Source organism: Jaculus jaculus, chromosome 13 (genome assembly GCF_020740685.1).
Source record: "Jaculus jaculus isolate mJacJac1 chromosome 13, mJacJac1.mat.Y.cur, whole genome shotgun sequence".
Classification (NCBI taxonomy): Eukaryota; Metazoa; Chordata; class Mammalia; order Rodentia; family Dipodidae; genus Jaculus; species Jaculus jaculus.
The window spans coordinates 64,990,549-65,122,562 of NC_059114.1; the positions used below are offsets into that span (position 1 = coordinate 64,990,549).

Genomic DNA, 132,014 nt, shown 5'->3' on the forward strand with positions numbered 1-132,014 from the left:
AAAGGCTGTAATCTCTGAATTGCAGCTGAATGGGCAGGAGTTCACCCAAAGATTTTTTTTTTTTCTGTGCCATATCCCTTTGCTCATACCAGTTCATTTCTACATAAAGCAACACTGCACAATTTCTCAGGGCACAGGCATAATATCAAGCCTCACACAAACTGCTAGCCAAGTCCTAACAAAGCTCTTTCTCACCCTCATAAGCCAAACCTCACAGTCTATAATTCTTATTGCATTCATGTCTTTCAAATCTGACCAGAGTAGTCCACCTAGCTGTACTTACAACACTGCAAGGAATCTCTTAGGCCAAGGCTTCAAATCCTTCCACATTCCTCTTGAAAATCAACTCCAAAAGGCAAAAGCCACACAATCAGATGTCTAGCTCTTGCAGCAATCCCATTCCTCAGTACTACTTTACTGTTGCACTCAGATTAAGATTGCTGGCAAAAATCACCCAACCAAGAGCAGCTTTGGGGAAAAAAGGGTTTGTTTTGGCTTATAGGCTCAAGTGGAAGCTCCATGATGGCAGGGGGAAATGATGGCATGAGCAGAAGGTGGACATCACCCCCTGACCAACATAAGTAGGACAGTAGCAAGAGGAGAATGTGCCAAACACTGGTATGGGGAAACTGACTATAGCACCCATAAGCCTGTCCCCAACAATACATTGCCTCCAGGAGGTGTTAATTCCTAAATCTCTATCAGCTGGGAACCTAGCATTCAGAACATCCAAGTTTCTGGGGAACACCTGAATCAAACCACCACAGCCTCCAAGGCTCAGGGAACATTGTGGAACAGGGAGCAGAAAAATATGAAAGAGCCAGAGGGTGTCAAGTAATAGTTTACAGCTCTGTGCTCCAGACATGAACTGACCTGTGCACTTACAAGCTCACAATGGCTGTCATTTCCCCCTCAAGACCTGCACAATCTTGAGCCCATCAACATTTTGACATGGATTGTGGAGGAGGACCAAAAGAATGAGAGGGGTTTGAAGACATGGCTTAGTGGTTAAGATGCTAGGGAACCAGGTTCGATTCTCCAGGTCCCGTGTAAGCCAAATGCACATAGTGGCACATGCATCTGGAGTTCGTTTGCAATTGCTAGAAGCCCTGGCACACCCATGCTCCCTCTGTCTCTCTGTCCCTTTCCCTATCTCTCTGAGTGTAATAAATAAAAATAAAAGCTTTTTTTAAAAAAAAAAAAAAAAGAATGAGACATCCTAACAAGAAGGACTTTTTGGAAAGGGGCGGGTGCTTAATGTAATAAGGTTGGGGAGGGGAACAAAAGTGGATAATAGGAAGAGGATATGATCAAATTAGAGTATGATTATGTGTCAAAAGCCCATCCTGTGTGAGTTCTGATTATTTATTTATTTATTTTTTTTTTTAAATTTATTTGAGAGCGACAGACACAGAGAGAAAGACAGATAGAGGGAGAAAGAGAGAAGGGGCGCACCAGGGCTTCCAGCCTCTGCAAACGAACTCCAGACGCGTGCGCCCCCTTGTGCATCTGGCTAACGTGGGACCTGGGGAACTGAGCCTCGAACCGGGGTCCTTAGGCTTCACAGGCAAGCGCTTAACCGCTAAGCCATCTCTCCAGCCCGAGTTCTGATTATTTATAGGCTGTTTATACAGCACTTGCCATCTCTGGGAGATCTTGCAGGTGTTTCTTGTGCCTGCTTTGCTCTGCCTCATGGAACCCATGACCAAAGGGGCTTCCAGTCTTTCTGCTAACTAGCTTCTTTTACATGTCAGTCTTGATGCTTCTTTCTCCATGCCTCTACTCATCTGCAACAGAGGGAATAGTGATGTGTAATAAATGAGTCAGGGAGGATCTCTCTGGGGAGATGACATGTGAACAGGGATTAGAACAGTGAAGAAGTGTTGACATATATGAAGAGGAATGTTCTGATCAGAATGGCCAGTCAACCGAAGAGCTTGGCCTTGTCTAGGAAAAGGAAAGGGGTCAATTTGGTCAGATTAAAGGGAGTGAGACAGATAGAGATGAGGCTGGAAATAGGCAAAACCATATATCTTAGACTTAGTTGGATATTGTAAGTTGTTTTAACTTTATTTAAACTGTTATAGGAAGCCACATAAGGCATGCTTTAGGAAGATCATTCTGGTTGCTATCCAGAGACCACTGAGTAAGAAAAAATAAAACCATGGAGCACAGATGAAGGCCATTACCCGAGGTTCATTAACAGTGATGGCTTTTGTCATCCAGATGGTACATTTCTGGTACTGGGAATTACAGGCCAGAGACAAATATTTTAAGGTTAGGTTTCATCCCACCCTTTCCAGGGCCCTTCTTACCATACAATCATACTCCTCATACTCCTGTTGAGGGCTTTATCTTCCAGTCTACTATCTACATCTCTATGCTTACTTCCTTCTATTAGATTATTCAGAAGGACTATGGCCTAAGAAAGAATGAAACCCAGTAAGAGAGAAAGGGTCAGTGATCTGAGTTGCAATTCTTTCTAGTTTCATAGTGAAATTCTAACTGGGTGAAAATCATTCAGATTCCAGAAACCCCATGGCACATTTCTAGTTATTGGTGAAACTGAGTCTACCAGGTGAGATGTAGTCTGAGGTGGGAGGAACATTCTAGAACAGTTATCCTGTCTGGGTCAGAACGCAAGGTCAAAGGACAAATCCATAAGCTCATTTCTTATAATGTGCACAAGGGAGGATGTACTGATAATTTTGCTTTTAATCACTTTATCTTCTTTCTCCCACTTCTGAGGACTGTTCAAGCATGACTCTTCATCCACATCCTATAAGAAAATATTTTAGTGTGAACCACCTGCACTTGAAAAGGAATGCCAGTTACAAAAAATATCCATATTAGATGTTATTGTTAATACACAAAGATGAAACTCTAATACCCTGGTTATCTTATGTCATAGTGGAAAACATCCCTGAACTAAAATCTATATAAACTTGGTTTAATGTGATATTTCTTGACCTAAATTTATCTACTATGTTCACATCCTCATTGCTATGATACAATACCTGAGACACAACTTAAAGGAGAAAGGTATATTTTAGCTCGTGGTTTCAATCCGTCAAGGCAGAGAAGGCACAGCAGAAAATAGAAGCTTATTTCATGAATTCTTGAGGGTGGCAGGAATGAGGCAAAGGGAGAAATGTACAGCAAGCATACGGGAAAGGCCATTCATATTCCAAAAATATTTTCCCTTAGTTAATCCTCTCTGGAATGCCCTCACTGACACGCCCAGAGATATGCTTTCTTAACCTCCTAGGCACTTCTTTTGGAAGGCAAGGTTAACCACTACACATACAAAATTAGATTTGGAGAAGACAAAACAACATCTAAAGTCACTTTTGATTATCAAGTCATAGCTCTAATATGATGTATAAATATGTGGCATAAATAGACATGGATTCTCAATACACATTGCAATCACCCAAGAAAACTTTATACAGTCTGAAAGCCAGGCAGAGACCAGTTATCATATCTACTATTCATAAAGCATCTTATCTATTCAGGAAAAAGAAGAACGAGATGAGTCTATGCACAGGCTTATAAAGCACAGTTCACTTAGATCAGGAAATTCCAAGAATACTAGAATAGGTTTTACAAAATACCATATATAAAAAGTCTGATGACACGATATGGTGAAAATCACACAGAAGTATTTGGAAATTGCATTAAAGGGCTGCAGAGATGGCTTACTGGTCAAGGCACTTGCCTGCAAAGCCAAAGGACCCAGGTTCAATCCCCCAGTCCCCATGTAAAGCCAGATACTCAAGGTGGTGAATGCATCTGGAGTTTGTTTGCAATGGCAACAGTCACTGGAGTGCCCATTCTGTCTCTCAGTCTCTCTCTCTCTCTCAAATAAGTAAAATACTTTAGCAATAAAAAAGAAATTCCATTAAAAAATAACAAAATTTGTGGTCCAGAAGATGGAGCAAGCAATCAAAAAAAACCAAAAATTTAAAAACCCTAAAACCAAAGCTATTGAATTGAGGGAACAGATACATTGGAAGAAGAGAATATCCATTATATCTAGACCTCAGGACCATTTGAGTGTGAGAGAAGGATATAATCCTAGGATATTGCTTGGTCTATTATTGATCAACATCCACAAGACCATAATAATAATAAATGTTCTTTATTGACATCCATTTTTATTTTTTATATATTTTATTTATGTATGTATTTTAAAGAGAGGCAGAGAAAGAGAATAGGTGTACCAGGGCCTTTAGCAACTCTAAATGAACTCCAGACATACGTGCCCCCTTGTGTGTCTGGCTTATGTGGGTCTTGGGGAAACAAATTGGGGTCCTTAGGCTTCACAGGCAAACACCTTAATTGCTAAGCCATTTCACCAGCCCTGACATCCATTTTTAAATAATCATGTAAGCCAGGTATTGTAGCTCACACCTTTTATCCTAATACTCAGGGAAGCTTAGGTAGGAGGATTGCACTAAGTTTGAGGAAGGCCTGGCCCACACAGTGCTAGGTCAGCCTGGATTAGAGTGAAACTCTGCCTCAAATAGACAAACAATATAATCAACATGTAGACAAAACAGAGCATTTAATTATGATAGGGCTTGCTTTGCCCAGACCTATGGCCTAGAACAATGCTTAGGCAAGAAATGTCTTGTGTTGCAGGAAAGCTTTCTTTGAACATGGAAAAATGTTCCCTCTAGAGTCCAGACAAAGATTTTATTAGAATGAGTGTAAGTCTATGTCATGGAGTTAAAATATTAATGATGGCCAAGAAAGATGGCTTAGAGGTTAAGCCTATTGCATATAAAGCCTAAGGACCCAGGTTTGACTCCCCAGTATGAACGTAAACCAGATGCCCAAGTTTGTGTGCAGTGGCTGGAGGCCCTGTTGCACCCATTCTCTACTTTTCTTTCTTTCTCTCTCTCTCTCTCTCTCCCTCTCAAATAAAAAAGAACTCTTTTTTTTTTCTTTTTCAAGGTAGGGTCTCACTGTAGCTCAGGCTGACATGCAAATCACTCTGTAGTCTCAGGGTGGCCTCAAACACATGGCAATCCTCCTACCTCTGCCTCCCGAGTGATGGGATTAAAGGCATGCATCACCAACACCCAGCCAAAATATTTTTAAAAGATTTTAATTATGTTCTTCCAAGTTTAGCAGGTAATAGGAGCCTTGGTCTGACAGGACTCAGAGTTCCTCCTGAGTTCAATGAATCTCACTTTGAAGAATCAGGTGCTGTAATGTCTCTCTTTTGCTGTGTATTATTCATAATAGCTGGGGCATATTCTTTACCAGAGATGACGGCATGCTTTCTACCACAATGAATACATCTAAGTCTTTTATTTCTGCCAATATACTAATCAACAGAGCATTCAATTCCTCACAATAGAAATCTAAGATCAAAATTTGCACGATGAACCTGACAGTGTTAAAAATGAGGGTTTTTTGACAAAAGTTTGAGAAGTATGAGAGAAGGTTACAAGGAAAGTACTTCTTCAAAAGTAGTTTACAGGAATTTTCCACATTAGTTTTGTTTTATCTTGCTGTGGCAAAATGCCCAACAAACACAGTTTAAGGAAGAAAGGGTTTGCTTTGGTTCACACCATTTGAGGGGATGCACTCAGTTGGGTACAGATGACTGACCAGACCATGGCAGCAGCAGGATGAGTTGCTTGGTCAATTTGCATCTACAGTCAGAAAGCAGAAAGAGAAAAAAGAACGTTGGTGCTGAACTCACGTTCTCCTTTTACCTCCGACCCCAGCCCTTGGGGTGCCAACTCCATTCAATTAAACCTTCCTGGAAATGCACTTATAGACTTACTTAGAGCGATGTCTCCTAGGCCGTTCAAAACCCAGTCAAGCAGGCAATGAGAGTAACCATCATAATTTCCCTGCCAAAAGAGGAATTTCAACGAGCAGGAGGGAGAGGGGAAGGAAACACATGTGCTGATCAGAGGAAAACGGCAAACCTGCAATTTATACTATTTAGATCAGCTTTTCAGTGTTGTCACTTCACATGGAATAGTCATCATTTTTGTGTCCTCAAGTAGTCCTCCTCCTCCTCCTTCTTTTAGAATGTGTCTCATTAGAACTCTTTGTAGCGCAGACTGACTTCAATCCCCTGACCCTCCTGCCTTAGCCTCTTATGTGCAGATATTAGAGACAAAGCCTATAAATGCATGCCTTGAAATTCTGATATTAAATTACCAGATAAGATCTTATTTCATATGGACACTCTACTGGTTATCCATTGTGACATACAAATTATCATGAAATATTATATTGGGTAGTTCTGGTCCAGAGTTTGTCATAATACTGCATACAAACTTTCAGCTGGAGAGGTTGATGAAAGGATATAAAAGTCCATTTATGCAACATGAATAAGTCCTACAGCACAGTACCTGAAGTAAAATATATGATGTTGAATACTTAAGGTTTTGTGCATTTTATTCATTTATTTGATGGAGAGATAAAGGAGGGAGAGCAGTTGGTCATAGTGGCCCACGCCTTTAATTCCAGCACTTGGGAGGCAGAGGTATGAGGATCACTATGAGGCCACCCTGAGACTATATAGTGAATTCCAGGTCAGCCTGAACTAGAGTGAGACCCTACAAAAAAAAAAAAGAGAGAAAGTGATTGAACACACCAGGGCTTCCTGTCTATGCAAACAAACTCCTAAATCATGCACCACTTGGTGTATCTAGTTTTATGTGGGTACTGAGGTATTAAATCTGAGTCTGCAGGCTTTTCAACAAGTGCCTTACCACTGTGCTCTCTTTGTCTCCCTAAAATGTTTTTAATGACAGTAGATAAATTTTATGTTTCCCTATAAAAATGAAATAGCTGGGCTGGAGAGATGGCTTAGAGGTTAAGCGCTTGCCTGTGAAGCCTAAGGACCCCAGTTCAAGGCTCGATTCCCCAGGACCCACGTTAGCCAGATGCATAAGGGGGCATATGCATCTGGAGTTCGTTCACAGTGGCTGGAGGCCCTGGCACACCCATTCTCTCTCCCTCTCTCTCTCTCTCTCTCTCTCTCTCTCTCTCTCTCTCTCTCTCTCTCTCTCTCCCTCTTTTCTCTCTGTCTGTCGCTTTCAAATAAATAAAATAAACCAAAAAAAAATGAAATAGCTGTGTATGGTGATGCACCTTAATCCCAGTACTCGGGAGGCTGAGGTTGGCAGATCTATGTGAGTTGAAGGCCAACCTGAGACTACATAGTGAATTCCAGATCAGCCTGGGCTACAGCGAGAACCTTCCTTGAAAAACAAAAACCAAAAAGAAAGAAAGAGAGAGAGGAAGGAAGGAAGGAAGGAAGGAAGGAAGGAAGGAAGGAAGGAAGGAAGGAAGGAAGAATTGTGGGTATAGTTCAGTAGTAGAGCACTTTCAAAGCATGCATATACTCTGGATTTGATTCTCAGAAATGGAAGGAAAGGAGCAAAGAAGGAAGGAAGGATGGAGAAAGAAAGAAAGAAAGAAAGAAAGAAAGAAAGAAAGAAAGAAAGAAAGAAAGACAAGAAGATGAAGAAGATAGAAAATTTTTAGAGATGATGCATGTGTTAACAGTACTGATTGTGATGATGGTATCATGGATATATATTTACCACCAAATTCATTAAGATTGTCGAGCATTGTGGCACACACCTTTAATCCCAGCACTTGGGAGGCGGAGGTAGGAGAATTGTCATGAGTTCAAAGCCACCCAAAGACTACAGAGTGAATTCCAGGTCAGCCAGAACTAGAGTGAGACCCTACCTCCAAAAAAAATTCATTAATATCTATACATTAATATCTAGTGTTTTTTTATACCAATAATTTAAATAAAATGTTTTAAAAACAAAACAGGCTTAATTGGGGCCAGAGGATCTGGCTCCATGCTCATTCATGTGATGGTTGAAAGTAGGCTTTAGTTCCCTACCATGTGAGCCTGCCTGTCAATAGACCTGCTGGTAACATGGCCTCCCAGAGTCAGTCTTCCATGGAGGAGGGAGGGAGAGAGAGGGGAATGAAAAGAGAGAGAGAGAGAAAGAGAGTTGTAATGTATTTATAATCTAATATTAGAAGTGAAATAGTGGCTTTTAGTATATCATTTCTAGCTATAATCTAATCACCAAGAATACATACTTACTAAAGCCTTTATATTTTGCAGTATTTTCAAATTTTCTTGCAATAAACAAAGATTGTGTTTAAAACTAAGAAAATTTATTATATTTTAAAGAACTAAGATCAGGGCAGGAGATATTACTTAGTTGGCAGAGTGATTGACTAATGTGCATGAAGCTCTGGGTTTGATCTCCAGCACCATATAAAGCAAGGTGTGGTAGATGGTACATGCCTGAAGTCTCAGCAGCAGAAGGATCAGTTCAAAGTCGTCCCACAGCGAGAATCTTTATGAACCAAGAAGACTTATAAATTTTGTGTGTGCATTAATACAAAGAGGAAGACGTGTAGGTGGTTTAATCTGTGGCCTCGTATCTGGGGCCGTCATCACATCCTCTTGGCTCACCTCTGAGTTCAGCCACACTTGTAATGGACAAATCTGATTCAAGGGTGCATGAATACATCAAGAATAGAGAGCCAGGGCTGGAGAGATGGCTTAGCGGTTAAGCACTTGCCTGTGAAGCCTAAGGACCCCGGTTCAAGGCTCGATTCCCCAGGTCCCACGTTAGCCAGATGCACAAGGGGGCACACGCGTCTGGAGTTCGTTTGCAGTGGCTGGAAGCCCTGGCGCGCCCATTCTCTCTCTCTCTCTCTTCTTTCTCTCTATGTCTATCGCTCTCAAATAACTAAATAAAAAATGAACAAAAAATATTTAAAAAAAAAAAAAAAGAATAGAGAGCCAACTATCTACCGTGAGATGGTCACCTCCACCTCATCTGACTGGACTCAAGTCATTACAAAAGGAAGCAGTGACCAGAAATATTGCTCTCATGGCTAGGCTGAAATCCAGTTCCAGGGAGATGACAACAAACACTGCGGTCATTTACACCTCATCAGAATAGTGATCCAGAGGCTACAGAGAAAGCAACACTAAATCAGATCTCTATGTTGCACACTATAAGGTGCAGTGAGCATCGTAGAGGAGGGATTTTAAGAGCCTCAGAGCAGGTGGGGATATCTTGAGGCATCATGTACCTCCCCCATAGAGACAGACTGAGACCTCTAGGTTCCCACAGTGAATACCAACAACCTTACCTAAGAAGACCCTCAGCAGAATTGGGGTATGAGTGGAGGGTGCCTAAGAGTATAACCTTTTTATTAAAAAATAAACAAAAAATAAATAAAAAATTAAAAGAATTCTCTCTCCCCACCCACTTCCCATTCATGCTGACAAGAGGGGCATTTCCCTCTGCCTGGGTGTTTTCCTGCTTGCCTCCTATAGGCTCTTGTTTTGAAGTGCTTTCTCGCTGTGTTACATGCATGACCTTTCTTTAATCTCTGGGTTCTTTACTATTTCTAAATCCTCTCTTGTCTTTTACGTAAAAGGGATCTTTTGGTTCTTATGTGTTGCCTTCCACATGTGAGTGTAGTAGGTGCCTCCTCCAGAGCCCTTTTGTCACCCAGAGATTTCTCTACCCATCTTCCCTCTCCCTTACTGGCTAAGCAAGGAGAAGAATTCGCCTCTGCCTTTAGTCTTTCAGCTAGTCTCCACCTTGGATCTTACTTGGCCCTACAATAAACCTCATAATTCATAAATTATACTTCTTGGAGTCTATTTTATCAAATTTTTGCTAAAAATGCATAACGACCCAAAACTTAAGAGTCCACAGATTCTCCCTTAATCCCAAAATCCTGCATCAGTACCTCTGGAGTTCATGTAAACCAGCAAGAACACCTGCAATGCCCATATGCTCTCTGCCTTCCTCTCTCTCCCTGCAAATAAATAAATAAAAATGGATTTTAAAAAAAAAGCAGATAACTGTACATTTTAAAGGAGACATTAGCTTAATTTATTTAATTTATTGTTATTAAAAGTATCTGACTGCTACTTCTAGTTAAATTGGCATAATCAGGATTGGATTTACCATCTTGCCTAAAACACACTAAAACAAAATAGATGAAGCAATGTTCAAAACACTAGATAAAGAAGCATAAAAGAATGTGATCCCAGAAAGGAAGGAACCAAAAGGTGTATCTTAAAATTTTCCCTTAAAATTGATTAACTTCTAGATAATAAGACAGGGAGGAAGAAAAAAAACAGTATTTACAGAAATAATGGCTAAGAAACTAGATGTGGTGGTACATACCTATAATCCTAGCATTTAGGAAGAGAGGGTGGGAGGATTAGGAGTTCAAGATCATCCCTGGCTCACTAATTCAAATCCAGCCTGGGCTACATGAGATCCTGTTCCCCAAAATAAAAGAAGACATAATAGTTGAAAAGATCCAAATGTCAAGAAAACAATGAACCAAAACTCTAAACTCAACAAAGGCCAAGCTTAAGAAACATTGTGGAGAGAAGAAGCTATACTAAAATCCAACAAAATAAAATTGTTTAGAATGAATGACAAGGAGGAAATATAAAAACCAGCAAGAGAAAAAGTTTACATTATATACAGAGGAAAAAAGATAAGGACAATAAGGACAATAATTGATATCTCAGCAGAAACAATGTCAGTAGGCAAAATACTTTCCCAGATGTAGAAAAGATGAAAGATGACCAGCTGTCTGCATTACAAGATAAGCCAAAAAAAAAAAAAAAAAAGCCTTTAAAGCAAAAGGAACATAATACTGGACAGAAACACAGATCTACACAAAGAAATGACTAGCACTGGAAGTACTTTTTCATGTTAGTATTTAAGTCCCTTTAAAAGGAGAATTGACAGCTGCAGCATTAACAACTGAGTGCAACACCTTTCTTTTCTCCATCCTATAAATCCCTTGCAAATCCCTCACAGTGCTGGGAAGCGCTATGTGAGTTGATGGGGGATAACAGCCACCAACAGCATGATCAAGCAGGGGATCACGCAAGCTATGAAATCAACCAAGCAGCAAGATGTACACTCCTGTGCGATAGTGGCACACAGCCTGTAAGAGTAATCGGCAGCTCTCAATTTGGATAGGGAACCCACTCAGTGCCGAGAACACACACCTGATACTGAGAACCAGGTAAGAATCCTGGAGATAGGATTATCACAGACTCCAGAGAGAAGTTCCCACTAATTTTTGACCAAGAAGAGTGACCATACTCCTTGAAAAGTCTCTCAGATGAGCTGGAGAGATGGCTTAACGGTTAAGGCACTTGCCTGCAAAGCCTAAGGACCCATGTTTAACTTTCCAAGTCCCAAGTAAACCAGATACAAAGTGATGCAAGCCTGCAAGATTACACATGAGCTCAAGGTGGCATACACATCTGGAGTTTGATTGTAGTAGCTGGAGGACCTGGCTTGCCAATTCTCTCTCTCTAGCTCCCTCTCTCTCATTGAAAAAAGCCAGTCTATTGAGTTTGCCAAAAAATGGTCTCTCAATTTAACAAGACAAGACAAGCCTATTGCCCACCATGAGATGTACCACCTCTGCCACATTCACTGGGGTCTAGAAGAATCTACAGAGGAAGCAGTGACAACAATTGTTTCAAGGGCTGGACTGACAATTACCTCCAGGGAAATAGCAACAAGCACATTAGAGAACTGAAGCACATTATAACAGAAATGCAGTCTACAGAGAAATCAGTATTATATAAAAACTGCTAATACTCTTCCCAAGGCTCAGGGACTATTGCAGAAGAGGGTACAAATAGATTGTAAGAGCCACAGGGTGAGTAGAAACATCCTGAAACACAGACCCTACTCAGAGACTGACAAAGGCTCTTATTAGATAGGAAGTGGAGAGAAAGACGATGACGTATGTAAAATATGTATATTTATATACATTCAAAACAAGCATAATAAATAATAAAAGTTGAAAAAATAAATAAATTCAGCCATATAATTTGATCCATCGATTCTACAAAAATGTATCTGTAAAAAATAAATCTGTTTTTAAAAACCCACTTATCGGGCTGGAGAGATGGTTTAGCGGTTAAGCACTTGACTGTGAAGCCTAAGGACCCTGGTTGGAGGCTCGATTCCCCAGGACCCAAGTTAGCCAGATGCACAAGGGAGCACATGCATCTGGAGTTCATTTGCAGTGGCTGGAAGCCCTGGCATGCCCACTCTCCTCTCTTTCTCTCTCTGTCTGTCACTCTCAAATAAAAAAATAAAAATAAAAAGCAAAAGAATTTTTAAAAACCCACTTATTACAAAAACATTAACATTTCTGAAAAGTTAATAAATTCATGTCTCTAAATACCAAAAAAAGTTCTTTCAATTAACTATGCTTATTCCCTTTAATACAAACCACTCTCACACTTGGCTGAAGAATCTGTTTTTTATTTTTTATTTTTTTCATTTTACAGATGACAGTGAAAACTGGAGCGAACCCAGATCCATCAATATGTCAAGAAGAGAGTAGACTGCCTAGATGAAACCCATCTACCAGGGTCCAGGAGACATCCCAGAGGAAGTAGTGATCTAAACATAAGTGCTGCTCTCACTGCTACCCTGACAACCTATTCCAGAGAATTGGAGATAGACACTGAGACACTCATAACTCATCAAAGCAGAAATCCAGAAGATGCAGACAGCTCAACACTAAAGGAGACTTATAACACAATCAACAACACTCTGGGGACATTGTAGAAGAGGGGGAATAAAAACTTTAAGAGCCACAGGGTGGAAATGCATTGCCATTCCTCTCCATCCCACAGATACTGACTGATGTATTCATAACCCTACAGTGAATACCAACAACTCCACTGAGAAGGACCCTCAGTGGATTGGGGATGGGGAAGAGGGGAGATAAGGGAGTAACATGAGTGTAATGGGACCAACACATGATTTTTACACATAGTAAAGTTCATAGTTATTTAATTAAAAAAGAAGCTGGGACTGGAGAGATTGCTTAGTGGTTAAGGCACTGGCCCACAAAGCAAAAGGACCTAGGTTTGACTCTCCAGGACCCTCATATGCTAGATGCACAGATTGGCACATGCATCTGGGGTTTGTTTGCAGTGGCTGGAGACCCTGGCAAACCCATTCTATCTCTCTCTCTCCTTACCTATTTCTGTATCTCTCTCTCTCTCTCTCTCTCTCTCAAATAAATAAAAATAAAATATTTTCAAAAAGAAGCTGGACATGGTAATGCACTCCTGTAATCCCAGAACTCAGGAGGCAGTGGTAATAGGATTGCTGTGAGTTCAAGGCCAGCCTGAGACTACTTAATGAATTCTAGGCTAGCCTAGGCTAAGGCAAGACTCTACCTCAAAAAAAAAAAAAAGAAAAGAACTTATCATAGGGTCTGATTCTAAGAAAATACAGAATAAATTACCATGTTTTGAAGAATTATGTTACAATCGTACTATGGAATTAAACTGTGAAGTCTTAGAAAGGAATAATGATTGTTTACTATCACGTCAGGTACATGTGATCTTGTATGCATACTCTGTCTTATTGTATTTTTGGGTTAATTAAAAATACTAAATAGATTGTGGTAAACTATGTAACATATGGTAGTGAAACATGGCTCCTCAGTACATCTGCTAAGATATATAACACTATCTTAGAACACTTTCCAGATTTTCATCATTGCTTCCAAGGATTATTTACTTTTTGAAGACCACAATTAGTCTCAGTCTAGTTTTGGCTGCTATAGCAAAATTTCTGGCAGTGGGTTATTTATTAGTCTACTTTCAGTGTTTGAGGTTGAACTCGTGTCTTCAAGCACTTAAGACAAGTGAGTGGATAATATAAAAGAAATGAAATTTATTTCTTATTGTTCTAAAGCCTGGGAAGTTGAAGAATGAAGGGCTGCACTCTGGCTGCATCCTAACATGGGAGAAGGTCAAAGAACCAGAGTGTTGAAAAGATAAGATTCTGTAAGCACAGGCCTTGCCTCTTTATCTTACAAAGCCACTAACACCTTCGCAAGACTTTCACCTTCATGACTTCTTCTAACCCTCACTACCTCCCCAAGGTTCTCCTTCTCAACATTATCCACATATGAATTTGGGAACTATGTTTCCTACCCATGAACTTCTAGGGGACACATTGAAGTGTTTCACCATACCAGCATCTCCTGCAATACCTGTTCTCTTCCCCTCCCTGGTCTCCTGCTCTCTGAATACACACCACACACATGTACACCTCTCTCTCTAGTAGATGACTGGAAGTTCTAAATTCAGTTATCTTAGTCTTGCTTTGTACCTAACAGCAGAAAAGTTGACCCAAGAACAAATTCACTATGCACAGGGTTTATAAAGTGGTTTCTCGTGGCTAATATGTAACAGTTTTAGAAATGAGTTATCCTAGAAAAGAGTTAAATACAAGGGTATGAATGCTCTCTTTCCTCATCTCTTCATTTTTCACTGAAAGAGATAAATGCTGAATTCACAATTTTAAAAATGTATTTATTTGCAAGGAGGGAGGAGGGAATGGGCATGCCAGGATCTCTTGCCATGGCAGACAAACTCCAGATGCATATGACACTTTGTGCATGTGACTTTATGTGGGAGTGGGGAATAAAACCAGGGATGGCAGGCTTTGCAGGCTAGTGCCTTTAACCACTGAGCTATCTGTCCAGCTCTGTAGTCATAGTTGTAATGAAGCCAGCTTCACATTTTCTAGAATTAGCACTCTAATTCTTTAATAGTTGTCTTTAGTCTTTAATGTTAAAAACACAAGTTTCAGGCTGGAGAGATGGCTTAGTGATTAAGGTGCTTGCCTGTGATGCCTAAGGACCCAGGTTTGATTCCCCAGGTCCCACATAAACCAGATGCACAAGGTGGTGCATGTGTCTGGAGTTTATTTGCAGTGGCTGTAAGCTCTGGCATGCCCATTCTCTCCTTTTCTCTCTTTCTGTCTCTCTCTCTCTCTTCCTGCCTGTGTCTCTCTCTCTCTTTCTGTCTCTCTCAAATAAAACAATAATATATAAATATTTATATATATAAATATATATATATATATATATATATTTTATAAATACAAGTTTCTTGGCTAGCCTTTAATCCCAGCACTTGGGAGCCAGAGGTAGGAGGATCACCATGCTTTTGAGGCCACCCTGAGACTACATAGTGAATTCCAGGTCAGCCTGAGCTAGAGTAAGACCTCACCTTGATAAACAAACAAATAGCGGGAGGGTATTACTATGAGATATTTTTTTATAACCATGGAAACTGCTAATAAAAATTAAATAAATAAAAAAAGAAAAACAAATAAATTAATAAATAAATAAAATAAATACAAGTTTCTTCCCTGCCAGTCATTTATGAAACACCCAAAGAATTTTTTTTTTTTTGTATTTTCAGTAAACTTTGAGATTGTGATAATCCGAAACACAGAGGACTGTGTATCTTATTAAGAAAAGTATAACCTGGAGTTCCAGAAAAAGCATCGTAATGGAGCAGAGACCAGCAGCTTTTAGGTGTTTTATTAACCCTGTGGCTATTGGTCAGATATTGAATTTACTACAAAACAATTTTTAGGGTTATCTTGCTTTACTTCCTGTGATTTTTTTTTTTTAAATGTTTGGTGCCAGTGTGTAAGGACTGTTTGAACCCGGCACAGTGTAACTTTGACCTGAAGCCAGCATCCTGTGCCTATGCACTGGTCTGTAAAGGCCCACACAGCATTAGAAGCTATTGCACAACCACTAATGTCTCAGGCCTGTGGTGACTGACAGCCTGCTGTGCAGCAGATTCCTTCAACCAGAAGAGAGAAAGGCCCTGGGGATCCAGGAAGTAAAATCTGGGAGACCTGAATCTTAAAGGTCACACAAGTACTCCCCAAGGTTATATTAGCTAGAAACTGACACATCCCTTCCTCAGGGAGGAGGGGCAGGTTAGAAGTGGCAGAAACTCAGGAAGTCAGTAAGTCTGAGAAAGGGTTGTGAGACCCTGCCCTAAGGCTTTGTAAAGGGGAAGCAGCTGCTTGTGGATGAGAGTCTCCAGTGGAGCTGCTTGCAAGTGGTGAGGTGTGTTCTCAGACTCTAAGCAGCTGAGCTTCCTACAGCGTGCTCCAGAGACACAGCTCCCACGGGTCATCACCTGTGCTGAGGTGGGGCTTTCTCATCTTGCAGCTGTCTTTGAATAGAAGAAACTATGAGGAGGCCATCACCCAGGTGGGCTGAGACTTCTCATTTGAGTCCGCATCTGTTGTTCCTATAAGCAACCACAATAAACTCATGGTTCACTACAACTGGTTTTGGTGTGATCGTCCTTTGGTCTATCATCTGTGCCCTATCTGGGGAGAAGACATGAAGGTTTCCCGTGACAGTTGTCTAGCTTACTTTTTACTACCCTCTTAGTCAGCTGTTATTAATCCATTTGCTTCTGCAAAAATTATTGCTCAGACAGTCCAGGTGACCTGCCCAGAGTTATCCACCCAATAAAAGACAGACAATATTTACATTGTTTCCCTGGCTGCCGTTCCAAAGCTATTCATCATGACCTTCCTTTATCAGCTAAGAAATAAAGAGCATGACTAAACGAGCAGATTCCTTGCACATGTGGGGACTACTAATAGAATATTAGTAAACACTGTCACTCTGAATGGAATGGAAGACATTTCATAAGCTCTTACTTCAGAGTGAGCCCTTTCTCAAATTCACATATGCCCCAACTTGATAGGTCTTAACTATTAAATGAGAACAATGTGCTGAGCTCAGACACACCAATCAGTCTTCCTTCTCTGCCATTCTGAGTTATGTTTTATTTTCCTCGGGGATATGACCTCTGGAGAACTTTGCGAAGTGTCCCTTTGCTGTTTGCATGTGCATTTTAGTCTATTATATTGTTTATTTGACACCCTTCCTCTCCCTTTCTTTCCTACCTTCCCTGTTAATATAGCCCATGTTGGTACAACCCTCTTGCTTCAAACTCGAAGCTGCTAAGATTCTAGCTCTTTTTCATCTTCTTGAGTAAGCTCTTACTCCAGAGGTACAAAACCTACTTTTATTTGCATTCTTCTAATATAGTGCCATGTGATAACCTGTTAGCTTTTTACCCGCCCCCTTTTTAAAAAATTATTTATGTTGACAGACAGAGAGAGAAAGAGGCAGAGAGAGAGAAAAAATGGGTGCACCAGGACCTCCAGCCACTGAAAATGAACTCCAGACACGTGCGCACCCCTGTGCATCTGGCTAACATGGGTGCTGGGGAATCAAGCCTCAAACCAGGGTCCTTAGGCTTCACAGGCAAGCCTTAACCGCTAAGCCATCTCTCCAGCCCTTTATCCCCTTTTAATAACAGTTTTTAATTCTTTTAAAAGATGTAATGGTAACAGAGCTTGGAATTTTCTCATACCTTTGAAATCACACCTCCTCCCTACATCAGTTACCATCTAGATTATACCTAAGGCTGGCAGTTCAGATCTCCTCATGAGTTTTGAAAAGATGTCTTGTTACTTTAGTAGATTAGTTACTAGTTAAGTTAGTTGCTGTTCTGTTGGTCTAGGTTTCTCTCTTGGTCTGTGAAGAATCCCTGAAAACTAGAGGGAACTAAAGAGTTAATAACTCTCCCAAAGTCCAGCAAGCAATAAAGAAACTTCAGAAGCATCACCTTGATGGGCCTGTTCACTCCCGAATCATAAACTAAACCTTCCTTAGCTTAGAAAACCTTGAGGGAACAGAAACTGCCTCCCTAGACAATTTGGCTAAAAAGCTTATTCTGAGCAAGGACACAGTTCCTTATCTACTTCCCTTGGACCTGCAGCTGGCACAGTCAGTTTTTCTTAGGATCCTTCTTATAAGCTTGAACCCCAGCCTGGCTCAAGGCTTCAGCCTTCATCCCGCGGGAAAGCAGAGGTCCCTCACTGTTTCTCTCAATAAACAGTCTGTCTGTAGAGATCAAGTTCCATGTTTTCTTTTGCTTTTCTCTTACACTTTCCTTACAGTCTGACTTCTGGTTTCTAAGCTTGAGAGGTAAGCTTATCAATTTCCTGTTTTCATCTCATAATTGGACTGTGGATCTAGGGTTCAGCTTCCTCCTCTGAGGTCTGAGGAAGAGGAACAGTGACTCCCTAGAAAACAGAAACCATACCAAGTTCCGGAGCTTAGGGGGTTGACTCACCTCTTCTCACTGGGAAAGGGAAAGAGCACACTGAGGCTAAGATTCTGGATCTTTCAAAAATATTCTACTTAATTTTAGTGGCAGGGGAAAAGAGAGAGGGGGAGAGAATGAGAATGACTAGCTACACCAGGGCCTCTTGCCACAGGAAATGAACCTCAGTCATATGCATCACTTTGTGCACTGGGCCTTCCATGAGTACTGGAAAATTGAACCCAGGTCAACAGAGTTTGTAAATAAGTACCTTTAACTAATTAGCCATCTTCCCAGCCCCAGAATTTGGATTTAATATTTAGTGAACTTGGAACAGAAGATGGAAGAAAAGACCTGGCAAAGGCCATGACGTTGAGGTCATGGTTGGAGAGTCTGTGTTCCAGACAAAGTGTATGTGTAAACTGTGGGGTGTGGATGTGCCTTCTGCCCCAGGAAATTGCTTATGAGGGTACTGCCTCAAGTCTGATGGGAAGACTATAATTTTTCACCAAGTCACTAACTTCAGATTTGTTGTCTAATTCATGAACTATACTTTTCTATGTCATTTCTGTTATCTAGACATATGTGGACACCTTTTCCTTTTTCCATGGGCAGAAAGAAATGTTATAAACACATCACAACTCAGGCCAAGGCATGTTTAGCCTCAGGACACCACTAACACCTAACTCAGACATTACAGGTGATCTGTGTGAGCTTGGTCAAGTCTCTGAAATTACATAATTGCATAATTTATTCTTATGTAATTACTATGAAAGACTAGAGGAAATACCTGCCTTGTTTTTGTCATATAGTTTATGGTGAGATTAAATATATTTTCATTCACTTTTTTTCAGTAGTAATATATCAAAGATCAGCTCTACGCCCCCTGAACTGCAGACTTTTGAGTTTCTCAGTGAATAAGGGAGATAGGAACCCTGCCATTATGATGCTTACATCGGGCTGGAGATATGACTTAGTGGTTAAGCGCCTGCCTGTGAAGACTGAGGACCCCGGTTCAAGGCTCAGTTCCCCAGTTCCCAAGTTAGCCAGATGCACAAGGGGGTGCACGCATCTGGAGTTCGTTTGCAGTGGCTGGAAGCCCTGGCACGCCCATTCTCTCTCTCTCCCTCTATCTGTCTCTCTGTGCCTGTCGCTCTCAAATAAAAAAAAATAAATAAAAAGTGAACAAAAAAATATTTAAAAAAAAATGCTTACATCACAGTATGCCAGTTTTCTCAGTTATAATATTGAAATCCAATTTGTAAAATAAACATAAAGAAAATGTAAACAGGAGATAAAATTCTGCTTGATTTTCCTAACCAAGCTTTCAAATGGACTTTGGAAGACATGCTTAAAACTATGTAGAGAAAAATCTTTTTACAGTCAAGGGATATAAATTAAGAACCTTTTAAAATCCTCCGTGTACAAGTTGCAGGTGGTGCTGCATAGGTTCCCTTCATTGTCTAGAACACTCACCTCGTAGCTGCAGTGAGTGTTAGAAACCAGCTCACAGCCTCCTCCTCACCCAGAGCTTTGTCCTGGGCCTTTGGAAACATCTTTAAACAAAGACGCTGTGGGTTGAACAACTCAGAGCTCTCCTTGGGACCAGCCTGAAGCTGGACTTTAGCCCCTCACTGTCTGCTGAAATTTTGTTCTATGCAGGGTTTCCCATGAATACTCCTTTTACACAGAACCCCCCCCCCCCAGATTCTTCTAGATGTTGACTCTTCTGTCAATGTTTGTTCTGTATAATTCATAAATGGGACAAAAATAGTGAAACACAAAGCTGGTGAAAACCTGAAAGAAAAATGTAAGTGAAATGCTACCATCTTCACAGACATTCATTGTTGTTGTTTTTTTTAAATCTCAGCACCAAGCTTCTCTGCTGTCTGTTAAACTTCTATAAACTAAAAAGTATGAAGCAAATTAGAATCTTATTTTTATGTCCAGGAGAAACAGGATCAGGAACAGAATAAGTGACTTTGTGCCTGACTATGCTTGTACACTTCTCACTGAAGTTCAGGTAGCTCAGTGCTCAGTGAGTGGTAATGTCAGGCTTCTTAAACCGGCCTCTCCTGCATGGGTAGAACACAGTCACTGCATTTATCAAGACCCAGACTACAATTATGAGGATGAGCAACGAATCAGTACCAAAGTGTTAGAAAACTTTACTGTTTCTGGTTTTTTTTTTTTTTAAATCCACTTGAATACTTGAAAACGTAGACCTACAGACATATTTTAGTTCCATTGGCCCAATGCAAAAAATATGTAAACTGAAATCATTTTATCATTCATAAATTATTTATGTAAAAATTATGCTCTGGAGATGGAGAGATGGCTTAGCAGTTAAGGCACTTGCCTCCAAAGCCTAAGGACCTAGGTTCAATTCCCCATTACCTACAAAAGCCAGATGCACAAGGTGGCACATATGTCTGGAGTTCGTTGGCAGTGATTAGAGGCCATGGTGTGCCCATTCTCTGTCTTTATCTCTCTCCCTCTCTCTCTCTCTCTCTAATACACATATAAATAAAGTAGCTAAAAATCCTGTTTTGTTTGCATGTGTACAGTGTGTGGGGTGTGTATGCTTCTGTAGATGTGTGCACATGTATGTGGAGGCCAGTGGTCAACATTATATGGCTTCTTCAATTTCTCTCCACTTTAATTTTTAAAACAAGGTCTCCCAGTGAATCTGGAGTTCACCATTTGGCTATAATAGCTGGCTAGAAAGTCCTGGAGATCTTGTTTCTGACTTCCCAGTGCTGGGATTATAGTCACAAGCCACTACACCCAGCTTTTCCATGGGCATGGGGATCTGAATCCAGGTCCTCATGCTTGTATAGCAAGCACTTTATGAACTGAGCCAGCTCCCCAAGCCCTCTATTAAAAAATGATTTTAATTGAGAGTTTAACCAGTTGTGATTTTTTTTTTTTTGTGCTGAAATAGATGTTCCATATTGCAACCAGCAACATAGTGGTTTCCAGACCTAAGCGGTGAGAACCTGTTGCTGAAGACACCACAGGGTGTGGTTGCAGGACATCAAGAGAGCAAGCTAGAACTGATAAGGAAGCCAGCTTCCTTCTGACTAGCCCTCACAATGCTGGAAAGTACAACGTGAAAATGCAGGAAAAATGTGGAACTTGGAAGAGTGTAACTTGTGGTTTGAATTTATATGGCTCACGGATAAGAGACTGCCTGCCTTAAGTCTCAGATGAGACTTTGTACATTTGTGACTGGTAAGGACTATGGAGACTTTTAAAATTTGACTGGAAGCATTTTGCATCATGAGGTGGCCATAAGTCTATGGGGACTGGTCGAATATGATGACATGAATGTAGAAGGTCCCCCATAGTCTCATGTGTTTGTGATTAAACCTCCTACTTAATCCCCAGGTTTTTGAGCCTGTGGGAGGTGGAGCCTTGCTAGAAATAAATCTTTTCCTTTTATAAGCTCAGGTCAAGTGTTTTGTCACAGCCATGAGAAGGTAACTGCTACGGGATCCTATTAATCAAAAACTCAAGGATTTTCCAATTCATTTCTGTCTCTTTCTATGACTGGATTCTGTCAAGGAAATGCAGACCCTGACCCTTAAGCTGCTCGGCAATCTGGTCTACCTGCATAAGAAACTTACCATTAGCACTAGATCCTAGTATATAGCATCAAAGAAGAGAAGCATCCTTCCACACACTATTTGCCACATGAAACACAGAACCCTGTCATTGCAGATGAGACAAAACAACTGGCACCAGTACAAGACATGATACACCACAAAACTTGACACATATGGCATCTGCTGCTTAAATTATAAAACTTAAGTTGCAGATGTTTGAGTTTGACAACAGAATAAACATCATGTGGTGTCTGTGACTTTGACCACTGAGACAAAACAATGAAGGCAGCGTGGGTCCAATCCTACAGAGAGATAATTCCCTTCCTGTGGTGGTTTGAATAGAATAGATGGCCCCAATATATTTAGCTGTTTGTTTGTAGTTTGCATCTGCTGGCTACCAGGCTGGAGACAATGTCACTGGGTGATCTTAAGGTATGGTGGTGGGTTTCAGATTTCAATCTAAAGATATGCAAAGTGTGCCTAGCTGGAGTTCCTGAAGTGTGCTGTGGCTTTTGACCTTTAGGTTTGTACTTCTCTCTCTCCGCTTGGACCTGTGAAGGCAGGCCAGCTTCTTCTGCCATTATGGAACTTCCTCTGGATATGTAAGCTTCAATAAATCCCTTCCTCCATAACTGTCTCTAGTCTGGAAGTTCATCTCAGTGAACCTGAAGCTGTCTGCTATACTCCCCATCTCAGAAAGTGTATCATGATGGGAATTTGTGGGCATGGGTGCTATGCCAACCTCAACATGGAGTGGTTGGGCTGCTAGCACCCTGGTACTAGGAATTCCTATATGTCACAGGCAAACTCGGTCTGAATTCAAGTCCTGAGGGCTCCTTATAACAGCATCTCTGAACTGTTAAGAAATGCAATTCTAAAATCTGCCACTCAACTTGAAACTCCACATGGAGAACAAAGAATAATTGACATAAATTCTTAGCTTACAAAAATGTATGAAGAGCTAGAGAGAAGGATTTAGCAGTTAAGCGCTTGCCTGTGAAGCCTAAGGATCCTGGTTCAAGGATCAATTCCCCAGTCCCATGTAAACCAGATGCATGAGGTGGCACATGCATCTGGAGTTTGTTTGCAGTGGCTGGAGGACCTGATGGGCCCATTCTCTCTCTGTCTGTGCCTTCTCTGCCTCTTTCTCTGTCTTTTACTCTCAAGTAAATAAGTAAAAGTAAAATCAGAAAATGTGAGAAGAATGGGTTTTTGTTAAAAAAAAAAAGATTGAAAGTTTGCAGATGTTCTAAAAATACCAGTAAAGATAATGGGGAGAGTATTTGATAAGTAACTTCATAGTCCTAGGGTTGTGGTTCAATGATTGAGTACTTATCTAGCATTTGTGAGATCAGAGTTCGATTTTACAGCAATAAAAAAAATCCTAACCTGGAAAGATAGCTTAACAGCTAAGGTGTTTGTCTGTGAAACTTAAGGACCCAAGTTCAATTCCCCAATACCCACATAAGCCAGATGCACAAGGCGGCACATGTGTCTGGAGTTCTTTTGCAGTGGCCAGAAGCTCTGGTGCACCCATTGTCTCTGTCTCTCTCTCTTTTTTTTTCTTTCTCTCTCTCTCTCAAATCAATAAATAAATTGTTGGTTTTTTTTAAATCCTGTTAGAGTCTTTAGTTCTGACTTAAATTTTCTAACAGTTTGAAGCAAAATCTTTTCACTACAGGAGAGTGTTTAACTAACCCTCTCTGAAGAATCATTTTCTGTGGTGAAAAGTGCCAAAGGAAGCATCCACTTGTATTTTGGTAACATCCCTCTTTGGGAATGTGGGGAGCAAAACTCTGACAGAGATGGGGCTTAAAAGTTCCTTTAGAAAAAGTAAGCAAGATAAATGTATCAGCAGGGCTTGGTGGTAAACACCCTGAGCAGGATGAGGCAGAAAGGCTTGTGTTTGTATATGGTGGTGTGGTTGAGAAGTCAAAAGATCAGAAAACGATTGGGGTTTTTTTTGGAACAGACTGTTCCAATTTGACTTTGTTTTTAGAAACTGCTGCTTCTGTAAGAAGCTGGTTGTTTTTAACTGTGTGCTGTAAACAAGAACTCAGGCTGGGACAGGGAAAGAGGTCTGTGCGAACAATAAATTGATATTCATGTCAAACAAACAAGAAGGCCTATCCGGTCTCTGAGCACATGAGGGATAAGGGTGACTTTGCAGAGGTCAAGGGCAGTCAGTGCACTTCCTGGCTTCAATTTCTAGCAGCCTTGGAGAGCGGGACAGGACACATTCCCTCATGGTAATCAGGGACGTGACTAGAAGCCACCCTCTCTGTACCTAAGGATATGTTTCAAAACCCCCACGTGCAGTTTCTCCTCTTGGTCCTCTTATCAAGCAGTCAGAGCCGGCAAGATCACACCTCAGGCTTGCTGAGCTTTTACCCCACATTGTGTAGATGCTACCTTTTCTTTTCTTAAAAAAAAAAAAATAAGGTTTAAGGTATACGTTTTATTAAACAAAAATAAATAAATAAATAAATGGATGAAAGAAAGTAGTTGGACTAAATGCCAAACAGTTTCCTGTTTGTTTCCATCATGAATTATCTCATTTAGATTTTAAGAGTTGAAACAGCCAGTGGGGACTTGCTGGGCCTGCCTGAAAGAAAACAAGGCAGGAAGCTACTGTGTCAGGGCAGAAAGGTAAAAAGAAAGCAAGAGATGACAGGCCCAGAGGAGGAGAAGAAGCAGGAACTCGCCTCTTTCTTTTCTTAACCTTCACACAGTTGCCTTAACACCAAGACCAGTGAATAATTTTCGTCTTTGTACCTGGCTGGTATGTTGCATTTCCCTCCTCTCTGTAGTTAGCACACAAACCACTGTTCAGTGGTGGGCTTGATTTCTTGCTCCACTATCTAATGATCTTCAGTGCTTCCTTTGGTAGTGTTATGTTCTTGACTTGGGCCCTGAAAATGAGACTGACTGAAAACAGACAAGAGAAAAAGCAGCAGAAATGTAACATGAGAACCGCTATACACATAGGAGCACTTGGTGACGTGTAACTCAAAGGGGGTGGTTGAGCTCATACAACAACTTTATAGAAACAAATGATCTTGCAGAAAAAAATAATGCCATGACAAAGGAAGGACTGTGAGCCTCCAGGGTAGCGCCAGCTGTAGGAAGATGTACATGGTGTCCAGGGCAAGGCTATCAAGGCCTTCAGTGTAGATTCTTCAATGTTCATGTCTGAGCTAATAATGGACAAGAGTCATCTCTTGTGATTGAAACTCTGCTTTCTTTGAAGAAAAAAAGAAGCATAAAATAAAGAGTAAAAAAAGAATCCGCTGCCCTCTGTGATAGACATGTGGAGGGCCAAGAGCGTTTCCTGTGGATGCTTCTACTTAATCTGCTTCAGCTCACCATCGTCAATTTACCAAAGTGGCCTATTAAGGGAGAGCATTCCTAATTCCTCTGAAGGAGATTTTCTTTTACACAAAAATAAAATATTAGTCATTAGGCACTTGGCAGATACCTTGAGGAAACCTGTTCAAAGCAGCACTGCTGTAGACAACAGCCAGTCCGCAGCCTCTGCCTGATGCCACTGTCAGTGCTGCCCCTGCTGAGGATGCCCTGCTAACTTCCCTAAGGTCACTGACTTATGAGTGAGGGAAGCCACTGGTATCAGCAGCTAATTAGAGTCAAGAAATGCATTAATAGAATCCTCATCCTTCTAGGAATTCCTGGAGCTCGGTGTGGGCATTCTTGATGCTCCTCAGTAAGAGTTATGAATCACATACTAAGGAATGCTTGTTTAGGTGTAAGTGTCTCACTACATCATACAGAGGTGGCACCCAGGCTTTGCAGATCTGTGGGCTATGTGAAAATAAGAGGAAAATTCCAGTGAGAGCAACATTGAAAGAGCTTTTCAAATAAGCCAGTAGACCTTTAAGGGGCAGGACTTCTGCATAGTTTCAGCTTCTGTCTAGAAATGTGAAATTTTGTCACCATGACCTCATGCCCAAAAGCATTTACACATTCTTTCCATGTCCTTCTCAGCATTCAATGGCCCACATGAGCTCCCATTTTTCCTGCCTTCAGAAGTACTATCATCCCTAAAACCTCACATAAAGTCCTCTGTAAAAAAGAACAAAAAAAGTATTTTTATTTATTCATTTGGAACACACAGAGAGAAACAGAGAGGAAGGGAGGGAGAGACTATGAATGAGAATGGGTATGGGTGTCCCAGGGCCTCCTACCACTGTAAACGAACTCTGGATACTTGTACCACTAAGTGTATCTGGCATTACTGGGTCCTAGGACATTGAACCTAGGCTATTTAGCTTTGCAAACAGCACCTTTAACCACTGAGCCATTTCTCCAGCTCCATAAAGTCCTTTCCTTTCTATGTTTGGATTGCATGACAGTGATGCGGTCTACGAGTGTTTGGGGTTCATCTTCTCTGCCTATTAAGAGGCACGAAAATAATAACAGAATAAAGCCTATTTTAGAGTAAGAGGGAAAGAAGGAGAGACAGCTCCTCACAGAGGAGGGCATGTTCAGACCTGGGAGAACCCAGTTTCTAGTCCTGAGTGTGCGATTGGTCTGCTTGAGTGAAGGTGAGAGGCGGATTGGTTTATGGTACAGTACTGTGTAAGTCTCAGAAGCGCAGGGGGAATTTTGTCCAGGCCAGGAAGAAGCTACCATTCCTTTTTGCCTTCATACATATGACCAAGGGTTCTTTTCCTGATCTACCTTACACAGAAAGCTGTCTCTTAGTGTTTCAATTCCTCCTCACAGAAGGCACCCCAACTGCTGTTAGGAGACAGGTAAGAAAGAAATTATCCCGGGGTAGAGAAAGCTCATATACTTCAAACTGAATCTGAACTTTTCTTCTCTCAGTGGGCCTGGGAACTTGAGCACAGGGAGGCAGGCAAGGTAGTGGGATTTAGTAGGGAGATTACCCAGAGGGAGGTAAGGCCAGAGATCATGCTAAGGAGTGCCACTGTTTTCACCATCAAAAGCAAATATTTGCTAAAACTCAAGACAGTTTTTATCTGTACACTCCTGGACTTTGAAAAACCATATTATTTACATGGAATAATCTGCTGAAAATTAAAAAGTCTTTGTTTGGGACTAGGCTTCTGTGTAATATCCACACCCCAGATGAAAAATCAAGATGGAGTTTCACATTTTAACAAACTGAAACCATGTTGTTATCTGATCTTCCCAAAATCTGAAACAGAGATAGCAGCCAAATTTTCTAAACAGTTTTGAGAGGCATGGTAATGAATTTCCCCCAGCTTTATTGCTTGGATCTGTACCAAAATGTAACGTGAAGTCATCTGACATTGACTAATCAGATACTCTTCGACTGTTCTGCTTCCCTGTTCTTGCCTTATAGGGAAAGTAACTTCAGAAATGACCATTCAGTTTGCTTACCTCCTCCCTCTCCACTCCCCCCAACAGCATTTCTCTACCTAAAACCTAATCTCTTTTTCTCACTGGCTCAGCCTTCCAGGATTGTTTTAGAAAGTGTAGGGCTGGAGAGATGGCTTAGCGGTTAAGCACTTGGCCTGTGAAGCCTAAGGACCCCGGTTCGAGGCTCTGTTCCCCAGGACCCACGTTAGCCAGATGCACAAGGGGGCGCACGCATCTGGAGTTCGTTTGCAGTGGCTGGAGGCCCTGGCGCGCCCATTCTCTCTCTCCTTCTCTCTGCCTCTTTCTGTCTGTCTCTCTCTAATAAATAAATAAAATTTAAAAAAAAGAAAGTGTAATGTTAACTTATTCTAACATTGCAGAATGGAGCCAATTAAAATCCTTAAACTAAACCATGACAATTTAGTTGTTGTTTTTTTTAGAAAAAAAACTCTGTTTATATAGTATATACTAGTTTTCAGATATTCTACATGACTGTGATTAAGCATGATATGCACAGATGAATCTACATCAAGTAGAAATGTATAGGAGAAAATGGATAAAGACTTAATGTCCTTGTTTCCCAACACGGAGTTCCCTTTATGTGCTGTGGAAAAAAATATAACAATGTTCTTGTCACAGAGTGGAACTTCAACTCAAGAGCAGGAACATAAGAAACACACATCTTCCAGTGCTCTTGCATTGGATCATGTAACTAATTTTAGCCAGCAGAATGTTAGTAGAGGTCTGGGGAGATTGCTCAGTGGGTAAAGTGCCATGCAAGCATGAGCACCTGAGTTTGGATCCTAGTACCCACAGAAATATGCTGGGTGTGGGTGGGGTGCAAGCCTGTAATTCCAGGGCTAGGGTGTTGAGTCAGGGAAATCCCTGGGTATCATGATCGAGAGACTGTCTTAAAGAACAGGGTAGAGAGAAATACAGTAAGATACCAGACAGACTCTTGGCCTTCACTGCATTGCCCGTGGGTGGGCGCGTGCACGCACACATACACACACACACACACACACATGCAGAATCACACACACACACACACACACACACACACACACTTATGCAAAAAAAGAAAAAAAAGAATGAAGAATATTAGTTGATGTGACAGGAGCTACTAAAACTTCCCAAATCTAGTCTCTTCCTTCCAACAAGCAGAATTGCAGATGGAGGAAACCTGAATCTCTGCATATTGGAAGAAACCAACCTCAGAGAACTGCCCAGCCAGCACCAGAGCCTGATGTGGATGAGAAACATGGCAGTTTTGTGAAGCTACTGACATTTTAGGGGTTTTTTTCTTCTTCTTATATGAGTAGTGTTAATGCCCAGCTACAGTTTCAGAGAGCAAACATGACCAATATTGAAATCTTGCTATTGTATCCCAGTCCAATTTTTATGCCTAAGTTTTTGTGGAATTTTATTTTTAAAGAGCAAATATAGAAGTGTAAAATTCTAATCTATCAAAATGCATGATCGCATTTTCTAAAGTCAGAAACATAGAAATACAGAGGTCCACTTGCTTATTCATTTACTATAGAATGAATACCTACTGTGTGCTTGGCAATGGGCTAACTGCCAATTTGCTGAGAATTTCTTTAACTGATCATTTGTAAAGAGTGTCTTTAGTAAGTTGGAGAGTTTTTGGATTTAAATGAGAAGGTTTCATTTCCTGGTGATTCTCTCCCCTAAGTGTTAATCCTCTGTGAACCAGAAAGTATGAGAAAAGAGTCACAATGTATGAAAACTTGCAGTCATTTTTCTTTGGGGACATCGAGAATCTTCATCCAGATAGAGGAGGTGAGAAAGGACTGTTTAGCTATTTAGGTTAAGGTAACTAAAGTAATAGACAGGATGACTGATTATTTATATATGTATATGATTTACCATTGCATATTAAAGCAAAAAATGTAAAAATCTGATGGGTGAATGGCTGAAAGTTGTTTTTTGATATTTTTCTTGTTTTTTTTGTGTGTGTTTGGCTTTTTGTTGTTGTTGTTGTTGTTTATGTTAAATAGAATCCTGTTATGTAGCCCAGGCTAGTCTGGAATTCATGATCCTCTTCCTCTAGACTCTGAGTACTCAATACCTAGATCTGAGACAGAAGTTACAAGCATAAAAACATGTGAAAACCAGGCACGATCCTTTCATTCAAGCATTGCAGTAGGAGGACCATGTGTTTGAGGCCAGCTTGAGCTTCAGAGTAAGGCTCTGTAACAAACAAACTACCACAAAATAAGGCTACACAAAACTCCTCAAAGAAAACCAGAAACACACACACAAAACCCCAAATATATTGTGTAAGCAGATTTATTTATACAAAATCAACTTTTGAGGGTACAGGAGGGGTCTCCTTATGAACCCAACTTTTGGGCTCTGTCCTACTTAAAAAATTTTTTTTTGTTGTTCATTTTTATTTATTTATTTGAGAGTGATAGTCAGAGAGAGAAAGAGGCAGATAGAGAGAGAGAGAATGGGTGCACCAGGGCTTCTAGCCACTGCAAACAAACTCCAGATGCATGTGCCTCCTTATGCATCTGGCTAACATCAGTCCTGGGGAATCAAGCCTCGAACCAGGGTCCTTTGGCTTCACAGGTAAGTGCCTAACTGCTAAGCCATCTCTACAGCCCGTGTCCTACTTTTAACAGGGAATAACGACAGACTCAAGTGGGATGGATTATTAAGTTTATTGAGAGGAAAATCACAAATTTGGGGGTTATTTAAGGGAGAAATTTAGGTTTTGTGGGGGAGGAACTGGAATCAATCTGCAAGCACATGGACGTAAGAGAAACTGGGGCATTTAAAGATAAACTACAGCAAAGCTGCTGGAACATGGAAAGTAGCATCTAGGAACTTGTGTAGGGAGACTTAGGAACCTGCATGGCATCTGCCATGTGTTTTTAGAGAAGTTAAGAGGACAAACAAAGATGAGGCTTCAGGAAGAAATGAGAGGGCAGATACCAAAGCAGAAACCAAAAGGTTCACAGGAGAAATTAGTAATGAGTAATGAAGAGGGCTACACTCGTAGTTACCCAGAGTTTAAAGAAATGAAACAGGGAGCAAGCCTAGAGTTTGTGAGAGCACCCCATGGTAGACCTGGAATGTAAGGAAAATATACACACGGTAGATCCAGAGACCAGAGGAAAATCATGCATGTAACCAAAGTGAGAGGTTACCCCAAACTATAAAGCAGAAAGGTTTCCCCAGACCAAGAAACAGTTATATGTGTGTGTCCCAAATCCCCCCTCCCATTGGGCCCCCCACACATACAGCCAGGCTGGGTGAGGAGGAAGCCAGACACACATGTGTACCTGTAGCCCAGTGAAGAGAGGCAAAGCCAAGCACCAGAGCCAGCAAAACAGAGAAAAATTGAATGGAGCTGGGTAGAGTGGGGTTGAGTCAGCGACAGGAAGAAGACAGGAGCCTTTGTAGGCAAGAAGAAGACCTTTTGGTTGGCAGGTTTGGAGGGCAGATTCCCAAAGGCAGCCCATATGGACAATCTGTCTAGATAGCATTCTAAACTATGGGAAACAGGGGGTGCTATAGATCAGTCGTGATCAGACACAAGTTCCATTTCTGCCAAGAATTCCATTTCTGTGTCAGGGCAAGATGGCATGGGGGGTGGCATCTCCTGGTTCTCTTTTTGGGCTTCAATCTTTAAATAAAACTGCCTTTAAAAGCTAAGTTTCTCCTATCCTCCATCATTATGATTGTTTGATTTTGTTTTAGACAGGGTCTCTAATATGCAGCCTTGGCTGGCGGTGACATCCAATCATTCTACCCCAGCTTCCCAAGTGCTGTGATTGCAGGCATGCACTATCACACCTGGCTAGAAAATCATCTTGGTGGCCCAGGACAAGGGGAGCAGAACCCTTTAACGTTAATGAAGAGCACCTCCTCCTTGGTATGCAGAGTTCTGGAAGAGAGAAAGGTGCTTTTCTAAGGAAAGAAGGACCTTCTTAATCAGAAAGTAAGGGCATTATCCTATATCTGTTCCTGGATACAGGGTGCCTGAGAAGCTTGATGCCAAAGTGGTCTGTGGACAGGAAAGGATAATATGGACCTAAAAAGAGGCCTTACCAAGAAGGCATGGATTAAGGGTCAGCAAGAGTTTCATGGTGCTGTGTGTTCAAGGCTGGAACCTCCGTAGAAGACACAGCGTGTAGTAGTTTCAAACCTTTGTAGGAAAAGTGGCTGGGCAACAGAAGCTGTGCATGTGTAACTTTGGGGCTATCACTCAGATTTGGTGGGTAATCATCACTGGGTGGAGCAGGGCCAAGGGTGGCAGTGGTACTAAGAAGATTCATGATAACTTCTAATTTTCTAGCTCTCTTTCATCACCTGATTCTCACAAGCTGCTGTGTTCTTGGATAGTGAGGGCCATGTCTCCAGAGAGTGGGAAGAGCTAAAGCTTGAGGGGAGATTATGGACAAAAAAAACACGTATGATTAGAGCAATTTAGTAAAACCAAAAGATGTCACCATATTTTTTTTAACTTTTAATTTTATAAAAGGTTAAACTCTAGATCCCCTTGCCTCCACTCCCCACACCCCTGCTCCCCTCTTCCTGAGGTTGTTGATATTCTCTATGGGGTTCTGAAGACCTCACCCCATGTAGGGGTGTTCCCACATAGGATATTTCTACCCATTCTGTGACTCTTACAATCTTTCTGGCCCTCATCTGCAGTGGACCCTGAACCATCATAGGCCCCGCCTGGGGATTTCTGCCTTGATAGGATTTGATTGGCCATGTTGTCAATCATCATCATCCTGGTGCTGGTTGGGAAGCTAGCGGTGAAAGCAATATTCTGTTTCTGCTTCCTCTGTAGGGTCTCCTGGACCCCAAGTGAGGTTTTACAAGTAAGACATCTTGTGGTGGGCAGTTGTTCCAACTCCCGCATTTTTATCTCATGTTTATTTTTGTTGCTGTTTTTCCTTGCCTGAAGCCACTGTACTGTGCGCCGCATCTACAGGGTCTGGCTGGGGTGACCTTGGCCTCATCTCCACCTTCAGGCAGCCCTGTGGGAAGAAACGAAATGGCTTGCACCCTATAGGAGTTGACAGGAGGTGGGGAACACAGGGCCACATCCATGGTGGGGGGGGAGGCAGAGCGCAGGGTCTCAAGGTAAGGGTTTTTAAGAAAGGGGAGGTGTCAAGGTTGCATGGCTCCCTCCAGGGGCTCCATGGGAAGAGAGAGGGGGTCACCCAGCGCTGCCCAATCCAGGTCCCCCATCCTGCACTTCACCTCGAGGTGGACTGGCGAGCTGTACCCCTGGGGGTATATCCAGTGCCCTGAGTCATTTGGCGGAGGGAAGGACAGCAGCCTGGTGGCCTGTGGGCGCCCGTGCCCTCTCCCCGCCCACTCCACCAGGCGGCGGTGACCTCTCGGCTCCGTGGGAAGGGCGGCGGCAGCCAGCACACATCACTTCCTCGTGGGCGCCGCTGTCTTTTCTTACAGCGTTTGCCACCATATTTTTTATTCAGAGTAATAGGAGGAGGGCATACAGATCAGCTTGTCCTTGAGTATCCGCAAAGGAAGAGTGGGATGGTGGTCAAGCTCCTAAACACATGGGGAAAACAAGGTTGCAGATGCAGTGAAATAGTTAAATAAATTGGGCACAGATGTGTTGGCTGCCTTTTCAATTTGTTCTGACTGGCCATGTGACTGTGATGAATTATACACTAGCTGAACAGTGAGACCTATTCACAAATCCAAGCTAGGTTTGAGCTCTTCTGCAACAGAGACCAAATTATTCCCAAAGAGGCATCACAGTCATACGGTCAGCAGACCAGATTGAAAGGACATCCAAAAGTTTATTCTTGGTGTATTTAACTACTTCACTGAATGACCCCTAATTACTTGTAGCAAGCAAACTGTAGATGCATAGCAGAATCAAGTTAGGTACATACAAAGTGATAGGACGTGAAGTATAAAACCCTATAATGTACATATATAGTATTATCATTTATGTATCATTGGAATCAAATCTGTGCATATTCTATTTATTCCCCCCTCTTTTTTTATAAACTTTTTTTAAAATTTTATTTATTTATTTATTTGAGAGTGACAGGCACAGAGAGAAAGACAGACAGAGGGAGAGAGAGAGAATGGGCGTGCCAGGGCTTCCAGCCTCTGCAAACGAACTCCAGATGCGTGCGCCCCCTTGTGCATCTGGCTAACATGGGACCTGGGGATCTGAGCCTGGAACCGGGGTCCTTAGGCTTCACAGGCAAGCGCTTAACCGCTAAGCCATCTCTCCAGCCCTTATTCCCCCCTCTTGATCTCTATATCTGACATACAGTCAAGACTGGCTTTGAGCTTGTTACCCTCCTGCTTTCACCTCCCATGTACTAGGATTATAGGAATGTGCCACCATCAAAGTTTTCTAACAAGAGTTTTGAGTATGAAGTAATGCCATCAACTACATGCAGTGTGTTTTCTATTATGACTAGGGTAAACAAAAGTGAGGAGAGTATTTGATGAATTTGGGAGAAATTATAGAGCATTCTCTGGATCTTTCTTTATTTTTATAGTATGTCACACTGTGCTTAATGGAATAGGACTGTTTACCCAAATACTAACACAGGTACTTGGCAGAATATTGTGAAATGATGAATATGGCCCATCTTGGCTTAGACTATGAAAAACCCACCTGGCCCATTTCTGATGTCAAGCTCACTGGGGAAAAGATGGAGTTAAATATCAATTGTTTTATGTCCTATTAATCTCATTTATTTTACTTTTTGCTTGCACATAGCATTGTCCTTCCTCTATTGCTCACCTGTGTATTTCCTTGAGCTGGAGTCTCCCTCAGAAGCCAGAGCTGTGGGTTTTCACAAGTCTCATAGATCCTGTTGTCTCTGCCCCCGCAGGACTGAGATTCCAGATGTGCAAGGCCACACCCAGCTGCTGACATGGATCCTGGGGCATTCAACTCAGGTTGTCTCAGACATTCACAGGTCCTCATGCTTGTAAAATGCTCTTACCAGCTGAGCCATCTCTCTAGCCCCTCAGCTGTTTCCTAAAGTTTAGTTTCTGAAGCTATCATTAAGGCCCATATATTTCTTCCACTTAAACATTTATCTTCTAAATAAATCTATTAGATATAGAGACTTTTAGTTTACAAGAATATTTTTCAAATAATCTTGTTTAATATCCAGAAAACTTGTGACTCAGTTATTGCAATTGTCATCCTTCCACTGAAGATCTGTTCCTCCTATCTCTACAACTGCATTTTGGGATTCCAGTCTAAAAGGCATGCTTCCACATTTCTAGGGCACTGACTGAGCCACTGTTGCTGAAAGAAATTGACCATACCCTTCCTCTGTGTTAGGTGGCCAAAAACAGTCTACAATTCCTTAGAATTAGATATTGTGTATTCTTATTTAACTATCCTGTGAGCAGAACATTTGTGCTTTAAATAGATAGCATGAATTTCTTTCTTTCTTTTTTTTTTTCATTTTAGAGTAATTAGATTCCTAAAAAATAAGAACTAGCAATCCCCAATGTTCTCTGGTTTGTTTTTCATATTGCACTTATGAGAAAGCACACCTTGAAGGATTGAATCATATGCCTGTGTTGCATCTTCTGCAACACCCACGAAAAAGGTTATACACATAAGGATATGTCAGTAGGTAAATATCTATTACATCAGAGAAAAAAATCGAAAGAAAACCGAAGGTGGTTTGCTTTTTTAAATACTCCTTGGGGCCAAAAAATAGTCTTTCTGGGGCCAGAGACATAGCTCAGCAGTTAAAGCTGCTTGATGATAATGCCTGACAACCTGGATTCAATTTCTTAGTTCCCATATGAAGCCAAAGTAGCACATGCATCTGGAGTTCATTTGCAGTGACGGGAGACCCTGACATTCCTATACTCACTTTCTCTCTCTCAAACAAATAAATAAATAATAATTTTTTTTTTAAAATTCCTAACTACTCCCAAGCAGCAATGCCTAGTCAGTAAAAATTAATTGGACTATCTTTATCTATCTTAATCTATGATCAATGAGTTCTCAAAGCATGGCAAAATTCATTGCAAAATATAATGCTGGGTTTAAAAAATATTTTCTTACACAGAAGTAATATATTTCTTAGGTTTATTTTCTACACATTAAATCTTCTAGTTTGGACTGCTTTGCCTTAATCCCTCACACCCAATGCTAGAACAGTGTTTTCTTGCTAACAATAGTTAACCAAATTTTCCTCCATTGATTACTGATGCCTGACTTTTGCATGAAAATATCACACAGATAATATTTTCATTTTAAGTTGAATATCATCATGATGCATAATTTTAAAAATGAGTAATGGAAGATTATCTTTAAATAACTACCATAAACAGCACATTTTGCTGACTTGTCCTAGGGACTCAAAAGTGCAGATTTTGAGCATAGTTTCCTGTCCTTTAGAAACATGTGATCTTAGTCTGTAAACATGCTCATTGATTTATTGTGCAATTGCAAATCCACAGCCTGGTTAATATTTTCTGGGAATAATAAACTTTGGAGGAGATAAAAGCTATAAAGATCAACAGTCATCGACAGTGCTGGATCCTGATGTCTGTTGTCCAAAACGAAAGCCAAGATGAAGAGTCTAAGTTGGTAATTAATTAGCCTTGGTGTCTCTAAGCTCTGGATCTGGCTGTGCTTCTATTAACTGGAAACTTGTATGGATTAGTCTTACCTCTCACTGACCCTCCAGTTCTTCATGTTTAAAGCAAAAGGCTTTTACTTTCCATTTCTCTTCCCAATTTAAGATTCCATTGTTTATTAAATTGGCGAAACAAGCAAGAGTGCTGTTTTCCTGATGAAATGGATACCAGCACAAGGGAGGAGACCAACACAGAGAAAAATCAACTCCTACCAAATCAGAGAGCCAGAGCCTCAGAGGCCCCCAACACCTCATCACCGAAACAAACCAAAAATGAACCCAACATGGCTCAGGGAAATCTTGCGGAAGATGGGGCAGAAAGAATGTCAGAGCCACATGTTGGGTCATGTTATGCAGAGACTTTTATTGTACCAATAAACTGTGGGCTAACTCCACAACGCATGACCCATATACCACAACAAGGAGGGACCAATGGGGAGAGGTAGGTCATGGATGAGCCTAATAATGGTACCAAACTGACTGTATTTGCTGAATACAAAACTAATTAATAAAATAAATAGAATTTGAATAAACTAAACTTGGTACAAAAAGAAACAAAAAAAATCAACAACAGTGATTGAAAGAATATGTAATGGTGTTGGAAAATGTTAGAACTTGATAAATGGACTGTAAAATGGAAAAGAATAAAGTAGAAATCTTATAATAAAGAGATTAATCCTTTAACCTAAAATCCTGCATTTTATAGTGTGAAATATTTCATGAGATTTTGGAGTTCAGAGATATTCCCATCAATGTTATATAAGACCAAGACAAAAGTAGATAAGTTCCATATAACCAGGTGCTCATACACAATTCTCAACGCTTAGCTTTGAATTTTGTGAACATGAGACCAGAATCTCCTTGATCTCCATAAGTTTCATGATAAAAAATTTTCAAATCAATTGGACAATTTGTCTCTTAGGTTTATTTATTTATTTATTTGCAAGGGGAGAGAGACACAGAGAGAGAGAGACAGACAGACAGACAATGGCTATGGCTGGGCCTCTAGCCACTGCAAACCAACTCCAGATGCAAGCACCAGTTTGTGCATCTAATGTTACATGATAGTGGGAAATACAACCCAGGTCATTAGGCATTGCAGGCAAGCACATTAACGACTTGGCTATCTCTCCAGCCCTCTTAGATATCTATGATAGAAGATTTAGTCTCTTTATATTTATGATAAAACATACTAAATCCCCAAATCAAATATCATATACACTATGAGGAAATTGATCTGATATTCACAATAAAAGGAAATTGAAAACACTATGCTCAAATCAGTTTTGAGCAGATGTGTCCAATATGTCACACCATGCTCTTTTCATGGTCTTTGCTTTACATTTGTTTCAATGATAGTAGGTGTTCTAAGCCTGCACACCAAGAGGTGAGATGCAGCAGAAGCTAGGATCGTTATGGTTAACCTGAGTATGTTGGAGATGAAGACAAGACTAAGCTTTATGTGCATAGCACATAAACTGATGTGAATGCTAGAACTAGGCTCAACTAGATATTGTAAAGTAGGAAGCAAAGGTTAGGCAGAACAGAGGAATCAATTTGCCAAATAGCCAATAGCTGGTTGATTGATAGTATGCCTTCAAAAATCTTTATTTCTTTCTCTGAGAATTTGAGCCCCAGAGCGGTGACAAATACTCCAACTATAGATGCATGGAAGAATTTGACTCATGGGAACAAATTGGTTAGGTGATCCAATTTTCAATAATTTCCATAAAGATATTATTCAATTTAGCTAAATGTCCTGTGGGTATGGAAGGCAGTGTGTTTTAAGAGAAATGGTTGTGGTTTCATGAGGACTTATCCACATGACTAACATACTTAACCTTTTTTTCCCTTTTTGAAATTGAAGGGTATTAGTTCTTCCTGGATTGTTATCATGTGACATGTGGGTACTTTTAGTGCTTGCTGGAGATTTTACCATGCGTGCTTCCCCTCCCACCACCACTTACCCATAGTGAGATTGAACCTGAGGATTTGTACATGCTTAGCAAATACTCTGCCACTGAGCTGAGTCCCTAAAATGACCAAGATACATATACAAAATGAAAGTGGCCTATGGAGGAAATTCACGGAAAACCGGGAATAGCTATGCAGATCCATTTCATGGGAAGAAGTGGAACACTATTTGGAAAGCAGGAGACTTGAAGCTGTTTTTCCACTGAATTCTCACCACTGGAGTACATTCTCTTTATAAAAGAATTACTGTTGACATGATTCAGCCAGATTCTTATGGTTGCTCTTCTCTGTGTCTGGTCATGTCTCTCAAAATTTGTTGTCACAGGCTGTTCATTTGTCCCAAGCCAGATTGCTTAGTAAGAACTCACTGTCTAGCTGGCGGTCATCAGCTGTATTTTGGGCTACGAGCCTCAGTGGTGCTATTTGTGGAAGAACCTGACTACAAGGATAGCTCTTGGCTGGTGTCTTGGTGTTCTCATTATTCTGAGAACTGAAAAGACTGTTTCCTTATGCTAGGCTATTTATGCAAATAATGTGATTTATGTGGGAAACACACTTTCATTTTGGTAACCCAGAAGTTTGGAATATGCTAGGCAGATAGTAAACGTGATCAGCCCCCAGATAAACAGGCTGAATACCATATCTCTACTGGGAGACATTACACACGTCACTGTATTTGTCATTGCTGGAGAACGTAGCAAACTCACAAGTATCGCCTTGACAAAAGGAGAAACATGGTAGCCTCTGTGGATTTCTGTGCATTCTGCCTCTCCCTCCCATTGTAACGTGTGTGTCCTTGTGGTGATATCATTATAATAGAACTCAGCCATGAGTCCAACTGTGTTCTGGGTCATGAGAGTCCTTATAGAATTTGGGGATTGTCTTGGGGATCCTGACATACATCACTGAAATTAATTAACCCATTTAATTGTTTATGAGGAACCAAGGGAGAGTCAGATTTTATATGGTCCTCCCGGGGTTTGCAGTGGTCTTGAACAGTGTGCAACTCTGGCTGCCAAGCAGGGTAATCTTGTGATGCCTTTAAGAATTGGACCCAACACAAGGTTAAACTGCTGGAATTAGAATACGTGGGGGTAAGAACTAGAGACTAGGGTGTTTTAAAGTTCTGTAGTGATTCTAACGTGATTTACTTCCACAGGGCTCTAGCTGGCTTTTAGAAGGAGACTGTAGGCTTAGGAGACATTCAAACAGTACCATCTATAGTTTTCAAATGCACAGATGAATTTCTCACTAAAATAAATAATTAGCACTTGTAAGCAATGTTCTGGGAATTGTGTCATTGTAGGGTTCCATACTGGGACAATCTTCATATCATGCAAGCTATGCTGCCATTATTCTCTGCTTCTAGAATTGTGTGTTGGTAAACATATCAAGCAGAAAATAACACTAAAATGTATGTAACCTAGTGGAGCAATGTTTTGTCATTGACTTGTCCTATTGAACATTGTTCCATAAACTATCCCTTGTGAAGCAAAAGTCACGTCTGTTTCTCAGGGTATCCAGAGATCACTGTTAAACTGCTTCCCACAAGGAAAGACCCTGTCATTAAAAAAGAGCAAACGGAAAGTTCTACAGGCCAGCTTTGGCACCACATGGTCTTTCCTCTCCCCAGTTTCACAGCAAAGAACTCTTTGCTATTGGGAGGGGTTGTTCTGGGTGGGACGTTCCTCCCTAAGTCTCCCTGTCACTGGCGTCCTCTCAGTCCAACAACACCCAGCTTCCTGCAGGAGTCTCACTGGGCAGATCTATCGTTGTGCAATGTCGTGCTCATTGATGGCTGGTTGACTTGGCAGGATAGCGGCACTGTCGGAGGAAAGAGCTGCTGTCGACAGAGCCACCCCCCTACTCCCTCCCCCACGCCCCGAGCATGGGCCTTTAGTAAGGCCCAGGCCGCCCCCATCAAGTATCAAGGATAAAAGCAGTTGCTTCCCACACGGGAGCCCTGTCCTGTCTCACAGGTGTCCTGATGCCCTGTCAGGATGCAGATTTTTCTCAAGTTAGATGTAGGGATTTGTAAGCACCTCCTCCACCTCCACTTCCCTGCAGTTTCCGTTGTCCTGCGTACTGGGAGGTAGGGGCTTATTAAAAAGTGTGGAAGCTTCATCCTTGAGCCTGCTATTTCTTTGTTTTGCGCCTTCTGAATTGTGTCCTTTGCTCTGGTAAACGGTATGTTCCCTAAGGCTGCTTCCCCGCCCTCATCAAAACCTATTTTGGGAAAGGACTTCCTAAATTTTCCGGTTTTTTTTTTTTTTTTTTTTTTTTTTTTTTTTTGCCTTTTAGGAAACCTCAATGAGCCAGCCTTCAGGTAATGGAGGGTTGTGTTTTTTAGTATTTTATTTCTGTTTATTTTTTTTGCAGAGAGAATGAAAGAGAGGAGGCAAAGAGAATGGGGGTGCCACAGCAAACAAACTGCAGACACATGCACCACTATGAGCATCTGGCTTAAGTGGGTTCTGGGGAGTGGAACCGGGGTCATTAGGCTTTGCAGGCAAGTGCCATAACCATTACACCACCTCTCCAGACCTGGAGCTGTTTTTTGTTGATGCTGTTGGTGAGGGAGCTTTGTGCGGGTGACTCCCTGGTCCCCTGGGTACCTGACTAGAATCTTCTGTCAATTTATATTACTGTAGAATGTATATAATATATTACAATATTATATTACTGGTGCCCTCTGGCTCAGACATGTGGGCCTCGGCTGTAGGTGATACTTAGACATTTTACCGAGAATACCAGAGGCAAAACCTCAATCCCAACACCACTATTCTGTGGTTGCCCAAAGCTTTTCCTTTCGCAACTTCATGTTGTTTTTCTACCCAGTGCATCTGGCAGCTGTGGTGCAGAGTCAGCAGTAACCACTCTGTTTTCTTCGTACTGCCTGGCAACATGTTCAATATGAATGAGTTCTCAGACCTGACTATGCTTTTGGAAGTTGTCCCAAACAAAAGAAGGCCTTTGAAAGAACAAAAGCCTTAAGATTGCATAAAGCTTATACAAAGAAGCTTGAAAACAGACTGTTCAAGTGCAACACCATAGAATCAGGAGATACTCTTATGTGTGGGTTACTATTATTCCTAGAAACAGAGTACAATAGATAACTAACAACCAAAGTGTGCCAAACGTGATTGCAAAAAACAATATTTATGTTTAAAGCTCCGGACCAGATTGTGGTAAAATTCAGGATGTGCAAATGTGCTCATTGTTTGTGATAGCCAGGCACTTCATTAAGTACTTTCCTTAAAGACAGAGCTTTATTATACATAAATGACAGAAAGGCAGAGAGCCAAGTCTTAATATCCCTTAAACAAATAAACCTGATAGATAATCTACGATGAAGGTGAAAAGTTGCTTTCTTCTAGAACCTCTCTCCGTGACTGTGTTTTCACAAGGTCCTCTCCACATGTACCTATGGTTTAGTTACTTCTCATAAAGGTACCAGTCACATTGGATAAGATCTTATTTTACCTTCAGTTCTTTAAAAAAAAAAATGTTTTATTTTTATTTACTTGGGAAACAGAGAAAGAAGCAAGGAGAGAGAGAAAGGGGGGGAGAGAGAGAGGAAGAAAAGAGGAAGGAAAGAAAGAAAGAAAGAAAGAAAGAAAGAAAGAAAGAAAGAAAGAAAGAAAGAAAGAAAGAAAGAAAGGAAAGGGCATACTAGGGCCTCCAGCTACAACAAACTCCAAATGCATGCACCACCTTGTGCATCTGGCTAACATGGGTCTTGGGGAATTGAACCTGCTTCCTTTGGCTTTTCAGTCAAGCACCTTAATGTCTAATCCATCTTTTCAACCCTTCCCTTCAGTTCTTTAAAGCTCCTGTTTCCAAATACAAATCACATTCTGAGGTGGTAGAGGTTAGGGCTTCAATATGAGTTTGCCCGTAACAACCTTCTCTCATGGAAATGATGAACAAGTAACTCAAGGCATTACGACTTGATAGCTGTAATGACAAAATTAACAGATGCTTGAAAATACCATGTATCGTCTCTTCAGATAGTGGTTTCTTTTCATCCTATTTTTTTTTTAAATATTTTTTGTTCGTTTTTTTTTTTTAATTTATTTGTTTGAGAGTGACAGATAGAGAGAGAAAGACAGATAGAGGGAGAGAGAGAGAATGGGCGCTCCAGGGCCTCCAGCCACTGCAAATGAACTCCAGACGCGTGCGCCCCCTTGTGCATCTGGCTAACGTGGGACCTGGGGAACCGAGCCTCGAACCGGGGTCCTTAGGCTTCACAGGCAAGTGCTTAACCGCTAAGCCATCTCTCCAGCCCATCTTTTCATCCTATAAAGATTATTTTCACAGTAAACCTCACATGACTTTCCTGCAGATTCCCAAAAAGGCTATGGAAAAGAATGATGCTCTAGACAGGCAGCTGTAGAACAGGGGCACAAAGCCTCTTGATAAACCATCATTCTATCCAGTTTTCCAGTAGTGCTTTGCTCTTATGACTTGAAAATAGCTTGATTTTCACATTGTATGACACATGCAATATTATAATACATGTCTCAAGTCTGAATGAGGAATTGTAACCCTCCAGCATATTGTTTCAGTGGCATCTGAAATTCTCCTCCATGCCTCACTGTCAGCAGTAAATGCATCACTGACCTCGGGGGTGATATAATAAACTTAATGGAAGAAATCATGCCTCCTGTTTTCCTGTCTTTGGCAAGAGCAACAAGTTACATGTCAGTGTTAAGGCTGTACAGAGAATGGCCTCCTTCCTACAGTGTCTGTGATGCTGGTAGTGACAAAATTAAAAAAAAAAAAATCCCCAAGTGAACCCTGGACTTTCTCTCCTGAGGTTTGTTCTCATTCTCTTTTACTTAAATGATAGAGTCTCAGAAATCTTTTCTCCTACCACTATCCCTTCATCTTCCACTTGCCTGTCCCCATCTCTGCCTTATTATCTACCCAACACATCTGGACAAGGGCCCAGCTTACCTCTCCCAATGCCTTTCCTGACTGGATTGTCAATACTGCTGACTTTTCTACATAATTTTAGAATTTTCTAGAGTGAAACCCATAAAACACATGAAATTCCTTTTGTCTTAGTTTGATCTTAGCAATGCTCAAGAAGTAAGTGTTACAAGGTGGCGCATGCACCTAATGTTCATTTGCAGTGGCAAGCGGTCCTGGCATACCCATCCTCTCTCTTCTCTCTCTCTCTCCCCCCCACCTGTGTATTTCAAATAAATAAATAAATCATATTACAAAATAAGTGTTAAATGAATGAGTACATGAATGAGGCTAGATCATGGGGCTTTTTAGCCACTTAAATCTTAAGGCAGTGCTGGGGAGATGGCTAAGGGACTAAAACATTTGCTGTGCAACTCCAGGTACCAAGTTCAAACCCCAGACCCCACGTTCAAGCCAGAAGCAGTGGATTTCCTGGAAGTGTGCAAAAAGAACAGCAAATGGCCCTGCCTCAAAAATGAGGTGGAAGTTAAAAGTTGACCTGAAAAGTGTACCCTGACTTCCACATACATGTGGTGGCATGTGTATTCTTTCACTCACACATGGGAATCCACATACAATAAATGAAGAGTCAATGAAGCCCTGCAGTTGCTTGAAGGGTTAATAAATTTCTAAAGTTGCTGAGTCAAGCCAGCCATAAGACAGAGGCTTGGAAATATAGGTTAAATTCCTTGGTAACAACATTTTCCCAGACCTTGGGCTCGATAAATAAGCAAACACCTGTTCACTGTGAAGCCACTGTTCTTAGAATAACATGTTCATATCCTGAGGACAGGGAGGTTTAATCCTAAATATCTGAACTGTCTCTCCATGGAAAAATGGTCTTGTTCCTATCTTGCTTCCCCCATTCACATCCTTGCTTAAACTCTGCTCACCCCTCATTTCGAATAAAAGTCAGGTCAGCTATAAATATGCCACCACAGCCTCAAGCCCAAAGAGGCCTTGCACTTTACTGCTTGACCCAGTAAAGCCATCTATAGTCGTTGAAGTCTTTTTTGGTTTGTTTGTTTCTCGTTCATGTCTCTCCACTTAGTTCTGATCCTGACTCAGATCTAACAATGATAAGTAAATAAGGATGAATGAATAAAAAAAAAATTAGAACTTGAAGCAATATTGGACCACATTATGTGGGTACAAAGTGGCCACCACACAACCTCTAAGGGCCCAAGTTTGCTGGGGCATTTGCTTGCAAGGCTGCCTGGAGCCTTCTCCAATGAGAAGGGTGTCAAGGAGTAGAAGTAATAGCATACTGTTTTGTTTTGTTTTTCTTTGCCTATTGGTCTAACTGTTGGGCATAAATTTCTTCGTAAGCTTTCCAGAAAACCACATCTTTGGACTGAGGTCAAGAACACAAACAATAAAAAATGCACAGGCTTTTCTTTGACCAAATACAAATAAGACTTTTTGTAGTGTTTAGTGCTGAGGAATATTATGTATATTTTCACAAAAATACAGGATTATCTCGCTATAGGCCTGAGGGTCTGTGTTTGGACATTGCCAGTGAAAATCCAGGAGGAGGGAAACTATTGAGATGTGTACCTAGCAGGAAGTCAGTCAGTCCAGGAGCCCGTATGTACTGCTTCTAATGTTAACATCCCTCCAGAGGATAACACAATCATATGAAGAGTCTTGACTCTGACTTAGTCATCTCTTACTTTTTTTTTGAGGTACGGTCTTGCTCTAGCCCAGGTTGATCAGAAATTCACTACATAGTCTCAGGCTGTCCTTGAACTCACAGAGATCCTTCTACCCCTGCCTCCTGAGTGCTAGGATTAAAGAACTGCACTACCATGCCATGCAGAGGTTTGGCAGGGTCTCTAGCCACTGCAAACTCGAAATTCATGTGCCACCTTGTGTATTAGGCTTTATGTGAGTACTGGGAAATCAAACTCAGGTCATGAGGCTTTGCAGGCAAGTGTCTTAACTGCTGAGCAGCCCGTCATCTCTTACCTTTCACAGTGGCTCTAGAGTTTTATAACTTCAAGGGAAAGCAGTACTGGTTTCTTTATCTCAGGACACAAAATCAACACAAGTGAAATTACCAGGATGTGAAAGCATGCATTTTTAGTTTCCCTTGAAACAGCAGGGTAAATATAAAATTGAAAGCAATCTTAAAGCATGGCATTTAATTTTTTTCTTTCCTTTCTTTCTTACTTTGTTTTAAGTGAGGGTTTCACGCAACCCAGGCTAGCCCTGAACTTGAGATGTAACCCAATATGACCTTGTACTCTCAATCCCCTGCCTCCAGCTCCCGAATCTTAGAATTATAGATCATCAGCTCTCTGACTCTCCCTCCCTTCTATTTTTCTCAATCATCTCTCTTTTCCCCCCCTTCCTTCCACAGGTCTCATTGTAGAGCCTAATCTTGCATGAACACATGAGTTGGGGTGTAACTGTAATCTAACAGACTACTGAACATTTTTCTCTGATACCTTGGGGCATTTACACATGTTTCCTAATTGAATGTTCACTCCAGCCTGTAGTGCTATCAGCCAACTGAAATCTAGCCTCAGGCTAGAATCAAATAGAAAGTTATCTTTCCTCACATTGAGTCCAGGAATGGGAAATCTCTGGTTGACTTAGGTGCTTAAGAAATCAACCTTCCAGGTCCTCTAACTTTCTCTTCCTCCATAGTGTGAGTGTGTTTTTTCATCACACTTAAGACATTGCATTGACATCCTATAGAAGGGTAATCAAGTAGCCAGTGCTATTTGAATGGGAAAATTTCTCCTTATGGTCCCTAGCAGAAATCAGGCTTCTACTCCATTCTGTTGGTCAGAATGATATCACAGATACACCTCAATCACATGACTGCCTGAGAAATAGAAGGTTTTCCCCGTAGAACATACAGCTTCCTAAACACTTTGGAGTGTTGTTATGTGAAAGAGGGAAGAAATTGACCATGCAGTTCTCTTTGCTGCTACATGGTCCAACTTCAATTCCCATTTTTATGTGTAAGGAAGCCTAGAGGTTTAAGTAACATGTTCAAGTTCATATGGTTAACAAGAAGCTGGATACAAAAATAAGCAATATGACTTCCAGCTTAAACATCTGTATGGTGGGATTTGAAATGGACAGTAGATGGAAAGACATTGAAAAGGTTTTATTCCCAAAGGTGGCAAAAAATGGCTATGTGAAAGTGAGGCCTTGGTGCTGGAATCAGAAAGCTTCATTGAGCTGTGAGAAGCAGCAGGAGGTAGGATGGGAAAGGTGGTTTGGATTCATGTTTTCTGCATGAGTAAGCCTTTGGAAACTTTCCAATCATAAGCCTTATCCATCCTGAGATTGAAAAGATAATGACATAAGTAGGCAATAAGTATTGGCAAGAAGTGCAATCTTACCCAGGAGGCAAAGGCCAAAACAAATCATACACCAGGGTGAGTACTGTTAGAAAGGCCAAAGAAGAGCACAATCAGAACCTGGTGTCTGGAAAATCAAAAGTGAAAGCTGGAAAATCCTCAGAATCAGCAGTCAGACAAAGCACATGTTCTGAGGGTCAGATGTGTCCACTGGCCTTGAAATATAGTGAAGATGGAAGCCAGGAGCTGATGATGTCAGACAACTGAAAAACTGTACTTAATAAGTCTACTTTCTCTTCATCTCCTCTTTGTCTTCTTCTTCTTCTTCTTCTTTTTTTTTTTTTTTTTTTTGGCGTTTGTTTGTTTGTTGGTTGGTTGGTTGGTTTTTCAATGGCAGGGTCTAACTCTAGTCCAGGCTGACCTGGTGTTCACTATATAGTTTCAGGGTGGTTTTGAACTCATGTCAATCCTCCTATCTCTGCCTCTCAAGTGCTGGGATAAAAGGTATGCCCTACCACTCCCAACTTCCTCCTTTTCTTTATTGGCATAGGCATCAAACTCAGAACCTTGTATATTATATGAGTACTCTACCACTGACATATATCCATAGCCCATGTTTTCTTGAGACCAGGCTGGTCTTGACTCACTGCCTTCCTGACTACATTCACCTCCAAGTGCATCACCATGTTAATCCATTTTATGGCAGTACCTGTACCTTCCAGCACCCTTGGAATATTAATGGCATTTTAAGACAATATGATGACCCTGGACTATCATAAACTATATGAAATACAGTGGCTAGTACAAGAGGATTATGATCAGGGTATATTATGTATATGAGTGGAGGTTGACAATATAAACTTAAAAGGGGGATTAGAGAGATGACTCAGCAGTCAAGATGGTGGCCTGCTAAGCTTAATGACCTAGGTTTTATTCTCCAGCACCCACATAAAGCCAGATGCACAAAGTATCACGTGCATCTGGAGTTTGTTTGCAGTGGCTGGAGGCCATAGTGTGCCCATTCTCTTTGTCCCTCCTATCTCTGCTTGCAAGTAAATAAAACAAAGTTTTCAAGTCTAAAAAGGAATATAGAGGCACTGGAATTATTGATTTTTATTTATTTATTTATTTATTGGGTTTTTTTTTTTTTGAGGTAGGTTTTCACACTAGCCAGGCTAACCTAAAATTCACTATGTAGTCTCAGGAGGGCCTCAGACTCATGGCGATCCTTCTACCTCTGCCTCCTAAGTGGTGGGATTAAAGGCATGCACCACCAAGTTCAGCTGACCTATTACTTTTAAATATGAGCTTTAACTGTTATTTCTCAAGGGTAACAAAAGTAAGACTACCAATAAAAAGGTGGAATTAATAAAGTGGGTAACCATATGCATTTAGATTATCAATCTGTTTATGTTATGCCAGAATGTAGTTTGCACCATGAAATGTCAGATTTGTGTAAGGAAACATTCCCTGTGCTACTGATGGCACTTCTCCAATAATTATTTTCTTTATTCCAGGCTCATTGAGTAGAAAAAAAAATGAGAGGGATATTTCATATACAGGGGATTATTATTATTTTAGGATTATTATTATTTTATTCTGTGATCCTCAAACTAAACCATGTTGATAATTTGGGAAAAGGCTTAACAAAAGAGGAGAACCTGTGGTATAATAGAAGCTAGAAATTGAGCTTATTCACTTAAATTTATATTGCTAGTGAACAAAAATTTGAAAGGTACAGCTTTGTAAATCAGTCTATCAAAGAACAGGAAAGAAATACCATGAAAGCATAATTTCATTAGCATATTTGAGAGAGAAAGAGAGACAAAATCAGAGACAGTGACAAAGAGAAGAAGGAAGAGAGAGAGAGAGAGAGAGAGGAGAGAGAGAGAGAGAGAGAGAGAGAAAGAGAGAGAGAAATGGGGCATACCATGGTTTCTACCCACTGCAAACAAACACCATACACAAACATCACCTTGTGCATCTGGCTTACATGGGTACTGGGAAATTGAACCTGAGTCCTGAGGCTTAGCAGGCAAGCACATTAACTGTTAAGCCATCTCTGTAACCCAACTGGCTATTTTTTAAGAAATGAGATGGGGTTGGGGAGATGGCTAAGTGGGTAAAGTGCTTACAACATAATCGTGAGGACCTGAGTTCAGATCTCCAAGACGTTTGTAAAAGCCAGGCACTTAATAGGTATATAATCCCATCATGCCTATGAGAAAAGGAGAAGCAGAGATAAGAGAATCCACTGGAATCTTGGGAGGAAGCTCATAGGCTTGCTAGCTTTGTGATGAATAAGGGAAGTGATGGATATGGAAATGTTATAAAGAAATGTTACCTGCGGTAAGCAGGATGTGGTATTTGCAAAATTTATCTTTGTTATGAAGAATACCAGACCATATTCTTGAATGAGGTAATTGCTAACCTTTTTTTTTTTTTTTTGCATTTTCTTTGCCTTTTTAACTAGGCTTGCTACTGTTGTCACATAGACTTGTTAAGCAATTTGTCCTTATAAACCCTGACCAGATGTAACTAGGGGCTGCACTCTCAAGTTCCCAGCTCAAAGTGTAGTCCTAGTCAGAAATAAATGTCTCTATTTATTAATATCATATTCATGCTGGATTGGTGAATCTCTGAATGACCCCAGACCTATTATATTTTGGGGACTCATCCAGGATCTACCAGTCACTCAGCTTGATATACTCCTCCCCCTCTTTTTTTTAGGCTGCCTTTATGGCCTGGAAAACACCCAGTGAAATACCAGGGGTCAAACCTCTCAGGGCAACTGGCAAAGTGATTTTCACTTTGGCCCTAGTGGGGTGTCTATAATGCCTGGCACTGGCAAAGTTTCTGGGACCTTAATGTAGCTGTCTTCTGTGACTAAAGAAAACAAAGGGACTTTAGAACCTCTGTCCTCTTTAGGATGTCCGGGAGGCTCTCCGGAGGTAAGTTTTGTTTCTGTTTGTACACATTTTGAAGACTCGCCTAATCTTGTCTCACAGTCTTGATTTCTTGGCCTCTACTCAGACTATGGGTTGGAGACCCTAGGGAGTGACCACTGAGAGAAGTTCCTCAGCCCCAGGGACATTCTTCAGGCCCTGGAAGGAAAGAGTGGTAGTCAAGAGATAGCAACACTGTTGTGGAGAGTCATTTGGTCTGGAAATCCTCCAGAAATAAGGCGGATTCAGTGGAAGGATGGATGCAGCACTACTTCCCTAATCCTGGGTGGTGGTGAGATGTTCCCCAACCCCTGGTCTGTTTTAGTTCTGTGTGGCCACATGTCTGTCCTTCTGTTTAGTGTTTATTTTGTCCTTTTATGCTTAACATTTTTGGATCCTCCTAGGAAACCAGCTGCAGAATCTGAAACTCCACCATGGGACAGAGCACACCAAGCCCATTTGTAACATGTCCTTATGAACTTTTCATTCTTCCAACAGCAGATGTCCAGCTTAGGCACTACATGTGATTCCTCCTCCTTGAGGAAGTTCTGTGGATTAAATTGGCCATCCTTTGTTTGAGATGCCAATAGAGGGAAGCTTTGACCTCCCAACAGCAAATCAAGTCAGGGCTTGTCCTTGGGTGACCTGGACACCCTGACCACTGACCTCCCTGGTAAATTGGAAAGTGAAAATTGAAAATTTGAATTGAGACTAATCAAATTCTGGTTTGGACAAAATCCTCAATGTGAGGTCTGAAATTATACTTGAAGTAATTTCAAGGTTTGATTTTGGTCTCCGGAATTATAAATAGAATAGAAATTTAAAATGAGAATACATAACTTCTTAATGAATGTGTGGGGGAGATAGTTGTCTAGAGATAGCATTGTCTAGATAGTTGTCTATATAAAGTGTGCAGTTGAAATGAATGTGTCTGTTTGAGTATGTATGTGGTTCATAGTCCTAAGGGTGCGGAATGATTTCTGTTCTGAGCAGTGCCATTTCATTGTGGGGTTATGTCCTCCACCAAGCCCACTGTCCTAAATGACATGCTCTGTTGAGTGTCCCCCAGAAGGAACAGTGAAAATAATTAAGATCATAGGCAAAGAAAAATGGAAGATTTTCCTACTCTTAAAAAGTTGTAAAATGGCTGGATCAGAATGCTGCCTTGCAGCCCTGAGAGAAGTCAAAACTCTCCCTGGAACTTAGGAAGGAAAAAAAAAAGCGGGGGGGGGTGGTGGTATTCTCTCCCACTGTTACCCATCGGCAAGAAGTAGATCAAGAATAATTAAGTTCTGGTCCAGTTCAGACAGATTTACCTGTAATGTGTTACTTAGTGTTTTCCCCTGGAGGACTTGATCTGTGGATGGCCAGGTGGCCCTGGGAGTAAGAGGGGGAGCCTACCACACAAATCCCATTGTTGGAAAGAGAGATAAGACACAGATCTCTCTGGGTTTTATGCTCTCCCAGAAGCATCCCTGATGGCACTATCTTAGCTTTCTTGCCTTGCAGAGCCAAGGGGCTGCAGGCACAGGGAATCTCAGGATCCTGGCCCCAGCATAATGATGGGTGAGTGCCAAGTCACTGTGAATATATGGGGACTTCTTATAAGAAATCTGGAACTGTTTTTATGTTTACTTTATCTTTCTGTGCATCTGTGGAACTACTAACTGACAACAGGCTCAAGATTTATGTTTAAATTTAGAAGTACCCGATACTGAGTTTGTCAGAAGCTTTCTAAAATTTCTAATAATGTTCAAATATGCTTTCATATTGTTTTAAAAAAATGTATTTCAGGAAAGTTATAGGAAACAGAGTTCCAAAATCAATAAATGATAGATTCTATATGTTTATTCTGGGTAAATTCTGCATAAATAGCATAAGTCAAGTCCAGTCTACTCTTTTCTAAAAAGGTTATTTCAAAAGGCCTTCAAAGACAGAAAAAAGAAAAAAAGAAACCTTAAATGGTCATATTAAAAGTCTTACGGTAAAGGCAATGAAAGTTTTTGTTGGCAGTTATGAGATGAACTGACTAAAGAAGATAAACTGGGGAGAAAACTTTACATGTTGTATGTTGAAAGATTGTTACAGAGTTCAGAGTGATTATATATATTGTAAGGTAAATGTATGTAGATGAAGGTATGAGTAAACTATGTGGATGAAGGTAAAAGTAAGCTTAAACAAAAAGTTAGAGACAAATTTGATTAACTAAGTCTTAAAGTACTTGATCAAAATTCAGACTTCTTGAGATACAAAATGACCATTAGCCCAGGGCTTACATCAGACTAACAAAGTATGGCCCTGGCTGGTAGCAGGTTGCTATGGTATTCAGGTTGTAAACTTAAAACTTTAACTCCATGATGTTAATCTGGTCATGATAATGGTTGTGAAAGACTGACTTTAGACTACTCAACCAAGTTAGCTAGGTTCCTCTATTTGCCAACCTTTTAACTAAGTCTTAAGTTTAAAATTGGCTCATTAGTATTTAATTCTCTCATATGATCATTATATCTAAAACTCTGCCTCAAAAAAATCTCACAGAAGAATTATTTACTTTTTTCCTGTTTTATAAGGTAAGTAGGCCACATTTGGAGCCACTGAATAGTATTTATCTGTCATACACTTGGAAACTATTTACTTCATGGTGAGCAGTAAAAGAAAATTCTAAACAAAGTTATGTTGTAATTTAGATGTAATTCCTCAATTCTTCCAACAATCAGTCTTAATACTTTAGATTTAACTTATGTCATTATTGAGCAAGTTTACCAAAGTGCCATAAGCAGAATTATAGAGTTGGTTAAAGTTTGAGTATTATAGATTATGTCATGAAATTTTGTGTATGTTTTCACTACATAGTTCTATAAAATTGATTTGGAGGAGATTGAAAATATTTCTTTTTGGCTCAGCAGTTAAACATGATTGTTTGCAAAGCCAGATGTGCATAGTGGAGCATGCATTTGGAGACTACTTTCAGTGGCAAAAGTCCCTGGCATGCCAATTCCCTCTCTTTTCCATGAGGCTTATCTCCTTTTTCATTAGATCATGGCAGTTTAGTCCAGTTTCTCTATCCTTTGGGTATATTAGATATAGCTGAATTAATTTCAGAAACTGACTTATAGATTGGGTGGACATATTATTTAGCTTTGAAAAATGCTTAATCTTCTTATAAGAAAATATATATATACATATAAATATATGAAGATATACCAATTCTGATGAGTTTTAAAATTGTAAATTTTTTCATGTCTTCATATTTAAGCCAAAAATGTTACTATATAATTTAGATTTATGTATATTTTGAATTCTGTTAGCAGATCTTTTTCTCATAGTTTACTCTGTAGTCTCATGTGCCTTAAATATGTGAACTCTACTTTTTGTGAATGTCAGACTTTCCATATATCAGAATATTGTAATTTGGTTTATACAAAGTCCACGATAGCAAAACTATTCATCTGAACCAACCAGAGTAATAGGATATAGAAGAAAATGAGCACTTTTAGATCTTACATTTCATTTGCTTAATGTTATTTTTGGCCAGTCAGATCATTGAAAAACCTTGAATATTATCTAAAGTTTTTCTTAATGTGATTTTTTTTTCTCTTGAGAAAAAAGTTAAAGACTAGGGTAATTCTTATTTATTTACATTTTTCAAGGTGGGGGGATCTCACTGTACCCCAGGCTAAACTGGAACTCACTCTGTTGTTGCAGGCTGGCCTCAAACTCACAGTGATCCTACCTCTGCCTCCCAAGTGCTTGGATTAAAGGCCTGTAGCTAAAATTCTGTATAAATTTTAAGATGGTTCTTGTCTTTTTTCATGGTGGTTTTGCTTGGTGAATATCGCTGAGGTTATAATCTAAGTCTTATAAATAGTGATGTACTATAATTTTGTTCTTAGGAAAACTGAGAAACCTTCCCATATCTTAGGGAAATCCATTGTATATAACCGATGTTAATATAGTGTGTCTAAGCTTTATATTCTAAAATCAGGCTAGTTCCGCTCAACAATGACCAGGTTTGACTTTACTTTTAAGCTATGTATAATCACTTACAGTCAAGGTTTTACTTAAGTAATTGTCCATTTCTAGTACCTCAAGTTTATTAATTATAGATATATTGATATTTAAGACATGTTTCCTGCTCTAGAGAAATAATCTTACACTCTGCTGTTCTTCCTTCAGTTTTGGTGGTAATTGGTACCTGCACAGGTATATAGACTAGCCAATGTTGTTTTCAAATACAGGTGCCAAGTTTTTAAGCTGTCTTGTATTTTCCTGACATACAATTTCTAGGTTAAGTCAACTGGCTTAAAGTTATTGATAAAAATAATTGGCAAAATATGATTTTCAGGGCTACTAATATGTTCTGCCTACTTATAACTGAAAGGTACTTAAAATATAGAATGTGTATACTTTCTATATTCCAGATATAGCTTACACTGTCACTTGATAACTAAATTTAAATATTAATCAGAATGATTTTAAACTATTGTGTCATTCTCTAACCAGATCTGCTTTGCTAACCAGATATGTTCTTCATTTTTTTTAACTAACCTGTCTTGCTAATCAGATATGTGTCTCCCTGAATGATTAATAACCATATGCAGAAGCCAAAATCAATTGGAATCATTGGAGTTAAAAGAGTAAATAATATTTTGGTTCCTGATCCCACAGAGGCCACAGGAGATGATGGGACACTTGCTAACTTCTAGCCTCTGGTAAGTTGCTGTCTTCTTGATCAGAGAAAATATAGAGACCCAGAGATGAATTTCAAGTCAGTGGATCTGCAAGAGGAAAGTCACATTAGAGGAAAAATCAGTCCTCCAGGCTTCCCAAAAGAGGAAGGGTCACTTGGTGAGCACAGTTGACTTATCCTAGAAGTTGACAATGTTGAGAGTCATAGAACTCCTTACAGGTCCCTAAAAGTCTCTCCTACAGCTCTATTATTGACATCCAAAATATAAAGCTAATTCTGGCAGCCTGCATGGTCCTAATCACCCATTAAGAAAAATATAACTACAAAATATAATTACAATATAAACAAATTCAGACTAATAGGCTCCCCTATCTAATGCTGGCTTACAATACTAAACTAATATTAGCTCAGGCCTTCTGCCTCTTCCTGTCCCTGATTAGTCAGCCACTGCTGCCTTTAAATTTTAAAAAAGCCCAGAAATTGCCCTCCTGGTTATGTTTACCTGATAGTTATTGATTTGCATTAGTCTTGTCTCTCCTTGATATGTCTTGTCAAAGAAGGGATATCACTAAGGACAGATCTCAGACGCCCCCTCCCCATTATGACATGTAAAAGCAATTCAGAGTTCTCGCTGTTTGTACTGCTGATGTGGGTAGTGCTGGTTGTTCGAAGGCGTTTCTTTGCTGAGATTTATAGAGTTAAGCCAGATTCACCTACCATTGATGGTACTCCCTTAAAATTTGTAACACAAAGTGACCCACATACCCTCAGATAATTGGGTCCATACTCATCAGCCAAGGGGTATAGATTCATCACAGCAAAATCAGGAGACAATGTCCTCAGCTGATTGTAACAGCTAACAGATTACCAGAAACCCAGAGGGTGCTGTCCAAGACAAGCTCTGGAGACACCTGTCCCTGACAAACAGACTCTTGAAGCTGACTAGTCTATGCACGGCAGAAGCTTGAGGAATTCAAGATATCAAAAAAACATGTTTTAGGGCTGGAGAGATGGCTTAGTGGTTAAGTGCTTGCCTGTGAAGCCTAAGGACCCTGGTTTGAGGCTCGATTCCCCAGGAACCACATTAGCCGGATGCACAAGGGGGTACACGCATCTGGAGTTCGTTTGCAGTGGCTGGAGGCCCTGGCGCACCCATTCTCTCTCTTTCTGTACCTGCCTCTTTCTCTGTCTGTCTGTCACTTTCAAATAAATAAATAAATAAAATTTAAAAAATTTAAAAAGAATTTGTTTTAAAAATATGTTTCAAATTGCATAGTCTGCATAAGCTGTCATGTCCCGCTTCTGTAAATCAGCTGCCCATTTGCTTGTATGAAATTTTTTCTTGGTCACCCTGGCTCAGCTCTGCGATTACTGCCATCTCTATATTCATAATTCTGCTACTTTTAGGATTGATTGTAAGCCCCTGCATTTGAAATGCTCTAATCAAGTTTATCCAACAGAGAATTTCTTTAGTAAAACTAATGGTTATTAGGTCCCAATACCAACCAGTTCCATGGGAGAATCAAAGGTTTGGCTTGGTGTGCCAACTCAAGAGGGGAATGTGATGGATAAGGGCATGTGACAGAAAAGGAAATGTTATAAAGAAAAGTTACCTGCGGTGCCTTGCAAATATTATCTTTTTTATGCAGAATACGAGGCCATCTGCTTGAATGAGATAATTGCTAACCTTTTTTTTTCTTCTTCTTTTTCTTCACCATGGTAACTAGGCTTGTGACTGTTGTCACATAGACTAGTTTACCAATTTGTCCTTATAAACCCCGACCAGATGTAACTGGGGCTGTACTCTTGAGTTCCCAGCTTGAAGTGTAGTCTGGTCAGAAATAAATGGCTTTATTTATGAATATCATATTCGTGTCAGACTAGTGAATCTCTGAGTGACACCAGACTCATTGCAACCTGGCGAACAGAGTGGTGAACAGTGAGAAACCATGACCCAAACGAGGTCGCAGGTGAGTACTAACAGCTGAAAGTTGTCTTCTGACCTCCAAACACACCATGGCAATTGTGCACCCCACACATGAACGTGAACATACACACACCACATATACACATAAAAATAAATAACTCTAGAATAACTCTATACACATTGACAGAAAGACCTCTAGGGAAAGATGCCCATGATGTATTCTTAGGTTAAAAGTAGTGGAGTAGAATAGACAGTCACAATGGTTATACCTATTCCTTGTTCATTAGTTTAGAATACAAGTGAAGACCATATTTTCTTTTTATGGAAATTTTAATTGTTTTTACTGAGCATTATGTAAAATTGTCTAAAATTTTGTTACATTATTTATTGTATCAGAAAATTTCTAAGGTTTGACTTAAGATTTCAGAAATTATCAACAGGAAACCTGAATGGTTCTTTGGTAGCACAGACACATGTAAAATGAAGTGGCAAATTAAGACAACCAGAAACTAATATAGAGTATCTTCAAATAGCCACTTAATTGAAATTAAAGAAATATTCTAGGAAAAAAATGGGTCTACTTTTTTTGTTTGTTTGTTTGTTTTTTGAGGCAGAGTCTCACTGTAGCCAGACTGACCTAGAACTTCCTATGTAGTTCCAGTCTGGTCTTGAACTCATGGCAGTCCTCCTACCTCAGTTTCCCCAGTGCTGAAATTAGAGGCGTGAGCAACCCTGTCAGGCTGTGTCTATTATTTAAACCTGGCCTTTTAGCAAAGTGGATAACATGGGGAAGTATAACAGAAATCTCTGTTAGCTTTAAGGAACATGGGAACTGATTGATTTTAAGCAGCTGGTCTAAGGCATTGTTAGCTTTGAGAAGCAATTAATTCAAGATGTGAGGGAATATTTATTCTGGCTTTCTTGGCAATAGGACAACTATGACCATGGAAAATGTCCAGTATAATTTCAAAATGGAAACTTCTAAATGATTTGCTTTATGTTTGGCTCACTCTTTGGGCTATAAGGGAGTTCTTAATTCTAAAATTCAAACGTCTCATTTCTCAAGTTCCATGGGAAAGTTCATTATTCTTTTGTCTATTCTTTTACTGAGCCAACTACTGCTAATCAATGCCTGTCTAGGTATATGATGAGGCAGGGATTTCACATTATTCTCCTGATTCCAAACAAAGCCTAACTTTGTGTGTTTTAACTAGTTCAAGGGGTTATTCGATATCATAACATATTTCTTCATTTTTCTTTAAACATTATTTTAAAATAATTTTTATTATTTTTAAAATACATTTAAAATTTATTTTGTTTATTTGAGAGAGAGGAGGAGGCAGGAGGAGAGAGAGAGAAAGAGAAAGAGAGAGAGAGGGAGAGAAAGAGAAAGAATGGGCATGCCAGGGCCTTCAGCCACTGCAAATGAACACCAGGCACATGTGCAACCATGTGCATCAGGTTATGTGGGGCATGGGGAATCAAACCTGGGTCCTTTGGCTTTGTAGGGAAGCACCTTAACCATTAAGGCATCTCTCCAGCCCTTCTTTAAAACAATTTTTAACATTTTTCCCTCTTTAAACTTTTTTGTTGCTGTTGTTGTTTTTTCAAGGTAGGTTCTCACTCTGGCCTGGGCTGATTTGGAATTAACTTTGTAGTCTCAGGGTGGCCTCAAATTTAGCAATCCTCCTACCTCTGCCTCCTGAGTGCTAGGATTAAAGTCATGAACGAGCATTCTCAGCCTTTTTAAACTTTTTTATCAACAATTTTCATATATGTACATAAGGTATTTTGATCATAATCTCCTCCTATTACTTTCTTTTGTCCCTCCTCCCCCATACTCTTTCCACGGAACTCCTTCCTCTAGTCCCTCTTCCATTCTGATCTTTTTCTTGCACTCATCCATCATTCATTATGGCATGTTGATGGGCCCAATATTTTGTAGGTAACAATAGTGGCTATAAGATGTGAATGCAATGGCCACTTCATGTTCAGAAGACAGTGCTCCAAAGCACTCCTCCCCATCCCCTGGCCCTCACATTGTTTTTGCTCCCTCTTCTGGAGTGTGTCCTGAGCTGTGCAGGTGTGTCTCAGTTGATGCTAAGCACTTACCTGCCTCTTCTCTACACTCTGATGAACCTTGAATTCCCCAGTAGTTACTGCCATCTGTGAAAAGAAGGTTCTCTGACCAAAAGTGAGAGCAGCAGTAAAATATGGACACAGACATGCATATTTAGAGGGCAATTTGATGGGTACAGCATATCCAATTAGCCAAACAGCAAGAGTAGCTTCTTCCTAGGGCCTATAACTGTCCCAGCCATAGGCTTTTGACTAGGTTTTCAGCATCAGCCATGAGTTCCCTCAGGTGGAGCGGGCCTCAGATCCAATCAGAGTAGTTGGTTACCCCTATAATAATTTTGCTAGTTATTGCTCCAGTAAGCACATCTTACCTGGATATGTGGCCAGTTGTATAGATGATAAGGTCTACTGCTGGTTAATTCTGTTGATGTTTTCTCTTTCCCTGAATCCTGCATAGCACTTTCCAGCACTATCATGGCTAGCCAACAGGAAGATTTCCAGTTCTGTGCCAGTTTCATTGCTCAGTATCCTGCAACTAACATATATGTCATATCATGTTTCTTACATGTTGGTGCTGACATTGATTCAGAGGATCTGAGACACTAGCTTTGGTTTTGGCAAGGCCGCTTTCTTTTAATTATTCACATTTTTTTTTCAAACAAAATTGTGTTGATGTTCATTATCCTTTGAAAGTGCTCAGGCCCACATGATAGTGGCACTCTATGTAGCTATTCTCATAAATGCATTTTCGCTTGATATAGCAAACAGTTTTTAGATCTGTAAACTTGCGAGCTTGAAGAAAATCTCTTTTCAAAGCATATTTTAGACCTATGTGAATCATAAAGGATCCAGTTACACCTTATATAATCTAACCTGTATTTCCTATGCTTTCCGCTGGCCATTGTTCTTATTTTTTTTCTTTTTTGCTTATTTTAAAACATCTTGCCACCTTTAATCTGAGCACTCAGGAAGCACAGGTAGGAGGATCACCTTGAGTTCAAGGGCACCCTGAGGCTACAGAGTGAATTCCAGGTCAGCCTGAACTAGAGTGAGACCCTACCTCGAAAAACCAAAAAAATAAAATAAACCATTTTCCTTTTTTTTGCTTACATGCTTTGAATATTCAGTGATTTATTATTTTTTCCATTAAAACATTAAAATGATAACATTTATGGCATGTTTTTGTTCACACAAGGGGAAAATACCTTTTAGATCAGAAGGTACTACTCCCAGTAATATTGGGAAAGCCTTGTTTCCTATAAAACATCACTTTTATCTCAGAGATTAATATCTTACATAGGTGCTTTTATACTCTCAACATTTTTACTTTTTAATATTTTGAGACAATAGTGTTTTACAAATAATAGCTAACAAATCAATGTCATATTATCACCGGTCCTGGCTAATAAACTGATTTATGAATAGTTAGACTCACAGATTCTCTGGGCTTCACTTTTCATAGACATTATATACTACATTTAGAAAGTAAGAATGCTTATTAAAAACATGGATTATAGACAAACATTCTGGGATCAAGTCGTAGAGAAGGATACACTGTGAAGTCTACAAGTTCTGCCTCCTGAGTGGAAAATGTAAGACATGAGATCATGAGGATAAAGTTAAACTTGATGTGAGTAACTCTCAGTAAGGTTAATGTTTAACTATGTGCTAGTGAGTTGGAGCAACCTATCAGGACATTCTAATCATTCAAGGCAATGAAAAACAGGCCAGACAGTGCAAGGATCAGGATTGTTGGGGGCTCTGGAGGTGGAAGGTAAAAACCAAGATAAAATGTCTGATGAATTTACTTGAATACACTCTAACCTCATTGCACCTACTTTATCTCCAGCTGGGTTCAGAATGCCTTTCATTTCCAAGGTTCCAACAGAACCTTGTTCTTATAGCTACCCTAGATTACCTTTTAGTAAATGTTTTTTGTTGTTATAGTTTGTTTTTGTTTACTTAAAAAAAACTTTCTCCATTTTGGGGCCCTTGAGAAAAAGGAGTTATATTTAAATTTTATTTTTTAAACTCCCCAGTTTCCAAAATTAGCATTATGTCTTACATGTTCAGCCAATAAGCATTTATTCAATTTAATGTAATTTGATGTAACAATCAATGCTGCTCAAAAATTCAGCTTCCTTGAACATTCTCAGTGGTCTCAGGCTGACTAGCACAAAAAAAGGTTAAGAAGGATCTCCTTTCAAACATTACAGGTCCCCTACCTTCTTTTGTTTTGGGGTGTTTTCATTGTGTACTCGCTTGGACACACTCATTGCATGGTCTCGTCTTGACAGCCAGCTGCCCGCTTGGCAGGGACCCTTTTCAGAAGGAACCCCCTGCTAAGCCATATGAGAAGGAAGGAGGACACAGTGAAATACTTGCCTTACTGACTGCTTCAGATACATTGTTATTTAAATTAGTCGAAAAAATAAATGACAAGAGACATTACCAGCTTCAAGCAAGATTTAAAAAATAATATTAAAAAGTGAGCAAGCATATGTTCATTACTGTTCTAGGGAGAAATTAAATATTTTCCTTGGATTCTTTTTTTTTTTTTTTAACTTTTTATTTATTTGAGAGCGACAGACACAGAGAGAAAGACAGATAGAGAGAGAGAGAGAGAGAATGGGCGCGCCAGGGCTTCCAGCCTCTGCAAACGAACTCCAGACGTGTGCGCCCCCTTGTGCATCTGGCTAACATGGGACCTGGGGAACCGAGCCTCGAACCGGGGTCCTTAGGCTTCACAGGCGAGCGCTTAACCACTAAGCCATCTCTCCAGCCCTTCCTTGGATTCTTAATTGCATCTGAGACTCAAAGGCTAGAACCTGCTTGGTGAAAGTAAATGGGACTGGGCTTTCACATGATTTCTAATTTGATAGGATATTTCTTTATGAGATGCATCACATCTGAGCTCTTTTGTGTTTCTTGTACTTTTTACAACAGTGTTTAGTACATGACAATCAATAGGTGTTTGTTTTTACAAAATGAACGGGCTGTAGAAGCAAAGCTTACTTGAAAAGCAATGCTATCCAGCGATGACAATATCAATCACTGTGTTTTGTCCTACCATCCCACAGCTGAAGTCAGTGCAGTGGCAGGAGAGTCCTGGGACCTTAAGAAACACTAAGCACCAGAGTGATCAACGCAAGTTACACTCACCAGTGATGTGGCACAGCCTGTGTCTCTAACACAGAGAAAAGGGATGGATGTCTTACCAAGATGTGTCCACAGTAAGGGGTCATAATATGGGGTTCCTATGAGGGTTCAAGGACTTTAAGAACCTTAAGGACTTGTGATGGAGGGCTGGGATGCAGTTTCTTTCAGGTCTTTGTGCAATAACCTAAGTACCTTTATTTGTGCCTCAGAACATTTATGTTGGAGGTTTTGATTCAGGCCTGCAGAGAAAACCCTCCAGCTGGCTGGGGCTACAGAGGGGTCAGAGCATTCTGTTTGCAGTCAGGACATAGCAAGGGGAGGAAAATGCTTCTGCTTTGCTGGATTTTTTTTTCACTCTGTCCCTCACTTGAGTGTACCAAATTGCAAAAGTTACTGCAATGAATGCTCTTCTTCAAATAGTAGGGGTATCCTAACTTACTTGTATACTTTGAAATTTCTGTACCTTTCTCCAGACATGACTATTTTTATATGTAGGCTAGTAATCTTTGTGAAGATCTCACACTAGATTTGTAAAATGTTTCATGGGATATATAGGTTGTACAGGGAGTATAACTTCTATGAAAGTAAAAACAAGGACTGGTTTCCTTTAGATAGTTCATTTTCTTATTCCTTTATCTTAAAAGAAAAACAAAAAAGAGCAGAGATCCTCTGAGATTGCATATCAATCCAAGTTTGAACACAACAAACCAGTATACATAAATGTGTATAGCCTGAGTCCTTCAGGAGACTGGGAAAGAGCAATGACTTTTCTAGCAAGGCTTACTGTGTGTGTTTAGGCTGACACATTTCTCACTGAGAAGGAAATGGGAATTTTGTTTTTCTTTTAAAGCAGCTGCATAATTGCTGGCTTAACAAATGTTTTTTTTTTTCTGATATAGTTTGGAAAGGAACTTGGAGGCCCTCTCAACCCTTAGCCCTTCCTCCGCCTTAGACTGTACCATTAAATCCTAGACAATGGGGTGACTGAAAACAGATTAAATTAGTAACTGTCAAAATCCTCTTTTCCTTTATGCATGGTAGCACTTAATGTTTGCTTTTAAAGTCCTAATGATCATAATCAGTTCAGGGGCTTGCTTTGCTCGCAGGGTCACTGTGAGAGGCAGCAGTGGACTTTGAACAGCAGCTGAGGGTTGAGGTAAACAACAGGGCTATAAAAGGTCTCCCCAGGCAGTGTAGAGTTGCCCCAGCAAGGCGGAGAAAGGAAGCAGGATGATCTGAAGGGATTGCGTGAGTAGGACTTGCTGTTTTCCAATACTTGATTCTTTTAGATTTTGGGAAATATTTTTAAGAGCAACAAAGTATCTTGCCCACCCCCCTTAGAATAGGCTTAGCAAAAAGAGTAGGTAAAATAATGATTTAAAGAAAAGAACAAAAGAATTTTGGCATGCTACGTGAAGTTACTGGCATTTCTGTCGAGTTTTGCTCTGTGCAGCCAAGCTAAGGAAAACCTAAGGAAATCTAGTTGTTTCACTCTGTGAGAGATTGTGAGGATATGAGGGTAATATGTTGGATCAAATTTCAGTATTTCTCACTGACATATGGAATGCAAATAGACAGGAGAAAGTAGTGCATGAATTTGAACAGCATAGCCGGGAACATGCTCACTTTACCTTGCTGTGGAAATATCCAGAGACATAGTGAGCAGACTTCATCCACACTGGGCTTGACTTTAAAGGAATTAAAGGTTTGTCACAGGAGGCCTGTGGGCAGCTCCTCAGTTTAGGTGGAGAAAGGGAGCCCTCAGGTGGATGAGGGACTTGAGGTACTGATCAGGTTCAGTGGAAGAGGATGGAGAAAAGTATCTGCACAACATTCCTCTTAATTAATTAAATGCAGGCATGTATGTGGCCAGTTTATCTGAAAGCAGATCAGTCTTCAGTAAATCCAATTTTGTTGTTTTTCTTTATTATTTTCCTATAGCTGTTGGACATTTTTAATTGAGTTCACTCTATAAAAATGACTTTAAGGAAACAAAGTTGAACAGCCTATAATAACAAGACAATTTAAAAGTGTAAATCCTCTAATCCATGACCCTCTACCAATGGCTTATAGAAATCTAGATGAAGGAAACAAGTCTTCTTATTCATGTTCATTATTTAGCCAACTGACAGTAAGCACTTATGGCAGGATAGCAAGCATTGTCATTATGCTAAAGGTTCTATAACTACTGTATTTATTTTACTTTTGGGGGTCATGCATGTGTGCCACAGAATCATATCCAAGACCTCACATTAACTTAGTTCAGAAAGTAGAAATAACCTACCTATTTTATCAATTAATCAAAAGTTTATATTGATGTCCTTTACACCATTCCAAATAAAGCTGGCTACTATAGTTATTATAATGTGATCTACTTAAAAATCAACAATGTACTCCATCCAGTAGCTGAGTGAGCATATTTTGGATTTGGCAGCGCCGATTTGAATTCACTCCTAAACTCTCCCTAAGCCATAGTTTCCTCAACAAATACACAGATGTGTTTAGCGCTTTTGTTCGTAGTTGCAGCAATGCTCACTAACACACAAATTATAAAGATAACTTTATTATTATCATGAGTACCATACTAAAGAAATTTCCAAGATTCAGTACAAAAATATCCATCTGAAACATTTTAGTTACAGCTGGAGAGATTGCTCTGTGGTTAAAAGCATTTGCTTGCAAACCCTTATGGTTTGGGTTTGATTACCCAGTACCTATGTAAAGCCAGATGCACAAAGTAGTGTGTGGATCTAGTGTTCATTTGCAGCGGCAAGAGCCCTGGTGTACTCATGCTCTCTCTGCTTACAAAAAGAAAAAAATAATAATTTAGAATTTTTAGTAAGAAGAAATAGTTGAGATGGATTTAATACTCACTTATATTTTATCTCATCTCACTCTCTCTCAGTCTCACCCTTTTTTAGTTAGGCTCTAATCCAAACTTTTTCCTTGGGGTTGAGCTCACCATGTATCTGATACTGGGCTCAAACTTCAGATCTTTCTGTCTTAGGCTCCCAAATGCTGGGGTTACAGGTGTGTACCACCATGCCTGGGTAAATTTCGAGGCATTAAATCATGTGAAAGTTACTCAAAATTGTTTCATATCTATCAATGTATTAGAGGCTACATCAATTAGATTTTTTATTTTTTTTCACCTTTTAATTCTGGGTGCACTAGAAATAGCTTATTGTTAGTTTTCCTCATTCTACCTATGAAAGGAAAAAAGAAAAGAAACAAAACACCCAAAATACAGAAAAGAGAAAAAGCCTGTGCTTCTTTTAAGTTCAGAGCAGCACCTAAAATGTACTGACTTCCTAGAATTTTGTCTTGATCTTATTTAATAATTTATTTTTATTTTTATTTATTTATTTGACAGAGAGAGGTGGGGAGAATGGGCATGCCAGGGCTTCCCCTGCAAATGAATTCCAGATGCATGCTCCACCTTGAGCATCTGGCTAACATGGGTCCTGGGGAAATCAAACCTGGGTCCTCTGGCTTTGCAGGCAAATGCTTTAGCTGCCAAGCCATCTCTCTAGCCCTTGATCTTTTTTTTTTTTTTTTTTTTTTTAGTTGTTGTTTTTGTTTCTTGAGGCAAGGTAGCCCAGGATGCCCTGGAAATCACATCAATCTCCCTGCCACATCCTCCCAAGTACTGAGATTTTAGGAGTAAGCCACAATGCCTGGCTTCTCCAGGCCTAATGAATCAAAATCAGCCCTAGTCGCCTATGTGGATTTTCCTATAAGGGGATGCCCTTTCCCAATTAGTATTATAAAAATATTATTTGTTTGTGAGGAAGGAAAAAAGAATATGAATAGGCATATCAAGTCCTCTTGTCCCTGCAAAGGAACTGCAGACACATGTGCCACTCTGGCTGTATGTGAGTACTGAAGAACTGAACCTTGGGCTAGTACACTTTATAAACAAGAGCTTTTAATTGTTTATCCATCTCCTCAGCCCTAAATAATTTTTTAAAAAGTCACTCCTGAGAAAGCTGGTCTTTATTTTGGGGATATTTTAACTTTGTTGTTGGGGAGCATCTTTTCGCCTGATAAGAACGTGCTATCTAATCCTAGAAGCTTCCTGGAAACAGTAGCCAATAAGCTAAATGAAGGTAGATTTAGTGAGTCTCACATTGGGCAAAGGCAGTGATTTGTAATATTCCTTTGTGGTCAGAGTTCCCATGCTTGGTAACATTTGCCATGGTATGGTAGTAATGTTATGAGAGGTAGTCTTATATCTAGAGATTCAAATCTTTGATGTTCATAGAGTAGACATCAAAGCCTATGAAACAAAAGGGATCCATATTCAAGATCTTTATAAATATGGATGGCTTAAGACTTACAGATCTAAGGGCCCAATATGAGCCCTATTCACATTGCTATACTGCCTCCTGTCACTGCTACTTCCTTTGTTCCTCAGAACACAGTCTAAGTTGGCTCATTTGATTTCCATGCAGAATTCCTTATTTATCCATTCATTTCGTAGATTGAGGTGACAGAAAGAAGCAATCAAGATTGTAGAATGTTACATGGGTATACACAACTGTCTGAAGATGTTTCCAAATACATAGATAGATAGATAGATAGATAGATAGATAGATAGATAGATAGATAAATAGATGATAGATAGATAGATGATAGATAGATAGATGATAGATAGATAGATAGAGATATAGATAAAGAGACATATATATGTATATTTATATTTATATATTTCATATATATATATATGTGTGTGTGTATATATATATATATATATATATATATATATATATATATATATATATATATCTATCTTCTCACAGAGAAGTACTTGGTGACCTGAGCAGACACATTTCCAAAGAATGTTTATTATAGACAATTAATGCTTTTGATAATTCCTTGCCTCTTGGCTGGTACTTTCACCTTTAAAGAAAGATTTTGTGTGAGGCAGCATATTCTGAGCCAAACAAAATGGAGACTGAATTAATGGTATTCATAGCAAGGAAAGTTATGTCTGATGGGTTCACAGAAATTCATATCTATGACTATAAAATTATCTATGAAGAAGATAACATATTTTCTCTTTTACAGGACAACCATAGCAATGTGGAAGAGCTTGGGGCTTACCCTGGCTCTCTGTCTCCTCCCCTATGGAGGAACAGAGAGTCAAGAGCAAAGCTCTGTTTGTAAGCAACCCCCACCCTGGAGCATAAAAGATGAAAATCCAATGCTGAATTCCCAGGGTTTTGTGACCGTGGTTGCTCTTCTTCAAGCTAGCTGATACTTGTGCATTCTGCAGGCTTCCAGGTAAGGTAGGCTTTTGTGGTTTAGGATATCTTCAGGAAAATGATGATAAACACACACACACAGAGACATACATACATGAAAAATATATTTATTAAAGATGAAACAATGTAATAGTTTAATCACACTTCTGGAAAAAAAACTGCATTTGCATAGAACAAATTTGACAAGATGAACAGAAGGATATACATTAAAATATTACAGTGACTTTGCTGGGCTTTGGAATTTGTTTTCTTCTTTTTTTGTATCTATATATAACTTTCTTCTTAATATTTATTACCTGTGTAAATAAAATGTTCTGATGTTCATTCTTGCAAATGGGGCATGTAATTCAATGTAAGAAGCAAGGGAAGGCTGTCAGAACAGAAATAGACTTGTTATCAAAGGTCTTGGGTCACTTAGCAACAGTAAATCAAAAATATTTTTTGAATCATTCACAAAAATATTCATTCATACAGTTCTCTGTATCTATTTGATGAAATGTAAAATACATGTTAATTTAATTTTAGGACTAGAAGAGTTTATGTATATGCAAGCACTTAGTATTCAATTGAGTACAAGATTAAATAATTCAACAAATGGATGCGTCAGATTCTTACAAACAACACAAAGAACAAACATGGAAATCATATGAGCCAACATAGAACATGATCTGAGGAAAAGGAACTAGCAGTGACAGTACTGTAGCAGTATAAATATGGCTCATTTTTGGCCCTTATACTTTTAATTCAATCAAAGTGATAAAGAGAACATCATAGAAAAAAAATGTATTGGGGAAGAGAACAAATGACTAGTCAAAACTGAAATTGCTCAGTTTATATGTTTTTCTCCTTAGATTGGAAGACCTGCGAGTTAAATTAGAGAATGAAGGGTATTCTAATATTTCTTACATTGTTGTTAATCATCAAGGAATATCTTCTCAATTAAAATACATACAACTTAAAAATAAAGTCTCAACTCACATTCCTGTTTATCAACAAGAACTCCACCAAACAGATATTTGGACTCTCCTAAATGGAAATAAAGATGACTTCCTCATATATGACAGGTATGTCCCTCTCCCTCACCCCATTCATAATCTACTGTGCTGTGTTACAGAACATTGCATACACCACCATGTGTGCTAGCCTTGCTGCCATCTACCCTCAGGAAATTGTGATAATGTGTTTTATCACATTGTCCATTTCTGGAGTCACCAAGGTCTAAATCTTAGATATATCTATACTGTCTTCATAATCAATATCTCAAATTACTTTTCAATCATTTTTTCCTGTAGCTATTTGCAAAAACGTTCTCACTCAGTTCCTTCCTAGTTTGCATTTAGTGGTAAAGAATTTAAAGAAGACGTTTGTTTTTGCTTTATTTTCAAATACTCCATTTCAAAATAAGTACATTGAAAAGTCTGATTTCTATGTTTGAAATGACATTCTTGAGTTAAATATGTAAGAGACCACCATTTCGATAGGTAAATAAAGAAAAATTGACAAATTTCACCCAGTAAGTTAGTATTCTGGACAAATAAACAGAATTATACTTACATATCATATATATCTTAAGTACAGTGCAGATGAATAATCACACTTTGCAAACCACTTTATTATCATTAATTTATCATTTATGGATACATACTTGTATTACTAAACTCTTAAGTATGGCAATCATTTAATCATTTTGTGCATGAATTTGCTTTTGACTCCACAAACAAATAAAATATTGAGAGTTTCAGAGAACCCCATTGTACACATTATCCACTACACATACCTTCTTAGTTAATAATAGGTTTTCTTTTGTCCATTTGGCGTCTGAGACTGTCTGGGCCAAAGCCTTACTTGCTTTTACATTAAATATCTTTTAAACATTACATCTCATTTTTATAAGGCATCTAAAGTTCTGATTTAGTCAGTTGTAAAATTATAACATTTTGATGTTCACATAAAACTATATTCTGGATAAAATGTAGGCAAGGACATTTCAACCTTACCATTTTTTAGAATGACAAGTTATTTCTAGTTCTTTCACTATGCTGATATTTTTGTTGCATCAGATGTATTTTTAAATTTGTGAGACACTAAGCCATGGTGCATGCCAGTAATCCCATCACTTGTGATATTAAGGCAGAATATGGTGACATTAAGACATGATATGTGACATTAAGGTCAGGAGTTCAAGGCTAGCTTGGACTATATATAGTGAGTACCAGGCCAGTCCAATTTACTTGTGAGACCCTGTCTCAAAAGTCAAGGGCTAGGATATAGCTCAGTTTGTAGACCACATGATTAGCATACATAAACCCTGGGTTTGATTCCTAGTAATATGAGAATAAGTAAATAAATGAGCTACTAGGTAGGGCTTGGATATATTTTACTATGCAATAATTTCTTATCCTGCATAATTTGGCTATCTGAGCAGTTATGTAGATTGGGCTCTGGTGGAATATATGTCAATTGCAAAATTATACTGAACTGATTCACAATTTCATATTAATTATTGTCATATTTATAATACTTCAAAATGCTAAGATTAGACATAGTGCAATCTTGCTATAACCTGACCTTTTATACAGTGCCTGTGAGCTTAACTGTAACCCCCATCTTAGCAAATCTACCTGGGGCATGGAAAGGTCTTAGCTTTCTAATACCTTCAAGCCTACAACACCTATCTCAATCAGGGTTCTCTGCACAGGATCACAGTCAGAAAATGCTGTCATGACATTGTGTTTGTCCTCTGTTTGCAGATGTGGCCGTCTTGTATATCACCTTGGTTTGCCTTATTCTTTCCTAAGTTTCCCATATGTAGAAGAAGCCATTAAGATTGCCTATTGTGAAGAGAAATGTGGCAACTGCTCTTTCACGGTATTTTTCCCGATTGCTTTTACTGGTAGAAAAGAAATATTCAGAGCTATTTAAATTAAGTGCTTCATCATCAATTAGATGTTTTTGTTATGAACACTTTCTGTTCAGTAATGCATATTTTGAACTTTTTTATGATCTATATTGCTGCTTTTATCTAGAAGGCTTTAGAAAATAAAACTCAATGGAGGTTACATATTTTCATTACCTACAAATGTTACTGCATGACTTTAAGTGTTAAAAGAATTCAGTCAACACATAACGTAATATTATTGCAGTAAATTGAGTGTGTTCACACAATAGCAAAATGATAGCAAAGATTACCCATGGTGTTATCTGTTAGGACATGAAATTAAATAACCACTTAATTTAGCAAACATTCAGGACAACCAGATTTTTGGGAAGACTTTATTTACCTTTTATTCTTTAACTTATTGAAAAATGAATGTTTCCTACTCATTAATGACATTACCTAATAATAATGAAAATATTTATTTCTTATTATGAAAGAATTATATTTAAATATTTTTCATAAAATTGTTTTTAATTTCTATTGACTATATTCAGGAGAAAATAATTTTACATGTTTACTTAATAGAAAATTGGCAAAATTTGAACTCAGAGAGTTAAGAAAAAACATCTAAATCTTACTTAAGAGCTCTATTTTCAGATAGTTCCCAGCTCTAAATGCCCCCCAAATATGTAGAGACATATTACCAAGGCTTTGGTAAAGTTCCAAACATTTCCAAAGAGGGATAAAATTATGCAAAGTTGCCAATTTTGAACAGAGTTTACTGGAATTTTTGTATGACCAGAGAGAAACCATTCAGGTTCAGAAATCAGCATTAAATTAGATATTCATGCTGACACAGTTGTGAGAAGTTACATGTAGGACAACTGATTTTACGATTTGAGATTTGGCTGATTTCATTACAATCTAAATTCCTTCTCTCTCTCTCTCTTTCTCAGGAGATAGGTTATTGCTGTAGTCCAGGCTGACCTGGAATTCACTATGTAGTTTCATACTGACCTTGAACTCACAGCAATCCTCCTATCTCTGCCTCCTGAGTGCTGGGTAAAGGCATATGCCATCACACTCACTGAGACAATCTAAATTCTTTCCTCCAGTTTAATTAGTTTTGCTTCGGCCAATATAAATATAGCAGTTTGGCTTCTTCTTTAAGCATGTGATAAAAAATATATAGATGGGGGCTTTTAACCTTTCCTGCCTTCTTATGGACAGCTCTTTATAATCTCTCCTTTTTCCTTCTCTTTTAATCTAATAGTTTCTATAAACCTAATAAAAGTATAGGTGTTGAGACTAAAATCAGATTTTTTTCATTAATATGCTAGAAGACATATATATTGGCTCCACAAATATTTTTATGCATTCGTAGTAAACCTATAAACTTATTAGTAAATGATTTATAAATTTGTTCCAGACTCCTAAAGTGGAAGACTTCTGTAAAAATATATCTTCAGCTACTGTGGAGAAAATACCCGAGGCTCCGAAGCCACACCCCCATCACAATCATGGGCATCAACATCTTGGAAGCAGTGAGCTTTCAAAGTATCAGCAACTAGGAGCACCAGATACTCCTATACATCTCCGTCCTGTAGACATCCATCACCCACATAAACACAAAAGCCAACACAGACAGGGACAGTCTGAGAGCTGAGACACAGCAGAAAGTGAAGGGTTACAACTTTCACTTGCACAAAGGAAGCTCTGTCAAAAGAGATGTATAAACCAACTACTGTGTACGCTATCCAAAGATTCGGAGTCAACAACAAGTAGCTGTTGCTGACATTGTCGACATCTCATATTTGAAAAAGCAGGGTCTGCAATCACCTGACAGTGTGCCGAAAACCTTCCATCTTTATGTAGCTGACAGGGGCTTTTTGTGGCAGAGAAAGTCATTGAATCTTGTCAGTGACGAATGCCTCCAGCTGCCTGACAAAGTCAGCAGCCGAAGCCCACAGAACTCAGCCCCAATTGAAAATGAGATAAGGCAAAAAGATGAAAATGACATTCAAATTAAATATCTAAAATAAGATGTAAACTCCCCAAATTAGACACACTAGGCGCATTTTTACAACCCACCTAATTAGTGAAGAAAAATCGGGTGATTTGGATGTGTGCAAACTTGGAGAAATCTCCTGAATTGGTTTCTAAGTTTAAAATTCTATGCCACAGAAATTTTGACCCAAACCATACATTTTCAAAGGGACAACTGAAAAGTGATTGCAGTTTTTGGTTAATATGTCTTTCTTTTTCTTTTTCCAGTATTCTATTTGCATTGATGAGGGCAGAAACATAAACTATGACCTAGGGGTTTCTGTCGGATACCTAGTAATTTAGAATGGAGAAAGACCAACAAAGACATGTTTTCCAGTTTTTCTTTACTTATCTCTCAAAACTATATCTTTATCTTTTGAATCTTACATTTTTATGAATAAGCCTTTAAAGAAATTGTTTTTTAAGATCCAGAAATACTTAAGTATTTTATGAAAAGTACACATAACCTATATACTTTTACATATTCACTTATCTTTTTATATCTGAAACTCATCTCTTGACTTTCACTATCATATATAAACCCTTTGCATTTTATTTGCATTATCTAGCCTTGTATCACACTTAGTTGTAAGTGGCTGTCTTGAAAGATATAATGGAGGGAAAAAGTATGTTGTTAATCTGAGGGCTGCCTAAAAGCATTTCCATAGCTAATGATTGCTTAATAGGGAAACTAAATCCTATAAACTTGAAATCTTCTATGGAAAATGCCATTAAGCAGGGATGTAATGAACAATTGATTATGGCATGGATTTGTTTAAATAAACTCAATTTTAAAAAGCTTAAAGTTGTGCCTTTTTATTATTTAGGCAGTAGGCTTCTATTTAAAATGGAAGTATTTTTGATTGTTTTTAGATAAATTAAATTGTAACTAATGACTTACTGTTCTGCTCAATATCGTCTGACTTTAAGGTGAGAGTTTTTGACAGCAGCAAGGCGTTGCTCTAAGGTGTGAATGGTATTATGAAGACTTGCAATCTCCTTACTTTTTTCTTCTTGAAGATGTTGAAGCTTCTAAATGAAGTAGGAAAAATATTTGTTACTACAATTTATAAGAAGTGAGACTAAGTATAAGAAATATCAAGACAATAATAAAAACATGTTTCTGGGCTGAGAAGACGGGTCAGTGCTTAAGGGTGCTTGCTTCTTAAGCCTGCTGATCAGTTTGATCCCTAGAAGCCACATAAAGTAAGACACAAATTAGTGCATGTGTTTGTAATCACAACACATCTATGGCAATAGGGGACAGAGGCAGGAGAATGCAGGCCAGCTAGACTGGTCTTTTCAGCAGCAAAATAACAAAAATAAGAACGATCCTATCTCAAAAACAAGGTAGAAAGAGAGTACCAATACTCTAAGGCTGTCCTCTGACCTCCACGTGTGCTGCTCTGGCATGCACAGACTCATACACACTCATGGGTGTGCATATACACATACACAAATAAAAATACACTTCTGGTTTGAACTTGTATTTTGAAAGATAATTTACTTTGAAAGGCCCATAACTTCACTTTTGTGGGATGTAAATTTTTAAAAAATGGAATAAAGATACAAAATAAAGGAAATAGGCTGATAGTTTTCTTTCCTTGTGGCATCTCTGCCTGGTTTTGGAATTAGGGTGATACTAGCTTCATAAAAGGAGTTGGGTAACTTTCCCTGTTCTTCAATTGTGTGGCACAGTTTTAGAAAGATTGGTTTGAGTTCTTCCATGAAGGTTTGATAGAATTCAGCTGAGAAGCCATCTGGTCCTGGACTCTTCTTTTGGGGGAGGTTTTTTATTACATTTCAATCTCCATGAGTGTGATGGGTTCATTGAGGTGATTAATCTGCTCTGAGTTCAGCTTTGATAGATGGTATGCGTCCAGGAATTTATCCATCTCCTCCACATTATCCAGTTTTGTGAAGTAGAGGTTTTGAAATAAGTCCTGATGACTCTCCCAATTTCACTTATGTCTGTTGAGATCCCTCCTTTTTCATTTTGAATTTTGTTAATTTGAAGCTTCTCCTGTTTTTTCTTGATCAAATTGGCCAGGGGTTTGTCAATCTTGTTTATTTTTTCAAAGAACCAAACCTTTGTTTTGTCAATTGTCTTAATTGTTTCCTTGGTTACCAATTCATTAATTTCTGCTCAAAATTTAATTATTTCTTTCCTTCTGGAGCTCTTTGGGTTGGATTTTTCTTGTTTTTCTAGTGCCTTTACGTGGATGGTTAGGTTATTGATTTGGGATCTTTCTGTCTTTTTTAGGAAGGCATTGAGTGCTATGAATTTTCCCCTGAAGACCACCTTCATTGTGTCCCATAAGTTTTGGTATTCTTAGATGCAAAGATCCTAAACAAAATCCTCGCAAACCAAATCCAATAACACATAAAAAGCATTATCCACCTTGACCAAGTGGGATTTATCCCAAGAACACAAGGGTGGTTCAACATACTGAAATCTGTTAATGTAATATGCCACATAAACAAGATGAAACAAAAACCACATGATCATTTCGATAGATGCAGTAAAGTCCTTTGACAAGATCACTTCATGATCAAAACATTGGAGAGAATTGGCATGGTTGGTTCATATCTTAACATAATAAAGGCAATATACAAAGCTCCGAAGGACCAAATAATACTTAATGGAGAGAAACTGGAGGAATTCCCATTAAGATCAAAAACAAGACAGGGTTGTCCTCTCTCACCTCTGCTTTTCATTATAGTACTGGAAGTCCTAGCTCTAGCAATAAGACAGGAAAAGGAAATAAAGGGATACAATTTGTAAAGGAAGAAGTTAAGTTAGCTCTATTTGCTGATGACATGATTGTATATGTAAGAGACCCGAGACTCTATCCCAAAACTCCTGAAGGTGATTAACTCCTATGGCAAAGTAGCAGGATAAAAAAAATCAGTGCACAAAGTCAGTAGCATTTCTATATGCAAATGACAAAGATACAGAGAAAGAAATAAGGGACATAGTCCCATTTTCAATAGCAACAAAAAAGAAAATAAAATACCTTGGAATAACATTAACCAAGGAAGTAAAAGATCTATACAACAAAAACAGAAAAACACTACAAAAAAGAAATTGAGGAGGACTTGAGAAAATGGAACGACCTCCCATGCTCCTGGATAGGCAGAATTAACATTGTGAAGATGACAATCCTAACAAAGGCAATATATAGATTTAATGCAATTCCAATTAAAATCCCTACAGTGTTCTTCACAGAGATAGAAAAAATGATCTCAAATTTCATATGGAAAGGCAGAAGGCCTCGCATATCCAAACATATCCTCAGAAAAAGAAATACCTCTGGTGGCATCACCATACCTGATCTAAAGCTATATTACAAAGCCATAGTAATAAAAACAGCATAGTACTTGAATAAAAACAGGAGTATAGACCAGTGGAATAAACTTGAGGACCTGGGCTTTGGGTCAAGCAACTATAGCTACTTGGTATTCGACAAAGGCCCGAACAATATAGGCTGGAACAAAGACAGCATCTTCAACAAATGGTGCTGGACAAACTGGATAACCACATGCAGGAAACTGAAACTTGATCCACACATTTCACCATGCACTACACTCAAATCCAAATGGATCAAAGACCTCAATATAAGACCAGAAACTCGAATACTACTGGAAGAAAATTTAGGAAGTACTTTCCATGTTATAGGAATGGAAAAAGACTTCCTGAACAAAACCCCAGTAGCTCACGATCTTGAACAGTCACTCAACCAATGGGATCACATGAAGCTGAAGAGTTTCTTTACAGACAAGCATACAATAAGTAAAGTCAATAGATTACCCACAGAATGGGAGAAAATATTTGCAGGTTATTCAACTGATTCAGGCCTAATCTCTAGAATCTACAAAGAACTCAAAAATCTAAACAGTAAGAAGTCAAACACCCCACTCACAAAATGGGGCCAAGAGCTGAACAGGCAGTTCACAGAGGAAGAAACATAAATGGCAAACACACACTTAAGAAAATGTTCATCATCATCCCTAATCATCAGAGAAATGCAAATTAAAACAACTATGAGATTCCACCTTACTCCAATAAGGATAGCAAACATCAAAAAATCAAATGAAAATAAATGCTGGCAAGGATGTGGAGAAGTGGGAACACTAATCCACTGTTGGTGGGAATGTAGGATGGTACAACCACTTTGGAAAGCAATATGGAGACTCCTGAAAAAGCTGACTATAGAGATACCAACAGACCCAGTTATTCCCTTAATGGGTATCTACCCTAAAACCTTCAAACCACAGGCCAGAGAGATTTGCTCAACCATGTTTGCAGTGGCTCAATTCATAATAGCTAAGCAATGGAATCAATCCAGATGTCCATTACTAGAAGAATGGATAACTAAGATGTGGTATATCTATACAATGGAATTCTACATGGCAGTAAGAAAAAATGACACAAAGAAATTTAAGGAAAAATTGGTGGACCTGGAACAGATCATTCTCAGTGAACTTACCCAATCACAGAAAAAAAAAATCGCCACATAGTCTCACTTATCTACAGCACCTAAACTGAATCTACCCATGATACCTTACATACCAAGCAAGCATCTCATGTACTAGACACTAGGATGGGTAGGAAGGGAGGGGAGGGCATCGAAGCGGGAGGGGAACACTGATCTAGACCCAAATGGCAATGGTACCATAAAATTCTACTTCCTAAAAGTCAGACCAAATGGTTGAACCTTTACCAGGTACTTATAGGAAACACCTGAACCACAAGACACTGGAGAGGGTAGGATCAAGTCTAACCTAAATCTTCTACATCTTCCCTCCCTCCCTCTCCCACCCCCCCCCTCCTCTCTAACTCTTATATATTAGTTATATTTTTTCTCATTTTCTTAGTGGCCAGTCATGGGGCAATCATCCACAATGAGCTTTTGATCAGAGAAACCTACAAGGTTTCCTAAAAGAATGACAGATTTCTGTCAGAGTACTTGATGACCCACCAAAGGTTAGTGGTAAGACCCTATTGCTGAAGACACCATATGCAGCTGACACGTAAAATGGAACAGCATGGCTGGAAACCAGGAGAGAGCCAGTCCCCAGACTGCCAGCATTTCTTGTGCCCGAAGGTGCTACATGGGCGATTGGGGGAAATGGCCATTATCTGTCCAAGCAACTCATGGTCTAACCTACTTAGCAACAAATGACAGGTTGTGATGCCCACATAAGTACAATAGTGGCACACAGACATGGCGGGGAACCAACTGCTCTTGATTTGGCTAACTGATCCCCTCAGTGGTATGGGACCCATAGCTGGAGTTGGGAAACAAGTCAGAATCATATCCAAACATAAGCCCTCTCTCTAATATTAAGCTACCATCAACCATGGACTACAAGATGGCCTATACCTATTAAACTCTCTATAAAAAAGAAGTAAGGGGTATTTTATTTGTCCTGGACCTAACTTACTCTCTGTTGGAGAATCTGCTTCCCTTTTTCAGATAGATGCAGATCCTAAGGAGAGAGCCACCCCATCATACCTCAAAAGGGCCCCGGCTGAAACTAAGGAAAATTGGCAAAACAAGCAAGGGTGCTGTTTTCCTGATGAACCAGATACCAGAACAAGGGGGAAGGAGACCAACACAGAGAAAAATCAACTACCAAATCAGAGAGCCAGAGCCTCAGAGGCCCCCAACACCTTATCACTGAAGCTGACCAAAAATGAATCCAACATGGCTCAGGGAAATTTTGCAGAACAGGGAACAGAAAGAATTTCAGAACCACATGTTGGGTCAGGATATGCAGAGACATGTATCGTACCAATAACTGTGGGCTAACTCCACAAGGCATGACCTATATACCTCAACAAGGAGGGGCCAATGTGGAGGTGGTAGAACATAGATGAGCCTAATAATGGTACCAAACTGCCTGTATTTGATGAATAGAAAACTAATGAAAAAATATAAATACAAAAAAATAACAAAAATAAAAAGATACAAAATAAATAATTAAATATAGCTGAATTGAATATTAGATAATTGTTACAGAAACATATATAAGTCATTTATTTTCTTAAGTTATAGTCATGGGAGAAAATGTGCATACCCGTCTGTAGATACTCTGTGGCAAAGCAGTGGCGGCATCCGGATATGATCTTGCTTTAGTTTGCACTCTTGCTAGCTTGGCATCAAACTGAACCAAATTTTAAAATAAAGTTATTAAGAATGTTGTAGTTCAATACTAAGAAACAACTGTTTCTATAGATATGGTATAAATCATGATATGGTCTGATATACACTTAGTAAATGAACTACATTCATTGTATAACAGATGACAAAAAAATCTTTAAGAAGCTATCTCAGAACAAAGAATATGTATAAAATAAGTTACATGTTATAATTACTTGGGAAGCTTTTAAAAAGTCCCAAATGCCTGGTACTACCATTATGATTCTAGGATATAGGTAGCAAATTGTCTTTTTTTTATTTTTAAAGCATAATTTTTAGTGTGTTTACAATGTAGGTAAGCTCTTGACCATTAAACTAAATACCCAAGCCAATATTAGGCGAGTCTGCTATATAGTCAGTGTTGATAATGTGGTTTAACTTAAGAGTAGATAAAAATATTTTCATCCTAATATAGTTCTATTTTTGTCAAGAATATGTAGTGTGGGGGGCTGAAGAAGTGGCTCAGTGGGTAAAAGGCTAAAAGAGTAAAAGGCTTGTCAGATAATCATGAGGACCTGAGTTGGGATTCTGAGCACCCATGTTAAAAAAAAAAAGCCAAGGCTGGAGATAGATGGCCTAGCAGTTAAGTCACTTGCTTATAAAACTGAAGCACGCAGGTTCATTTCCCCAGTCTTCATATAAGCCAGATGCACAAGGTGGCACCTGAGTCTGGAGTTAGTTTGTAGTGGCTAGAGGCCCTGGCACTCCTATTCTCCCTCTCTCTCTCTCCCTTTCTCTGTCTCTGTCATTTATATACATTTTAAATCCAGACATGGTAGCATGTTCCTGAAGTCCCAAGGACTGGGGAAGTGAATACACCAAGATCTTTGGAATTTTCTGGCCAATCAGTCTAGCAGAATCAATGCTTGGTTCATCAAGCATCCTTGTTTCCACAAAAAAAGTGAAAATAAGGTGTACATACAGCAATTGAAAAAGTCATTTAATGTTGAACTCTGACTGCTACATTCAGACACACACAAGTGCACAGTGCCACTGAATGTGCCGATACATATGAATATGCATACATGTATGCACACACACACAAAAAAAGAAACTAGTGTGATAGTAGTCATAGGAGAAAAGTTCAAAAGTTCAGTAGAAACTTTGATGCTAAATAATAGCATTTGGATGTGATGTGGTCAATATAATTTGATTTTTTTAATTAGTTTTACTTAAATTTTGTCAAGTTAAAAGATTCCTGTACCCCATTTTTACGGACCAATTTTGTTTTGTAGAATATTCTATATAATTCTCCCCTTTAGGTTTAGTTTAATGTTGACTCTCAAGACTAATAAAAAACTTTTCATGAGATTATGTTCTAGTTTGAGGAGAGAAATAAATAGCTATAATGTAGACAGACAAGAGACCTGGGCACTGGTCAGAGAGCATAATTGGGATATTAGTGAGAAGGCATGAGGAGCAAACAAATGGCATATTCCCAACCAGTAGATTGGAAGTTGGTGGTATCTACCAAAATATGGTCTATTGTCCTTCAGTTGGATATCCAGCCCTCTCTGTGGTTTGTGAGCACATTGCCAGAAGGTACAGGCAACAGCTGGTAGCAGCAGCAGCAGCAGCAGCAGCAGCAGCAGCAGCAGTAAGCCTCTAAATTCATCACAAACCTCTTTTCTGCTCAGTGGTCAGTAACTCATACATAGTACCCTAAGAATACCAAGGTTTCTGAGAAATACATAGCAAATTATTTCAATTAAGACCTGTGACTTTTCACAACAAAATGTAAAGTAACAATGGAGATGGGAGGAAGTCATGGAAGAATAATGGAAAAAGAAGTTGGCAGGATCTAGAAAAAAATTAACGAATAAATATCTTTTTTTTTTTTTGTATTTGAGAGTGATAGACACAGAGACAAAAGGAGACAAAGATAGACAAAGAGAGAGAGAGAGAGAGAATGGACTCACCAGGGCCTCCAACCACTGCAAACAAACTTCAGACACATATGTCCCCTTGTGCATCTGGCTAATGTGGGTCCTGGGGAATCGAGCCTCAAACGAGGGTCCTTAGGCTTCACAGACAAGTGCTTAACCATCAAGCCATTTCTCCAGCCCGAATAAATATCTTATTAAAATATCAATTATCAGAGCACTTGCCTACCAAGCAGAAGGCCCTAGGTTTAACCTTCTATGGTACAAAAGCAAACAAAAACTCAAATTGATCAGTACCTTCAAAATTTTGACTTGTTGCTATAAAGAACAGAGCTAGAGCCTTTGCTTATAAGATGACCCTACTTTAAAAATTGTAATGGATTTTCTTTGTTCTGATAATGTATATTCTCATAGAAATTTATTGATTATGGAGAAATTTGTCTCTTTTTAAAATTTATTTTTGTTTATTTTTATTTATTTATTTGAGAGTAACAGACACAGAGAGAATGAGGCAGATAGAGAGAGAGAGAGAATGGGAGCGCCAGGGCCTCCAGCCATTGCAAGCAAACTCCAGACACATTTGCCCCCTTGTGCATCTGGCTAATGTGAGTCCTGGGCAATCGAGCCTCAAACCAGGGTCCTTACACTTCACAGGCAAGCGCTTAACTGCTAAGCCACCTCTCCAGCCTTTGTGTCCTATCTTTAAATCCCAAACAAAATGAGGAATTTCTAGTTGGTTTTCTAGGTTCCAAAATTTCTGTTGGAGAGGAGTAATAATGTCAACGGAAAACACTCCTGATGCCTGCTTAGACCAAACAGTAAAGTGTAGTCCTAAACTTCCTCATTCTGAGAGAAAACTTCCCTGGAATTTAGAACTTTCTAGAGTCCCACCTTCAGGCCAAATACTGACAGCTGTCTGGTGACTATTTCCTTTGCTGAAGAATGAGAACATGTGAACTTGCACAAGATTGTTTCTAGTACTGAAATGTGTATCACTGTGATTTACAATAATCACAGCACTGTTTTAGACCAACGTGCCTTTCTGGTTTACCAGACTTGTAAACACCTACCTCTAGTTGTAGTTTGATTATTTCATTTTGCTTTTCCTTTTCTTGAGTTTTTAACTTTGCATTTAACTCTGAAATTTCCATTTCCTTTTTTGCCATTAGTTGTTTGTGTTTTTCTTCATTTAATTCAACTGAATAAAACAAATAATACAAATTCAATCATCTAACATTTTTGGAAGAATGGCATGCTTATATTTCTCAAGTTGTTTAAACATTGTGTAACAAAGTAAACTTTAATAATGAATCATATTTTACATTTTTATTTGTAGTTTTATATTTATTTATTATTTATTTATTTATTTATTTATTTTGTTTTTCGAGGTAGGGTCTCACACTAGCTCAGGCTGACCTGGAATTCGCTATGGAGTCTCAGGGTGGCCTCAAACTCACAGCGATCCTCCTACCTCTGCCTCCCAAGTGTTGGGATTAAATGCATGCGCCACTACACCCGGCTTTATATTTATTTTCGATAAGGTACTACATAATGTGAAATACAAGAGGCAATTCAGGTGCTTTTGAATAAGTAATTTTTACTTCAAGCATAAGGAGCTTAGAAAATAAATTAGAGATCCACTGATTGACTGATGAGGAACACAAAACTGGCACTGCTAATAGAGCCCAAATGACTTGATGATGACTCGAGAGTTCTAAGTCCTTGCTATATTAAATTATGAGGCCTCTTTCATGTTCCATTCATGTCACTGTGCTTCCTCAAATTTATTCTTCTGTCAATTTTTTTTTTATTCTTGTTATTCCCATCTATGAAGGAAGCTCAAAAAAAAACCTTTGATTTAAAATAACCCAGTTAGTTTACAATCCCAACAAGTAAGGGACTTCTAGCCTCATTAAATCATTAGTTACTTTCAGGCCTTATTTTTCCTCACTTGAATCACATCTAGTCTCTGTATTATTGGACTACTCCCTCAAACCCAACTCACTCTCATCCATTCTTGCTAGGTCAGTTGCCCTAAAACATACTCTTAAGGATGGCTATCATGTTCTCAGAAACCTTCAGTTATTTTCCATTTTTATAGCTTGACAAAGGTATCAAAGAATAAACCTCTTGCTGAACCTTTTAGTGTAATGCAATAAAAAGGCAGAAAATGGACAGTTGATGCCTACCATGCCCTATGCTGTCCTCTGTAAATGTCATGGTGTTTACTTTCTCTCTGCCTTAAAGGACTTTCCTCCCCTCTCCACTAGTCAGTTTTATCCATACTCAGGGTTTAGGATCAGTGCTGTTCATTTTTTCATTTTGTTTTATTTATTTACTTTTGTTTTGTTTTGTCTTCAAGGTTGAATCTCACTCAAGCCCAGGCTGACCTGGAATTCACTCTGGGGTCTCAGGTAGTATGGCCTGAAAATCACAGCAACCCTCTTAACTTTGCCTCCCAAGTGCTGGGATTAAAGATATGTACCACCATGGCCGGCATCAGTGCTTTTTATAAAGGCCTTATCTTTGCCTGGGATGAGAGAAAGTACAGGCAATATTTAACTACACAAAGTCCTAGAGAGATTGCCTACCTGGCCTATTTTGTACTCATTATGTTCCTGGAGGTAACATTGATGAATAGATGATATGAAAAATGATCAAAATGAGAACTGACTGAAATGGATGCATATTTAGATACTTTAAGAGAGGGTGAGTATATGATTTTGCTTATCAGAATTCATTTGAGAGATTTTTTTTTTTTTTTTGAGGCAGGGTCTCACTGTAGCTCAGGTTGTCTTAGAATTCTGTAATCCAAACTCATGGTGATCGTACTTCAGCTCTTCAGCATTTGGATTTACGGTGTAAAACACCAAGACTTTGTTACAAAAATTATGCTGTCTATAGAATAAACTGAAAATTGTTCCCTTTCTTCTATTAATTCTCTGCAAGTTTTGCACCAATTGAATTTTTTTCATTGGAATATTTGATAGAACTTCACCAGGAAAGGCACCTGTGGCTACAATTTTCTTTGTGAGCAATTTTAAAATTATAAGTTTAATTTAATAGGCATAGGTATATTTTCATTTCAGTTTAATGTTGTGTCTTTGTATGCTTTTTCCTACAGAGTTACTTCAAAATTTTCAAATTTATTGGCAAAAAGGGACTAACTTACACATTTCAATATACAGTTTCTTCTCTTTTTAATGTATTTTTCTCATTTGTAATATCTTGGTTGCCAAATTGATAAGACTTAGAGTCATAATGGAAATACATCTCTGCACATGTCTGTAGTATTTTTATTTTATTTTATTTTTTTATTGATTTGAGAGTGACAGACACAGAGAGAAGCAGATAGATAAAGAATGGCTGAGCCAGGGCCTCCAGCCATTACAAACAAGCTTACATGGGTCCTGGAGAATCGAGCCTTGAACCAGGGTCCTTAGGCTTCATAGGCAAGAGCTTAACCACTAAGCCATCTCTCCAGCCCAGTCTGTAGTATTTTGTAGTTTAGGTAAATAGAGGTGATAAAACATACTTTAAATGTGAGAAGTGAAATTCTATGGGCTGGGGATTCTAGATCATATAAAAGAGAATGGTAGCTGGGTATCAGCATTCATCACTCTCTGCCTCATGACAGCAGGCACAATGTGACCAGCTCTTTCTCATGCTCATATCACCATGCTGTCTCAGCCATGATGGACTTTAACCTCCTACTATAAGCTAAAATAATCCTTTTTTCCTTAAGTTGCTTTTGTCAGGGTATGTGGTCACAACACTGTGAAAAGTAACTAATACAGAACATGGGTACTAAGAAGTGTTGCTGCTGTACTGATAAAGCTGGCCAAGTTGATTAGTTTAGAACTATGGATTAGAACACTCTTTGAATACTGTAAGCAGAGCTTAATGAGCACTCTTGTGGGAGACCAAATGATAAGAATGCTGAGATAAATGCAGACAGTGGAGGTCTAGCTCCTGAGGTTTCAGAGGGGAACAAGGACTATTATCAGGAACTGGGGGCTAGAGTCATGTTCATGTTATGTGCTGTCAAAGAAAGTTCCTGCATTCTGGCCATGTCCTTACAACTTGAATGAGGGTGGATTAAAAACAAAACAAAACATAATGGCCCAATTTGTTTCATGGAGTAAATCTCAAGATATGATAGCATTTAGGCTGCTGAGCAAGCAACTGTAATTGCTTAAAGCAATCAGCACCATTGAAGAGAGGCCTCTGTGCTGCACTGAGGCAATAGAAAAGGTGCACTGAGGGCAAGGTCCTGCCTACTGAAGGTCCTAACTTGTGAGAATGCCAAATCATTTGAAGGGAGAGAGCCAGAGGGGATTACTTGCTCCAACTGTCTAGGCAGATGGAAGCGATCTTAAGTGTGATGGAAGCTGGGCAGGCTGCATCTTGAAATGACACAGAACTTGGCAGTGTTTTCCATGTGGTACTAGCTTTGGAGGCATTAAATATGCAAGCTTAAAGAGGTAACAGTCTTGTACTATGGTCCTAATGCTTCTAGAGAGCTTCTGAGGTAGGGCAAACATGGAAGGGTTGGAGTCTGTGTAAGGAAACCACTGTATGAAGCTATGAATGTGAACCATAAGTTGCAATGAAGACCCCAGAAAGTTGGGATGGCCAGAACCATAGTGTATCTGCCAATGAAAGTTCATAGTAAACCTGCCCCAAGAGAAAGGCTATGAGTGTTGCACGCAGCATACTGGGATTTCATATTGCTTTGGTTTGATCATTCCTTCCTATGCTCTCACACTCTTCATGTTCTGCTCTTGAATAGGAATTATCTACTCAGTGATAATATACAAGAAGTATGTAGTTTGATTATTAATTTTATAGAAACTGTCATTAGGAAGTTTCTTGTAGTTTCAGAAGAGACTGTGGACTTTTGAATGGTGTTTGGAGTATTAAAGCCTATGAGGACTTTTAGAAATGAACAGCATACATTTTACATTATGAGATGTCCGTGAACCTATGGGGAAAATGGGTAGAAAGAAGGTTATAAGCTTAAAGTTTGAAAGTCATGTTGACAAAAACTGGATTTGTGATGGTGAATCTTAGTTGTCACCTTGAAAGGATTTAGAATCACCACTATGAGCCCAGACTAGGGAGGATCGCCAGAATATTTGAGGCCTGGCCTGGGTGACTGAGAAAGTGCTGATTACAAGTGTGTTTGGTATCCCATGACAGGGAGGTTCCAAAAACTTTCCCCACACCTCCTGTACTTAGATAGGAGACCAACTGAGCAGGTACACAGAATGCAGGCCCCAGGCCCCAAACTTCCACCACACCCCTTACCACCCCAGTTGGTCATCACCTACTCTACACTCATGCCTCCCTTACCCTGAACCATCTCCAAGCCTATCCCACCATGTCTCACCACACCTTGTGCCACCCACACACTCCCCTCTGGGTCCCCTACACCCTGTGCAACCATCTGCAACCCATGCCAGGAACCCCAGCAGATCCTTCTGATCTCCCAGTTGCCTCCTGTGATTACTGGCTGCTTCCTTACACTTATGGTCCCTCACAGGCCACTTACATTGATCTTGTCTGGTCTGATCCATGGAGCCAGGCAACCCACACACACACTACCCCTGCCCCTCCAGCAATTATTGGGGCATTGCTTCTGCCCCAGGTGGGGGGCACAGGAGCTTTTGGCAACCACCTGCCAGGGCAAACCAGTGAGTCCTCTACAACCTGCTCAGTTGGATACAGTATGGGAGCAGGGACAAGTATTACTGCCCCTGAGCCCCATAGGCAAGGCACAGCTGTGATCTGGGGTCAAAGCGGTTCTGTACCTCCAATTAAAGTTTTTGTATCAGCCACCAGCCCTGAGTTTCTGGCACACTTGAATCCATGGATACAACCACACCACCCCCCACCAACCTGGTTCAAACCCAAAAGAGAACACTCACTGAAGATCCTACAAGGTCAAATACTTGCTTCCCCCTTAATAAAATAGGACTTTTACCCTAAGATGTACACTACAGTGCAAAAAAAAAAAAAAAAAAAAAAAAGCCTAAAAACAAACTAAGAGATCATAAACATTGCCTAGTACCACAATGGTAGTCTCCAATAAAAACAGAGGACATAAAAGAAATAGTATCACAAAATGAAAGCACAATAAGTGATGTGACCTTGAAAATGTGAATCAATTAACTGGAAGCAAATCATCACAAAATCAACAATCACATAAATTAAATGCAAAAATGGAATTATCTCTTACAGCACAACTTTACTCATTAGACTTAATTAAGGAAAAACAGAGACCTTAAAAGACAGATAAATGTATTCAAAGTGAGTCAACAAATAGAAGATCTCCATAACCAGCTGATTAAGCTCAATGAAGATGTGATTAAATGGAAGAATGAGTTCCAAGAATCATCAAGAAAATCAAACTATGACCTGAAACTAGAACTTCACAAAAGGATGGTCAATACAGAAAAATTCAACAGAAAACAAAATCAAATAGAGCTTGTAAAAGCCTTCCTAGGAAAGCTCACTAGCAGGAATTAATCATGAGGAAAAAACATCAGATCTGAAAGACCTAGACAGAAGAAATGATTCAGGACTCCCAAAACTTCTAAAGTTCAAAACTCATGTAAACAGAGTATGAGAGAATTGTGAGATACCCTAAAACAACAAAACATCCACATCATGGGTATACCAGAAGGGGAAGAATTTCAGGCCAAAAGCATGGAGAATATATTCAACAAAATTATTGAAGACAACTTTCCCACTCTCTCAAAAGAGAGACCCATCCAGATACAAGAAACTCACAGAACACTAAACAGATTAAACCAAAGAAGAAACACTCCAACACACATTATGCTGAAACAACGAAAACAAGGAAGATAGTGGTTAAAGCAGTAAGAAAGAAACAACTTATAATGAACAAAGGAAATCTTATTAGAATTACCTCAGATTTTTCAGTGGAATCCCTGAGTGCCAAAAGGGTTTGGAATGGAGCATTTCAAAATCTAAAATGCTGTGGCTTCCAACCCAAACTACTGTACTCAATGAAAATATCCCTCATAATAGGTAATGAAAGGAAAATCTTCCATGAAAAAAGCCAGGTCTATGATTATATGAACACAAAGTCAAACCCACAGAGAATAATTAAGGGAATACTCCAAACCAAAGAGTTGACTAACCATCCTCAAGAGTCAACAAGAGGAAGAACACTGTAACCAAAACTAGAGCAGTAATGAAAACATGCAGAGCCAAAGAAAGCAACACACCTCATTCATTAAGCTTCCAACATGGTAAGGGTTAAATAATTATAACCTTAAATAGTAATGGTCTTAAGTCACCATCAAAAGACACATGTTAACAGGGTGGACCATAAAAAGGTACCCTTCCATTTGCTGGTTTCAACAAACCCACCTCACCAGTAAGGAAAGACAACTGAGTATGAAAGGATAGAAAATTATTTTCCAAGCAAACAGAAATAAGAACCAGTAATGTAATATAGTACTATAATAAATTGGCTTTCAGAACAAAAGTAATCGAAAAGGACAAAGAAGGACATTTTTTACTGATGAAGTGAACAATCCAACAAGAGAACATCACAATCATAAATTATACAAACCAAACACTGGTATACCACAGTTTATACACAAAACCCATTTGACAACAAACCAGAAATAAATCCCAATACCATCATAATACAAGACGTCAGTACCCCACTATCATCCACAGATAGATCATGCAAACTGTAAATCAACAGAATAATACAGCTTAACAACCCCATAAATCAACTAGACATAACAGACCTCTACAGAACATTTCACCCTAATTCTACAGATCACACACTCTTCTCAGCAACCCACAAAACCTTCTCCAAAACAGATCATATCAGGGCATACAGCATGTCTCCATGAATTCAGGAAAACTGACATAACTTCCTGTGTCATATCAGACCACAATGCATTAAAGCTAGAGATTAACACAAGAGAAACAACAGAAAATACACTAGCTCCTGGATTCTAGACAACATATTATTAAATAATGAATGTGTTGTGAAAGAAATGCAGAGACTGACTGAGGCCTCTTGGTCCCTACAATGAATACCAATAACCCCACTGAAGACCCTCAGCAGAAATGGGGTTGGGAAACAGGATCTATGTGCAGCCTTTTTATAAAAAAAAGCAATAAATTTTATAAAAAAGAAACTGTAAAGTTTCTAGAACTGAATGATAATGAAAACACACCATACCAAACATTATGGGGCATAATGAAAGCAGTCCTAAGGTTAAAATTGACAGCACTAAATACATATAGAACAAAGATAGGGAAATACCAAATTAATAATCTAACCATCCACTTAAAGGCATTGGAAAAACAAGCACAATCCAACCCTAAGAGTTTCTGGTGGAACAAGATTGTCAAGATCAGATCAGAAAATAATGAACTGGAAAATAAAAAAAATAATTGGGAAAATTGATAAAATGAAGAGCTTATTCTTGAAAAAATAAAACAGGATTAATAAACCCCTGGCCAATTTGATCAAATGAAAAGAAGGTAAGTCTCCAATTAATAAAATTAGAAATGAAAAGGGAGAGGTCACAACAGACATCAATGAAATTGGAAGAATCATCAAGACATATTTCCAAAACCTCTACACCAAATTGAATAACCTGGAAGAAATATATAAATTCCTAGATATACACTAACTACCAAAACTAAATTCTGAGCAGATAAATCTCTTAAACAAAGCTATAACTTCCATTGATATTGAAAATGTAGCAGAAAGCCTTCCCAAAAGGAAAAATCCAAAATCTGGTATATTCTCAGCCAAATTCTACCAAACCTTCATGGAAGAATTGAAACCTCCTTTTCTCAAGCTTTTTTTCATATAATCAGAGAGCAAGGAATGCTCCCTAACTCCTTCTATGAAGTTGGCATCATCTTAATACCTAAACTGGACAGAGATACAAGAAAAAAAAAATGATAGACCTATATCCCTGATAAACTTAGATGCAAAAATCCTGAACAATCTGGGTGTGGTGGCTCACGCCTTTAATCCCAGCACTTGGGAGGCAGAGGTAGGAGGATGGCCATGAGTGTGAGACTACCCTGAGACTACAAAGTGAATTCCAGGTCAGACTGGGCTAGAGTGAGACCCTACATCACAAAAACAAATAAACAAAAAGTCCTAAATGAAATCCTTGCACAATGGATCCAACAACACACTGAACTCATTATCCATCTAGATCAAGCAGGCTTCATCCCAGAGATGCAGGGATGGTTCAACATACGGAAATCAATTAACATAATATACTACCTAAAATAACTTAAACATAAGAACCACATGATCATTTCAATAAACACAGAGAAGGACCTTGACAAAATATAACACCAATTTATGATTAAAATGCTGGAAAGACTAGGCATGTAGAGTTTTATCTCGACATAACAAAGACTATATACAAAGTACATAAATCCCAAATCATATTTAAGGGAGAAAGACCCAAGGAGTTATCACTAAGATTGGGACAGGGATGCCCATTCTCACCACTGCTCTTCAACATAGTAAAGAAACCCTAGCCCAAGCAAAAGACAGGAGAAAGATATAAAAGGGATACAGCTTGGGAAAAAAGAAGTCAAACTAGCCCTATTTTCAGATGGCATGACCCTATACATAAGTGGCCTGAGGACTATACCATGACATTTCTAAAGGTCATCACCTTCAGCATCCCTTTCACCCTTCAGCAAAGTGGCAAGATACAAAATCAACACACAAAATCAGTAGCCTTCCTTAACACAAAAGACAAATATAAGGAGAAAGAAATTAGCAAAGACCTAGCTCTTAGTTCAGCTACTTGATCTTTGACATAGGAGCCAACACAGTACACTAGAGAAAAAGACGGCATCTTCAACAAATTGTGTTGCACAAATTGGATAACCACATGTAGAAAAATGAAACTGACACACTCCTTTCACCATGCATAAAAATCAACTCCAAATGGATTATAGACCTCAATATAAGGCTTAGAACTCTTATAAATGACTAGAGCTAAAAACAGGAGGAACGTTCCACAATACAGGAATAATGGAAGACTTCTTGAACAATAACCTAGTAGCCCAGGAAATTAAACCATCTCTGAATCAGTGGGATCTCATGAAGCTAAAAAGCTTTTGTGAAAACATACCATAAAGATAGCCAACAACTACCCAGAGAATGGGAGAAAATCTTCTTCAGCTACATAACTGACAGAGGCCTAATATCTAGACTCTACAAAGAACTCAAAAAGCTAAGTGATAAAAATTCAAACATCCACTCACAAAATGTGGCAGGGAACTGAATAGGGAATTCTCAAAGTAAGAAATACAAATGGATAGTACTTATTTAAGTAAATGTTTAATATCCTTAACCATCAGGCAAATGCAAATGAAAACAACTTTGAGATTCCATCTTACTCCAGTCTGGTGGCAAATATCAAAAAAAAAAAAAAAAAAAAAAAAAAACAAATTCTGGAGAGATGGCTTAGTGATTAAGGCCTAAGAACTCATGTTTAAATTTCCAGGTGCCACATACCTAGATGCACAGTAACTCAAAGCCCACAATGTCACACATGCCCACAAGGGGGCGTGTGCATCTGGCTTCATTCACAGTGGTTGAAGGCCCTAGCATGACCATTCTCTCTCTCTCTCTCTCTCTCTCTCTCTCTCTCTCTCTCTCTCTCTCTCTCTCTCTCTCTCCCTCCCTCCCTCTTTCTCTCTCTCATTTTTTTTAATCAAATGCTAATAAATGTTGGCAAGGATGTAAATAAAGAGGAATCCTAATTCATTGCTGGTGGAAGTGAAAACTTGTACAACTACTATGGAAATCATTATGGAGACACCTGAAAAAAAAAAAAAAGATGTAAATGGAGCTCCCAAGTGACCTAGCTATTCCTCTACTGGGCATCTATCCTAAAGGCACCACTCTTCATTGAAGAGATAGTTGCTCAACCATATTCACAGATGCTGAATTCACAATGGGTTAGAGATGGAATCAACCCAGATGCTCATCATTTGATGACTGGATAATGAAGATGTGGTACATATACACAATGAAATTCTACTCAGCAATAAGGAAAAATGATATAATGAAATTTGTAGGAAAATGGACAGACTTGGAACACATCATACTAAGTGAACTCACCACATGTTCTCCCTCATCTATGGTTCCTAACCTGCATACCTGACAGGCAACTCAATGGGATGGAAGGGTTTGGGAGAGGGGGAGGGAATTAGAAGGTGGAGACAATACACACAAAACTAAATCTAAATCCATAGAAACATTTCTCATGAATAGTAAACTAAAAGATATAACCCTCAAAAGGAATATGGGTGATCATCTGGGAAGAAGGGCCATAGAAAGGGTGGGATGAAGCCTAACCCTAAAACATTTGGGTCTGGCTTGTAACTCTCAGTACCAAAAATCAGTTACAACCCACATTGAGCTGTTGACTGGAGACCTATGAGGTTCCTAAAACAAGACAGACTTCTGTCAAAGCACTTTATTACCCACCTGAGGTAAAAGGTAAGACCATAATGCTGAAGTCAAAACATCTGCTGACACAGAAAAGAGAGATCCAGCTGGAATCTGGAAGGAAGCCAGTTCCCAGATGGTTAGCCAGTGTAGTACTAGAAAGTGCTCAAAGAGGAGATGAGAAAAATGACCAAAATTGTGAGCAAACGGGGGACCCTGCTGTACAAAAGCAACCAGCCTGAAAAAACATACACACCTGTGTAATGGTGGCATCCAGTATAGTTGGGTAACTAATGGATCTCTGGTTGGCTTACAGATCCTCTAAGTGGAAAGGAAGCCATAGATGAAACTGCGAACCATATCAGCATCCTGTGGAGGCCAAGATTATAGAGTACAAGAAGTTCCCACTAGTTCTTGGCCAAAAGAGGCTATAAGAATTAAATCTCTCTCTTTTATCCCCTTCCATTTATGCTGATCACGCTTTATGTTGGAAAATCCGTTTTTCTTTTTCAGAAGGCAATGACAACCGATGTCAACCAAAATCTATCCACAAAACAAGAAAACATAGCTGACTCCCTGGTAGGAGATGAGCCACTCCCTACACAGCAGCTAGAGCCCAGGTGAAGCCACAGAGGAATTGGTGAGATGAGTAAGAATGCTGGTTCCATGCTAAACCTGACAACCTGTGCCAGGATGATGGACAGACAGACATTAAGGTACTAAAAATATTCCAAATCCAGAAACTGCTGAGAGCTCAACACTAGAGATACACACCACTCAGGCAATTTTGCAGAAGAGAGGGCCAAAAGATTGCAAGAGCCTCGGGATGGGAGGGAATATCCACAAGCATTCCCCCTGCCCATGACTGACTGCTGTTCTCACAACTCATAACCCACAACCCCATGGTACATACCAGCAATCTCACTGAGGAGGATCTTCAGTGGAGTGGAGGCAGGGAAGAGGGAAAAGATAGAGCCAATACATGATATGTCTACACAAAGTTTCTAATAAAAAATTTCTTAAAAAAAGAGTAAAAGCAAAATATAAAAATAAAAATAACTTACCTTTCTTCTGCATATCTTGATAAAGTTTACTTATTTCTATCTTATGTCCCTCCTCTTTGATTTTCACTTCACTTACAAGCTTGGCAATATTATTCTTATATTCCTAGATATTAAAATATATTCATTTTAATGTAAATATAATTTGGTTAATTAGCAACATGAAATTATTTGCTTATATTAATTTTTGACATGTAATTATATACAAAGTCTTTTACTTAAAATTTTTTCACAACACTAACACAAAATAGTGGCAATTTGGGAATTAAAGCCTCCTGGTGCTGATGGAGGCAAAATTATGGGTATTATAGCCAGCTTCCCTTTGCCAGTGTTTAGCACATTCTTCTGCTTCCCAAGTGCTGGGAATAGAGGTGTGTGCCACCATGCTCAGTCTAAGGTTGGACATTTTGTATATTTTTGCCATTTGTATTTCATCTTTTGAGAATTATGTGTTCATTTCAATAGCCTATTAAACTATCGGGATGTTTGATTTGTTTTTGTTTAGATTTTGGAGTTCTTTTTTGTGTGTGTGTTTGTTGTTGTTTTCTCGAGGTAGGGTCTTGCTGCTGTATGTTGTAGATATCAGTCCTCTGTCAGATGCAAAGCTACCATAGATCTTCTCCTGTTCCATAGGCTATCTTTTCATTCAATTAACTGTTTCTTTTGCATCACAACCTTTTAATTTAAGAAATTGTTGGCATTCTTTTCTGACTAGAGCCCTATTTAGCAAGTCCCTGTCTATATATACCTTAAAGTGTCAACTTTTTCTTTTAATAGTTTAAAACTATCAAGTTTTATATAAGGTCTTTGATCCATTTGGAGTTGATTTTTCTGCAGGTTAAAAGATAGGTATCAAGTTACATTCTTCTTCGTATTGCTACCAATTTGTTGAAAAGTTGTTGTTGATTTTTTCCCCTCCACTGTAGATTTTTGACAACTTTGTCAAAAATCAGATGGATGCAGCTGTGTGGGTTCATATATGGGTCCTCTATTCTAGTCCATTAATCTGTGTGGCTATTTTTAGGCCAATGCCATGCTGTTTTTTTTTTTTTTAACTATGTTATGGTTCTGTAATATAATGTGATATCACAGCTACTTGAAATTTTATGCAAACTTTGGGTATACTTGTATGTACCTTTCGATGTTCTTTTTTTGCATAAAAAGTTTATGCCTATTAATACATACTCAATGGCATTGAGGAAGTAAAAGAAAACAAAATTTTTAAAAAGCCAAGATGTACTGGCTTGTATGTCTGTAACTAAATCTAGACATATATTCCTATGTATTACTCTAGTTAAGAGGCTATGGTATTTTTTAAAAATATTTACTTATTTGAGAAAGAGGAAGACAGAGAAAGAGGCAGATAGAGAGTGAGAGAATGGGCGTACCAGGGCCTCTAGCTACTGAAAATAAACTCCAGATGCATGAGCCACCTTGTGCATCTGGCTTACATGGATCCAGTGGAATCAAACCTGGGTCCTTCGGCTTTACAGGTGAGCATTTTAACTGCTAAGCCATCTCTCCAGACCTGGAATAAGTCTAGATTGCTATTTGTGCTACTTTTCCTACCTAGCAAATTGTAAATGTAACTAAAGCTGAGGCAGGCATAGGCATGGACCTCAAAACTGCCATTTCCCCAATGTGTGTATCTAGGTTTTTAGATGGGAAACTAGAAGATCCCAATAAAGTGGCTTTTATAATTACTTTATTAGGTATAGTAATTCACTGCTGTTCAGAGAAAGCCAAGAAAAATTCTCTGTATCCTTTCATCCTGATCTTGTCACTAGAAGATGCCACCATTAAAGTGGATCATGTACATTAATTTGGCAAGACACACTTTTTCATTCCAGCCTATGGACATAAAGGCTATCCTGATGTGTGGGATGAGCTATGCTGTATCTCAGTGGGCTGTTCTCCCTCATTTTAGCTGTGTCAATCTTAAGGAATTTAGTTCCTTCTGTTTTCCTAGACAAAACTCAGTAAGAGAAGATTGATTGCCTTCTCAGTTTCTGAGAACTTTACACGTCAAAGGATAGCTTCTAGCTATATTACTGTCTTAGAAACTTAAGGATTTTCTGTATATAATGTACAAAATCCTATCAATCATGCAAATATTTCCACTAAGCACCTTCTTATTTTGTTCCTAGGAAGTGGCTCTTCATGAATTTTGTATGTACCTGCAAACTCTATAATAGTGATTCCTCACTGGATCGAGGCCATTTTTTAAAGTTTGTTTTGGACAAAAAAGATTAATTAGGAAATTAAGAATATTGGACTGTAGTATTTTCTACTTGCTACCCCATAGAAAATTATTGCAGTATTCTAGACAAATCAGTACTATAGATCTTGAAGCTTTAGATGGGAAAGGAACCAAAACTACCTCTCTCTCCTCTCTGGATTAAAAATTGACATTACCAACTACTGTTGAGCTCTAGTGTCAAGATATGAAAATAAGCAGGGAAGAATAAGGAAGAAAAAATGAAGCAAAAGGATTCAATATATGCCAAAGAGACTTAAATGAAAAGCTAAATTTTCCAAGTATCCCAGGAAGAATGCTTTTTATTAGGGTGTTATTTAGAAACACTAATAAGCATACTATAACTAGCTATTTCTTCAAGGGCTAGTCACATAAGGATCCAAAGTCAGTTTAGAGACTATATGTCAACATGAAAGCTATTACACATTCACCTTGGGTTTTGGAGATCTTAGGTCTGGTAGAATTTGACATGTTGGCTATTGGAGATGAGAAAGGAAAATTACACAGTAAACCTCTCAGAAGGTAGTGAGATGGTCATTGATATAAATGTCCTCTTTTATATTTTAAGGTGGCGTGTCTTATGTTCTGCAACTACTATACGTATACCAATCTTAGAGGGAAAAAAAAAAAAAGTATCAGAGAGTATGATGGACCTTGGGGAAAGAATTAACTTTGTGATCAACATAAAATGCTCCCTTCATTGGATGGTGCAATAATTATTCAAATAACAAAGGGTAAAGACTCATTTACTTTATAATGAAAAATCTAAAAGTGCTAACCAATACAGCATGTTCTAAAATGAAGCCTGTATTAGCACAACTGAGAAATATGCAACAAAATTACATCTCTTCTTGGTAGAAAGAAACAGCAATGCAAGTGCTAGAGTAGTGCATTGTTTTGTAACATGATTATGTGTCTCTTAAATAAATGCCCATTTATTAACATTTTTCACCATATATATGCATTTTATTGACATACACATACATTTTGGTGTTATTTATTAATAAAAATAACCTATTTGGCCTTAATTAGAATAAACAGATTTTCTACAAGGGTTTGGATATAACAGCACATAAACCCACCTGCTCATGAGACTTTAACTGTTCTTTCAGCAGATCAGCATTTCTTTTCAATTCTTCATTTTCATCTATATAAAAATAAATTTACTAATACTAATGCATATGGTATTTGTAAATTATTTGAGACTGTGTATAATACATAAGCATTTATTCATGTACATATCTAGTAACATGTATTCTGCACAGATACAATGAATACAGAAGCACAAAACAATATTTTTTCACAAAACTTACAGTCTAATGGCGAGATATATTTGTAAGTAGTTATAACATGACAATTGGTCTACAATGGCAGTGTGCTAATCTCAATTGTCAACTTCACAAGATTTAGCATCACCATGGAAACAAATCTGTGAGTTATTTTCTATATGATATTAATTAAAGTTGGAGGTTACACTTTAACTGTGCTTGGTACCAGGCTGGGGTCCTTGACTGCAATAACAGAAGAAAGTTAGTGAGCAGCAGTATTTATCATTCTATTTCCTGACTTGTCAGGTGCATCATGCTCCTACTACTATGCCTTCCCTATCACGACAGACTATAAATTTGAACTGTAAGCCAAAACAAACCATTCCTTTCTTTTTTACTTATTTATTTATTTTTTGTTGTTTTCTGAGGTAGGGTCTCACTCTGGCCCAGGCTGACCTGGAATTCATTATATAGTCTCAGGGTGGTCTTGAACTCATGGTGATCCCCCTACCTCTGCCTCCTGAGTGCTGGAATTAAAAGCATGTTCCACCATGCCCGGCCATCCCTTTCTTAAATTGCTTGGCCAGATATCTGTGGCAGCAATAAACAAAGTAATTATGTAGAAAGTTCATCTGGTTCTAGACTGCAGGAAAATGGGAAAGCCAGGGCTGAAGAGATGGCACTTGCCTGCAAAGCCTATGAACCCAGGTCTGATTCTCCAGTCCCTACATATGTCAGATGCCCAAAGTGGCACATGCATCTGGAGTTTGTTTGCAGTGGTTGGAGGCCCTGGCATACCCACTCTCTCTATATATATTTGTGTATTTGTGTGTGTGTGTGTGTGTGTGTGTGTGTGTGTAACCCTAATATATATATATATATATATATATATATATATATATATATATATATATATATATATTCCTATTTCTCTGTCTCATAAATAAATTTTAAAAAATGAAAAAGCCAGCTGTACTTCTCATCACTCTCTGCCTGCTCACTGTGGACTCAATGTGACCAACCATTTCAAGCTCCTTCCACCATACTTTCCCAACCATAATGTAACCTGGAACCATAAAAGGAGATAAACCATTTTTACCTTAAGTTGCTTCTTGATGGAGATTTAGTCACAACAATAAGAAAATGATATAAATAACACATAATGTAGGAAGAGATAGTTTCTCTTCAATAAGTAGTGCTAGAAAAACTGGGTATATGCAGAATACAACTGAATCCCACTCTCAAACCATATGCAAATATCAACTTAAAATGATTTACATGCAAGATCTAAATAATATAATCATCAGAATAAGACAAAAATACTTCTTGTTCAGGTCTACTTTTGGATATGACAGCGCAAGCACATAGGCAGCTGGAACAAAAGTAAATGACGAAAGGGGAAGGCTGTAAAAGAGTTTGGAACTGTCAGATAAAAGGCCTTGAATACTATAAGCAAAGCTATCTGGGCCATTCTGTGGGAGCTTGAAGGACAAGAATTTTGAGAAAAATGTGGATAGTGGAAGTCTCTTAGCTGATGAATCAAACAAAATCAACTTAATAGTAACATCTTGTCAACATTATTAAGAACTTTCTATTCTCAAACCCTGATTTTAATGATATTTCTTCTAACTTACCTTTCAAATTGTGCTGATATTCAATGGTCTGTTGTAGCCCTTTAATCATGTTACGAAGAGCAGTGCATTCTATAGCAAAAGATAAATTTATTTGAAAATCATTTTCAATTATTTTGGCATTCCCTCAATTAAAATAATTCAAATAAACTATTTTTTTTTAATTTTTAATTTATTTATTTGAGAGTGACAGACACAGAGAGAAAGACAGATAGAGGGAGAGAGAGAGAATGGGCGCACCAGGGCTTCCAGCCTCTGCAAATGAACTCCAGACGCGTGTGCCCCCTTGTGCATCTGGCTAACGTGGGACCTGGGGAACCGAGCCTCGAACCGGGGTCCTTAGGCTTCACAGGCAAGCGCTTAACCGCTAAGCCATCTCTCCAGCCCAAATAAAACTATTTTTAATTTACAATTATAAGATCTTTATAAAGCCACTTCACATGTCAAATGTGATTGTATAATAAATTCTTTTCGAAATTAACCTTTATGTGAAGTGAATTCCAACATTTAATCATGAGTTTTCTAAAGATCTCCATATGTGCCTTTAGCAATGTTTATCCTGAAAGTGAAGCCAGCAAAACTATGAAGCACATGTCCATACAAATTTCCCATGAAAGCACATTTTAAGAAAGAAGAGTTAAACCATGTTAAGTTTTGTCTAAATGTAGAGGGACATCCCTGGTGTGAATGTGTAGGATCTTCCTCACTGTTCTCTGACATGTTATCTCAGTACTCATACCTTTGTCTTTGGAAAAGGATGGCTATACAAAAGGATTAAAGTTCCAATTACAGGGCTGGAAAGATGGCTTAGTGGTTAAAGCATTTTTCAGTGAAGCCAAATAACTGCTGTTTGAATCTCCATTTCCCACATAAGCCAGCTGCTCAGTGACACAACCGTGCAATATTGCATATATGCACAAGGAGGTGCACATGGGTGAAGTTCATTCCCAGAGGCTGAAGGATTTGGTGTGTCCATTCTCATGCTCGCTCGCTCTCTCTCTCTCTCTCTCTCTCTCTCTCTGCCTTTGTCTCTCTCTCTCTTAAAATAAATAAAATTTTAAAAATTCCAATTACAGTGCCAATAGCTTCAGACATAATTAACTAATTTTCATTGCAAAAGGAAGACCCTGATGTGTGCATTCAAGCCTTGGTCACACTCTTAGTTACCACTAACAATAGTCACTTGTGATATGGATCAAAAGTGATGGGCAGAGACTTCTGGGTAAGATGGGACTCCTGGAAGAGGAGTCATGACCAACCAACCTAGGGAGGGTTTTAAACAAAAACACAGCAAAATAAACTCTTCTTCTGAAAAGTGAAAGTGTATGTGTTATTATTGGCCACAGTGGAGAAACAGGAGAGACCACGATCTACCAGAAATGAGGAAACCTGCCAGAATCCTACCAAGGCACTTGCTGCCCAGATCTGTACGCCCATCCAAACAGGAACTAGGGCCAGCACGGAGCTGCAGGAGCAGAGACCAAACAAGGGGATTTTCCAATTGCATCAGCCTCCTCACAAAGTCAAGAAACCTGAAGGGGAAACAGCAGAGACCAGCTGAGGAGCTGCTAAAGGGAGCACAGGTAGGACTAGTTTAGCAGTTCCAGTACAACTCCAGGTTTCCTGCATTCACCAATGGCCCAACCATCAGGATCACAAGCCTCAGAGAACTCATTCAACCTCTGGGGCAGGGCATACACCAAAGCTGATCAGAACACAAGCTCCACAGCACAACACAGAGGGATTGAGGTGGATAGTCAGCATTAGTGAGATTGGAAACCACCCCAGAAGTTAAGAAGGCCAATTTATAAAAAACCAGGTACCTATGCCTGCACAGGAAGTGCTAATCTCTCTTTCCATGTCAGAGAAGGTTAGGGGTTACATATTCTTGGTTGGCTTTACCATTCTCAATTAAGTTGTATTGGGAGGGTAGACTATTATTGTCTTTGATGCTTTCAAATTTATAGGGCCTTTGTTTTTTGTTTCTACATTATTGGGGACAGGGTCTGATTATTTAAAGTTACATAATTATTCTTTCCATACTTCTTGTTTTGTAGTGCTTCCTGGTTTCCCTTTTCTCTGTTGTTTTAACTGTTATTTGAGTATGAAGTGGATGCCTTCCATACTCCACTCTCATCAATTGACAGGTCATCCTTGCAAAAAAAAAACAAACAGAAAGACATCTAGATTAACTGATGTCATGGAACAAATGGACCTAACAGATATATCATCCAAATGCTGCAGATTATACATTTTTTTCTCAGCAGCACATGGAACATTCTCTATAATAGACCATATATTAGGACACAATGCCAATCTTACTGAATACTGGAAAATTGAAATAATCCCTTGTACTCTATCTGACCACCATGGTATTAAACTACAAATCAGCAATAAGAAAAACTACAGAGCATATAAAAAGTCATGGATTCTAAACAGTACCCTATTGAATGATGAATGGGTCATTAAAGAAATCAAAAATGAAATCAATAAATTCATAGAATCAAATGATGATGAGAATACAACATACCAAAGCCTTTGGGAAACAATGAAGGCAGTCCTAAGTGGGAAATTTATACCTCTAAGTGCATATATTAAGAAATTAGAGCCACAAGTAAAGAACTTAATGCTTCACTTTTAACACCTTGGAAAAAGAAGAACAAGACCAATCAAAAATTAGTGGATGGAAAGAAATATTAAAGATTAGGGCAGAATTAATGAAATAGAAACTAAAAAAATAAAGAATCACCAAAAGAAAAAGTTGGCTCTTTGAAAGTATAAACAAGATTGATAAACCCTTAGCAAATTTGACCAGAAGAAAGATGAGACAAAAATTAATAAAACTGGGGAAGAAAAATGCATCATTACAACTAATACCAAAGAAATTCAGAAAACCATATGGACATACATTAAGAATATATACACTTCTGCTTCCAGGTAACATGGTGACATAGGAGAAATGCCAAACCAGCTTAGGCAGGGATTTAAGCAAAACCCCAGCAAAATACACTTGTCTTCTGAAAACTGAAGGAGCATAGGTTATTCTTAGACACAGAGGAGGAGCCAGAGAGACCAAGATCCACCCAAAAGGAGGGAAATGGCTAGAGTCCTTGTGAGGCACTCAAGGCCTGCAATCTGTGCTCTGCACCCACCCAGCGCCACCATGGCAGGCACGCCAGGTGGCAGCAGCAACAGAGACCAAGCAACAGACTTTTAAACTTCATCAGCCTTCTTGATAAGTTAAGAAATCTGAAGAAAAGACAGCTGAGATCAACTAAAGAGCTACTGCAAGTACCAGCAACTTCAGAAGTCTGAACTTTCCCCTCCCCCACCATCAGAACCGAACCGCAAACCTCTGGCATTCAGCCCCCAGTGGCAGCGCAGCCTGCAGAGCTGATCAGAGGTACAGCTGCACAGCACAAGATGGAGGGATCGAGGTGGGCACTCAGCATTGGTGAGATTGGAAGCCACCCTGAAAGGTCTTGGTTGGCTTTAACATTTTCAAATAACCTGCATTTGGGGGTTGAATATAGTTGCCTTTGATGCTTTCATATATATAGGGTCTTTTTTTTTTTTTTTTGCTTCTGTCATTATTGGGGGCAGGGTCTGATCTAGATCCAGATTGACCTAGAACCTAATTCAGAACAGAAATATCTACATCCCAGCTGATAAGATTAAGGGTGTAGAACAACACACACCCTTATGGATTTTGGCTTTATAGAACTATCTATTTGCTTTAATCTCCACAATTACACACTTTGTGCTGGGTTTTATTGATTGTGAATGCTACTTGGTTGAAGTTTAGAATTTGCCAGTAAATTATTCCACCCAGTCCACTAGAATACTTGCTTAGCAAGCAAACACAACACTTAGGATTACTTCTGTGGCTTGGTTGGGGGACAAGAGCTACACCTGGCATCTTGAGAGTATATAGAGGTGGACTGCCACATCTGGGAACACTGCAGATAAGTAGAAAACCCAAGCATCAAATCAATTCAGGAGGCAAAAGTCACAACAATATAATTCAAGAAACTCAAAGAATCAAGACAATACAGACCCACCAAAAACTATAAATCCATCAGAAATGATCACCAATGAGACTATTTTAGATGAAATGCCTGACAAAGGTTTCAAGAAAATCATGGTATCTATGCTCAAAGAAATCAGAGGAGAAATGAAGGGAATCAAAGAAGAAAACAAAGGAACCAAAGAAGAAAACAAACTTCTTAAAGAGAACACAGGAAAACAGCTTAATGAAATAAAGAGGTTATTACAAGACATGAGTAAGGAAACAGCAATACTGAATAAAACCTGTGCTGAAATTCTGGCTCTGAAGAATACAATCAATGAAATAAAAATCCTGTGGAAAGTCTCACCAGTAGAATGTATGAAGGAGAGAACAGAATACCTAAAAAAAAAATAAAAGTGGTGGCCCCACTTTTACTTAATATAGTACTGGAAGTCTTAGCTATAGCAATAAGGCAAGAGACACCCATAAAAGGCATATAAATTGGAAAGGAAGAGATCAAATTATCACTATTTGCAGATGATATAATTCTATACATAAAAGATCATAAAAACTCTACCAGCAAACTGTTAGAGCTGATAAACACTTTTAGCAATGTAGCAGGATACAAAATAAATACACACAAATCAGTAGGTTTCCTATATACTAACAACAAAATGTGCAGAGAATGAAATCAGGGAATCTTTCCCATTCACAACTGCCTCAAAAAAAAAAAAAAAAAAGTACCTTGGAATAAACTTAACTAAGGAAGTGAAAGATCTCTACAATGAGAAATTTAAACCACTCAACTGAGAAATTTCAGAAGACACAAAGCAATGTAAAGACATCCCATGTTCTTGGATTGGAAGAATCAATACTGTGAAAATGTCGATCTTACCAAAAGCAATCTACACATTTAATGCAATGCCCATTAAAATTTAAATGGCATTCTTCACAGGAATAGAAAAAACAATCCTAAAATTCATTTGGAAGCACAAAAAACTTCAAATAGCCAAAAAAAAAATTTGAGCAATAAAAATAAGGCTGGTGTTATCACCATGCCTGATTTTAAGCTATATGAAAAAGCCACAGTAACAAAAACAGCATGATATTGGAACAAAGACAGACATATAAATCAATGGAACAGAATAGAGGACTCAGATATTTATCCAGGCAGCTACAGCCATTTGATTTTTGACAAAAATGCTAAAAATATTCACTGGAGAAAAGAAAGCTTCTTCAACAAGTGGTGCTGGGAAAACTGGATATCTATATGTAGAAATATGAAAACAGATCTTTGTCTTTCTCCATGCATAAGAATCAAATCCAAGTGGATCAGGGACCTTAGTATTAGACCTGAAACTCAGAAATTGCTAGAGAAAAAGGGAGGGTAAACCCTTCAACATATTGGCATAGGTAATGATTTTCTGAATATAACCCGAGTTGCTCAGAAAATTAAAATAAAACTAATCAACTACTGGGACCTCATGAAATTACAAAGCTTTTGTACAGCAAAGGACACTGTGAATAGAGTGAATAGCCAAAACAATGTTTAGCAACAAAAATAAGGCTAGAGGAATCACCATATCGGATTTTAAGCCATATTACAAAGCCATAGTAACAAAAATACCACAATACTGGCACAAAGAGAGACACATAGATCAATGGAACAGAATAGAGGACCCAGATGTAAATCCAGGCTGTTACAGCCATTTGATTTTGGACAAAAGTGCCAAAAATATGCATTGAAGCAAAGACAGCCTCTTTAACAAATGGTGCTGGAAAAACTGAATATCTATATGTAGAAGAATGAAAATTGATCCCTGTCTCTCTTCATGGACAAGAATCAAGTCTAAATGGATCAAAGACCTAGATATGAGATCTGAAACTCTGAAACTACTTGAGGAAAAAGTTGGGGAAACCCTTCCACATATTATATAGGTGATGACTTTTTGAACATAACCCCAGTTCCTCACGACATAAAACCACTAATCAACCAATGGGACCTCATGAAATTACAAAGCTTTTGTACAGCAAAGGGTACTGTGAATAGAGCAAAGAAATAACCTACATAATGGGAGAAAATCTTTGTTTACTATACATCTGACAGAGGATTAATATCTAGGATATACAAAGAAGTCAGAAAACTAAATAAAAAAAAATCAAATAACTCAATTAAAAATGGGCTAACACACTAAGTAGAGAGTTCTCAAAAGAAATGCAGATGGCATATAAACATCTAAAAAAAAGTTCTACATCCTTAGCCATAAGGAAAATGCAAATTAAAACTACTTTGAGATTCCATCTCACTCCTGTCAGAATGACTAACATTGGGCTTGAGAGATGGCTTATTGATTAAGCACTTGCCTGTGAAGCCTAAGGACCCACGTTAGTCAGATGCACAAGGGGGCTCATGAGTCTGGAGTTCGTTTTCAGTGGCTGGAGGCCTTGATGCACCCATTCTCTCTCTCTCTCTCTGTTTGCCTCTGTCTATCTCTGTCTGTTACTCTCAAATAAATAAATAAAAATGAACAAAAAACCCATTGTTTTTTAAAAAAGAATGGCTAACATCAAGAGAACAAATGACAATAAATGTTGGTGAGGATGCAGAAAAAGGGGAAGCCTTTTACACTGTTGGTGGGAATGTAATCTGGTACAACCATTGTGGAAATCAGTGTGGAGGTCCCTGAGACAGCTAAAAATAGATCTACCATATGACCCATCTATATCACTCTTAGGCATATATCCCAAGGACTCTACTCATTGCCTTAGAGACACTGGCACAACCATGGCTTTTGCTGCTCTATTCACAGTAGCTAGGAAATGGAACCAGCCCAGATGTCCCTCAACTGATGAATGGATAATGAAGATGTGGTACATTTATACAACAGAATTCTATTCAGTGGTAATGAATAATTAAATTATAAAATTTGTAGGGAAATGGAAGGATGTAGACATGACTATACTAAGTGAGGTAATCCAGGACCAGAAAGCTAATATCACAGGTTTTCTCTCATATGCAGATCCTAGTTCCAAATGTTTAGACTTGTGTGTGAGCTGGAGTAAAAATCAGTAGCAGGGGCCAGTAAGGTAGAAAAGGGCTATGAGGGAAGGAGGAGAGAGGTGGACTTAAGGGGATGGTCCTTTTTATATGTGAGTAGATGGTCAGATTATTGAGGATAGAATGGCCTAAGTGAGTTCAGAGAAAGAGACTAAATAAAAGTATTGTGGGGGAAGGGTTAATCAAAATTCAGAGTATTGTGAATTAGCCGCATGATAACCTATGTTTTTTGGATAATGACACACCCAGAAGCCATAGACTGTTACTAGAAAAATTTCAGTGCCAGGGATGGTATACCTTCCAGTGAGTTGTTGCCCAGGGATGTCTCTGATGCCCCCCCCCCCCAAACATTATAGTCTATTTACAAGTCTCTTGGTTTCCTGCCAGCAATAGATGATTAGGCCTTATTGCTGAAGACTCCACATGCTTGGGCTACAAGATCACTGAGAAATAAAACTGGGGCTGAGCTGAAAACCTTCCCCTATAAGACCAGCTAATAGAAAGCTGGAAAAAGCTGTACTGCATGCAACCTTATGGGACACAGAAGCCATCAGTGGTGAAAACAGTTCACACTACAAGCCTCAAGGCCAAATGAGCCAACAGGTACAACAGTGGTGTGTCTATTATGGGGAAAACCAACTACTCTCTAATTGGACTGGGGAACCGCTCTATGTGAGAGAATACATGCGTGTGGTGGTTTGACTCAGGTGTCCCCCATAAACTTAGGTGTTCTGGATACTAGGTTCCCCAGCTAATGGCAATTGGAAATTAAAGCCTCCTGGAGGCAGTATATTGTTGGGGCTTATGGTTGCTATAGCCAGTTTCGCCATGCCAGTGCTTGGCATACTTTCCTGTTGCTATGGTCCACCTTATGTTGGCCAGGGGGTGATGTCCATTGCTCATGCTATCATTTTCCCTGTCATCATGGAGCTTCCCCTCGAGCCTGTAAGCCAAAATCAACCTCTTGTTTTCCCACAAGCTGCTCTTGGTTAGGTGACTTCTCCAGCAGTGCAGACCTGACTGCAACAGGAAGGTGGCACCAGGACTCAGGTTGCTGCTAGACACCTGACTGTGTGGCTTTGTCCTTCTGAAGCTGATTTTCAAGAGGAATGTGGAAGAATTTGAAACCTTGGCCTAATAAATGCTTTGCAGTGCTGTAAGTACAGCTTGATGGACTATTCTGGCCAGAGTTGATAGACCTGAATGCAGCCTATGGACTGTGAGGTTTGGTTTATGATGGTGAGAAAGAGCTTTGCCTAGACTGGGATACCAGATTGTGTGAGGCTTGCTGTTATGCCCATGTCCTGAGAAGTTGTGCAGGGTTGCTTTGCACAGAAATGAACTGGTATGAGCAGAGGGATATGGCACAGAAAGAAAAATCTCTGGGTGAACTGCTGCCCGTTCCACAGCACTTGAGAGATTACAACCTTTGAGATTGGCCAGCTGACCGGCACTGGGGCAACAGGAAGAATGTAGATTCTTTGGAAGGGGCTTGAGTGCTCAAGGAATCCTGTTCTTCAAAGTCTGCTTTATTCCCCCCCCCCCCCCAGATTAACAAATTGGCACCTTATCTGGTATTGCGGAGTATAAGAAATGCTGGAAAGAGGGTCATTGAGTTTGCAACATGGTCTTGTGTTTTGGAAATGGCCATGGGCAGTGTGAAGCAGGTTTGTTGGATTGTATTTGTTGCCTGTATTGAGACCCCATGGTGCCATGAGGATGAATCATGGATTGCAGTGGAGTCCCAATGGAGATGCTGGGACCATGAGATGGCTGCTAAGGAAAGTTGCCAGCCAGATGAAGTTTTCCAGTATTCTGAGTAGCCTAGATGGAGGGGCAGAATTGGAATGCCAGAGACTTGTTGCTGGTTAGAATTGTTGGGACTTGGAAATTTGTCACTGGCTAGAGTTGTTGGACTTGAAACTACAGAGTTTAAAGTTTACTCTTGTTGTTTAAATCTTGTGTTGGGTTAATATTTCTTTGCTATGCCCAATGCCATCTATGCAGTGTGAATGTTTCTTCTGTACCATTATGTGGTTTGTTTTTGAGGTTATTTTTTGGTATTATGGCTCACTTAAGATATCGTGGACTTGGGCTGGAGAGATGGCTTAGCGGTTAAGCACTTGCCTGTGAAGCCTAAGGACCCCGGTTCGAGGCTCGGTTCCCCAGGTCCCACATTAGCCAGATGCACAAGGGGGCGCACGCGTCTGGAGTTCGTTTGCAGAGGCTGGAAGCCCTGGCGCGCCCATTCTCTCTCTCTCCCTCTATCTGTCTTTCTCTCTGTGTCTGTCGCTCTCAAATAAATAAAAAATTTAAAAAAAAAAAAGATATCGTGGACTATAGGGATGTATGAACATCATTGGAATTGGTAAAAACTACGGGGACTTTTAAAGTTAAATGAATGCATTGCATTTCATATCATGTATGTTTATCAGTTTATGGGGCCAGGGGTGGAATGTAGTGGTTTGATTCAGGTGTCCCCCATAAACTTAGGTGTTCTGGATGCTAGGTTCCCTAGCTGATGGCAATTGGAAATTAAAGCCTCCTGGAGGCAGTATATTGTTGGGGGTGGGCTTATGGGTATTATAGCCAGTTTTCCCATGCCAGTTTTTGGCACACTCTCCTGTTGCTATGGTCCACCTTATGTTGGCCACGGGGTGATGCCCACCCTGTCCTCATGACATCATTTTCTCTGCCGTCATGGAGCTTCCCCCTTGAGGCTGTAAGCCAAAATAAACCTCTTTTTTCCCCACAAGCTGCTCTTGGTTGGGTAATTTCAACCAGCAATGCGGACCTGACTGCAACAGTGCCTTTTACTGAAAACCTAATCAAAAGCCTATGGTGGGGGAGTTCATGAGCATTAGGAGTGTATTGCTTGGCCTTTTCTGGTTAAATGCATATATTATGCTCACCAGACTATCCAGTAAGCACAACACTTAATGTTTCTATATTAATGCTACTCTACTTTTGGTTAGAGAAATGTCTCTTTTCAGATGGCAGTAACTACTGGGATGACCCAAAAGGCACCATAGTGCTGAGAAGACATCACAGAGGAAAGTTTAGCACTGAAACATCTCTATCACACCTTCCAAAGCTCAGTTTCCATTGCAGAAGAGGCAGCAGAAAGAATGTAAGAGCTGAAGGAAAGGTAGGACTGCTGATAATGCAATCGGCCAGACAGAAATTGGCCTTGATCTTCATGACCTCGCAGTTCCTAGCACTATCTTCACAAGACCCTTATAATAGGAGGAAAAGATGATGACATCAAAATAAAAGAGGGACTAATGGAGAAAGGGCGAGGATATGATGGAGTGCAGATTTATGAAGGGGAAAGTGGGTTAGGAGAGGGAAGTATCATGGTTTATTTTCTGTAAGTAGGGAAGCTGTTAATTGAAAGTACATAAAACTAAAAATGCTTTAAAATAAATTATGGTTTGTTATCAGAAAAAAAGTGGTGGGCATTTCTGTAACTTTATAGTAGACACCAGCAGGGAGTTTTATTGTTTTGTTTTCTTTACCATTTCATAGTAGTTAGAATAAATTTGGTCTCACATAGATTATCTCAAATAGAAATAATTTTTGGTCTCAAAAATAAATTAATTCTTTTTTGGTAGTTTATGGCTAAACAGACAATATTTCAGTAATTTGGAGCAAGATCTGGAGAAATAAAGAAATTCTGGCCTGAAAATGGCATCTGTTTTATTTCCTGAACAAAAGAATCAATATTGCGAAGGGAGAACAGAAAACTTTTTACTTTTTGATTAGAGGGTCTGCATTCCAGCTTCTATGCTCTTTCTTCGGTTGTGCTGACATAATCAAAGCCTTTTACTGAAGTTACAGGTCATTATGGAGTTATCACATCTACTTTAGTGGCCTTCCACTTTTCCTGCCTTTCTCTTCTGGCCCCTCCTCACAAAGCTCTCAGGATGTTCTCTTTTCTTCCTTGCCTTTTCCAAGTAATATAATGATGACTAAAGTACATTTGTCTCATGGTCTTTAGGACATATCCTGTTTCATGTATGTTACTGTGCTACTTGTTATAATTTCATAAACTGAGGGATGTTTTTTATAAAATATTTTATTTATTTGCAATGAGAGGAATGTTCTTTGTCAATACTTTTTTTTCTTAACAATTTAGTAACTATTGAAATACGGTAGTGAAGTTACTTCAGTTATTAGCACACTGATAATTCACCCTGCAAATAGAATGCTTCCAAAAAAGTATTTTCAATTTGAACACAAGGTGGCAGTTTCACCACATTTTCTACAAAAGAAACCAGCTTAGTAAGAAATTCTTTATAAGATAGAATGTCATTCAACAATTTAGACTAATAGCTGGATAATAGTTTGTCATACATTAACTCAAATACCCTTTATCCTAGACTTTAATATATAATTGGGAGAATAATGTCCTATTAAGCTTTTTCTGATTATGAAGCTTTAAAAAATAATTTAATGTACTATGATGATTTTGAACTCAAATTTAGGCTCCAATATTAATTAGCAATTTAGGTATTAATAAATATTTTATAGAGTAGTTTGAAATATTAAATGCAATTAACCCATTGCTGTAGTTTAGACCTAAAATGCCTCTCAAAGACTCATATGATAAAGGTGCTTAGCCAACAGAGCTACTGGGTGGTAGTAGAATGTTTTAAGTGGTGAGGTCTAGCAGAAAGAAGTGAGTTGTCTGGGGGCGTACCATTAGCACTATGGGACCTTGAGCTCTTCCTCCCTCTTATATCCAAGCATTGGGCCTGCCATGCTTCATGACATCACATGAGGCCACAAGTCCAAAGCAATTGTGCCCATTGATCATGGACTGAATGTTCCAAAGCTATAGACACAAATGAAGGTTTTTCCTTTATAGGTTAATTTACCTCAGGTATTTGTTACAGTAATGGAGACTATGGTTAATACAAGTATAGAAAGGATTTTGCCAGAACTTGGTCCTCACTTCTAATATTATACAACATCTTGATTGCTCTTACTATGTGAGCCAACAATTGTACTTTTTACCCAAGTGAGTTGAAACTTATGTTCACAATGACCTGTACATGAATATTTAAAGCAGCTAAGTCCAGGCATGGTGGAATATGCCTTTAATCCCAGCACTAGGGAGGCAGAGGCAGAAGGATTGCTGTGAGTTTCAGAGCAGCCTGAGACTATAAAGTTCCAGGTCAGCCTGGGCTAGAGTGAAACCCTACCTACAAAAAAAAAAAAAAAAAAAAAAACCTAAATAAATAAATAAAGCAGTTATAGTTACAATAGCTGAAGTGTAGATGAAACCAATATGCCTCTTAGTTGGCACATGGATAAATGTTGGCAAATGGATAAATGAATTGTAGTACTTCCATAGAGTACAATAAAATAACTTCGTTATGAATCCACAAAACTATGAAAGAACCTTAAATGGGAAAATCCAAGAAATCAACCTAGAAAGGCTGCATATTATGTGATTCCTGCCATTCAACATTCTGAAAGGGCAAAACCATAAGCAGCAAAAAGACCAGTAATTGTCAGGGATTCAGGAAGATGAAGGGAAGGAAGGACAAATAAGTAGAGCACTGGAAATTTTTTTGGGGGGGCAGCAAAATTGTAATCTGGTATGATACATGTCATTAGGCATTTATCAAATCCTGTAGAATTTTCAGTGCAAAGAGTGAACACTGAGTAAATTTTAGATTTATTAATATTGCCCAAGTAGTTGTACCAAATATATCATAGTAATTCAAGATGTTGATAATAGAGATATTGGAATTTTTCAGGTTCTAGCACTACATAGTCAACTGCCCCATGCTATATGCTCCCCTGTGGTAAAAGAAATCACTTTACTCAGCCTACACCTAACGAGTGTGTGTGGGGTCATGCTTAAGCTATTTGAAAATAAATGACCTATATAACCTATTTGGAATTTTGTCACAAAGGAGTCTTCTTCCCCTATTATTCATTTAATTCATTTACTTCTAAGAGCAGATTTATGTATTGTTTATTTTATACTTTGTTGTATAATTCAACACTACTTTGTTTTGTTGCTCAAATTATCCCAGTTCTGTTAAGATCTCTTTCAGTTGGTTTCTTTGTCACTTTTGAATACTCCATCAAGATTGACTTTCTTGGGCCTACACCTATTAAATTCTCTACTAAAAAAGTAAGGGTTATTTCATTTGTCCTGGTGCTAACTCACTCTCCGTTGGAGATTCTGCTTCTCTTTTTCAGATAGATGCAGATCCTAAGGAGAGAGCCACCCAATCATACCTCAAAAAGGCCCCGGCTGAAACTAAGGAAAATTGGCAAAACAAGCAAGGGTGCTGTTTTCCTGATGAACCAGATACCAGAACAAGGGGGAAGGAGAACAACACAGAGGAAAATCAACTCCTACCAAATCAGAGAGCCGGAGCCTCAGAGGCCCCCAACACCTCATCACTGAAGCAGACCAAATATGAACCCAACATGGCTCAGGGAAATTTTGCGGAAGAGGGGGCGGAAAGAATGTCAGAACCACATGTTGGGTCATGTTATGCAGACATTTATCATACCAATAACGGTGGGCTAACTCCACAATGCACGGTCCATATACATCAATAAGGAGGGGCCATTAGGGAGGGGGACGGTTACGGATGAGCCTAATAATGGTACCAAACTGCCTGTATTTGCTGAATAGAAATCTAATAAAAAAAATTTTTTTAAAAGATAGACTTTCTTTCTCCCTTTCTTCCTTTCCTTCCCTTCCCTTTCCTTTTCCTTTCTTCTTCTTCCCTTCCTTCTTCCTTCTCTCCTTCCCTCCCTCTCTCTCTTTCTCTTTCTTGCTTTCTTTCTCTCTTTCTCTTACTTTCTTGTCTCTCTTTCACTCCCTCCTACATTCTCTTCCTCCCCCATGTCTTTCTATTTTTCTTTTTGACTTTTTAATTTTTTAATTTTAATTTTTTGCATTTATTTACTTGATAGATAAAGAAAGACAAAGAAAGAGAGATAGGGACAGAGAGATTGGGCATGCCAGAGCTTTCAGCCACTGCAAACAAACTGCAGATGCATGTGCCATCTTGTGAATCTGGCTTACATGGGTTCTAGGGAATTGAAACTAGGGTTTTAGGGTTTGCAAGCAGGCACCTTAACCACTAAGCCATCTCTCCAGCCCTCTTATTGACTTAAAATGAGACACTGTCAATGTTGCCTTCATTGGACATGCACTCATGTTCCTCCTGCTTTAGCCTTCTGAGTGCTGGAATTATAGACATGCAATACAATACTTAGATATTACCTTCTTTATCAATATTTTAGTCTTAGCACTACAAGTTGCTTCAGGCTTAAATTATTTCCTGCCCCAATCCTAGAATCAACCATTTCTTTCCAGGTCTTCTTATTCTTATTATTAGAAGCTAAGATCTGGCCACTAGCTCAGTGCTGCTAGGCCCTCTCAATAAGTACAGCAAGAAAATATATGTGGGCTGGACAGACTTCTCAGTTGTTAGAGCACTTGCTTGCAAACCTGACAGTCCAGGCTTGATTATCTACAGAAACCCAGGCACACAGTGTGGTACATGTATCTGGTATTTGTTTGCAGTGGCAGGAGTCCCTGGTGTGCCCTTCTCTCTTTGTGTCTTTCTATGCTTGCAAATAAACAAAAAAAAAGTTAAAAAGAAATATATTTGCATGTTTGATTTTCAACACTAAACTTGTTGACACATCTTTTATTGATTTGGATGTTATGAGGAGCGTAACTTTTTTCCCACATGATTTTATAGGCCTGTGCTGAGCCTTTAATTTGTCATTTCTTAGTTGACTAGCCCCAGATAGATTATGTAACTTCTTTTATTCTACATTTCTTTCCTGGTGAAACAGGTAATAGTACCGTCCATATACATATTATAGAGCTATGCTAAGAATAAAATTAGATGACAGTTTGAAAAGTTCTCCATGAATTTCAAATACTCTACAAATGTACAGAGTAATATCCGTGTTGTACTACAAGTACTTTCATAAGGTTCGTATTCCTCCAGGCAGCAGGAGACTAACCTTCTTTAATTGAAGCCTCTTTTGTTTGCATTACTTTTAATAAACCATTTGCTTTTTCCAACTGAATATCCAGTAGATTGTTTTTTCCACTAGTTTCTATCATTTTCTGCAAAAGAAATACAATACGTATTATTTATCAAATCAATGCTACTATTTTGTTCCTATTGCTAAAGACATAAAGTTAATGAGACCATAAACCACTTAATATTTGAAAGCCTAATAATAAGACCTGGCTAAGTTATTTTCAATTTTACAAGTAACATATCAGGATTAGGACTGTAGCTCAGTGTAAAGTGTTTGCCTCACAATCGTGAGGCAATACGCAAGCACAAACATACACATGGTAAAATATTAAAGACTAACAATTACAAATAAGGAGTAAAACTTAACCTAACTTAAACCAATTTCTTTTAATTACTCAACCTTGAGTCCTACAGTTAATTTTGGAATCCACCAGGCAAAGTGGTAGATGCCTGTTGTCCCAGCCACTCAGCTGGCTGATACACAATGATCCCCATAGCCCAAAAGTTCATGTCCAGACTGGACACAGTAGTGAGACATCCAAACTCAAAATCCAAACCAACACAATACATAAATAATGCCTTGAATATGTTCCCAAATTACTTTATGACTACATGACTTATTTTTTCCTGCACTGAACACTATCATCTAGGAGAAAACCTCATATAACGACTTACAGTTTCATTTTTGAATATGCTATAATTTAATTTACTAGTCTCCTATTGTAAATACTATTATTTCTCCTTTTTTCTATGACATACAATAAATTAACATTTAAAAATATGTCTCTAATGTCTTTGTTAACAGTGTAATAAACTTCTAGCTATTCTTCAAGCAGCTTCAAAATCTGTCATTTCATGACCTGTCTTGTGTTTGCTATACCACTACTCAGTCCCCTAATTTAACCACTTGTAGCTTCTCTCAAAGAAATTGACATTATATTATTTCATCTGTATTACTATTTATGGATCCTAAGATACAAGACTCCAAATATAAGAATACCATTGCCAAATAAGAATGCATGATTATTTTCTACCTAAAATGCTTAAGAATATAGTAAAAATTTTCAAGTAGAATTGCACTAGTTCCTCTCTTGAAACAGTGCTTCTTTTCTTTTCCTTCTTACTATATTAACCACTTGGCTAAGTAAACTCAAATTCATTGTTAAAAAAAACTCATACTGTTCTCAAAAATCGAGCATCATGCATATTCTTTCATTGTGGCAACATGTGTGTGTGCACACACGCGCGTGTGCAGATGCATATGCTCATGTAGATGAAAAGTAATAAAAAAAGAATGATAAAGGTACAAAAAAAAGAGCTTAGCATAATTATTTGTACCTAGCTGTATTTTTTGATGCATTTTTTTCTTCTCAATTTCTCCCATTGGTAAAACCTTTCCAATTTTCTTTATATATCACAGCGATTTGCTATCTGGTATATCTTTACATACCTTTTCTATCTGTGAGAAGTCACTTATCAATTTGTCAAGATTCACACTGCTAATCTTTCTTACATATCCCTCATTGCTTTGATCCATGCCTGAAATAAAATTGGATAGTAAAGAAGCATTCACTATTGGGGTAATAACTCAAACACTAACATACCTGTACTGTACTCATAGGGCACTGACTTGATATCCATTTTATTTGGAAAATTTTCAGATTCTTTTTTATTATTATTTTATTTATTTATTTATTTGAGAGTGACAGAGAGAGAGAGAGAGATTGAGAACGGGCGCGCCAGGGCTTCCAGCCACTGCAAATGAACTCCAGATGCGTGCACCCCCTTGTGCATCTGGCTAACGTGGATCCTGGGGAACCGAGCCTCGAACCGGGGTCCTTAGGCTTCACAGGCAAGCGCTTAACCACTAAACCATCTCTCCAGCCCTATTTGGAAAATTTTCATAACATCCAGTATTAGTAGCAATCAAATGCATTGTTTTCTTCACTGTTTACCAGCCCCACCCCAGCACATTTTATCTAAATACATCCAAAAGTAACACGACCATAATTGTATATACATAAATTGCTTGTCCCTATTTTTTCCTACTACTTATCAAAGTCTAACAATGCCACTGTTTAACACTCATTGCTTTGCCATCACTTTGCCTGGACATAAAACCCAATGCCTTATTAAGTCTGAAACATGACTTTCATGTGTCAGAACTATTAGTTCAAGATGCTAAACATTTATTGAAGTGTTGCACTGCAAGTATTTTCTGTTTTCTGTGAATACTTGTTTCTGTGTATGGTAAATAAAGAGTAACAGCAATGATAGCTTGGCATTCTTAGTCTCTTGTAATGTCTTAGTAATAATGACCTTTGGGAACAGCCAACTAATTGCTGAAGTGAAAGGTGAGAGCTTCAATTTTAATCCTGTGAAAGCAATCTGAATTTTAAAATTTAATTTATTTAAGTTTATACAAATTATAACAAGCTATACTCTGTTATCCCCTCACCCAAGCTTGTGTTAAGCTGGGGGCCCTCTTCAGTGGGGTTATGGTACTCACTGTGGGGCATGAAGGCCTCAGTCAGTCCTTATGAGGTAGTGGGGATAACTGTGTCTCAGATTATTCCTACCCATTCTGTGGCTCTTACAATCTTTCTGCAGTGTTCTCTGAGCCATGACAGGCCTGTTGACAATATGATTTAGTGTTGAGTTCTCTCCAGCCTCTGGATTTCTGCTTTGATAGGCTTTGACTGATCACAGTATCTGTCACCAGCACCCTGGAACTTGGTGTCAGGCTAGCAGTAAGAGCAGTATTCATGTCACTCCTGGGCCATGGCAGTTGTAGTAGAGGTGACATATCTCATGGTGTGTGTGTGTGTGTGTGTGTGTGTGTGTATATATATATATCTACAGAGAGAGAGAGAGAGAGAGAGAGAGAGAGAGAGAGAGAGAGAGAGAGAGAGAGGGAGGTGGGGGGAATCCCACAGGTGAACTCATCCACTTAGGATGAAGAAGCTGATTTTTGCATAGTAGCTAGTATGGTTACTATGGGAATAAGGTGTCTTGAAACAATCTGGATTAATATAGTATGGAAGTATGACACATTAATTTCTTCTTCAACAAAATGGATGATAAGTAAAAATTTGAAATTCAGGTATTCTAGATTTGAGAAATGACCATAACCAATTTTGGTGTGTGTACTACTTAAAAAAAAAATAAGGCAAATAAAATTCCTGAAGTAACTACTCAAAATAATTTTGAGGGGGGCTGGAGAGATGGCTTAGTGGTTAAGGTGTATGCCTGCAAAGCCAAAGGACCAAGGTTTGATTCCCCAGGACCCGCATTAGCCAGATGCAAAAGGGGGTGCACTCGTCTGGAGTTCGTTTGCAGTGGCTGGAGGCCCTGGTGTGCCTATTCTCTCTCACTTCCTCTTTCTCTGTCAAATAAATAATAATAATAGTAATGTTGAGGAGTACATTGATTAAAAATAAACACACCAAAATAGTAATAATTTTGAGGGGTACATTGATTAAAAATAAACACAGCAAAATAAACTTGCTTGCCAATATGTTATTCCATCAAGAAATCCAATTCTCTTGTTAGAGTGCCTGATATTAGCAGCTCTTAATTCTTTTTAATCTGAATTTTAGTTGTGTATTTTCATTGCACTATTATCAACTCTATATCACATATTTAAGAATATTTTTAATTTTTAAAAATTTTATTTATTTATTTGCAAGCAGAGAGTGAATGGGTGCACCAGAACCTCTAGCCACTGCAAACACCAGATGCACATGCCACTTAGTGCATCTTGCTTTATGTGGGTGCTAGGAAATCCAACTCAGGTCCTTAGGTTTTGCAGGCAAGCATCAATACCACTAAGCCATCTCCCCAGGTCTTACTCTGGCCCAGGCTGACCTGGAATTCACTACATAGCCTCAAGCTGGTCTTGAACTCACTGTGATCCTCCTACTTCTGCCTTGGAATGCTGGGATTAAAGGCATGTGCCACCATGCCTGGCTTCCTTGTTTAAAAATTATTTATTTATTTATTTATTTATTTATTTATTTATTTATTTGCAAGGAGAGAGAGAGAGAAGATGTCAAAGCCTCTAGCCCCTGCAAAGGAACTCCAGAAGGGCGCCTTTTTGTGCATCATGCTTTACGTGGGTACTGTGGAATAGAACTCGGGTTGTTAGGTGTTGCAGGTAAATGCTTCAACTGCTGAGCCATCTCTATAGCCCTTAAAATTCTTTAGATAAATAAAAGTTGATCCTTATAGTAGACGAAAATGTATGATGGAGATTTCCCATAATAAAACTGATGAAAATATTCTTTATAAAATAATCTGAAGTAGTTAACGTAAAATCTCTTCACCCTTAAAATTTTTCTTTTTAGTACCTAATGTTTTAATTTTTTTAAGATTTTTTTTTAAACCAAAGTTTTGTTTCAGAACCAGGTTACTGAATTAAATGCATTTTAATTTGAACTTGATCTTTTTCCCAATTCCTTTTCTTTAATAGAACTTTTTTTTTTTTCATATAAAACCATAGGCAAAGGCTGGAGATGAAGGACTTGCTCAGTAAAGTAAGGGCCGTGGATTTGATTCTCCAGCACAGTAGAAACAAAATCGTATCATTAACAATCCTCTTATTATTTTGCATGCTCTTTATAGCACTGCCCGAATCTGCCAATTCATTTCTAGGTGAGTTGGAATACCCCCGCCCCCACCAATGCACTTTCCAATTTTCTAGGTCCCGAGTCTTTCAAATGGGAATATGGTCTTGCCCGGTGGAACCAGGAGACAAGCAATGCCTAGGAAATTCTCTGTGGGCGGCGGAGTGTGGCCTTCGACGGTCAAGGCTGGGCTTCGGCAGGGCCCTCGGGCCAGGAAGAAGGCTCCCGTCCTCGCCCGCACAGCCCCGGGGCGGCCGCCTCCCTCTCCGCTCCCAGGAACTCACCCCCACCCAGGACCCGCGGGGCAAAAGTGGGTGACCCCGGATCTCCCGGGAAACCTGGGAATTGGAGCCGTCCCCGAAGAGCTCGCAGCGCACCTGCCCGCGGGTTCAGCGGTCCGCCTGCCTGGTGCCCTCCCTGGTCCGGTCCGGACCGATCTGAGTCTGGTCCGTCCCCGACTGCTGCCCTCCCTTGGCCCAGGAAACAGGTTCCCCCAACAACGGGCCGCCCTTCTGCTGCCCCCCCCCTCCACCGCCCCCAACAGCCGTCTACTGACTTGCCTCTAGTTCCCAAGGTTGCTGGCGGATTAAATACCCGTTTGTTGACTAGTGAATAAACCATACTAGTTTGTTTGCTCTCGGTGTTAGTACCATTACATAAATAATAAGCCATATTTATTCTTGAGACATAAGGTCACTTTAATAGATATGTTTTTCCCACTCTTATTTTCCAGGCTCAGTGATTAAGGGCATGGACTCTTGGTGTGGATACAAGCTCCCAACTCTTCTATTTACCAGTGGGTGGTCTTGGGAAACTTCTTAATTTCTCATGCCTCTGCTTCTTTAACCTGTGTAATAAGATTAGTAATAATGGTTAGCTCATATGGCTATTGGGCCAATTAAATGAAATGATTTGTTTTCAAAGAGCTAGAGTTCCTTGTTAAAATGTTTTAAAATCTTATAATTTAAAATAATGTTCAATAGGAGTTGAAAGTGTACCTACTGCCAAATTATTTTTTGACAGATGCAATATTTATTGCCATTAATTTGAGTTTTCTATGAAATTCCAAAGCTGGCAAGCAGAAAAAATGTAAACTGTAATAGGAGTATCCAAATTTCATTATTTGAAAGGTGGTATGGTATAGTGTGAGAACTGGATCCAAGTGGAAAATGCGAACACAGAGACCTCTCTGTGCTGTTAAAGAAAAAGTTTCTCAAGATTAGCCACAGCACTTTGGGATGTTAACAATAAATGGTCACCTAAATTGCTGGTAAAATCAAATTATCATATGAAAAATGTTATATGATAATTTCATACTAGCTTGTGAAAAAAAAATCCAATTTTGGATTCACCTAAAATGTTCCCTTCTCCACAAATCATTTGCTGATCCTGTCAGTTGGAAATGGCTGGCCTTCTTTACTCTATGGAACATACAGGCCCTTTGTGACTTTGACAGGACTGTGCATTGATGCATCCTCTCTTCTGCACTTACTATTGTCTTTTTGGAAGAAGAAACCATTTTCTTTTTATGCAATATATATATATATATATATATATATATATATATATATATATATATATATACACACACATACATACATATATATACACACATATATATATATATTATTTACATACATTAATATAAATGATGTGAATATATAAAATCACATGTATTTCTTCGTATATATGCAAAGCAGGCTAATTAAGGCACTTCCAAAAGTTACTTGACATTAACATAACACTGCCATATTTTGCTGCTGTAACATATGAGCAATGGTAACTAATGAAGTGAGATTCTGATGCCAGTGTAACACTGCCAAAGGCATATACTGGACTCTAATCCTAGATATTGCACATGTATACATATATACACACATTTCTCCATGGTGCATAATATACTCAGAAGAAAAGCATGAACCATTGTAACAGAAACAAAACCGCAAAATTTAGATTGCATTTTCTAGTTTGAAATGAACCATATATTTCTCTTTCGGTTTTCAGATGTTAGCATTTTTTTTTTTTGAAAGAACCTTAGCTGGTTCAAAATATATCTGTGCATAAGAAACTACATGAGCTTCTTGTGCTTTCATCTTTAAAAGGATATCTTCCACATTTGTTTTCACAGGTTTATTTATCAAATACTATCCAAATGAGAAACAAAAATTATTAAATATTTGCTCAGAAAATATTCATTTTATGATTGTTTAAGAATTCATTAAATATTTGTTCCAAACTAGCCTGGAAGTCTATAAGAGTGAAATGAATTACTTACATCATACTAACAAAGAAAGTAAAACTGGAATCGAACATTTTAGGTTGGAAAAGCAACATATACATCTATGCAACTGAAAAATCGGAGAAACTATATATTTATGCAAAAACAATCTTCAGATAGTGATTCATTGACTTTTGAAGGGTACAAGCCACTTATTAATCTATTCTAAAATGTTGAAGTGCACCCAAAGTAAGAGTTCCTGAAGGTTTAGGTTTAAAGTCTTGTAAGAAATGCTAGCCAGAACTATAGTCCACTATATGCCATCAGCACTATTACCTTGTATAGACTCTCACCCTATTACTTTGTCTAACAGTGGTATTTTTATGTAAAGCATGTTTTGGAAGTGGCTTAGTTGGTGTATTGAGTTTTGTGTTCTACACATATTAATCAAACTCAATTCTCTTAATATCACCTCTCTATGTGAAGGGCATTTTTTTGTCTGTCTCCTCAAATTTGCCAACTATTGAAACTTTCATGAATATTTAATTATAAGATGTTATAAATAGGTGGAAATTTGTACAAGATGAAGTAAAAAATTATAAATGCAAAACTAGAAAGGATTATAAAACACAAGCACACTAGTCTGAAGTCTATAAATTTTTTGAATTTCTGCTATAGAGTTTGCTGTGAATTCCTGATGGTCAAAATAAAAACCATGGATAAACCCAATTTCTTCGTTTTCACTGTAAAGGAGGAAATACACAAGTTTTCACAAAAGGACACAGAGTTTCATGACTTAAGCTTCTTAATTTGCTACATTAAGAAGTACTAGTTACTTAATAGGTAATTTCCTGAATATTAAAGTTAAAAATAAGCATGGTAAGGCATTTTACTAAAAGTATCTCTATTTATGCCAGAATGGGCTTGGTGTAGAGCTCATTAGTGTAGTACTTGATTAGCTCAAGCCCCCATTTCTTTAAATAATTCTTAAAGGGGCTGGAGAAATAATTCAGTGGTTAAAGATACTTGCTTGCAAAGCCTGAAGGCCCAGGTCAGTTCCCCAGTAAGATGAACCAAGAGTCACTTGCATATGGAGTCTGCAATGGTGGGAGGTCCTGGTATACTCATACTCTCTCTCACTCTATCCTCTCTCTCTCTCAAATAAATAAATATTTTTAATAATGCTTAAAGGTTTACAGCTGCATGAGAGAATATATACACTCCTGCATGTTATCCATTGCTCTAGATTGGGAATTTAAGCCTCACTAGAAGTAGATCTAGCTGGTATATTGAATGCCTGTGTTGATTTTAAAATCAATGGAAATTTTATTGAGGGAAATATTAAACTAATTTTGTACATTTTATTTTTAAATGTTATTTTTACATATTTTATTTTTAAATTTTATTATTTTATTTGTGTGTGTGTGCATGTTCATGTCTCTGCCTCCCATCTTGCTGTTAGCATGCTGGGATTACAGAAACACACTATGGCTTCTGATTTTATATATATTCATTTAGCATATGGAAACAGAGAGAAGAGAGACAGACAGAGACAATGGGCTCACCAGGGCCTCCAGCCACTGCAAGCAAACTCCAAACTCCAGACGCATGTCCACCTTGTGCATCTGACTCATGTAGGTACTGGGGAATAAACCCAAGGCAAGCACCTTAAATGCTAAGATGTTAAGTCTAGCGATCAAATTCAAGTGCTCCAACTTGAGTACTCTATCCATTGAGCCATCTCCCTAACCCTTCTTTTACACATTTTGAATAAAATGGTCTTTATTGCTAAATAGCTCTAGTCATGTAATTGTGGTTTGTGGTTTAAGTAATAGTGGTATATTTAAAACAATTTAACTGCTTAATTCTAGAATGTTTAAGAAAGTTGCAATATGTTCATAAGAACTACTGTTCATTTACCTATTTATTTTTGTGTATGTGGTGTGTGTGTTTACACAGGTGTACAAGCACCAGGGTTTCTTGCTGCAAAAAAAAAAAAAGATGTCCATTTGGCTTTACATGGATGGTGGGGAATGGAACTCACACAGGCAGGTTTTGCAAGAAAGAGCCTTTAACCACTGAGACACCTCCCCAAGCCCCATAAGCATTACATTTAAACCTAGGTTTACAAAATATTATTATGGGTAAGTAGAATTATATCAATTTAGTACGAGCAAATATAGCAATATATAATCACAGCTAATCTAAAAGAAGATATAAGTATTTTTTGAGAGAAAGCATAATGCTTTTGTTGTAAATATTAAGACTGTTCACTACCATGAAGGCCGGGGGGGGGGGGAGAACTGCACATAACTATGGACTTCTGAGTCCTTATGGAATAACAGTCTTTTCCTGAGGACTTGAGCATCAAGTGGCTCTCTGCCAAGGGCTACATGTGAAACAGCAGGGAGAAAGAGCTCACCTGGGAAAAGCTGCACTTACTTCAAACTCTGCTTCTGTTATTACTGTTACTGTTGTGACCATTTTCTTTTAGTTCTTTGATCCATCCATACAATGATAATAATTGTTCATATGTTTTGAGGGATATTAGTTTTGTTATTTTAATATGGATAGAACTCAGACGCTCATTCATGGTAGGCAAGTGCTTTACCACCAATCTACATCTCCTGGTCATATTAAAAGAAAAATTCTCTCTGTAAATAGTAAATTCCCTCTTCCACCTCTTTTCTACAAGTCCTTCACTCAATTATAACTCCTCACATAACCTGTATTCATTTTTCTTCAAGCCTTTCAAAGAAAATATTCACTTAACAACAGCATCGATGTATTTTTCTTTTTAAAATCCACTTTCTATTGACAGTTTGGATGACATTCATTATTTGATTCTTGAGAGGACAGGCTGCCATCTTCAAGAGACTCCCAGCAGAGATCTTAACCTGCTCTCACTTGTTAGAGGAGGAAAACAGCTTGTTTATACATTTCTTTCATAAACTGCTTTTTCTACACCACAGCTTTTATGAAAAGTTGTTTTGGGTTTTCCTGAAGACCCCTTTCATCCAAGAGCAGGAGGTTAGCAGAAAACTAGCTTTTGTGGGCAGTCTCGGGGATTGAGGCTCAAGGAGAAGCAGGAGGTGCAATCCCTCCACTGTCCACAGTCTACTCCACTACCTGGTGAGGGGACCCAAAAAGACTAACCCTCAGGCTCATCCTCCAAATTGACCAGTCAATCAGGTCTTCCCCTTACATACCGGAATCTGCTGCTATAAAGGCTGGGGCCTTCCAGGTCCCCCCTCTCTCAGGACATGACCATCAGTGTGTACATGTGGTTCTCTCTGCAGTTCTTAACTCTCTGAGGCCTGAACACACGAGTGTGGCTTCTAGGGCCGAGTAGGGGTGAGAGAACATTGCACTTTTTCTTGATATAAACTTTTCCAGTTGCCTCTGCTTTATAGTTTGGGGTAACTTCTCACTTTGATTACATGTATGGTCTTTCTCTGATCTCTAAATCTACCACGTGGGCTCTCTTACCAACTCTGTGCTTGCTACCTGTGTACTTCCTCTAAACTCAGGGAAGCCATGAGTGTAGCCCTCTTTATCACTCATTTCTCCTCTGAATCTTTTAGTCTCTTCTGTGATATCTTCCCTCTCATTTTTCCCATTGAACCTTGTCATTTGTCCATGTAACTCCCCTGAAAACACATGGAGGATTCCATGTGGGTTCCACCTAGGTCTCCCTACACAAGCTCCTAAATTCTGCTTTTCACATGCCTGTAGCTTTACTCTAATTTCTCTCTAAAAGCCTCAGTTTCTCTCAAGTTCACATACTTGTAGTTTTACCCTAATTTCTCTTCAAAAGCTTCAACTTCTCTCAAGTCTACATGCTTGCAGCTCTACTCTAGTTTTTCCCCAAAACCTCAGTTTCTTATAAACCTTATTAACTAAATAGTGTTTCCATGAGACTGTGTTAACTAAACCCCACAATTTGTGATTTTCCCCATAATAAACGTAATAATTTATAATTTATCCTTCTTGAGTCTGTCCTTATTAATTCTTCATTAATAGTAGGACATGTCAAGTCAGGACAAAATGGAGTTATAGCAGGAGGGAGACAGAGACATGATGAAGTGGGTCATCCACATTTCTTAAGGAACCACCCAGATATTATCCCTTCCTTGCCTAACAATGCCCCAGGTCTAGGTTTCCTACCTCCTTATCTCCCACCTGTTCTCACACCCTAGCTATTTCCCTTCCTCACCTTCCCCCAACTGCACAGTTCTATATAGCTCACCATCTGTAATCTCAAAGTTGACTGCTCCACTCTTGAGAGTCAGTCCTGGCAGCTCATGCTCTTCCGGAATGAAAGCTTCCGTCTTTGCCACAGAGTGGTCTACATGGTCTTGGTCACTCCTGAACCTTACATCTTCTGACTTGGGTAGGAAGGCTTCTGGTTGCCATTTTGGGTGGCCAGATCTCCTTTCCCCTGACCAGACCACCGAGCTGCCATCCGACCCTCTGAAGACTTCTGACCGTCTCTGTCTGGTGCAGGCTCTCACACTCACCACAACTCAGCCTCACTGTTATGTTCTCCATCTCCTCCCTTCTCGGTGAGTGTCCCGCTCTCTCCCCGGTTGGCCTGTGCTCCTGTTTCACCGCTCCTGTGGAAGCCGGGGGGCATGCCAGGATACACCCCTTGGCCACTAGGCCCCATTCCCAAGTCTGGAGAAAGACACACTCTCCACACCTCGGGTCTCTCTCTCTCTCTCTCTGGTCTACTGTACCCTAAGGGGTACATTTTGGTGTGGTTGCACCATCTTGGAACAACCCCTTCCCTGCCTCTTCTCGCTCTCACTCCCGAGCTCGCATCTTCCCCTGCCAGCGGCTTTGGCCATCAAGAGCACGGTCGCCCTCCTCACCCACTAACAGGCTAAAAATCTGACAGCTGTGACCTGCGCTGCCTCTGCCCACGTGGGGGTGCAGGCTCCCTTCACCCTAACAGGCAATGGAGTCTGGTTTAGTTTTTTTCTCACATTGGTTTTGCATTTTTACCTGTCTCCTTAAGAATTTAAAGCCTGTATGACTCTTGTACAACATCTTTCTTAATTTTCTTCACAACTCTGCTCCGTCACAGCCATAAGGTGGACAATGGGTCCAAATGGCCTGAAAGTGATACTTTTGATTTCCAAATTTTCACTGATTAAAAAAATAAATAAACTTCTTCCAACATAGAAGCAAATGGTCCAAAATGCCCTATTTTTCACTCTGTATGCATGGCCTTCTCTCTGCTCTACCTGCTCTTCTCAGCAGATCCTTCGAGCCACCTCGCCCCAACAGCTCCCCCGGCTCCTCCAGCTCCCTCAGCCTCTCCTGATACCCTGCCTGGCAACAAGGTTTGATTTTGGTTTCTGGAGTTGTAAATAGAATAGAAATTTAAAATGGGAATGCATAACATTTGAATGAATGAATGAATGGGAAGTGGTTGTTTAGAGTCTATATGAAAAGTGCACTTGAAATGAATGTGTGTGTATGAGTATGTATGTGGCTTACAGACCTAAGGCCGCATAATGATTTCTGTTCTGAGCAGTGCCATTTCATTGTGGGGATGTTTTCCACGAAGCCCACTGTGCTAGATGGCATGACCAATTTTTACTGTTGAGTGTCCCCCAGAAGGAACACTAAAAGTAATTAAGAACAAGGTAAAAAATTCAAAGTTCTCCTACTCTTAAAGAGTTGTAAAATGGCAGGATTGAAAAGCTACCTTATAGACCTGAGGGAAGACCAAAACTCACTGGAATTTAGGAAAAAATAAATGGCTCTTTCTTAGCTTCCCTGCCTTTCAGAGCCCAGGGGCTGCAAGTGCAGGGAATCGCAGGATCCTGGCCCCAGCATGATGATGAATGAATGCCAAGTCACTATGGGACTTCTTATAAGAAATATGTAGCTGTTTTATGTTTATTTTTCTATGCTTCTATGGAACTTACTAACAAACATCAGCCTCAAAATTTATGCTTAAATTTTGATGTACCCCATACTGAGTTTATAAAAACAAATTCTAATATTCAAACCTGCTTTCATATATTTATTTAAAATGTGTTTCAGGAAAGTTATAAGAAATGAAGTTCCAAAATCTATATGTTTATTCTGGGTAAATAGTATAAGTCAAATCTGGTCTACTCTTTCTTTAAAAAAGTTATTTCAAAGGGCCCTTTGAGGGAAAAGAAAATGGTCATATTAAAAGTGTTATGTTGGGCTGGAGAGATGGCTCAGCAGTTAAGCTCTTGCCTGTGAAGCCTAAGGACCCCAGTTAGAGGCTCGATTCCCCAGGACCCACGATAGCCAGATGATCAAGGGGGCACATGCATCTGGAGTTCATTTGTAGTGGCTGGAGGCCCTGGTGCACCCATTTTCTCTCTCTCTCTCTCTCTATCTATCTGCCTCTTTCTCTCTGTCACTCTCAAATAAATTTTTTAAAAAGTATTATGTTAAGGACAATAAAAGTTTTTATGAGATGAACTGACTAAAAAGACAAACTGGAAAGAAAACTTTATATGTTGGATGTTAAATGTTTCATGGAAAAGTTTGATACAGAGTGGTTACATGGATTGTAAGGTAAAAGTATATAGATGAAGATATGAGCAAGCTTAAACAGAAGGTTAAAAACAAAGTATTTAATCAGATTACAGACTTTTGAGATATAAAATGACTATTAGCCTAGGGTTTACATCAGACTAACAAAGTGTGGCCCTGGCTGATAGCAGGTTGCTATGGCATTCAGGTTGTAAATTTAAATTTAACTCACTGATGTTAATCTGGTCATAATAATGATTATGAAAGACTGAATTTAGAGTACCCAATCAACTTAACTAGGTTCCTCTATTTGTCAACATTTTAACTAAATCTTAAGGTTAAAATTGACTCATTAATATGTAATTCTCTCCTAAAGTTATTATATCTAAAATCTCACCTCAAAAAATCTCACAGAGGAACTATTTACTCTTCTTCCTATCTTATAAGGTAAACAGACCACATTGGAAACATTAAAGTTTTTATCTGTCACACACTTGAAAACTACTTACTTCATGGTGAACAGTAAAAAAAAAAAAAAAAATTCTAAACAAAGTTACGATGTAATCCATCAGTTCCTCCAACAACCAGTCTTAATCCTATAATTTTAATGTATGTCATTACTGAACAAGTTTACCAAGGTACCACAGACAGAATTATAGAGTTGGTTAAGGTCTGAATAGTTAAAGATTGTGTCATAAAATTTTGTGTATGTTAAGAGATTAAAAATATTTCTTTTTGGCTCTTTTTTTTTGGCTCAGCACTTAAAGGTACTTATTTACAAAGCTAAATGCACATAGTGGAGCATACATTTACAAATTGTTTTGAGTGACACATGGCTCTGGCATGCCCATTCCCTCTCCTTTCCATGAGACTTGTCTCCTTTTTCTGTTTTTATCAGATCATGGCAGTTTAATCCAGTTTCTCTATTCTTTGGGTATATTAAATATAGCTAAATTAATTTCAAAAACTAAGTTATAGATTAATGAACATCTGATTTAACTTTTTTTTTAAATTATTTATTTATTTATTTATTTGAGAGCGACAGACACAGAGAGAAAGACAGATGGAGAGAGAGAGAGAGAATGGGCGCGCCAGGGCTTCCAGCCTCTGCAAACGAACTCCAGACGCGTGCGCCCCCTTGTGCATCTGGCTAACGTGGGACCTGGAGAACCGAGCCTCAAACCGGGGCCCTTAGGCTTCACAGGCAAGTGCTTAACCACTAAGCCACCTCTCCAGCCCTTATTTAACTTTTAAAAGTACTAAATCTCCTCATAAAAATATATGTGTGTATATTATATAAAGGTATCCCACTTCTGGTGAACTTTAAAAATTATAAATTTTTTCATGTCTTCATATTTAAGCCAACAATGTTATTACATAATTAGATTTCTTGTTTATTTTAAATCCCGTCAGCAGATCTTTTGTTCATAGTTTACTCTCTGTATCCTCATGTGCCTTATATAAGTAAGCTCTACTTTTTGTTAATATCAGACTTTTCCAGATATCAAAATATTAGAATATTAGAATTGGGTTTATACAAAGTCCGTAATGTTTGACTACCAATAAGCATGCATCACCATGCCTGGCTAAAACTCTAATTTTAAGATGGCTCTTGTCTTTTTAATGATGCTTTTGCTCGATGATTATCACTGAGGTTATAATCTAAGTCTTATAAAAAGTGATTTGTTGTGATTTTGTTCTTAGAAAAACTAAAAAAGCTCCCCATGTCTTAGAAAAATCTATGATGGGGCTGGAGAAATGACTTAGCAGTTAAGGTGTTTGCCTGAGAAGCCAAAGGACCCAGGCTCAATTCCCCAGGACCTATGTAAGCCAGATGTGCAAGGGGCACATGCATCTGGAGTTCATTTGCAGTGGCTAGAGGTCCTGGCATGCTCATTCTGTCTCAGTCTGTCTTTTCTCTCTTCTCTCTCTCTCTCTCTCCTTTCAAATAAATAAATAATTTAAAAAAGAAAAAAAAAATTCTATGATCTACAAACAATGTTACTATAGTTTGTATAAGCTTCATGTAACAGTCATAAATATTTTTTTAGTTAAGCCTTAAAATTGTTCAAAGATAAAAAGTACTTATTTGAGAAATTGCTTTGTGTCTGTCATATTCTAATGAATTTTAAAATCAAGCTTGCTTAAGTCACAAGAATCAAGTTTATTTTATTCTTGAGCTATGTATAATCTGTGTCAGTCAATGATTCACTTAATTGTTTCATTTCTGGTATCTTTGTACATTGCTTATAGAGATATTGATACTTGAAACATGTTTCTTGCCCTAGAAAAATAACCTTAAATTGCTGTTCTGCTTCCAGTTTGGGGGTAATTGGTACTTGCATTGTTATAAAAACTAGTCAAAGTTGTTTTCAAACAAAGAGGCTAAGTTGTTATACTGCCTTGTCTCTTCCTAACATACAATTTCTAGATTAAATCAATTGCCTTAAAGTTATTGATAATGGATAAAATATTGTTTTCAGGGATAGTAAAATGTTCTGCTTATACTTATAACTGACTGATACTTAAAAAATAGAATATGTATGCTTTCTATGTCCCAGATATAGCTTACACCATTAATCAGAATGATTTTAAACTATTGTGTCATTCTCTAAGTAAATCTACTTTGCTAACCAGATATGTTCTGCACCCTTTTAACTAATATGTTTTGCTAATAAGATGTGTACAGTCTTTCTGAGTAATTAATAACCATATATGGAAGCCAAAAATCAACTGGAAACATTGGAGTTAAATGGATAACTAATATTTGGCTCCTGCTCCTGGGTCAAAAGGCCACAGGAGATGATGGGACACTGGAACTTCTAGCCTCTGGTAAGTTACCTGTCTTCTTGATCAGAGAGGATGTAGAGACCCAGAAATGAATTCCAAGTCAGTGTATCTGCAACAAGAGATTCGCGTCAGAGGAAAATCAATCTTCCAGGCTTCCCAAAAGAGGGAGGGCCTTTGTCAGCATGGCCTTGACTTACCCTAGCAAATGACAATGCTGAGAGTTATAAAACTTCTCACAGGTCCCTGAAAGTCTATCCTATAGTGCCATTATTGACCTCCAAAATATATAGTCAATTCTTACAGCCTGCATGGTCTTAATCACCCAGTGTGAAAAACATAACTACAATATAAACAACGATTGGACTAATAGGCTTCCCTGTCTGTTTCTGACTTACAATATTAGACTTAACACTAATTTAAGTCTTCTGACTGCCTGTCCCTGATTAACCTCATCTACCCTGACCCCAGCTCCTCCCACTTGCATTAGCTAGAATCAGAGCTGTTCCTCAGCCCCCCTCTTTCCTGAGCCCTTACCCTGTCTCATCCAGGGATAAGTACACTGCCACCCCAATGGACACTCTCAAACTTAAACTCTCTTGTGTTCCTGCTCTTCCTCTAATCCCAAAATGCCCCTTTGTCTCCTCTTGCCCCAAGCCCTCTATCTCTCACTTCAGAATGCTCATCCTCCCTTTACACCTGGCTTTTTGATGTCATAGCTGTTGACAGGAGTAAGTAGCTCCTTTATTCTCCCTTCTGTCTTTTCATGGGCTGCACGGAGCCCAATCTCCCTCACCTTCTCTATTACAGGTGTCTGCAAGTGACTGCCCTGAATTCATCTCAATACAGGGATGGTATGGAAGAACTCTCTGCTTTGCTCAGGACCAAGTCATAACCACATGCTACACTGGCACTATTGATCTCACCACACTGCCACCACTAGCCACCCTGAAACTGCCTCCTCATCACCTGCCCTGAAGAGAGACCATGTACTACATTCTCCAGCCTCTCCCATAGAACTCATCACCCTCATGGTCAACATAAGAAAATTAAACTTCTTCTCTTATCATTAACAAAAGGCTGGAATGTTAGGTCAGGACAAAATGGAGTCACAGCAGGAGGGTGACAGAGTCATAGGAAGTGGGTCATCCACGTTCCTAAAGGAACCACCCAGCCGTTATCTCTTCCTTGCTAACAATGCCCAATGTCTAGGTTTCCTGCCTTCTTATCTCCCATTTGTTCTCACACCCTATTTCCCTTCCTCACTTTCCCCCAACTGAAGGGCTCCATATAGCCTGCTATCTGTAATCTCAAAGTTGACTGCTCCACTCTTGAGAGTTAGTCCTGACAGCTCTGTGTTTTTTCCCAAATAAAATCTTCTATTTTTGCCTCAGAATGGTCTACATGGTCTTGGTCATTCCCAAACCTTACAGGACAGAACCCAAAGTTTGGGGTTCATAAATTCTGGGGGATGACCATTAAGCCCCCAAATCCAGCATCCCAAGCAATCCATTATTCTCCTTGTAAATGGACTCTTTCTTAAATGGTTATGTTTTTTTTTTTTTTGTCAGTCACTTGGAAAAACAGGGATTTTAAAGCATCTTTGCATGACAATGTCTCTTTGTAGGAGAGCTGCTGTGGGAAAACCTTTTCCCTAGGGAGAAACATCTTCTCCACAGATAAAGAGCATATGAAAGACCAAAAGACAATTACACCAAAACCAGTTTTGGTGAACCAGTGAGTTTGTTTACTGTGGTGGTTTGATTCATGTGTCCCCCATAAATTTATGTGTTCTGAATGTTAAGTTCCCAGCTGGGGGCAATTTGGGAATTGGAGCCTCCTGGAAGTGATGTATTGTTGGGGGACAGGCTTATGGGTGTTATAGCCAGCTCTCCTTTCCAGTATTTGGCACACTGTCCTTCTGCTACTCTTCTAGGTATAGATCTGAGTTCAAGGCTCAGCTGATAAGATTTCTAAGTTCTTGTGTCATGGAACAATGTGTTGGACCAGGGACATGTGGTCAATAATAGACAAACTTTCTTGAGAATGGCAGTGGGCTAGAAAGCTAGAGCAAGACAAAGATTCAGAATTCTTGAGTCAAGATAATCATGATCATTTGTACATCATTTGCTTTGTATCTACCTTCTTCCTCATTAGCCTGTCACAGGATTTTTCTTGCATGCTTGTTACATTTAGCCTAAGTAAGGGTTTCTTTTGCCAACTGCCTTCTTGCATATGTTAATCTTGATTCCTCTGCCATTTCCAGTTTAATGTTTTTGCTGTTCATCTACCTCACCAGTAGGAAGATAAATAAAAATGGTTTTCTTCTTTTTCTATTTCTTGGAATATTTTGATATAATTCTATTCAAAATGACCATAAGTGCATGCTGGAATCTCTCAGGTAGACCTATGGATGTAGGCCTTATTTGCAGAATTAAGAGCTCATCACCACAGCACTGAACACTTGGTCAAAAGAATTACATGTCTTAAACATGGTATCAATTAACATTTATAAGGCATCTTAAAAAACTAGGGATTATTTACTATGCTTATTTATTTTTTTTAATTAAGAAACTGAGATTTAGTTATCTAAGGGAGTTTCAAACATGGTAAAAAGTCCCTCTTCCCACATGAAATAAAAAATAGCTATCAATGCAACATGATTGTCAGAAAAACAGCCCTCAAAGTGGGAGAATCAAAAAGAATGTAGAAATGTTAGTAGATATGAGCCAGTTTCTATATTCGATCTTAGCCAAAGAGCCAAGAAGCAATGAGAGACATTTTCTATTTTCTGAGATATAAAGAGAAATCATTTGTCAGGGCTTAATTGGTACTGATGTGAGCCTGTGGCAGGCTGATAATTTAGGACATATGTAAACATGTTCATATGTATTATTCAGAGGAGGGACACTATTGTATGCAGGGAGAAGACTGAGAAGGTGCTTTAAAGACAGTTTTTGGACCTTTGTCTGTGTCCACAACAATGCTATTGATCTGACTATCTTTTCTGGTACAGAGAGACTGTACTCCCATGTGCAGAGGAGAACCTGGGAAGTTTCCTTTCATAGCTTTCAAATTATGGGTCACAGAACTGGCAGCAGAAACAGAGTAGAGAATCAGCTTAGTTTCATGCCAATGTGGGCCCAGGGGAATCACTTCCAAAGCCTGGACTCTGAGCTCAGATGGCTCAGAGTTTTTATACCTTATCTAGGACTTCATTATTGTTACTTCTCAGAGCTCAGATCCTGGGCCTGATGCCAGAGACCTTCAATATGCGATAAGCAAGTTTTACAGAAACATAAAAAAATAGTGAACTAGTGGGCAGATGTCTGCAGCTGCACTATGGAGATAAAAAGAAGCATAACATGATTTACAATAGGGCCTTTAATACAGATCATGGCCCTGAAACAGTACAGACACTTCAATCTTAGCACAAAACAATATGTAGTAAAGGATATAACTAATACAAGCGTACAGTACATAACTTTGGAACAGGGGCTTTTAAATTTCCTTACTCAATTTCTATCGCAATCCTCCCTTCATGTCTTTTATATGTAACTTTAAAGACATCACTCATCTCTGTATCATTGAAATTAACCCAATGGGAGTTCCAGAGAAGCTGAAACTTTATACCTGCTAAGCAAGCAGAGACAAATCTATTTGGGAGGTTTAGGTATCCCTGGGCCTGGGGAGGCAGAAAGTCTGATTTTTCTCATGGCTTTTGGTGATATTTGTACAACATCATGGGCATTTCTCAGTATGACAGGCTTGACAGAACACAGACTGTTACAGAAATCAATCAATCAATCAATGAACAGATAACCCTTTCAACCATGTCCTCGACTATTATGTAAAGCATATTCTTTTAACAGAGATGCAGTGTTAATAGAAGCATATCTTTTATGACCATCTAGGTGTTAAGACCTACTCAGAAGTCTGAGCACCTTAAAGTAGGAGCCCACTGGTATCTAGCCTGACCTACGGGGAAAAGGCAAAGGGCTGTAAGAAGCATATAATATTCA

At 38.9% G+C, this 132,014-nt stretch overlaps 2 protein-coding genes across 4 annotated transcripts; one reads left to right on the top strand and one right to left on the bottom strand.

The window, feature by feature from the left end:
• Positions 1 to 61,855: 61,855 nt before the first annotated feature.
• Selenop (selenoprotein P) lies at positions 61,856 to 70,872 on the top strand. Its single transcript, XM_004652493.3, has 5 exons — positions 61,856 to 61,988; positions 65,811 to 66,026; positions 66,859 to 67,071; positions 68,758 to 68,875; positions 70,315 to 70,872. Exons 2-5 carry the CDS (start codon positions 65,824 to 65,826, stop codon positions 70,870 to 70,872), a joined length of 1,092 nt encoding a protein of 363 aa, XP_004652550.2. The 5' UTR covers positions 61,856 to 61,988; positions 65,811 to 65,823.
• Ccdc152 (coiled-coil domain containing 152) lies at positions 66,190 to 116,903 on the bottom strand. Of its 3 annotated transcripts, XM_045132515.1 has the most exons (10): positions 116,840 to 116,900; positions 113,288 to 113,376; positions 111,815 to 111,920; positions 96,735 to 96,803; positions 94,915 to 94,979; positions 91,579 to 91,681; positions 80,091 to 80,218; positions 77,016 to 77,102; positions 71,833 to 71,963; positions 66,190 to 66,377 (listed from the first exon to the last, which is right to left on the bottom strand). In XM_045132515.1, the coding sequence occupies exons 2-9, from the start codon at positions 113,372 to 113,374 to the stop codon at positions 71,841 to 71,843; spliced, it is 768 nt and encodes a 255-aa protein (XP_044988450.1). In that variant the 5' UTR covers positions 113,375 to 113,376; positions 116,840 to 116,900; the 3' UTR covers positions 66,190 to 66,377; positions 71,833 to 71,840. The 3 variants fall into 3 exon arrangements, with proteins under 3 accessions (XP_044988450.1, XP_044988452.1, XP_044988451.1); XM_045132517.1 differs by lacking the exon at positions 113,288 to 113,376 and having other exon boundaries at positions 116,840 to 116,903; XM_045132516.1 differs by lacking the exon at positions 66,190 to 66,377 and having other exon boundaries at positions 71,810 to 71,963; positions 116,840 to 116,902.
• Positions 116,904 to 132,014: the final 15,111 nt, after the last annotated feature.

Excerpts from the sequence above, each read along its gene's own strand:
- Ccdc152 (XM_045132515.1), bottom strand. The coding sequence starts at position 113,374 with ATGGATCAAAGCAATGAGGGATATGTAAGAAAGATTAGCAGTGTGAAT. Across the intron at positions 94,980-96,734 it reads ATATCAGCACAATTTGAAAG|ATGAAAATGAAGAATTGAAA; the intron begins GTAAGTTAGAAG and ends ATTTTTATATAG. Across the intron at positions 71,964-77,015 it reads CACAGAGTATCTACAGACGG|AAGCTTCAACATCTTCAAGA; the intron begins GTATGCACATTT and ends TACTTCATTTAG.